Here is a 131,617-nt window from a genome sequence, read left to right as displayed (position 1 = left end):
ATAACCCATACGATGGTGTCAATGACCCGCATAGGGGTGACGATAACCCATATAGAGTGCCGATAACCCACATAGGGATGACGAAACCCATATATGGTGCACGATCATCACTTTTACCCATACTTCAGATTTGCAATATATCCTTTATTAATCATATACTTTACCACATAAACATAAATGTCACACATAAGAGCTTATAAGATCATATAATTAGTACACATTACTAGTAAGATTATTGTTCTCATATCACTTCAAATTATCAAAATGCTACTTGTATCATATGATTTTATACCATATTTTTCGTACCACCACTTGTATCACATACTCAATTCACACACAACCACCATATAACTTTTAATAATTCTTAATTTAATTATGTAGACTCCTTATACCATTGTTTACCATAACTACTTCAACCTTTATCTCCATTATTCTAATAGATATAACAAAATATGTCAACAATCTTTGCAAATATCTAATAAAATCATAGTATGCATTTTGTCATTTCTGTTGAAGATTGGTATTATATTCATTCAACTTGTCTAAGAATTACAATGTTCATGCCTCTGTTAAATAGGCCAAGGATTACATAAATATGGCAGGATTTTCCCTAATAATCATTCCCTAATTAACGTGATTATACACAATCTCTTCACCCCTAATTAATTTTTTCCTTGCTTACATATTTTCCTTTCTAACACTCCCCCTCAAGTTAAGTAATGGGATTACCCACACTGAACTTGCCCAATACCTCATGGAAGGTTCTTGCATCGACAGCTTTCGTGAGTATATCCGCCAACTGATCTTCAGATCTCACAAAGGGAAGTTCTACTGTCTTGGCCTCTATATTGTCCTTGATGAAATGCCGATCCACCTCGACATGTTTTGTCCGATCATGCTGAACTGGATTTTCTGATTGCTGCCTTATTATCACAAAACAACTTACATGACTTCTGTGAGTTTAAGTTCAACTCAGTCATCAATTTCCTCAGCCATAGGATCTCTGTCAACCCACTCTTAATCCCTCGAAATTCAGCTTCTGCACTTGACAAGGCTACCACTTTCTGTTTGTTGCTTCTCCAGGTGAAAAGATTTCCTCCCACGAAGGTAAAATATCCAGCAGTCGATTTTCTGTCATTTGGGTTCCCTTCCCAATCAGCTTCTGTGAACCCATGAATCTCTAAATGTCCATGATTCTCGAATAGAATCCCATGGCCCACCGTCCCTTTCAAATATCGAACAATCCTCAGTGTTGCTTCCCAGTGAGCTACTTGAGGTGCATGCATGAACTGACTAACTACTCCAACTGCATAAGCTATGTCGGGTCTAGTGTGGGACAAGTATATCAATTTCCCAACTAAACGGCTTCGACCCCTTCAACTATCTGCAGACCATGATTCTGAACCATAGGAGTATCTGCTGGCTTAAAGTCCAGTAGTCCTGTCTCGGTTAACAAGTCAAGTACATATTTTCTCTGACTGATGAAGATCCCCTTCTTTGACCTTAGCACTTCTATACCCAGAAAGTACTTCAGTAATCTCAAGTCTTTCATTTCAAACTCTGCAAATAAATTCTTCCTCAGCTTGCTTATTTCCTCTTCATCATCCCCCGTGAGAATCATATCATCTACATAGATGATGAGGCATGTGATCTTTCCTTCTCTTTTCTTCAAGAATAATGTGTGATCAGAATTGCTTTGTTCATACCCGTACTTCTTCATTACTTCAGAGAATCTCCCAAACCAAGCTCTAGGTGACTGCTTTAGCCCATATAGTGTTCATTTTAATTTGCAAATCTTTCCTCCTTCGAATTCCCCAACAAATCCAGGTGGTGGCTCCATGTAAATGGGATTCTTCAGTTCCCCATGTAAGAACGCGTTTGTCACGTCGAACTAATGTAGTGGTCATTTCCTGACTGCCGCTACTGAGAAGAGCACTCGAATAGTACTCATCTTTGCCACCGGTGAGAATGTTTCAGCATAATCAACTCCATAAGTCTGAGTGTATCCCTTGGCCACAAGTCTCGCCTTATACCTTTCAATCGAACCATCCGACCTCCGTTTAATAGTGAAGACCCATCTGCATCCCACAGTTCGAACTCCATCAGGTTTAAGGCATACTTCCCAGGTATTGTTCTTCATCAGAGCCCGCATTTCTACTAGCATTGCTTCTCGCCAGTGAGGAATTTTCATAGCCTCCTCGGCCGTATATGGGATTTCTTCTTCTTCGTAAAGTGCAGCTTCAAAAGCCCTAGCCATCTCTGTCAGATTTGCTTTAGCTAGATTCGCCATAGAATATCGTCTTTTACTAATCCTCTCAGGACTGTATCTCTTAGCTGGGATCCCACGAGTAGTTCTATTGGGGAGTATATAGCGGCCGGTATCACCATCAATTGCTGCATTCTCATTCTTGTCTACACCAGAAGTGTCAGGGGTAATAAGTGTATTATCTGAGCTAGTTTCAGGAATTACCTCAGATATCACTGGAGGAGGACTAGATTAAGGCATAGGCGGTTAAGGAGGCTCTACAGCAGATGTGATTGACTCGGCGATGACACTAGATTGTTCTGTTGGTTCCACGGTCGAGATACTTGGATGTGGCATCGAAAAACTGAGGGGTCGAATTTTATCATACCCCCCCTGAACAGCACTCTCCCCCTGACCCCGAGGTTGGGTGTGATAGAAATATTCACTTTCTAGAAAATTACAATTCATGGTTGTTATAACCTTCCTAGACCCCGGGTGATAGCATCGATAGACCTTTTGATTTATCCCATACCCAAAAAAAACACATTTTATTGCACATGCAGAAAATTTTCCTCTTCGTGTTTCGGCACATGTACATAAACGGAACAACCAAAGATTTTGAGCGGAAGTGTGAGAGGTGGGGGAATATCAGTAAGGGATGCGAGATTCTGCAAAGGAGTTTTCATACCCAAAATTTTTGTAGGCAAATGATTAATAAGGTAGACAGCAGTGGCAACAGCTTCGGGCCATAAAAATTTAGGAACACTGGAGTAAAAAAAAAGGGCTCTCGTGACCTCTAGGATTATCCTATTCTTTCGTTCAACTACCCCATTTTGTTCGGGAGTGTAAGGACAAGTAGTTCGATGAATTAACCCTTTTTCTTTAAAAAAATCGGTCATGTCTTTGTTGACAAATTCCCTACCATTATCAGATCTAAGAATTTTGACTGTGGTTTGGAATTGTGTTTGGATCATTGTAAAGTAACATGTAAATTTTTCAAAAACTTCAGATTTATGCTTCAAAAAATATACCCAAGTCAATCTAGTGCAATTATCCACAAAAATAAGAAAATATTTAAAACCATGATCACCAACAATAGGAGTCGGACCCCAAACATCGGCATGCACTAGAGAAAAAATAGTCTTAACACGAGTATCACTTGATCTAAAGGATTGTCGGTGGTTTTTCGCCAAAACACAAGATTCGCATGTAATATCCTTAAAATGAGAAAACTTTGGAAAAAGCAATTTTAAATAACCCGATGATGGATGCCCCAATCTGCGGTGCCACAGCCAAGCTTCCCGATTTGCAGATCCGTGAGCAAGCATTGCGGTGCCACCTTGTTGAGTAATCTCATCCACATAATAAAGATCTTGACGCTCAGTGCCACGCCCAATTATCCTCGTCCTGATATCCTGTAATACACAAAAATTTGGATACATCAGTAACGTACAGTTTAATTATTTCATCACGTGACTAATAGACATGAGTTTATGAGATAATTTGGGCACATAGAGACAATTTGTAAGTTTTAGGGTTGGGGATAATTTTAATGGTTCCACTCCCACCCACAGTGGTCAACTCTCCATCGGGAGTTTGAATTTGGCTTTTAGTTGCCCCATTAAATTCAGAAAAATCTTTCATATCATATGACATAGTATCAGTTGCCCCACAGTCAAAAATCCACCCACTCTCCTTAGGGTCAGTTTTACTTTGGGCAACACAAGCAATCGGGATCCGTTCTAGAGGTGCAAAACGATTTGGGCTCACAAAGGATTTTTCAGAAACTTTAGGGGCCCTATTTCAATTTTTCTTATTTTAGGGTCTTATTTGAACATGCTTAGAAACACAGGGGTTGGATTTTAATATATTCATGCAATGGGTTTTATTTTGGGCATCTAGAGTTTTAGAGGGGCTAAAGTGCAAATTAAATTGGGGATTAGAGTTTGACAACTCTAATCGGATACCACCAAATGCGCCGCCTCCCTTCCTCTCGGCTGCCTCACCAGTTCCAGCAGCCTCATCGGGTCTTCCATTAGTGAAATCTATTTAAAACAAGCCACATGAGTGTATTTAAATCTGAAAGAACAAAATTTAATTTCAGTCACATATCTCCAACTTGTAATGGAAATTTAGGCATCTGAATGCAGTTTCAGAGGGTCATCCCACTTATATCACTACAAAAAAATGTCAGATTACCGATGGAAAATTTTCGCTAGTAATTACCGACTGAATTTTCCGTTGGTAATTTAATTCCTTTTTTAATTAATCTATTTTCCGTCGGTAATTCGTAGCGAAAATATTTCGTCGGTAATTCGTAGCGAAAACTTTCCGTCGCTAAACTGACTTTTTTTTGTAGTGTATTTTACCATGTTGATTCTAGTACTGCACTTCCAAATAAATTACTATTTGATTTAACTAATCTAACAAATAAAACCTCAATCTTGAAAACTAGGCTGTAATATAGTATGTTTTAAAGAGAAACAACATTTCATTCCACAATTAAAAAAAAATCGATTTTGTATAGAATAATGGCAATAGGGATGGATAAAATGGCCATCACTATAGCTAATAATCATTAGGTACAACAAATTGAATAAATACTAAAACCATCGTCAAGAAAACAAAACAACTATGCCTTCAAATTATTTATCTGATACGCGAGGCATTCTCTTCAGAATTCAGAATTGGAATTTCGAATTTTCTGCGGGATAGTTTGGTCAATTCGTATATTTTGCAAGGGAAACAATAAGAAAAAGATAGAAAAAAAGAGAAAAAACCAAAAAACTCTCATGCTGTAAAAAAATTCGCGTGCCTTGATCGCATATTCTGAAAGGTGAGCGAGTCGAGGCTTATATTCTGAAATGTTTTCGGCGTTGTGGGCCATCCTGGCTTCGATTGGTTCGTAAATCCCCTTGAGCTCCTCCAACTTCATTTTGAAAGCATAAGAATTTTCAAATAAGCTTGAACTCAACCATTTCTTAGTAGACTCGAAGGCCTTCTCTACCTTCTTCTTGTCGGCTGATCTCATCCCGGCTGCACGTCTGGTGGCGTCCCTCATGTTGTAGGCGTAGCTCTCCAAAGCCTTCTCCGCGTCAGCCTTATCCCGAACCTCCGCGTCCTCCGACTTGTGCAACTCCGCATCTCTCACCATCTTGCGAATTCGATTCTTGGACCGCCTACCGCCCTTGTCCTTGTCGATGGTTATCTCCTTTTTCAACCCGGATCCAATGTGCTCTACCGACACTTTCAAGATCCCGTTCTTATCGATGTCGAAGCATATTTTGAACTTAGCAACGCCTCTGGGCGCAGCTGGAAAGCCGTCGAGCAAGAAGTTACCTAGCCGATTGTTATCAAGGGACCTGCTTCTTTCGCCCTCGCACACCGTAAAGTCTAAACTCGTCAGATTGTCACGGGGCGTCGTGCCAATACGCTCCACCCTTGTTGGGATTGGTGTATTCCGTGGAATGTAAACTTCCATCACATCTCTTGAATTTATAAGACCAAGTGACAGCGGAGTAACATCTGAGAGAATGAGGTTTTGCACATTCTCATTGCCTTCACCGCTCGACTTGGCAGCCAGCACTGCAGCACCATACGCCACGGCTTCGTCTGGATTAATGCTCTTGCACGCCTCCTTCCCGTTGAAAAACTCCCTCAGCATCTCCTGCACCTTTGGAATCCTACTCGACCCGCCCACCAGCACCACCTCGTCCACGTTGCTCTTCTCCATCTTTGCATCACTCAGGCATTTCTCAACCAGTTCCATACACTTGTTGAACAAATCCATGTTGAGCTCATTAAATCTAGCACGAGTGATGGTCGAAAACAGATCAATCCCCTCGAACAAAGACTCAATCTCAATATTAGTTTGGGAAGTGGAGGAAAGCATCCTCTTGGCTCTTTCACAAGCACTCCTCAATCTCCTCATAGCTCTCGGATTCCCACTAATATCCTTACCATTCTTCGTTTCAAACTCTTTCACAAAATGATCAACCATCCTACTGTCAAAGTCTTGCCCCCCGAGATGAGTATCTCCAGCTATAGCCTTCGCTTCAATGTTACCCGCCTCAATCGTGGCCACAGACACATCAAACGTGCCACCACCAAGGTCGAAAATCAGCACATTCTTAGCAACGTTACCACCTTTATCTAGACCGTATGCGGCTGCAGCAGTAGGCTCATCGATGATCCTAACAACATTTATGCCAGCAATAGTTCCAGCATCCTTGGTTGCCTGACGCTGAGAGTCGTTGAAATAAGCAGGTACAGTCACGACAGCAATCTTGACAGGTGACCCAAGATAAGCCTCGGCGATATCCTTCATCTTGGAGAGCACCATTGAAGAGATCTCCTCAGCTGAAAAATGTTTCTCCTCTCCTTTGTAGGTCACTACTATCATAGGCTTGTTGTTGTCGGTGGTGTGAGGAATGACCTTGAATGGCCATAGTTTTATGTCACTTTGAACCATTGGATCATTGAATTCACGGCCAATCAGCCTCTTTGCATCTGAGAAGCAAATTAGGAAATAATAATTAATTAGAATATCACTCGTATACAACTTGTATTTTCCTATATTTCTAAAAAAGCCCTAAATCCAAAAACTGACCAAAAACAGTGTTAGATGGAGCATTAGAGACTTGATTCTTGGCAGCTTCTCCGATGAGACGCTCGTCGTCGGTGAAAGCGACGTAAGAGGGTGTGGTGCGGTTGCCCTGATCATTGACTATGATCTCGACGCGGTTGTGTTGCCATGCTGCCACGCACGAATACGTCGTGCCCAAATCGATCCCGATCGCCCGTCCTTCCCCCTTTCCGGCCATTTATGCAAACAAGTCTAGATGAACTAGAATTCACGATACGTATAACAAGGTAAAAACTTAGCTAGCCTTGTTGAAAGGAGTCCATTGATTTATTTATTACTTAATTATGGGATAGACAGAGTTTGTTAGCTATCAATTAGGTTTTATTTGAATCAGTCTTCCTAATTCTAATTAAGAATAATTATTTCAAATTCAATAGTTATAAGTGAAAAAGAAATTTTATTGGTAATCAGTGAAGAAGATGAAGTATGTAGAGTAACACATTTCTTCTGTATCATTTCTCGTTTTTGTTTTACACTTAGGAGTATTAAATAATCGATGCCACATGTATATGTTAGTATCAATTCGTAGTTTTATTTTACAATGCACACACTATTTTTAATCCAAATGAAACTTTTATTATATAGGAGTATTATACGTTTATAAGGTTTAGAATTTACCCGTTTGGTGTTAGTATATAATCAATCCTAATACTCCTATTATATACTGATAGTTTCAAAATTATATTTCCAAATTTTACTCTTTTTTGCTAACCAAAACTAAATTGTTTTAATCAATTGAAAAATATATTACCAATTTCAAAATTTAACCGTTTTAACTAACCATTACTTTAGGATTGATTACATACTACTAATTTATGAATCTTGTACAATAAATTTAGTAACTATGAAAGAGATAAACTATAAATGATAGAAATATAATTACTTTCATTTATATTTTAGTATGAACCCAAATGACAATTAATCAAAATAATATATTAAACTTGATTGACTTAAATATAAATGTTCTTAGGTCCTAAAAATGTTCGAAAAGGTGGAAAAATGATTTCATTCATGAATAAATATAATGATAGGAGTTATCGGTTTTGCTAGACTCTTTGGTGATAGAACTCAAAAAGTTGGGGGTTAAATGCATATTTCACTCATCTTTCTAACAAGGAGTGGGGGATATGAAAGCCCAAATATCTATGGGCCGGGGTGGACGTATATGGGCTCGAAAGACAACATGGATCCGGTGGCCCAAGTAGACCGGTGGGAAATTTGGAAACATTTCCTTCAATTAAATTAAACTGTTATCTTCTTCAAAAGGGACATAAGTTTATATATAACGAGTCATTTTGGTTTATCCATTATTTATAGTATAAAATTATTTACTCTATTCCATTTTTTATATATGGACCACATATTCCACTAATTTTTTACACTCACAATCTATTATAAAACTAATACTCCTTCCATCCTATTACGACTATCTTCTATATTATTCTCTCTCTTACTTTACTTTTTCTTCACTTTAACTATTTATTAGTATCATTTTTGCAAAGCGGTGATATAAAAGAAACGCATGATCACTTGTAGTGGGATAGAGGGAGTATTACAATTGGGTCCTACATTCCAGTCACTTTCTGCCTTTATTTGTTTCACAAAGTCAAACAATTTTTTAAAATCTGTCTCAAATCAAAAGGAGTCTTTAAATAGGAAATGGAGAAAGTTTATTTATTTAATTCTAGGTATGAGTGTCTATCAACTGTAGGCCTGCAAATTCAGGTATTCGCGAGTAGCCAAACCAAAAAATTCAAGTAAGCAAACATGAAATCTCAAAAATATCATACTCAATACCTGACCTGTATGTGAATTCGGGTACCCTAATACTCGATATGGGTACTCGCACCCAACTGATCAGGTAGTCGTAAACCCAAAATTATTATATTTCAAAATTATTCTATTTATATAAATTCTATTGAGATGAGAATAGAAATTATTAAAAATTATGTATTGACTATTATTAAAAGTTTAAACTTCAATTTTAAGGTTTTAGTTTTCTCTAGATTATGATTCTATGACATTAGACAAATAGAAAATACTTAATTTTAAATAAAGAAATTTTTGGCATAAATTGAAACTCAAAAAGAGATTAAAATAAATTTTTTAAGATTTTAAATAAATATGTAAATAAAATGGAGAAAGCATAACTATATATTAAAAAGATAACAAGTAAGGACATAAATAATGCAACATGATGTTTAACACCACATTTATCTTAGACTTCTTATAAATTATTGTGCATGACTTTTTCAATTGGAAGAAAGAAATGTACAGAGAGCAAGAGAGAGAAAAAAAACTTGAGAATTAAAATGAGCGTAAAAACTAAGAGAGTGAGAAAATGCTAGAATTTGAAGTGAAAAATGTAAGAGAGATTGGTGGGGTGAGATAGAATCAAAACACCAAAAGAGACAAAAACCACAATCACAAGAGAGAAAGTGTTTGTTAGCTTTTAGGTTCATCCTTGGGTGTATTAAATAATTCTATCCATTTGAGTGATTGTGTGAGGTTGCCTTTTACTAGCATTGTTTGTGTATTGCTTTCTACTCCCTCCGTCTCATAGTAGTGGAGTCATTTTGCTATTTTGTTATATTCCATAATAGTTGAGCCATTCCCTTTGGTAGTAATAGTCAACATACTTTTCTTTTACTTTACTTTCTCTTACTCAATTCTCTTTTTATCTTTCTACCTCTTTCATCTCTTACTCTATTCATCCTTACTTAACTTATTTAACAAATTTTTTCTTAAATAGTATGCCGAAAAGAAATGCATCCACTGCCATGGAACAGCAGGAGTAAAATAAAATATTTAGTGGAGTACTTAATTCCAAATAAAATATAGAAAAAAATGTATAGAACAAGATGGACTAGCATACCATATATAGAACAAGATGGATTATCAAATGAGGAATTGAGGGGATAAGAATAAAATAAGACAAATTATAATGAGGAAAAAATGATGTTATATTTAAGGGTAATAAGTCAGATAAATCATGAACTATTGCGAAATTTGATATTTCCCACATCCTTTAAAGTTGGTCGGATAGATCACGAACTTTTACAACTGTGCGAATTTCCAACAATAACTATTTTCGGTCATGACTAATATTGACGTGAATTAATTAATCTCATGTGGCGGCATTGTCAATTCTAAAATAGATGTTTATTAACAAATCTCATGTGAGATTATTAATTTCCAAGTAACAATCCATATTATTTGGCCTAATTTTCAATTAATAATCGCTATGGGAAATTCGCACGGTTGTTAAAGTTTGTGATATTTTCTACCAATTTTAAAAGTCGTGGAATATACTAAATTTCAGCAACAGTTTATATTTTTTTTTTCAACCAATTACCTTGTATTTAATCAAATGTGTGTAATTTGAGGTGATAATGTGCTTTGAATCTTGCTTTTAATTAGTTTTTACAAAAGTACATGTTTGTGTATAATTAGTTTTTGTTTACTCCTATGATTTTATTGTAAATGAATGTATGAATAACATATAGGACTGGTATATAACGCACAAAAGTTTATAATTCTAATCAGAAAACTAAAAATGAAACATGAAGGTCTTGCGAATTTTTCTTTATATGTCCTTTTTTGGCTTTTTATACATAAGTTGGTCAATTATTAAATTTGTTTTATTTTTTATGAAGGAATGGGAGATTCGTTTGATTGAGAGACGAAAAATATGCATATTTATCATCGATTAATACTTGCTTTGCCAGCTTATAAATTTGTTTTTCTTTTCCCCTCAAAAGCAACCTCCAAAATTACACTATATCGTCGGTGATTCATCTAATTTGATAAAAAGTTAGTAAATGCAATTTAGATATTGCACGCGTCCAATTGAGTATCGTGATGGGGACTTTTTTTTTCGTAATTTCTCGACAATAAATTCAAGAGCTTCAAGTTATTCAATCTTTGAGGATAGATTTTCTTAAAGTACATCCTCGAAAATTGTTCTTCAATCTATTTATATAACTGGAATTTTTTTGCTAATGAATAATAACGAACTCGGATAATTTTCGTGAAATTATATTTGTCAAATATAAACTTCATGGGAAAAACCCAAATTTTTAAAAGTTCCATAATATTAGGAGTCAATATCAATGAATAATTTAGAAATGTTGATCAAACTTTGTCCGTACTTAAAAGATTGGATTAAATGACATTTAAGTATTCTCTCTCGGTCTCTCGTCTCTGCTTTTCATAAATCATGAATTTAACATTTTATAATTTGTTTTATTCTATGAAATATTTCAGTTATTTATTTGTAATATGTTGTTGACGTGATGCGCTCTTTCTATTTTTTTCTCCCTCTTATTTTACTCTCTTTATTTATTAGGACGGACTAACTATTTAAATTATTTTGAACATATAACAATTTTTTGTTTTATACTACTATTTTTTGTATTCTTTACTTTCTCTCTTTATTAAGTTAAAGTGTCGCAACATTATACGATCGACTTGCCAAATACTAATTCTTTCGTTTAGATTAAATGGGAACTACAAAATTTATATATTGAATTGAAGGGTACATGTGCTGCGACAGCATGTATGATATGATTTTAATAAATCCACTTCACCCATAGTGGATTAGGCATGGTGCCGCGATCAATTTCAAAATATAGGTTTCAATTTAGTGATCTTTCATAAGATAGGATCAAGAGAACCGAATTTTTCAAAATAAGGATTTTTACTATCTCCGTCCCCCAAATTTTGACACAGTTTATTATTTCGGTCCGTCCCTAAATTTTGACACACTTTTCTTTTTACCATATTTGGTAGTGGACCTCATATTCCACTAATTCATTCATACTCACATTTTACTATAAAACTACTTTAAAAGTAGGACTTACATCCCACCAACTTTTTCAACTCACTTTCCATTACATTTCTTAAAACTCATGCCGGGTCAAAGCATGTCAAAATTTGGGGGACGGAGGTAGTACTATTTAAGGCTTTTTCTCTTTTTTTTTTGTTATTATTTTCCTCACTAAATATATAAATGGACCAAACTACTCATTTGTGAAATATATTTAAAAATAAGCCATATGAGTGTATTTAAATCTCCAAAACAATATTTAGTTTAAGTCACATATCTCCAACTTGTAATGGAAATTTAGGCATCTGAATGCAGTTTCAGAGGGTCATCCCACTTCTATTTTACCATGTTGATTCTAGTACTGCACTTCCAAATAAATTACTATTTGATTTAACTAATCTAGCAAATAAAACCTCAATCATGAATACTATTAGGTTGTAAATATATGTTTTAAAGAAAAACAACATTTCATTCCACAATTAAAAAAAAAAACCGTTTTAGTATAGAATAATGGCAATAGGGATGGATAAAATGGCCATCACTATAGCTAATAATCATTAGGTACAACAAATTGAATAAATACTTAAACCATCGTCAAGAAAACAAAACAACTATGCCTTCAAATTATTTATCTGATACGCGAGGCATTCTCTTCAGAATTCAGAATTGGAATTTCGAATTTTCTGCGGGATAGTTTGGTCAATTCGTATATTTTGCAAGGGAAACAATAAGAAAAAGATAGAAAAAAAGAGAAAAAACCAAAAAACTCTCATGCTGTAAAAAAATTCGCGTGCCTTGATCGCATATTCTGAAAGGTGAGCAAGTCGAGGCTTATATTCTGAAATGTTTTCGGCGTTGTGGGCCATCCTGGCTTCGATTGGTTCGTAAATCCCCTTGAGCTCCTCCAACTTCTTTTTGAAAGCATAAGAATTTTCAAATAAGCTTGAACTCAACCATTCAACAGTAGACTCGAAGGCCTTCTCCACCTTCTTCTTGTCGGCTGATCTCATCCCGGCTGCACGTCTGGTGGCGTCCCTCATGTCGTAGGCGTAGCTCTCCAAAGCCCTCTCCGCGTCAGCCTTATCCCAAACCTCCGCGTCCTCCAACTTGTGCAACTCCGCATCTCTCACCATCTTGCGAATTCGATTCTTGGACAGCCTACCCCCCTTGTCCTTGTCGATGGTTATCTCCTTTTTCAACCCGGATCCAACGTGCTCTACCGACACTTTCAAGATCCCGTTCTTGTCGATGTCGAAGCATATTTTGAACTTAGCAACACCTCTGGGCGCAGCTGGAAAGCCGTCGAGCAAGAATGTACCTAGCCGATTGTTATCGAGGGACCTGCTTCTTTCGCCCTCGCACACCATAACCACTAAACTCGTCAGATTGTCACGGGGCGTCGTGCCAATACGCTCCACCCTTGTTGGGATTGGTGTATTCCGTGGAATGTAAACTTCCATCACATCTCTTGAATTTATAAGACCAAGTGACAGCGGAGTAACATCTGAGAGAATGAGGTTTTGCACATTCTCATTGCCTTCACCGCTCGACTTGGCAGCCAGCACTGCAGCACCATACGCCACGGCTTCGTCTGGATTAATGCTCTTGCACGCCTCCTTCCCGTTGAAAAACTCCCTCAGCATCTCCTGCACCTTTGGAATCCTACTCGACCCGCCCACCAGCACCACCTCGTCCACGTTGCTCTTCTCCATCTTTGCATCACTCAGGCATTTCTCAACCAGTTCCATACACTTGTTGAACAAATCCATGTTGAGCTCATTAAATCTAGCACGAGTGATGGTCGAAAACAGATCAATCCCCTCGAACAAAGACTCAATCTCAATATTAGTTTGGGAAGTGGAGGAAAGCATCCTCTTGGCTCTTTCACAAGCACTCCTCAATCTCCTCATAGCTCTCGGATTCCCACTAATATCCTTACCATTCTTCGTTTCAAACTCTTTCACAAAATGATCAACCATCCTACTGTCAAAGTCTTGCCCCCCGAGATGAGTATCTCCAGCTATAGCCTTCGCTTCAATGTTACCCGCCTCAATCGTGGCCACAGACACATCAAACGTGCCACCACCAAGGTCGAAAATCAGCACATTCTTAGCAACGTTACCACCTTTATCTAGACCGTATGCGGCTGCAGCAGTAGGCTCATCGATGATCCTAACAACATTTATGCCAGCAATAGTTCCAGCATCCTTGGTTGCCTGACGCTGAGAGTCGTTGAAATAAGCAGGTACAGTCACGACAGCAATCTTGACAGGTGACCCAAGATAAGCCTCGGCGATATCCTTCATCTTGGAGAGCACCATTGAAGAGATCTCCTCAGCTGAAAAATGTTTCTCCTCTCCTTTGTAGGTCACTACTATCATAGGCTTGTTGTTGTCGGTGGTGTGAGGAATGACCTTGAATGGCCATAGTTTTATGTCACTTTGAACCATTGGATCATTGAATTCACGGCCAATCAGCCTCTTTGCATCTGAGAAGCAAATTAGGAAATAATAATTAGAATATCACTCGTATACAACTTGTATTTTCCTATATTTCTAAAAAAACCCTAAATCCAAAAACTGACCAAAAACAGTGTTAGATAAAGGAGCATTAGAGACTTGATTCTTGGCAGCTTCTCCGATGAGAAGCTCGTCATCGGTGAAAGCGACGTAAGAGGGTGTGGTGCGGTTTCCCTGATCATTCACTATGATCTCGACGCGGTTGTGTTGCCATGCTGCCACGCACGAATACGTCGTGCCCAAATCGATCCCGATTGCCCGTCCTTCCCCCTTTCCGGCCATTTATGCAAACAAGTCTAGATGAATATAACAAGGTAAAAACTTGGCTAGCCTTGTAAGCATAATCTATAGAGGAGGGTTAGGGCAGGTTGTTGAAAGGAGTCCATTGATTTATTTATTAAATGAGTTTGTTAGCTATCAATTAGGTTTCATTTGAATCAGTCTTCCTAATTCTAATTAATAATAATTATTTCAAATTCAATAGTTATAAGTGAAAAAGAAAATTATTGGTAATCAGTGAAAAGATGAAGTATGTATCATTGGAATTTTGGGGTGCGGATCCTCTACGGTAGAGTAACACATCATGTAACACCCCAACCAAGAATTGAGATCAATCCAATTAGAAATATCACAAAACAAGAGCCTAATGAAAATTTTTATCACAAAACTCACTTCATCACATTTATTGTCAAAAAAAATTTTATAATCAATAATATCATGAACCATCACACATTTATCATAAACAACCATATTACTCTATCTCAAATCATAAATACTTAGACAATCTACTAATGATAACCCATATGAGGGTGTCAATGACCCGCATAGAGGTGACGATAACCCATACGATGGTGTCAATGACCCGCATAGGGGTGACGATAACCCATATAGAGTGCCGATAACCCACATAGGGATGACGAAACCCATATATGGTGCACGATCATCACTTTTACCCATACTTCAGATTTGCAATATATCCTTTATTAATCATATACTTTACCACATAAACATAAATGTCACACATAAGAGCTTATAAGATCATATAATTAGTACACATTACTAGTAAGATTATTGTTCTCATATCACTTCAAATTATCAAAATGCTACTTGTATCATATGATTTTATACCATATTTTTCGTACCACCACTTGTATCACATACTCAATTCACACACAACCACCATATAACTTTTAATAATTCTTAATTTAATTATGTAGACTCCTTATACCATTGTTTACCATAACTAATTCAACCTTTATCTCCATTATTCTAATAGATATAACAAAATATGTCAACAATCTTTGCAAATATCTAATAAAATCATAGTATGCATTTTGTCATTTCTGTTGAAGATTGGTATTATATTCATTCAACTTGTCTAAGAATTACAATGTTCATGCCTCTGTTAAATAGGCCAAGGATTACATAAATATGGCAGGATTTTCCCTAATAATCATTCCCTAATTAACGTGATTATACACAATCTCTTCACCCCTAATTAATTTTTTCCTTGCTTACATATTTTCCTTTCTAACACTCCCCCTCAAGTTAAGTAATGGGATTACCCACACTGAACTTGCCCAATACCTCATGGAAGGTTCTTGCATCGACAGCTTTCGTGAGTATATCCGCCAACTGATCTTCAGATCTCACAAAGGGAAGTTCTACTGTCTTGGCCTCTATATTGTCCTTGATGAAATGCCGATCCACCTCGACATGTTTTGTCCGATCATGCTGAACTGGATTTTCTGATTGCTGCCTTATTATCACAAAACAACTTACATGACTTCTGTGAGTTTAAGTTCAACTCAGTCATCAATTTCCTCAGCCATAGGATCTCTGTCAACCCACTCTTAATCCCTCGAAATTCAGCTTCTGCACTTGACAAGGCTACCACTTTCTGTTTGTTGCTTCTCCAGGTGAAAAGATTTCCTCCCACGAAGGTAAAATATCCAGCAGTCGATTTTCTGTCATTTGGGTTCCCTTCCCAATCAGCTTCTGTGAACCCATGAATCTCTAAATGTCCATGATTCTCGAATAGAATCCCATGGCCCACCGTCCCTTTCAAATATCGAACAATCCTCAGTGTTGCTTCCCAGTGAGCTACTTGAGGTGCATGCATGAACTGACTAACTACTCCAACTGCATAAGCTATGTCGGGTCTAGTGTGGGACAAGTATATCAATTTCCCAACTAAACGGCTTCGACCCCTTCAACTATCTGCAGACCATGATTCTGAACCATAGGAGTATCTGCTGGCTTAAAGTCCAGTAGTCCTGTCTCGGTTAACAAGTCAAGTACATATTTTCTCTGACTGATGAAGATCCCCTTCTTTGACCTTAGCACTTCTATACCCAGAAAGTACTTCAGTAATCTCAAGTCTTTCATTTCAAACTCTGCAAATAAATTCTTCCTCAGCTTGCTTATTTCCTCTTCATCATCCCCCGTGAGAATCATATCATCTACATAGATGATGAGGCATGTGATCTTTCCTTCTCTTTTCTTCAAGAATAATGTGTGATCAGAATTGCTTTGTTCATACCCGTACTTCTTCATTACTTCAGAGAATCTCCCAAACCAAGCTCTAGGTGACTGCTTTAGCCCATATAGTGTTCATTTTAATTTGCAAATCTTTCCTCCTTCGAATTCCCCAACAAATCCAGGTGGTGGCTCCATGTAAATGGGATTCTTCAGTTCCCCATGTAAGAACGCGTTTGTCACGTCGAACTAATGTAGTGGTCATTTCCTGACTGCCGCTACTGAGAAGAGCACTCGAATAGTACTCATCTTTGCCACCGGTGAGAATGTTTCAGCATAATCAACTCCATAAGTCTGAGTGTATCCCTTGGCCACAAGTCTCGCCTTATACCTTTCAATCGAACCATCCGACCTCCGTTTAATAGTGAAGACCCATCTGCATCCCACAGTTCGAACTCCATCAGGTTTAAGGCATACTTCCCAGGTATTGTTCTTCATCAGAGCCCGCATTTCTACTAGCATTGCTTCTCGCCAGTGAGGAATTTTCATAGCCTCCTCGGCCGTATATGGGATTTCTTCTTCTTCGTAAAGTGCAGCTTCAAAAGCCCTAGCCATCTCTGTCAGATTTGCTTTAGCTAGATTCGCCATAGAATATCGTCTTTTACTAATCCTCTCAGGACTGTATCTCTTAGCTGGGATCCCACGAGTAGTTCTATTGGGGAGTATATAGCGGCCGGTATCACCATCAATTGCTGCATTCTCATTCTTGTCTACACCAGAAGTGTCAGGGGTAATAAGTGTATTATCTGAGCTAGTTTCAGGAATTACCTCAGATATCACTGGAGGAGGACTAGATTAAGGCATAGGCGGTTAAGGAGGCTCTACAGCAGATGTGATTGACTCGGCGATGACACTAGATTGTTCTGTTGGTTCCACGGTCGAGATACTTGGATGTGGCATCGAAAAACTGAGGGGTCGAATTTTATCATACCCCCCCTGAACAGCACTCTCCCCCTGACCCCGAGGTTGGGTGTGATAGAAATATTCACTTTCTAGAAAATTACAATTCATGGTTGTTATAACCTTCCTAGACCCCGGGTGATAGCATCGATAGACCTTTTGATTTATCCCATACCCAAAAAAAACACATTTTATTGCACATGCAGAAAATTTTCCTCTTCGTGTTTCGGCACATGTACATAAACGGAACAACCAAAGATTTTGAGCGGAAGTGTGAGAGGTGGGGGAATATCAGTAAGGGATGCGAGATTCTGCAAAGGAGTTTTCATACCCAAAATTTTTGTAGGCAAATGATTAATAAGGTAGACAGCAGTGGCAACAGCTTCGGGCCATAAAAATTTAGGAACACTGGAGTAAAAAAAAAGGGCTCTCGTGACCTCTAGGATTATCCTATTCTTTCGTTCAACTACCCCATTTTGTTCGGGAGTGTAAGGACAAGTAGTTCGATGAATTAACCCTTTTTCTTTAAAAAAATCGGTCATGTCTTTGTTGACAAATTCCCTACCATTATCAGATCTAAGAATTTTGACTGTGGTTTGGAATTGTGTTTGGATCATTGTAAAGTAACATGTAAATTTTTCAAAAACTTCAGATTTATGCTTCAAAAAATATACCCAAGTCAATCTAGTGCAATTATCCACAAAAATAAGAAAATATTTAAAACCATGATCACCAACAATAGGAGTCGGACCCCAAACATCGGCATGCACTAGAGAAAAAATAGTCTTAACACGAGTATCACTTGATCTAAAGGATTGTCGGTGGTTTTTCGCCAAAACACAAGATTCGCATGTAATATCCTTAAAATGAGAAAACTTTGGAAAAAGCAATTTTAAATAACCCGATGATGGATGCCCCAATCTGCGGTGCCACAGCCAAGCTTCCCGATTTGCAGATCCGTGAGCAAGCATTGCGGTGCCACCTTGTTGAGTAATCTCATCCACATAATAAAGATCTTGACGCTCAGTGCCACGCCCAATTATCCTCGTCCTGATATCCTGTAATACACAAAAATTTGGATACATCAGTAACGTACAGTTTAATTATTTCATCACGTGACTAATAGACATGAGTTTATGAGATAATTTGGGCACATAGAGACAATTTGTAAGTTTTAGGGTTGGGGATAATTTTAATGGTTCCACTCCCACCCACAGTGGTCAACTCTCCATCGGGAGTTTGAATTTGGCTTTTAGTTGCCCCATTAAATTCAGAAAAATCTTTCATATCATATGACATAGTATCAGTTGCCCCACAGTCAAAAATCCACCCACTCTCCTTAGGGTCAGTTTTACTTTGGGCAACACAAGCAATCGGGATCCGTTCTAGAGGTGCAAAACGATTTGGGCTCACAAAGGATTTTTCAGAAACTTTAGGGGCCCTATTTCAATTTTTCTTATTTTAGGGTCTTATTTGAACATGCTTAGAAACACAGGGGTTGGATTTTAATATATTCATGCAATGGGTTTTATTTTGGGCATCTAGAGTTTTAGAGGGGCTAAAGTGCAAATTAAATTGGGGATTAGAGTTTGACAACTCTAATCGGATACCACCAAATGCGCCGCCTCCCTTCCTCTCGGCTGCCTCACCAGTTCCAGCAGCCTCATCGGGTCTTCCGTCGCCACCCTGCTACTGACCGGTTTCTCCTGCTCTCCCATGGACTACGATGGCGAGCTCTCGGTTGCATGTCCCCTGCGGAAAAATCCCGCCGCCATCCTCCGCTATCGCCAGCCGAGTCTTTGCTTTCTGGTTCTCGTCCCACCACTCCGGGAATCCGACAAGGAGGAAACATGTATCCCGTGTATGTTTGTGTTTCCCACAGTGTGAGCACCACAATTTAGATTTGTGGTGTTTGAACCCCCCTCGGCAGTTTGGTTGTTGTGCGGCAGTTCGCGGTGGCTGCGGGTTTGGACATTGTTGATGTGGCTGATTCTTTGCCGTGAATCCGAGTCCGATTTGGCCCGGTGATGATTCTTTTATGAGCCTTTGTTCTGGTACCATGTTGAAGATTGGTATTTTATTCATTCAACTTGTCTAAGAATTACAATATTCATGTCTCTGTTAAATAGGCCAAGGATTACATAAATATGGCAAGATTTGCCCTAATACTCATTCCATAATTAACGTGATTCTACACCATCTCCTCACCCCTAATTAATTTTTTCCTTGCTTACATATTTTCCTCATTTTAATTATCAAATAAAAGTCATAGTATACACTTGCAGAGTTTTGTTCTGCTGGGCGACTGATTGTGCGCGACTTGTAGGCGACATACACCCAATCGCCAATCCACCGTTTTCCTTTTATATTTAAAAAATAATTCTGTTTATTTTCTCTGATCAAATCTGACTTTGTTCTAAATTGTCAAATATCACATTTTTTTCTTCTCGCAGTAAACACTTACACATAGCATTAATATTTCACAACGACTCTCACTGACCACCCACTCATTCCCATGGTATTTCACCGGCATAAATAGCTTTGCACCTTCTGTCGGCGTTTCCCACCAAACAACCCTCGGTCGTCGCCATCGGAAGTGTAAACTCACATTCGTCCAGCAACAGTGCCCACCCGGAATCTGCACAATTTCTACTGGAATTTCTCAGCACTGTCCATAAATTGACTCGCAATCAAAACCTCCGGTGATGCGTTTCAAAGCCTCACGGCATATGGCGGCAGCACGTACGGTTTCAGTTGCCCAGCTTCGATTATAGGGTACATGAGGGGATCTTCCCCTCCACTTCAGACTTGATAATTTCCTCGTCTTGTTCGTTGGTAAGCTCAATCTTCTCAGCTCCGGATTCAGGCGAAGCAATTTTATGATCATTGAATTTGGGAGCAGCAGAGGTCCGCAATAATATGAGAGGAATTCTAGAAATTTCTATTATGCATCTTCTGATGAAAAATATGAGAGGAATTCTAGAAATTAAACTCAATTTGTAAATTTGAAATTTCAATTGGAATTTGGAATGCAAGCAATCAAATAATCAAATTCTATAGATAGATTTTTATGAAATCAAAAGAGAGAATGAAGGACATTATTGACACAATACATATTTTTGTAACGTGAATAGAGTTGCCGGATATATACTTTAGAAAAAAAATAAATTGAAGGATAGAAAAAAAAGGAAAGAAAACGAAGTTACCGAAATTCATAAACAGAAATTGCTAAATATCGGGGAGTGAATCCTACGTGGAATACTAGTCGCTCACAAACGCTTAAATAAGGTGTGTAGCAGATCTTTTTCTCTACACATGCATATATCCGATAACATTAATCTTCACCATATAGTTCATTTTCCAAGAAATTCTCGATCTAAATCATATTAACCCATCATATACAAATTTCTATGACCAAAATAGCATCAAATATTCAATATTTAATCATAAATATTTTGAACCTTAATGTTATCATGCTAGAAATCTTATTGCTTTTAAACAATAATCAGAACATTTTATGCACATCCTCTAATTTTATATTCATTGTTAACTCAAGAAATTAATCGACATAGTTATTCAAGTATAATAGCCGACGATCCAAATCCTATAACTCAATATCTCATCATTTCTTTTAATAAAATTAGTAACAAGATTAGAGACTTACCTTATTATCAATAAAGCTCACTCAATCCTTGTGATTTAATGACAACCCTGCAAGATTAAGAAAATGATTCTACGGTGAAGAAGGTAAATGGCTGTTCTCCCCTTCCCCAGTGATAGAACTCAATATATATAAAAAAAATGTCTAACTAAATATTTTATTGATGGCTCTCCCTGTGGACAAATGTCACTTTTTAATATAAAACACAAATCATCATAGACACTAGATTTTTCTACTACATTCCAATATATTAGAGCATCTCCAATGGTCGGCTAGCGACCGGATAGCCGATTCGCGGCGCTGGCCGATCGGCTAGCCGAACCATTGGAGGCGGCCAGCGCGAAGTCGGCGAGCCGATCGGCGTGGGCTGGCTGATCGCTCGGCGCTGGCCGATGCGCTGGCCGCCATTGTGGCGGCCTGATCGGCCAGCGCCGAATTTTGTTTTTTAATTCTTTTTAAAAAAAAGTTTAATTCTTTTTTTTTAATTTTTGAAAAACTATATAAACGCGATTTTCTATTTTTAAATTTCTGTACAAGAGCAACATCTAGCGATGGACAACAACAACGAGCCCAATACAAAATTAAGACCTAAAACAGAAACATGTCATACCGTTCGGCTAGCGGCAAACTATAACAGATTCAAGGTGGCTCGTGTGTGGAAGCCCGGATTTTTCTTTATTATGTAGTAATTTTTTTTTATTTTTAGTTAATGTACTTTTTTTATTTAAATAAAATTAACGAATTTTTCCCGTATATATGTCGTAAATTTAATTTCGTATTGTGATTTTAATTCCGTAAAATGTAGTATATTTTGAATTATTTTTATTGCGGCTGGCCTAAATCTGATGTGGCAGGTGGATTTTTTAGTGTTGCTGACGTGGCAGGGGAGAGAATGGCTGGCCTATGGCTGGCCTAAGCACCATTGGAATTGGCACTTTGTGCCCAGAATAAAGTTATTTGTTTAATTCATATATATATATATATATATATATATATATATATATATATATATATATATATATTCTATAGATATGCCTTTAATTAAATATAAAAATAAGTTTGGAGTAACAATTACACTTTAGTTATGAAAAGCCAAACAATAAAAACTATGTTACTTATTTGAGTTGTGAGAAAATTAAAAATAAAGAAGAAAAAAATAAAATATAGTTTAAGTCCTCCCTCCGTCCCACTTTAAGAGTCCCGGATTACCATTTTTGGATGTCCAACTTTAGGAGTTCTAGTTGGAATATTCCATAAATGGTAATAGACTCACATCCCACTAACATTTTTCAACTCACATTTTATTATAAAACTAATTAATATACGTATAAAAGTAGATTCCACATCTTTTTTCATCAATATTCTTTTACATTTCTTAAAACTCGTGACGAATTCTAACAGGACTCTTAAACTCTTTTTTTACCAATACTTTTTATATAGTACTCCCTTCGTCCACTAAAAATAGATCACTTTTGTCATTTTGGGACGTCCACAAAAAATAGATTACTTTCTAAAAATAGAAAGTTTATCTCTCATACTTTTCCCACTCCCTCTCTCATACTTTACTCACTTTTTCTCCCTATCTCTCTTACTTTACATACTTTTTCTCCTCTTCTCTCTTACTTTACCAATTCTACATTAAAACCCGTGAACAATAATAGATCTATTGTTTGTGGACGGAGGGAGTAATATTTAGTTGGATACTACTAATAATTAACTGATATTATACATATGCTATGCGCGGACTAAAATAATTTAAAAATATTGATTTAAATAATAAATTAATTAAATAAAATTAGAAATAATATCATTATATTAAAATGGTAACCAAAAATATATGTAATAAATATGAAACAATTAATCACCAACAATAATGTTCATAAGAGATTAAAAAAAATCTATGTAATAAAAAATTGAACAAAAGAGGAATTACCCATAAATTTTGAAAAACTTTATTATACATTACATTACTTGTGGAATTAAATGAACATCATTAAAGTACTTTTTTTGATAAAATAGATCCACTCACGTCTACTATAAAATACGAATCCGATTAACCATTACAATATAAATTTAATCTTAGAATAATTAAATAAATATTATAATCTATCAAAACTAAAACCATCCCAACATGCATTTTATACAAAAATTTTAGTAGTACTGTAGTGGTGTAGTATAACAAATTTATTTCATGCATTCTTGTTGATTTATATTATAAAAAAAATCTCTTTATTTGCACTGACCGTGTGTAGGTTGAGGAATTTTAATGTACAATATTGCCCTCTAAGACTTGAGATAGTATGGTCCTAAAAATGTTGGAAAAGGTGAAAAAATGATTTCATTCTTGAATAAATTTAATGATAGGATTTTAACGGTGGCAGCTTTTTTTGCGAGTCTTTGGGGATAGAACTCAAAAAGCTGGGTTTAAATGCATATTTCACTCATCTTTCTAACAAGGAGTAGACCGGTGGGAACGCCGAAGACGGCTTGGAATTTGGAAACATTTCCTTCAGTTGAGTTCAAATGTTATCTTCTTCAAAGGGGACATAAGTTTATATGTAATGAGTCATTTTGGTTTATCCATTATTTATAAAATTATTTAGTATTTACTCTTTTCCATTTTTTATATACTCTCACTTAGGGATGTCAATTCAACCCGAAATCCATGGGTCGGCCCGAACAACCCGGTAAAATAAGCGGAATAGAGTTGTAATTTTATTACCCGAATACAAAACGGGCTAAACGGGTTGGCTCGAATGGGTTGACGGGTTAAACGGGTTGGCCCGAACGGGTTGCGAGCCGGCCCGATGGGTTGCAACTTTTAATTAAAAATTATTAAATTTTAGGATTTATTTTTATATTTTTGAATCGTCAATCTTTCTACATAATCATTAGTCTTATTCAATATTTATTCTATACTTTTTCACTCGATCCCATAATATCAGCTTTCAAGTTACACCTCAACTCATTATTCTACCGTCCTATCATCTGCCACTAGTGTCTTACCACTACCAAAGCCAATCAAGACAAAATTAAGGAATAATTCATCAAAATCTTAATATATTTATCATTTTAATAATGATTCATATAAGATATGATATTTAATCTTCACACAGAATTAGTTACGAACAATGCCAAAATAATGACACGAACACAAGCTTTAGTTTATGTTGTAGTTGATCGAGATGAAATGCTTCTTTCGACGTATTATTGTAGAATATTATGAAAATATGAAGATTTTACATGATTCTAACTAAAAAGAAAAAAAATATCTAAAATTTAAAATTATTTTATAAAAGAAAATTTCGATGCAAGAAATTATTTTCGAAAGCTTTTAGGCCCGAATAGCCCGATGGGTTAGCCCAAAACCCGGCGGTTTAGGGTTAGAGTTGAAAATTTATAACCCGAAAAATCCATAACCCGAATAGCCCACACCCAAATAGCCCGGCAACCCGAGTGCCCGAACCCGAACGGGTTAGCCCGATTGACATCCCTACTCTCACTATCCATTATAAAACTAATGCTCCTTCCGTCCTATTACAAGTGAGGCATTTCTATTCGAGCGTTATTTTGCAAAAATAATACTCCCTCCGTCCCACAAAAGATGTCACCTCTTAAAATCTCGTATCGTCCCACAAGTGTGACATCTTTTGTGCTACGGAGGGAGTACTAATAAATAGTTAGAGTGAAGAGAAAGTAAAGTATGTAAGAGAATAATGTGTATACGACTATCTTCTATATTATTTTATATCTTACTTTATTTTTTCTCCACTTTAACTATTTATTAGTATTATTTTTGCAAAACAGTGACATAAAAGGAACGCATGATCACTTGAAGTGAGACAGAGGGAGTACTACAATTGGGTCCCACATTCCAATCACATTCTGACTTTATTTGTTTCACAAAGTCAAACAATTTATTAAAGTCCGTGTCAAATCAAAATGAGTCTTTAAATAGGAGATGGAGAAACTATTTATTTATTTAATTCTAGGTATGAGTGTCTAGTGTCAACTGTAAGCCTGCAAATTAAGGTACCCGTGAGTAGCCAAATCAAAAAATTAGGGTAAGCGAACATGAAATCTCAAAAATATCATACCCAATACCTGACATGTATGTGAATTCGAGTACCCTAATGACATACTTGGATTTTACATGGTTTTAGAGGGTGGTTATGTATGAATTTTATCATATTTTGTCTATTATTGGACATGTTTATATCTACTTCTCTATTATGTTGGTATGTTGACCATTTTGTTAAGAATGTGTAGAAAAAGGTACAAAATATGTGGATGTGCAGCAGCCTTACTTTGAGACAATATTTACTAGAGATTTTGAAGACCAATAAGCCCATAATGCATATCATTCTCTTCGTCTTTGAAAGAGCTTCGCTTGGGTATCTTGCACGCCTCAATCGGAGTTCGGTAGAAGAAGTTATGGCCGTTGCAAGAGCACTGCGCTATCCAGAAGCTTACACGCGGCCGGGTGAATTATTACACTGTAAATTCACCCGGCCGGGTACTGTAATTCTGCGCGAAAATGACCACCCGGCCGGGTGAATTTTGCTCTTTATAATTCCACCCGGCCGAGTACGCTATTCTGGCGTATTCTTTTGTCAAAAACGCGATTTTTGATGGGGATTAAAGGAAATACGCCTAGGGTTAAAGAGGATTCAACACTTACTGCCTCCAACACTTACACACACCCCCAAGAACACCTTTGAGAGAGGGAATTGAAGATTAAAGACTTCCAATCGGAAGATTCCAATCGGAAGATTGAAGTTGTCATTCCATAGATTCATTCTCACATGAGTATCTTAATCTTTTCTCCATGTATTTCATAGAATCTTTTGTTTTGAACATGGTTTTTATGAAGAACATGAGTAGCTAAACCCTATTTTGTAGAATTCTTGGTGATGATGCATTGATTTCATAGTTTTTATCCAATTAATTTTGTTCTTACCTTGCTCTTGTAGTTATTTGATTATTCTTGGGCTTATTCCTTTCAATTGCTTGATCACCACTTGATTGTGTAGGATTAATTAGATTAATCGGGAGATGAAATAATTAATCTGGAAATAAGAATAATTCACACCTTAATGCAATAAAATTCGGGAGAGTTGAGGTTTTGAGTGAGGTCGTTGACCTAATCGAGCTTTTGGGAGTTAGGGGTTTTAGGATTAGAAGGGGACTTCAATCTTAGCACCTAATCTACAGGTTTCTCACCTCGGGAGGGGGTTTAATCTATAATTGTGGTCGACTTAGTAACTCTAGAGACATCAAAGGGTAAGGCAATTTGATTGGATAAGAGCTTGGAATTGTGCATCGGATCCTTGAGTTCTACAATTTTCTCCATATTATCTTTTTACTCTGTGTTTACTTGCTTTTATTTATTTATTTGTTCATTATATGCTTTTCGTAGTGTTAGAACAAAACAAAACATTTCCCGATTCTCTAGATAGTAGTCAATATTTGTTCGTGGTAGTTAAGTTGATACAAATTAGTCTATGTGGGATACGATACTCTTGATTGCTAATTGCTACACCAACCCCGTATCACTTGTATTAAAATAAGTTGAGTCAAGTTTTTCGCGCCGTTGCCGGGGACTATTTTGTGTCGTTAGAGCTTAATATCGTGATAATAATTGAGATTACTAGTCTAGATTTTATTTGCTTTATTTTCATTTTTCATTTTTATTTTTTTTGAGTTCTCTAATCTTGGTGTTTCTTTTCTCAGGTTGTATGCACACTCGTTCTAAAGGTCCACCTTTAGAACCCATCGATCCCGAGATCGAAGCATCCAACATGAGGAGGAACGCCCAGAGGAGGTTGAACCAGAGGATCCGCGTATCTTCACCGGGTCATAGGCGTCCACCATCCCCCGATCAGAGAACTCCAGTACCTATTCCTTATCCACCTCCGTCACCTATATAGTGCGAGCATAATTCTCCAATCCTGATGGAGAACAATGAGAACAACAATGAGGATCCAGTTATTCGTCAACTCCGAGATCAGATGGCCAACATGCAGAGGCAGTTGGATGAGCAGAACGCGAAACCACCAGTTCAACCAGTGCAGAATCTGTGTGCATATAGACGAGTTGCTAATCCACCAATCAATAATGCCGGGATTGCGGCCAACAGCTTTGAGTTAAAGCCGGGATTGATAAACATGGTAGAAGCACAGGCATTTGGTGGAACAGGTTCGGAAGATGCCAACAAGCATTTGACCAAGTTCATACAAATCAGCAACACGGTGAAGGCTAATGGGGTCTCCGATGATCAGATTCGCCTCAGACTGTTCCCTTTTTCTTTGAATGATGATGCTAGGGATTGGTACGATAGCATGGATCCCAACTCAGTCGAAACTTGGGATGCAATGGTTAAGCTCTTCTTGGATAAATACTACCCACCGAGCGAGGCACTCAAGCGCCAAGCTGAAGTCATCTCTTATGCAATGCATCCTCAGGAGAATATTCACGAGGCATGGAAGAGATTCAAATACCTGATGAAGAGATGCCCCAACCACGGGTTAAGCCCGGGGAAACAGGTCGTAACTTTCCATAGGGGAGCCACTCCGGAGGCAATACGCGAGTTGAATATGAGCGCAGGGGGGGGGGGGGGGGTCACTCCTTAAGTTGGGAGAAGACGATGCATTAGAGGTGATTGAGAGGGTGGCCTCCAACGATGATGGGTGGAAGAATGAGAGAAGCAAAGCCTACAGGGTGGCGTCCGTATCGGATGTTGACAAGATGGACATGATGTCCAAGCAGCTGGATTTCCTGACTAGTAAGTTTGGCTATATGGAAACAGAGCCAACCGGGCTCGAAAGTGAAGCGGTGAATTACGTGCATCAAGGCGGCAACAATCAGAATTTCAACAACATCTACCGCCACAATCAAGGGGGTGGTAACTTCAACAACTTTGGGAATAGAGCACATCCCAACTTGTCTTATGGGAATCCTAACAATGCCCTACAGCCACCTCCGGGGTTTCAAGTGTCGAATGGACATGTCGTTGAGCCGAAGAAGAATGAGCTTGGAGGTGTCTTGATGACGTTTATGAAGCAGACAGGGGAAATTATGGCCAATTCTGATAAGAGACTGAAGCAGGTAGAGACAGATGTGCAGAGCTTGAGTATTCACATGAAGAGCATCGATACTCAGATGAGCCAGATTTCACAGGCTGTGGGTATTCAACATCAACCGGGCCAGTTTCCCTCACATACCATTGTCAATCCCAAAGACTGCAAGGATTGCAAAGCCATCTGTGCGACCATTCAACCCGATGAAGTGGAAAAAGAGGTGGATGAAGAGACTGCGGAGGATAATGTTGTTGAGAAAGAGAAGAAACAACCTGAACCACCTCGATTGGTGCCATATACTCCTAAGATACCGTTCCCTAGCCGAATCAAGACGAAGGTTGTGGATGAGAAATTTGAGAAATTGTTGGACATCTTTAGGAAGGTGAATGTGAGTATCCCACTAGTAGAGGCTCTGCAACAAATGCCTATGTATGCAAGGTTCCTAAAACACGTGATCTCCAAGAAGAAAAAGTGGGTATACTACGAAACAGTGAGCATGTCGGAGAATTGTAGTGCCATAATCCAGAATAAATTGCCGGCAAAGCATAAGGACCCTGGAAGTTTCAACATATCATGTGTCATTGGTGACGACAAACACACGAAGGCACTTTGTGATTTTGGGGCGAGCATCAACTTGATGCCCCTATCCTTCTTTAGGAAGATGAAAATCGGCACTCTCAAGCCGACTAGAATCACGCTCCAAATGGCCGATAGATCCGTCACCTATCCTGAAGGGATCATAGAAGATGTGTTAGTGCGGGTAAATGACTTTATATTTCCCGTTGATTTTGTCGTGCTTGACATGGAAGAAGATAGGAATGTGCCGCTTATCCTTGGTCGGCCATTCTTAGCGACGGGGAAAGCATTGATTGATGTTTCAAGGGGAGAGCTTACCCTCCGCATGGGCACCAAACACCATATATTGTCCATCTACAATGCCATGGGTAGTCCTAAGGTGGAAGAGCTTACTACGAAGAAAGAGTGCAAAGTTGTGCACGTTGTACAGATTCAGAAAGATCAAATGGTAAAGCCCAAGGTCGAGAATATTTCCTTACCACAGTGTCTATTTGACCCATGTGGTGGATCAATTCATTGCAAAGGAAGACAAAGAGAGCCCAAGAAGGCGAAGGAAAAGGAAGCAGGAATATCGATCACACCGAAAGTAGAGCTCAAATCAAATGATTACATGGTGAAGAAGACTTGGTGGAAGAAGAGGTTGTTGGCAAGAATGTACCTGGTTGAACACGAAGAAGAAGCCAACAATCCCATTGATATGGGAGTGAAATGATGAAAGTTGTATGAAGACGTCGAGCCAACGACGATAACCAAATGCACTATAGGGGAGGTAACCCCTAGTAGGTAACTTTTAGATTATTTTTGCTTTAGTTTGTCTATCATATAAGTCTCTCTTCTCCACTAACTTTTCACACTTATTCTTTGCATAGCCTTGAATAAGTTTGGGGGGTGATACGGTGGATAGTGAGCCTTATGATGTATTTTACTACTTTATTTTTGTTTCAAATTGATTAGTTGTCTTTTGTTGCTTTTATTTATGTTTTAGGGTAGATTTGTTTTGCTTTAGACCTCTGTGAGTTGTTTTGGTTTTGGTTGTTGTGGAATTGAATTTGAACTTGTTTGAATTTTGATTTTCTTGGGGTAAAGACTAGTTGCTAATGATAAAAACTGCATCCATCTTTTAAGATATCATGGTTTTTGACTTAAGAGTTTGAGTAATAGGTACATAAGTAACGAATTGCTTGTTTGCCTTGATTCATGCTATTACCCGAGTGAGATTTGAGCCAAAATTTCTTTTTTTTGTGTGATTTTATCATATGCTTGTTGGTATTTCTAGAACTTGCTTCTAATCATATGAAATCTACATAGTGAATGTGAATTTAGGAGATGACGTTAGGCATTCTTTGTTCTCCCCTTCACAAGTGTATATATTTTTGTCTTAATCCCTAGTTATCCCTCCTAGCCTAAAAAGTGTCACGATGTCAAATAATTGTTAAGTCACCGACAAGAGTGATAAGCCTACAAACTTGGAAGCACATATGGGGCGTTGTAAAAAAAATGGAGGTATAAGCTAAACGAAGTCTAGAGGAACAAGAAAAAAAAAACAATAAATTTGTGGAGGTATAAGCTAGACAAAGTCTAGAAGAGTTATTGGTTGGGTTTCTAAATAAGTGGGGACCGGATGGGAGGAAGAAGTTCGACAAAGTCTTACTTATCTGAGATTTGTTATGGAAAATGGTCTTTTGTTGGGATTTGTAATATGCGAGTACTTGGGCTTCTCTTACTTTTCAGCCACTTTAGCCAAAATGTTCCCTACCGTCCAAAAAGCAACATTACAACTTCTGATTTTAGATTCACATTCACATTCTAGTAGAGGAGATGTTTGATTTGGAACAAGCCTATGGTAAACACTACTTGTATTTTGATTTGAGAGTATTATTTCTATACATACACTTTTGAGAGTGAGATACACACACACATATCTTGAGAGAAGCATGAATCCAAGGTGATATACAAGTAGTAGTAAAAGTGCACTCGACGGCTTGACTTGACTTAATATAATTTGTATTTTGATATACTCTCTTATTCCATACTCTTTGAAACAATAATGATGTCTAAACCCCTTTAAATCCAAGTCTTCTTTTAGTTCTTTTTCTTCATTGCTAGAGGACTGACAATTATTTAAGTTTGGGGGAGTTGACATACTTGGATTTTACATGGTTTTAGAGGGTGGTTATGTATGAATTTTATCATATTTTGTCTATTATTGGACATGTTTATATCTACTTCTCTATTATGTTGGTATGTTGACCATTTTGTTAAGAATGTGTAGAAAAAGGTACAAAATATGTGGATGTGCAGCAGCCTTACTTTGAGACAATATTTACTAGAGATTTTGAAGTCCAATAAGCCCATAATGCATATCATTCTCTTCGTCTTTGAAAGATCTTCGCTTGGGTATCTTGCACGCCTCAATCGGAGTTCGGTAGAAGAAGTTATGGCCGTTACAAGAGCACTGCTCTATCCAGAAGCTTACACGCGGCCGGGTGAATTATTACACTGTAAATTCACCCGGCCGGGTACTGTAATTCTGCGCAAAAATGGCCAGAAAGGGGTCGAAAATGACCACCTGGCCGGGTGAATTTTGCTCTTTATAATTCCACCCGTCCGGGTACGCTATTCTGGCGTATTCTTTTGCCAAAAACGCGATTTTTTATGGGGGATTAAAGGAAATACGCCTAGGGTTAAAGAGGATTCAACACTTACCGCCTCCAACACTCACAAACACCCCCAAGAACACCTTTGAGAGAGGGAATTGAAGATTAAAGACTTCCAATTGGAAGATTGAAGTTGTCATTCCATAGATTCATTCTCACAGGAGTATCTTAATCTTTTCTCTATGTATTTCATAGAATCTTTTGTTTTGAACATGGTTTTTATGAAGAACATGAGTAGCTAAACCCTATTTTGTAGAATTCTTGGTGATGACGCATTGATTTCATAGTTTTTATCCAATTAATTTTGTTCTTACCTTGCTCTTGTAGTTATTTGATTATTCTTGGGCTTATTCCTTTCAATTGCTTGATCACCACTTGATTGTGTAGGATTAATTAGATTAATCGGGAGATGAAATAATTAATCTGGAAATAAGAATAATTCACACCTTAATGCAATAAAACTCGGGAGAGTTGAGGTTTTGAGTGAGGTCTTTGACCTAATCGAGCTTTTTGGAGTTAGGGGTTTTAGGATTAGAAGGGGACTTCAATCTTAGCACCTAATCTACAGGTTTCTCACCTCGGGAGGGGGTTTAATCTATAATTGTGGTCGACTTAGTAACTCTAGAGACATCAAAAGGTAAGGCAATTTGATTGGATAAGAGCTTGGAATTGTGCATCGGATCCTTGAGTTCTACAATTTTCTCCATATTATCTTTTTACTCTGTGTTTACTTGCTTTTATTTATTTATTTGTTCATTATATGCTTTTCGTAGTGTTAGAACAAAACAAAACATTTCCCAATTCTCTAGATAGTAGTCAATATTTGTTCGTGGTAGTTAAGTTGATACAAATTAGTCTCTGTGGGATACGATACTCTTGCTTGCTAATTGCTACACCAGCCCCGTACACTTGCGGGTATCACTTGTGTTAAAATAAGTTGAGTCACCTAATACTAGATATGGGTACTCGCACCCAACTAATCGGGTAGTCGTAAACCCAAAAAATTATTCTATTTATATAAATTATATTGAAATGAGAATAGAAATTATTAAAAAATATTTATTGACTATTATTAAAAGTTTAAACTTCAATATTAATGTTTTAGTTTTCTCTAGATTATGATTCTATGGCATTAGACGAATAGAAAATACTAAATTTTAAATAAAGAAATTTTTTGGCATAAATTAAAACTTAAAAAGAGATTAAAATAAATTTGTTAAGATTTTAAATAAATATGTATATAAACTAGAGAAAGCATAACTATATATCGAAAAGATAACAAGTAAGGACATAAATAATGCAACATGATGTTTAAAGTCTAGATAATAGAATAATAAAATGTCAAAGCAATCCTAAATCGGGTTGCATTACACTAAAAACATTTATAAATCTAAATGTGATTAAATAAATTTACCCTACAGGTCATAAGCCCTATCTAAATAAAAATATTCATCACAACTATATAATTAATTGGGTTTAATCGGGTATTAGTCGGGTGCTCTAATACAGGTTTCGGATACTCTAAATCCGAAAAACCCTTATATTAACTACTCAAACTCGTACTCGAACACATAATTTCAGGTTTTGAGTACCCAAAACCTGCCGTGTATTAGGTTGGGATCCGGTATACCTGAAACCCGATAAGTAAATTTGCACCCCTAGTCAACTGCCAAACATAAAACAAACGAAAAGGATGAAAAAGAAAAAGTTTAGTTCCCTGCACTGTACTAATACACGAAAATTGAGTTTTAAATAAACACTGCAATATGAAATTCAGGAAGTACTCTACAACATACTAATTCACTGCTCACTTCATTACTCTGTCTTCATTGGTTTGGCGCGATATTAAACTCAAAATTACATTAAATTGAGTCAATATAGACGCAGATTTGATTTAGTGATAGAATAAGATATTAGATATAAAATTTATTTTGAAACCTCAAATATCGGACGATAATATATAGTCAATGGCGGATTCAAAAATTCAAAATTATAGGGTCAAATTGAACATGACAATAAATATAATATTTTTTAACGAAAATATATAGAATATAAATATCAATATCTTATGTTGTGCAATGTAATTGTATTATTGCGTAATAAATATTCTTTACAAATACAATCCTTAATGTTCACATCAAAACTATTAATAGACTTGGCAATTCAGGATCAGTCTTAATTTCTCTTTCATCGAATTCAATATCGTCAGCTTGTTATCAATTATCACATGAATTTTCAATTATTGCGATTCTTATTCAATATTAAAAGAGCAGGTAGAAACACAAGTTTTTTTAGATTTTTTTTTTAACCTAAAAGTGAAATAATACCATCAATACATTAAATTTTTTAAAATAAGTCACTTAAATCTATAATTAAAAAAAATAAAGACAATTAGCATATCTATTTAAATTAGGACCAACAGAATTACGAGTTTATGAAATGTACAATTTGAGAAAATAATACTATTTGTTAAAATTTGATTTTTCGTAATTGCGCTAACTTAGTTCGGAATTGAAATAGGGTACATCCATGGACTGTATTTAGTCAACCGAAAAATTAAAAATCAAATAAACACATAAGAAATAAAATAAACAATGCCCAGTCACAAATAAACTAAACAAAGTTCATTGGGGAAATTCGTCCGATACAACAGCAAGTTAACCAAACTAAACAAAAGCAAGTTAAACAAACTAAACATAAGTTCATTGGGGAAACAGCAAGTTAAACATAAGATAATGGGAAAACTAAAGTCACTACACTGAGAGTTGAAGATCGTAGGGGAAAGGCTTAGACTTACAAAAAAGGTTCTCTAACGAGGTGACACTCGTTCAATCTTCCTACCATATAACGGATCATCCGCCCTATAAAGACGACACTCTTCTTCAGCTCGCGACCGTCTTGGAACTTGTCTCTCATCACAACATCCACGAACTGGCATAACAGGAGTCCACACGCCACCGAAAAGATGTTTTTCGCGACTTCATAGAAGTCGGAACCCGGTTGTTTCACAGAAGCTAAGTTTGGCAAGAAAAGCATGAGAAGGAAACTCAGAAAATAAAGGGCTAATCTGATACACCAGTACCAAAAGATTTTATCTTTTATTTCTCGTAGTAAAACCTCAGATTCTCGGAAACTTTTCTCTAAATAACCAATATCATCCGGTAAAACTGCATGATGGTCAATGAGGTGCCTACTCATTCCCACAAAAGACGCACGAACGTTGGCAATGATGGAAGTTGTTGTCTGCCATTTGTTCTTGAAGCCGCCGTCGGTATTGGCAAGGAAAATAGCGTGTCTACGCTCTTCTATTCTTTCTAAACAAACCCCGATCAGCTCAGAAGCCCTTCCACTGTGTAAAAATAGGTGGTGTGTACCGTGCCTCTCACCATATAACAGAAAGTGATCCAATTGGGCTACAGCATTCATGTTTAAATCTGTATTAAACAAAACATCAATACAATTAGTTTACTACGTCAAATAAAACATATAATAACTTTAACTTGACCCATGAAATAATGGACTGACCTACGCAGCGGTGGTGGGCGGCAACGGAGACGACGCTCGAAAAACCTTGAAGAAGAGTGAGTGAACTAAATTTTGAAATGTTGAGAGATTTGGAAACGAGTAAGTATTGATATATAAATAGCAGTCTTCATTATAAAGTACATGCAGTAAAGAAGACAAAAATAATGCTACCGTTCCTTCACCAAAAAAGACAAACAAATACTCTTTAGTTATAAGGAGAAGATTTTCTGTCAAAAAAAATATTGTGTACTGTATTTTAGCCTTAGAGAGAGAAGACCAATTTCGCATTTAAAAACATAGTTTTTGGGAAATTGTCTGTAGCAAAAATTGGGAAGTAGTACTCCACTAAAAACATATTTTAGTTACAGGCCTATTATTAGGTTTGCAAGCTTTTTTATTTTAGCCTAATTGATTACACAAGATGAATCATTACACTGGTTGAAGACTATGGAGTATTATGTATCACATTTACATATAGTAAGTACTATTGATTTCTGGATGCTCTAAATATTGTATCACGTTTATATAATTGATCTCGCTAAATATTGATACGATTAAGATCTTAATTATTGTAAAATATGTAATTAGTAAATTATTTTCATCCAGCTATTTGATTTATAAATTAAATTTTAATAAAATTTGTGTCTGATTAAATAGTTTTTAAATGTGGTTAAGATATATACTCCATTAGATAGATCAGTAAGTGCAATATTCAAATCCAACTATTTAGTTTTTAAAATAAAATCATAATGACACTAGTGTTGGATTACATAAATCTTTTATGTGGTTAAGACTTAATTTTGAAAAATGGACATATAAACTGGTGGATTACTTTCATCCAACTAGTTGCTTTCTAAAATAATTTTTAATGACAATAGTGTTTGAGTAATTACTTTTTTAATTTGCTTTGTATTTAATATTGCAAAAAAAATAGATTAATCAGTCACTTATCTCATCTAACTATTTAAATTATAAGTAAAATTCCAATAATATTAGTGTTTAATTGAAGAACAATTTGAATGCATCTAAATTCTATAATCATAAAATCAAATAGCATTGAATAATTTTTATTCAATTATTTAATTTGTAAAAACAATCCTAATAACAAAAGCATTACTAACCAAGTAGTTGGACCTCTACATATGTTAATGAAATACTAAATGACAGTACACATATGCTACAACAATTAATATATAATACAGTATATGAATAGATAGATTAATCAATAATTGTGCAAGAAAAATTGGCTCAGAAATCATGAGGGTGAATTACAAAACAGAAAATTAAAAGAAAAAAAAAAGGAAATGATAATGGTAATAAAAACTCGAGTTGGGTGGTAAATGAGCATCCACAAATCAAATCTATGCATATGTGATTCTTTTGATTTACTCATTTTTCTTAAAAAAAAATCCTAATATCTATTTTAATCTGATAATAATCAAAATTTTAAATTTAATAGTACCTAAACTAAATTGCTTAGCTCATCTTTCTTACCTTCTTGCCATCTGTAACATACATCATTCGATAAAAAAAAATGGTATATTAAACTTAAAAATAGTTAAGTGAATAATTATAATTGAGATAGTATAATGTTGCTCCTTTGTAAATGGATCAATTAGCAAAAATTTTATGAACAAGAAAACTGAACGAAGGAACGAGGGAGTAAAGATGAGGTCGAATAATGTTGCTCCTTTGTAAATGGATCATTTTGATATTTAAATTAGATTTTGTTATTAAAAATATAAAAGATGTTCTATAAAATATACTTCCTCAGTCTCATAAAAGATGTCTAATTTTATTTTTTAGTTTGTCCTATTAAAGATGTCACGTTTCTTTTTCTAGAAATATTTCTTTCTTACAATAATATAAATATTATATTTTCTCTTTCCACCTAACACACAAAATAAAACCTCCTAAAATTATGTATCGTCCCACAAGTGTAACATCTTTTATGGAAGAAGAAAGTACTAAAAGAAAAAAAAAGTGTATGTTGTGGTTTAACAGAAATATACCTCTTTTCCTTAATTTTTTATTCTTTTTTGTGGTATATTTTTATTTGTTTATTGAATAAAAAAAGCACCTTAAATTTAATTATCAAAATGAAAAAGTAAATGTCTAGCCAAAAAAGTTAATTACTTTTAAATCGAATGCATGCTATTGAAACTCAATCACAGTAAATTTACAAAATCAATTAATAAATTTGAAATATTAAGAAAATGATTACAAAGGATTCAATGGCATTTTTAGTGTTAAAAAAGTAAATTAATGTAAATGAATTCAATAAGAAATATAATTTAAAATAAAAATATGAAAAGAATTCAATAGATTTGTTACCTCAAAAAGTAAATGAATTAAAAGAAATAGTTCATGCCAAGTTTCGTACTCCCTCCTTTCCCGATTAAGAATCACACTTTGACCGGGCACGAATTTTAAGAAATGTAAAGAAAAGTTGGTTGAAAAGGTCAGTAGAATGTGGGATCCACTTTTTTATATTGGTTTTATAATAAAACGTGAGTGTAGTGAGTTAGTGGAATGTGGGACCTACTTACCATTTATGGTAAAAATGAAGTGTGACTCTTAATTAGTGATGGACCGAAATAAAAAAGTGTGACTCTTAATCGGGGACGGAGGGAGTACCAAATTTGAAAAAAGATTTAAGTAGAAATTAAAAGAATTATTTACTGTGGGAGATGAAATTAATATACATCCAAATAACATGTAAATGGTTAATTAGGCATAATTTTCTTAGAAGTGGAATCTACAAATACCGAAAATGTTTCCCACTCTGTCAACTTTGAAATCTGAAAAAGAAGCCGCCAAGGTATACTGTGATTAAGTGTACCTTTACGCTGCATATCTCAAGTAATTTTGTCTACATCGATATCTTCTCTACGAATTGATTTTGTACGACATCAAGATACTGGTTGTTCTTTATTTTAAAAAACGTAAAATGATTTTATTTTTAACGGTTAAATTAGTTTTAATACATTACTCCCTCAGTCCCATAATAAGTCCCATAATAGATATCACACTTATAAGATGGTACAAGATTTTAGGAGATATTACTTTGTGTGTTAAGTAATGAGAGAAAATATAATTTTATAATTGATATGATAAATAATTTTTTCCAAAATAGAAAATGTGACATCTTTTGTACGATAAATTAAAAAGAAAAGTGTGACATCCACTATGCGACGGAGAGAGTAGTATATGCATTAGAACTCTAATAGAGCCACGCTGTCGCTATCCAACTGCCAGATCCAAATTTTTTTTTTTTTGATACAGATAAATTAATTAAAATCAATTTTTGAAAATCAAATTGTTTAAGGTTTTTAATTTGCAAACAAAACACTATTCACTTCAAAACTCAGTATCTATCTATCTATTATTGAAACGTGTATCATCCATTTTTAAGATTTTTGTTTTTTCCGATGGAGGTAGTGTAATTAATTCCATGTAGTTGTTTTTATGTACTATATAGTATAGCATTGTGGTATATGTAGACTAGTATATGTTTCATAATCTGGTGAGCATTTGATTGATTGTCAAAAAGAAGTGTGAACAACTTATGTACAGATAGCAGTCCTCTTCTGTAATGGCAGGGACCACTTTAGATTTTTTGGTGTTTGTTTTTCTTTACTCTCAGAAACGTAACAACCTTCCAAATAATTCATCTAATTCAGAAACTAATTCCTATAATTTGAGATAAAGTTAGAGCGTCTCCGGTGGCGCCCCCTTCCCACAAAAATTGTCTGTCACGTCCGCACTAGCCCTTCTCATTCCACTACCACATCACTAGCCCTTCCCACTGCACTAGGACTTCCACTAGCCCTTCCCACAATTATTCAAATTGCGGATTTAAAATTTGCAGAATTAAAATGTCGACACCGAATACGGGAAAATTTGAAAACATCATTAAAAAATTACATGATAAAAAAATTACATAATTAAAAAAAAATTACATAATTTAAAAAAAATACATAATTTAAAAATAAAATTACATAATACCCTCGGCTCTCAATCCTCCTCCTCGTCCTCGTCCCCGTCGCCCGTGCCGCTGCCGCCTCCGACGTCCCCGCCCCCAATCTCGACGCCATAATCATCAATGGGAGGCATCCCTATATCGCGCCGACATTGGTCGACCACATCCTTGCACAACCTTTTAAACACTGGATCCTGCGCGCTATACCACCTACTCGTGCTCTGCATCAGGGTCTTCGTTAGCTGCGCGCGGGCGAGGCGGTCGTTCTCTGGGCCATCTGGGGGCTCTGATTGGACCTCGTAGGACCCGCTGTCGCTGCCGCTTCCTCTCGTCATCCGTTGCGCAGCCTTTTGCCCCATCGGACGACGACGACGGCGAGAGTCTGTTCGTGGTAGCGGGGCCACTTCCTCGGCTTCGGGGAGCTCGTGCGAACCAGCACTGCTGTTGTACTCACCGGAAGAGTTGATCTTCGTCCGCTTCCAGCTCGATTCGACACCAATCGCAAACTTTTGCGATCCCTGACCACGAGAAAGGCCTCCTATTGGTCAAAGTCTTTGAACTTCAACTCTTTGTCGGGGTACTAGGCCAAGGCTCGTTTCTTCACATCATCCTCAGACATGCCGCTGGTTGCCATGCGCATGTTGTTTTGGTAGAGGGCGGCAAAACGACTGAGCTTAGGCCTCAACCGAAGCCACTGTTTCCGGCATTGCTCGGAACTGCGAGGCTTTGCCCCAGACGGTTTGACTATGAGGTAGGCCGCACTAATGCGATGCCACATTCGGTCAACATACTGGTTCGTCCCGACATAAGGATCCTTTACTACACCGATCCATGCCTTCGCAAGCGCGGCATTTTCCCACACGGTCCAGATCGTCCTCCTCTCAGTCTCATCCTCACCCTCCTCCTCCTCTGCCTCTGCCCCGCCCCCGTGTGCGAGGAAGATCTCGGGACTTTGTTCTTGCCTCTGCCCCCGCTCCTTCCCCCGGGCTTATCCTTGCCTCTGCTCTCGCCCTTGCAGCAGGCTCCGCCTCATCGGGAGTCTCACGGATCGGCGATAACCCCAGGTGGGCTCCCAGCTCCTCAAAAGAGAAAGTCTTGATGCTGGCGAACTGAGTCTCCGGAACAGTACTAGGGGAATCATCGACCAACAAATCTATATGGCCGATAGACAAATTCCCTAAGCGTCATCGGGCTCCTGTGCTGCACCGACCCACCCACCGACATATTTGGCGGCGTACCGCCCATCCCCACTGCCCGGGCATCATCCCACTCAGGGACGGATCTATTTCGAGTTCACAAGGGGCAAATGCCCCACCTAGAAATAATTTATGTATACTACTTTTAATAAGTTAATTTTAATTTTTTTAAAATATTCTTATTTTTGCCCCTTCTCAATGTATTAAAATATCTTTATGTATATTTTTGCCCCACCTACGTAGAATTTCTCGCTCCGTCCCTGATCCCACTCACCCCCGCCATATTTGGCGGCATACCGCCCATCCCCACTGCCGCTGGCATCATCCCACCCATCCCCGACATATTTGGCGGCACACCGCCCATCCCCGCTGCCCTGAGCATCATCTGATCCATCTGACTCATCCAAGTGTACATATTGTAGAACATTTGGAGAGTCATCGTCGGCATACCGCCCATCCCCGCAATCTGGGGATTCATCCCCGCCATTTGGGGATTCATCCCGCAAAGTTTCCCTCCCCGGTGGGAGTCGAGGGTGTGTTTCCTCCGCTCGTGGTGGGGGAGTTCCTATTGTACTCCATTGTAGTAGAAATGAAATTTGTAGATTTAGAGAGTGAAACTTGTCAACACAAGTGGTGTGAATGAAATGAAGTTGGGGGAGCCCTATTTATAGAGTTTAAAAAAAAAATCGAAAAATCGCGGACGTCCGATCTTCGCCACAGTGGCGGACGTCCGATCGGACGTGGGGGCGAGGGGCGAGGCCATCCGACGGGCACTCGGGATGGGCGTGGGCGGACGTCCCGCTCACTACGGGGGACGTCCGGTCAGACGTCGGCGACGTCCTACAGCGACGTCCGCCATTAGAGAAGCTCTTATTAGTTCAGGGCTACATCAAATGCACTTTTGCTATTGCACGCGACGACGACGGTGTACATTGAATTGTGTTTTTTTATAAATAATGTATTACTTCCTCCGTCCGTGAATAGGAATCTAATTTCTTTTCGGCACGGTTTTTAAGCAATGTTAAGAAAAGTGGATGGAGAAAGTTAGTCGAATATGAGTCTCACTTATATATAGTACTCCTTCAGTCTCATGTTACTTGCATTCTTCCATTTCGGCTCATCACAAACTACTTACACTATTTATAGTTTAAGTTAGAATTAATGTATTTAATTAATATGTTGGATTAAGTTAAGAGGTCTTTTATTAAGTGGTGCCTCATTACACTAAAAAATCAATCTCAAATTTACGGTAAAAAATAAAAAGTGCGAGTAACATAGGACGGAGGGAGTATTAATTTTAAATGATATGTGGCTGGAATGAGTGGTTGGAATGCACCTCACTTTACAATTTATGGTAATTTTAATTACACTTCGAACAATCTAAATTTTTGGCAGATACAGTGAGTAAAAAACAATTATTTTTTTATTTTCTTATTAATGTATTTAAAATTAGTGGATTCATTTTTATTCATACTACTTCAATAATTCAGAATCTGATTCAGTCGATTTTTCTATGCTTGGAGAAATCAACTTAAAGTCTTAAAGTGGGAATGGGTGCTAATCTTAATATTGACGACGGACGGATAAAATACCTTTTAGTCAATCAACTCTTAAATTCACTCCAAAATCGAATTTCTCAACTTATGCATTGGGAATTGAAGCTAATTAACATTAATTTGGGCAACTAAAATTTGGAGGACATGATAGGGACCATCATTCAATGACCTTTCAATTTTTAAGGAAAAGTAAATAAACAAAATCTGCGAAGATATTATGAAGATTCAGAAGATAAGAAATTTGGAAAATATAAAAATTTCTTAAAGACTGAGTTACTCCACAAAATAGAGGAAATTTGAGGTGATAATTTCATTTGAATCGTGATTTTAATCATTGCAGCCGTTCATAAAAATATGCACTATTTTTTTTTTAATTTGTTCCACAAAAATATGTACATTTTAGTTTCAGAATGAGTTATTAGCTTGTGAAGTCTATCTACCATTTATAATAAAATGAATCGAAACTACTAAAATGGTAAAATTGGACTCCTATCATTAGACGGAATGGGTGCTAGTAGCGATGAAAAACAATACACACATATATTGATACACATATATATTACTTCGTTCTTCCACGAAAAATAGGTCTATTCCATTTTTATCCCTCGTTTTGGAAAAATGATACTTTAATAAATAGTTAAAGTGGATCAATATTATTATCTCTCTTACTATATTATTCTCTCTCTTTATTATTTTTTTTCAAAACGAGAGATAAAAATGAAATAGCCCTATTATTCGTGGACGGAGAGAGTATATACGTACACATAGCGGCACACATATATCAACTCAAATGATGTCAATGGTTTTGGGTACCCGCAACTGCGGGTACTGGGATACCCATATAACCATACGAGTCAGGATTGGGTAGTAAAATATCGAGCTTTTCGGTTTCAGGTACCCGCAAAATCAGGTATGGATGTCACCCGCTGGTGCCCATTTCGACACCCCTACTTTAAGGTGATAATTTCATTTGAATCTTGCTTGTAATTACTCCCTCCGTCCCACAAGAATATCCACTATCATTTTTAGTTCGACCCACAAGAATGTGCACTTTTTAATTTTGGAAACTCTTTTCTCTCTAATGAAGTAAGACTCATTCTTCACTAATATATACTCTATAAATTAATTTTCTCTCTACATCTCTCTTACTTACTAATTTTGCATTAAAACTGATATCGAAGGGAAAAGTGCATATTTTTTTAGGACGGAGGAGTAGTTTTTATAAAAGTATACGTTTGTGTATAATAAGTTTTTGTATTTACTCTTATTATTTTATAGTAAATGAAAGTATAAATCACATATAGGACTGTGATACACGCACAAAAGTTTATAATTCTAATCAGAAAACTAAAAATGGAATTGAGGGCCTTGCGCATTTTTTTTTAATATGACCTTTTTTGGCTTTTTATACATAAGTTGGTCAATTATTAAATTTGTTTTATTTTTGATGAAGGATTGAGAGATTCGTAATTTGATTGAGAGACGAAATTTGTTGACAGCGATATGTGGTCACTGTTGGCTATGTACGTACATGATTTCGTATAGAGAGAAAAACATGTATATTTATCATCTATGAATACTTGGTTTGCCAGCTTATAGATTTGCTTTCTTTTCCCCTCAAAAGCAACTTCCCAAATTATACAGTATTCAATTATTTTTTCTTAAATTTGTAGATATTTAATTAAAATTTTAATATTTTCCTAAATTGTTACATATTGATTAGCATGTATAGGTTAATTTTAAATTTATTTATATTTATAGGTTAATTTTTAATGTAAAATGTCAACAAAGTTACTATATACTTATGTATATAAACACATTTGATTTCAGCATTAGTGTGTGTTCAACTGATTGTATACTTGGAAGAATGAAGTCATTAAATTAAAATTTTAGTGATATATTTTGATAGGTTTGTGTTAGAATGACAACACCTCTTAAAGTGACACTGTGATACCACATATTCTCTGCAATATATTATAAACGCTACACTGTAATAGTATAAATGCTAGACAACAATGCGTATTAGATATTGTTGGCCGAGAAAAAATTGTTGTCTAGCGTATTGGATATTGTTGGCCGATAAAATTTACCCTTGAGCATTTTTATGATTGCCATATAACAACTGATTATTCGTCAACATGTATAAATGATTAGCTAGGAATAGTGAAATGATATTACTTTAAGAGGTGTTTTCGTTAACACACCTCTATATTGATAACATCCGTATGTATATTGTGGACTTTTATGAAGATATTTTTGATAATGAATAATTTTACCTACATATGTATGATACCTAAATAACTTTATTGAGGTCTATAATTTCTGTGTAACAATTGGATCTTGCAATATCAATAGTCCATTGAAAGTAATGCGCAGCCCAATATTGGTAATCAAGCAATCTATATTTATTTATTTAATAAACGAGTATCAAATAGTACTATACTAAAGTATTCTTCTATTCGTCTCGCTTTAGGAGTCTTATTTGAGTAGGGCACATGTTTTAAGAAAAAAGTATTTGAGTGTGTAATAAGTAAACACTGTAGTGAATGTTGTGACCCACTTTTATTTAAATGTCCAATAAATAAATATTATAGTGGAAGTTGGGACCCACTTTTAACACTTTTTTATTAGTTGTAGTGGATGTTGGGATCCACTTTTAACACTTGTAGGCCTTTTTTATTAATTTATCTCAACCGGAACTCCTAAAGCAGGACGCTCAAAATTGATCAACCAGAACTCCTAAGGCGCGACAGAGGAAGTATATATGAAAGAAAAAAGATAGTACGTAAGTGTAAGATTACAAATTTTTACTAAAAAAAAAAAAGAAATGATTCCCAATTATAATCTATTATCTTGTATACATCAAGGTTAAGTACATAAATAAAATTTTTTAGTAAATTTCATAATAATATACTCCATTACATTATAAAATTTGAAAAATATTTTATGGACAATGGTAGTGATATGTAGAATTAAAAAATTTTGTCAATATTGTTACATATATGAGTAATAATTTTATTGTACAAAATATTGTATCCATAGATGTGCATAACAATAGTAATTATAAACTTTCTATTTTAGTAAAATAAATTATCTCTAATAAGGTGATTCATTCTCCATTAATAATATTTTAATTACTTTTATGATTTATATCTATCTTACTTTACCAATTGTGTATTTAAACTCATGTTATTTCCAAAATTCTATATTTAAAGGACGAAGGTGGTTTGATTATAATTTTTTTTCGTATACTAATTTTTTAAAATAATGGATTACCAAATACTACTATAAAAATTACTCCATAAGAGAAGAAAAGAAAGTAAAGTAAGAGTGATAATAATTTTTTTAGCCAAAAATGAAAATGATTAAACTACCTTGTCACAAACCGAAAAGAACAAAACTCAACTACTTTGGAAATGAGGAAACATAAATTTTATTGGTTAGTGTGTATTAATATTTAGTATTTCAAAATATTTTTATTTCTAATCTTTATATATAGAGTATTTTTATCATTATTATTATTTAGAAAATTTCATACTCTATATTATAAAATTCGGAATATTGAATAGAAAACGGTAATGATTTATAAAATCTAAATGACATCAATATCGTTACTTATAGTATATTCTCCCTCCATCCCATAAAGATTATCTCATTTTTTCATTTCAGTCCGTCCCACAAAGTTTGTCCCATTTTACTTTTTACCATTTTTAATAGTGGACCCTATATTTCACTAACTCATTCCTACTCACATTTTATTATAAAACTAATATATAAAAGTAGGACCCACATTCCACTAACTTTTTCAACTCACTTTCTATTATATTTCTTAAAACTCGTGCCCGGTCAAAATGCGACAATCTTTGTGAGACGAAGGGAGTATTTCACGTTCCACTTACTTAGTTCATTTACTTTTCTTTACTAAGTTAATCTTTAAAATTTGTGTTGAATTAAAATGATCTCTTAAATGATAGACAGAGGGAATTAGTACCGGACGCATGATTTTAATGGTGGGGTAAATCAGTGTTCCTAGTACCATGGTATTTTTTAGCGTCGACGAATTAGAAAATCAATTACTATAAAATTAAAGATGTGTAAAGTGATTATTGATAGATACACCACAAACGTAAAAAAAATAAAAAAAATATTAAAAAATTAAAAACAAACTTTGTCGAACGAGTTTTAAAAAAAAAAAAACTATTAAAGAGAAGAAAAACTTAAATTGAATTCTAAATCATAGCAATTTAAAATGTAGAACAAAAAAGTGATATAAATAACAACACATAAAGTATAAAATAGAAAAATCAATATAAAATGTAATAATATTTTCTAATAATTGCTCTTATTGTGACAATCTAACTCTCAAACATATATAACAAAAATACTATAAATTTGTAAAAATCAAACTCAAACTCAAGTGAACTGTAAAATTAAAAAAAAAATAAGGGAAAATCAAAATATAGTTGTAAGAAGAATAATTAAAAATTGAATGAAACTTTAAAAATGATCCATCACTGTCAATGGTTGACAATGAAGCCAACTTGGCTACCGACTAACTTTGACATAATATTAACATAGATAATATATTGTCATTCTTAAAATGGTTGGGGTTCCATGGGACCCGTACCCCTCTAAGATATTTAGGTCCTAAAAATGTTCGAAAAGGTGAAAAAATGATTTCATTCATGAATAAATTTAATGATAGGAGTTAAAGGTGGTATCCTTTTTTGCTATAGAACTCACAAAGCTGGGGGGGTTAAATGCATATTTCACTCATCTTTCTAACAAGGAATAGGGGACATGGGGTAGTGATAAAATGCAAACTTATATATTGTACAAACTCAAAACTTTTCAACACAGCTTCAACACAATTTCAATACAATATCAACACAGTGTAAAATTTTAAAAATTTTAATGTCAACACAGTATCAACACAATATCAACACAACATCAATTATTGACTACCGTTGAAATTCTGTTGACATTTTCCTGTTGATGTTTTTTTGCAATCTGTTGACATTTTTCAATAGTCCAAATCAAAGTTTTGAGTTTGTACAATATTTAAAGTTTTCATTTGATCACATTCCAGGGGACATGAAAGTACAAATATCTATGGGCCGGGGTGGACGTGTATGGCTCGAAAGAAAACATGGATCCGGTGGCCCAAGTAGGCCGCTGGGCTTGGAATTTGGAAACATTCCCTTCAATTGAATTAGACTGTTATCTTCTTAAAAGGGGACATAAGTTTATATTTAAGAGGGACATCTTTTTTAGTCCATAAACTTTACAAAAGTATCATTTTAGGTCTGCGAACTTTGAAAATATCATTTGAAATCCATTAACTATGTATTAATATCATTTGAAGTACTTTTTTACTATTTCCAAGTTTTTCTGGACGAAAATACTCTCAATACCTTAAAGGGTATATATTTTTAATAAACTTATCATATACTCATATTTTTAATAAAATCTTTACAATATATTTTCGATTATAAATTTCTAAATATAATTTGACCTTCAATATTATCACTTAATTTTGTGACATAAAATTGCTTCTTCAATCTTTTTATATTAATGAATTTTAAAATTAAATAAAGAAGTTTTCTTTAATAATAAAAAATTGAATAAAGATCTTTTCTTGCATGTCACAAAATTAAGTGATAATATTGAAGGTCAAATTATATTTAAAAAATTTATCAAAAATATATAATACAGATATTTATAAAAAAAAAACGAGTATATGATAAGTTTATTAAAAATATATACCCTTTAAAGTATTGATGATATTGTCGTCTAAAAAAACTTAGAAATAATAAAATAGTACTTCAACTGATATTAACCTATAGTTAACCGACCTCAAATGATATTAAAAGTACCTTCTAATGTTAAGAAACAAAATGGGCCTAACTTTACTAAAGGCATACTCTATTTTGTGTTCTACATCTATTTAATTTCCCAAGTGACTGATTAATATGTTTCAATTTTTTTTCAATATGATATTCAGTCCACTTCAGTTCAGTTTAGTAGGAGTATCTGTTTATTCAGGATTTGAGCTTTTTTTTTTCTGGCCCAACGTGGTGTTATTTCAGTCGGCCCGGTTCATTTTTATTTGATTGGGTTGTACTTTGTTGGTCATATTTTGCCCAGATTTGTATTGTACTTTGGTCCTATTCTTTAATTTTCTTAGTGTTTGATTAACTTTTTTAAGATTAAATCATTTTATGTTTAAACTTATGAATTTTTTGTTTGATGTTTGAGTCTAAGTTGTGTATCTTTTGAGAATGTATGGTTTTAGTTCCCAAAATTTATGAACTTTTTTAGTTATTGAAAACATATTTTTTTGTTCGGTTTTTACTTCTAAGTTTTGTTTCCATAATTTATGTCTATTTTCCAAAAAATTATTGGACCATGCGTAACACGGGTGTTAAAAATAGTACTCCCTCTGTCCCATAGTAGATGTCACACTTGGAGATGGCATAGGATTTTAGAAGATGTTATTTTGTGTGTTAAGTGGTGAGAGAAAATATAATTTTATAATTGATGTAAGAAAAAAACTTTTTTCAAATGAGGAAATGTGACATCTTTTGTGGGACAAACTAAAAAGAAAAGTGTGACATCTAGACGGAGGGAGTATCTCATAATGTCATTTCTGGTTTGACCAGTGGTCGAACCGGTTGACTGATTGAACCGTGAACCAAAAGCTTTGTTGCTTCGTTTACCGGTCCGATTTTTAAAACATTGTACTATACTAGTATCATGACATTGCAATTTGTCATTTAGCCTTCATTGATTTAAAATGACTAACATGAACGCAACGACTCTACTCTATTCAAAGCATGGAGAAAATAAAAAAAATTGTGATTGGTGTAGCAAATATTGATATTGTGGAGACAATATAGATAAATAACTCACCAAGCAAAGAAGAGTGTGTGAACAAAGTTTTAAAATACTGAGAAGATTTGGAAACAAGAAAGTATATAAATAAATCAATAGCTGCATTAAATAGATAAGATTTTGGAGTGTTGCGATCTTCAAAATACATGCATTAAAGGATAGAAGACAAAAACAATGCTCCTTCACCAAAATAGGCATGCTTGGGCTGCACAATATGAAAGAGAAACAAATATTTAGTTGGAACAAGAAGATTTTCTTTTAACAAATATATTGCTTACAATGGGAAGGATCATGTGCTACAAAACACATATCCTGCGTTTTCTTTTAATTTGTATATATTTTGTTTGAGTATCTATACACAACAAACATTTACTCCCTCCGTCCACGAATAGGAGTCCCGTTTTTTCATTTTGATCCGTCCACGAATAGAAATCCCAGTTCATACTTACCATAAATAGTAAAGGGACCCCGCATTCCACTAATTCATTCCACTCACATATCTTTTAGAACTAATATACACAAGTGGCATCCTTATTCCACAACTTTCTTCCACCCACTTTTCTAAAGATTTCTTAAAATCCGTATCGAATAGAAATGAGACTTCTATTCATGGAGGGAGGAGTATTATTCAATTCCTCCCACCAGTCCCACCCACCTACCCCTATCCCCACCCCACATTTTCTTTTAACCTTTTACATGTTATTTGAAAACGTTTTTTAGCTTTCCCTCCCGTTTTATATGCATAGGGCGCGTTCGCTATTCCCTTTTTTTGGCAAGAATTGAGTGCAAATATGACGGATTGTGACAGTTCGGTGTTTCTTTGATATAAATTGTTGGCCTGAGTTAATATTAACGGCCCGCACTGTTTGACTAGACTTTTGCCTTAAATAATTCAGCCGACCAACCACATATACATTTCTGCTCCGCTACATAGCGTGCATCTTTGGGGTTGATTTTACTATTTTGTCCTTGAAAAATTCAATTTTCCCCCAAAGTCAAATTTCGGACACCATTTGCAATTGTGCATTCCGAGAATACTCTCTCTCCCTCCCATCAAAGCTTCCAAAAAGCAGATCTACTACTGTACACGTCTTCGGTGGAGGAAACCGGCGAAGACTTTCGTTATTACAATCGACCATCGTTTCCGGTATGGCGCTTGTGTTATATGGTCGTGGATTTAGAGTCTGTCAGGAGTTGTTGATATTTTTTTGAGTTATTATCTCGTTTGCAGAGTTCCGTCGTAGGAGGAAGTCGGTTGTACCGCTGTGCACGGCGTCTATTACTACTTTTTAGTGCAAAAGGTATGTGTGCGAGGATTTATAATTGATAGTGTTTATTTGAGCTCTGTATTGTATTGTCCTTGTATTACGGTGTCGATTTGTTTTGGCTTAGATGAGAAAACCTGGCACGAATTACGCTCGGTTCTACATGGTCCTAGAGGGTAGTATGCATGTTTTGTGCATAGAAACCTTTATTTCGTACACCGATACACATCTTGTACTTCCCGGCGTCAACGTCGTGTTCTCGTTGAGCACGCAAGAAGGTATAGTGTGCTCAACAAGATCCCGGTCCAAGTTAAGCACCTTGATAGGTTGGTTAATGTAACGGATATTTTGACTGGTATAGCAAATACTAATATTGTAGAGACAATATCGATAAATAACTCATCAAGCAAAGAAGAGTGAGTGAACAAAGTTTTAAAATGCTGAGAAGATTTGGAAACAAGAAAGTATATAAATAAATCAATAGTTGCATTAAATAGATAATATTATGGAGTGTTGCAGTCTTCATAAAGTACATGCATTGACAAAAACAATGCTCCTTCACCAAAATAGGCATGCTTGGGCTGCACAATATGAAAGAGAAACAAATATTTAGTTGGAACAAGAAGATTTCCTTTCAACAAATATATTGTGTACAATGGGAAGGATCATGTGCTACAAAACACATACCCCACATTTTCTTTTAATGTGTATATATTTTGTTTGAGTATCTATACACAACAAACATTTACTCCCTCCGTACACGAATAGGAGTCCCGTTTTTTTCATTTTGGTCCATCCACGAATAGGAATCCCGATTCATACTTACCATAAATAGTAAAGGGATCCTGCATTCCACAAACTCATTCCACTCACATATCTTTTAAAACTAATATACAAAAGTGGCATCCTTATTCCACTAACTTTCTTCCACCCACTTTTCTTAACATTTCTTAAAATCCGTATCGGATAGAAATGAGACTTCTATTCGTGGAGGGAGGAGTATTATTCAATTCATCCCACCACCCCCACCCACCTACCCCTATCCCCACCCCACATTTTCTTTTAACCATTTACATGCTATTTTTGAAAATGTTTTTTAGCCTTCCCTCTCGTTTTATATGCTTAGGGCGCGTTCGCTGTTCCCTTTTTTTGGCAAGAATTGGGTACAAATCTGACGGATTGTGACGGTTCGGTGTTTCTTTAATATAAATTGTTGGCCCGAGTTAATATTAACGGCCCGTACTGTTTGACTAGACTTTTGCCTTAAATAATTCAGCCGACCAACCACATATACATTTTTGCTCCGCTACCGTGCATGCATCTTTGGGGTTGATTTTACTATTTTGTCCTTGAAAAATTCAATTTCCTCTTGGTTGAGTAGACATTGTTTGTGGACGTTGCTGCCCCGTCATCCAGTGCCGGATAATTGTTAAATGTAACGGTTGAAAACCGCTACGATGTATGAGTTATTGATAATGTTGTTTTTGTTGTTCTTATCCTATGTAGTGTAGACGATGTAGTGTGCTTGTCATTACGACCGTGTTTTACGTTTGTAGTGTTGTGTAATTGTCGGCATTTTGTTGTTATGAACCAATATTATGACCTTACGACCGTTGTATGATATGTTGTTGTATTGTGAGTGTACAACCTTTTCCCTTTTTTACAAATCCCATAACACAATCCGATTAAGCATTAGGTCTACTAAGAACAAGTAAAAAACAATAAAGTCTTATGCACAAAGTCTAGATCGGATGTGCAAATGTAAACCATGGTCAAATATTTAGGTAACCATATGCGGTTTGTACTGCAATTTTGACCAAAAATGACAATTGAGGGAGGACGTTGTCGCTTCTACTACCTCATCGATAAGAGCATAATCTAAAAAATTGGTACATTGAATTGAATGCACCAAACTTTTTGTTGGTTGAGTAGTTGAAGGGATATTAGGTTGAGTGCGTGAGGAAGTGTTCGGTTGAGTTTTCTAGGCAGAAAAGCTAGACCTACCTCAAATATATCATTCGATTACGATTGATGTGTGGTAGAGTAAATGGAGCGTTCGACTAGTTTCTCAAAGTGGATATGCAAATCTTGCTAGGTACTTGGTAGGAAATTGGATAGGGCATTGACATTTCAATGCATGAAGGGTTGTGTAATGATGGTTTTATGGTTGTGGGTCATTCGAGACATAGTGAAATTACGCCTTTTTAAAAACATGCATATTTTTGGATTAAACACAACCATACAAACACATATCCATACAATCTCCTTTCTCTCGTATGACGGTCATCAACGCTCCACTGCAATCCCATTTCCTATAAAACGGGAAGTGGAATGCGAAAGTGGATGCCAAACTAATCGACACTATACTAGACCTTAAAGCGGAGTTGGGTTGGGAGGAAGATGATACTCCAACATTCTTCCTCATGGCCGCGGCAAGGGAGATCCACAACATGTGTGGAGTAGTGTTCAATGTGCCCGAGCTAGAGACACGTGTTAAGCTACTGTTGATGTGTTATCAAACGTTCAAACAAGTGATCACGTCCAAGGGAACTTACTGGGACAGGGCGGACCATTTCGTTCATGCGGCAGATTTCGTCTGGGTTGGCATCATTGAGGTAAGGATTAAACTTTCGATCGTTTCCATACGTTGTTGATGCGTATAATGTGGCTTGGCGTTTTAATGACACCATGTAACATGCAGAAAACTCCGTTCTCTGCCGCCTACTATTACCATGACGACCCCGAATACAATCGGCTTCTAACTATGTTCTCTAAGGATCACAAAAACCCCACACCGGAAGTGGAGGTCATAGTCATATCTTCATCCAGTGAGGACGCTATGTACTCGTTGGAGAATATAGACTACATGGATATCGACAACGAGGAGGAAGAAGTCAACTCTCTAGCTGTTTTTCCTAAGCCTACCGTCCGTCGCAAACTCTTTGACGAGGACGATCCAGCAAAAGTCATGGACTCTACAACATCACCGCGCATTCACTTCATTGATGTTGCTCCTGGTCCTAGCTTTCGGGCACGCTATGAGAACACTGTCTCGCAGCGTTTGGCCTTGAATGAAGGTGGAAAGCTTCCTCACCTATCTCCTGCCGGTAGCTCGTGTGTGTCCAACTCCCGTATGGGGTATTGGCGTCCGTCGGAAAATAGGCAACATTAGAGTGAGGGCAACGTCTTAAGGGGGTGACACTGAAGTATGCATGGACTATCATATGCACGGCGATGGCATCGTTTTGTTATTTTGGAATATGATCGGTTTTTTGTTATTAGCTCCCAAGCATTTAATGCACTCATTCGCACTTCAGAAAATAGTTGTGAATGTGTATTTTTGTTTGTTTCGTAATGGTTCTCGTAATATCTAGTATGGTTTATCGTTGGATTATGTCCATCTAGTAGGGTTTGTCGTCGAATTATGTCCGTCTAAGTAGGTTGTAAGCTATTTTGAAGTCCATGCAAGTGTATGTTTACTTTGGTAACCTAATCGAAATTTAATGCACTTGCACTTGCATACTTCAATATAAACTTTGTGCCTATGTTGTCTTGGTGGTTGTGCATGCATACTGTCACCAGGTTACAACTCATGAACCATAGCCGAACATATGCAACAAACACAATGTTGAGCAACTAAAACAATTAACTAATCTTGACATAATTTTGTCACGGTCAAATTTCTAGAACAAACACTACCACAATCGATGCAACAAAAGCACGTACATAAGAAGCAATGGAAACAACAAAAGTAAACAATCCTAATAAACCTTCAGTGCAGGGTGAGTTGCAAAATACCCTTTTACACCATAACCATGACGGACTAACACGCACACACATAGATAGAAATATAATAATAGGCGAATAATTCCAGTTAACGGCACACACTACTCGTCCATCAGCTTAAGAAGATATCCAAGACGAGCTTCAGCCGGCATCCCCATGAACACCTCCAGATGTGGCTTATCCACCCCAAAGCAACCAGTTCAGCCAAAGTCACGGCCAAGATTTCTTCCTCACGTGGGATCCACATCCGACACGTCCGGTCACCCTTCTTATATTTCCGGTGGGGTTTTTGCGGATTCCCTGTGTAAACAAACCTCTCACACACAGTCAATAATATCGGTGCGAGCATAAACTTCGAAAATGGCTAAACATACCTCCCTGCGCACCACCACCTACGCAGCCATCACCTACAACACCTGTGCTCTGCACCATATAAACCTGCACGTAATGGTAATCGGAACTACAAGCATCAACAATTAGTACTCAGGAGATAAAAGAAATGAGACCATGGTGGCTGTAATTATTAACACTCACCGAAGTAAAGGGACTCAGAAGAGTCTATACATAATAATGGAGGTGTGAGTACTATTTACAATACTAAAAAGGCGCACAAACCGACAACTTTTTGGAGGGGAAATTAAATTATATTCTAGAGTTTGCCGCGTATTAATGGGATGGACGAGGTTAGAACCGGAATCATAAAAAAATAATGAGGACAAATTCGACAATGCATGCATGAAACAGAAGTCAAACAATCACATAAGCTCAATTTTGTTTCCCAAATAAGGTTCAGCAAACGGCTGCATTTATACACGAGTTGGTGGGCCCAACACGTTTTGTTTCTATCGAGTTTTATTCCCACCAAAGTCAATTACGGAAGGGCGAACATGCCCTTAGAGAGAGAAGACTATTTCGCATTTAAAAATATACTTTGAGTTTTTCTCTAACAAAAATTTGGAAGTAATAAAACAATTCTTTTTTAGTTCCAGGCCTATTTTTTAGTTATAGACCTATTATTAGGTTGCATACTTATTTTTTAGCCTAATTGATGAACTATTACACTAGATGAATCATTACACTGGATGAATCAAGACTCTGTATAAGTATTGTATTATATTTATTGGATGAATCAAGACTCTGTATAAGTATTGTATTATATTTATAGAAATATGTAAATTACAAATTGTGGATTCTTGAAATATTCCACTGCTACAAATTCTGCTTTTTCTCTTTCAAGAAACATAAACCTGAAATTGAACGTCATTTGCATAAGTGGTCAATTAAACAAATTTTGACACAACTTATAGTTAAAATATGCTTTAAATAATAGTATATTTTATTCAAAATATGTTTTAAATAAGATGGTAATCATTAATCAGTATTATCCCTCTCCTTAATATTATCTTCATTATAGATTAGAAATTTCTTGCTCGAGCATCCACAATGGCTTAAGCCCAGCAATAGGCTAGCAATAGCCCAGCCAAAAACTCCTCCTGCCACATCATCTAGCACTAGAAACTGCCTGGCACATCATCAGGACAAGAAACCGGACTAGCACTAGGATTAACCACAATAAACAAAATTATAAAAAACAAATAAATTACATTCACGCAAATACGGAATTAAATTTTATGACACAAATACGGGGACAATACAACCATTTTATTTAAATTAAAATAAGTACATCCTAAAAAAAATTACATAATTAAAAAAAATACATAAAAAAAATTATCGTTCGTGCAGTCTTCCGCGCCCAAAACTCTTCAATTTAAACCTTTTGGAGTCGAATATGAGCATCCACTTGGCGCATGTCAGTATGTGCCTTGAGGCGGCCGGCTTCATCGTGAGGTACACCCATTTGTACGTTGGGGGCGGCCACGCCGTGGCTTGGACCAGCTTCATCAACATCGTCATTGGCCCAACTAGTCAGTTGTACACCTTCATTTTCGACTATTATGTTGTGCATGATAATACAGGCGTACATTATATCAACAATGCAGTCGACACGCCACAAACGCGTTGGACCTCTAACTGCCGCCATCGAGCCTGGAGCACACCAAATGCCTGCTCCACGTCCTTGCGCGCCGACTCCTGCCGTTCCGCAAAGTAGGCCTTCCTTTCATCTGCTGTGCATCTAATCGTCTTCACAAAGACGGGCCACCTAGGGTATATCCTATCCGCCAAGTAGTAGCTCATATCATGCTGGTTGCCGTTGGCGACAAAACTGATGGCCAAACCGACGCCCTAGCACTGCTCGTTGAAAAGGGGCAACGATTTGAGGACGTTGCGGTCGTTGTTCGACCCGGCTACCCCAAAATACGCATGCCAAATCCACAGTCGGTAATCAGCTACGGCCTCGAGGATCATCGTGAGATTCTTTCCCTTGTAGCCGGTCGTGTAGAACCCTTTCCAAGCGGCGGGACAGTTCTTCCACTCCCAATGCATACAGTCTATACTACCCAACATCCTCGGGAACCCATGCTTCTTCCTGTGCATCTGCAATAGATCCTGGCAATCTTCGGGGGTAGGGCTTCGAAGATACTGCTAGCGAATATTTCAATGACGCCCTGACAGAAAAACATCAGACACTCCAGGGCAGTCGTCTCACCGATGTGGAGGTACTTGTCCCACATGTCTGCCGCGCCTCCATAGGCCAACTGCTTGATTGCCGCAGTGCACTTTTATATAGGTGTGTGGCCAGATCTTCCAGCCGCATCGTGCCTGAACCGGAAACACATATATCGACGCTCTAAAGCGTCAACGATACGCATAAATAGTAACCTGCTCATCCTAAAACGCCGCCAAAAATGGTTGGCCCCAAACCGCGGCTCCGGAGCGAAGTAGTCTTCATATAACCGCTGATGTGCAGCGACGTGATCTCGATCAACCACACTTCGGCGGTGGACAATGGGTCGAGGTACCGCCGGCTGCTGCGGCTGCAAGGCCCCGTACGTACATTGGCGGTGGCCACGCCGTGGCTTGGACTGGTAGCATCAACATCGAACCCTAAACCCAATCAGTCAGGGTTTGACCTTCATCTTCAACAATCATGTTGTGCATGATAATACATGCGTACATGACATCAGCAATGCAGTCAATATACCACAACCGTAATGGACCCTTCACTGCTGCCCATCGAGCCTAGAGCACACCAAATGCCCGCTCCACATCCTTGCGCACTGCCTCCTGACGACTCGCAAAATAGATCTTCGTTTCTTCTGTTGCTTATTTGATCATCTTCACGAAGACGGGCCACATAGGGTACATCTCATCCGCCAAATAATAGCTCATATTGTGCTGGTTGTTATTGGCGACGAAACTGACAGTCACCAACGCCCATGCACAGGTTGTTGAAAAAGGGGCCACGACTAGAGGACGTTGATGTCATTGTCCGACCCGGCTACTTCAAAGTACGCATGTCAAATCCACATCCGATAGTCAGCTACCGCTTCAAGGATTATCGTGGGATTCTTGCCCTTGAAACCTGTAGTGTACACCCCTTTTCAGGCGGCGGGGTAGTTCTTCCACTCCCAATGCATACAATCTATGCTGCCCAACATTCCCGGAAACCCGTGTTGAGTCCTGTGCATATCCATCAGAGCCTGGCAGTCTTCAGGGGTAGGCTTCCGAAGATACTCATCACCGAATATCTCCCTAACGCCCTGACAAAAATACTTCAGGTCATTGTTCGACCCGGCTACTACAAAGTACGCATGTCAAATCCACAGCCGATAGTCAGCTACCGCTTCAAGGATTATCGTAGGATTCTTGCATTGTACACCTCTTTCCAGGCGGCGGGGCTGTTCTTCCACTCCCAATGCATACAATCTATGTTGCCCAACATTCCTGGAAACCCGTGTTGAGTCCGTGCATATCCATCAAAGCCTGGCAGTCTTAGGGTTAGGCATCCGAAGCCTGGCAGTCTTCGGGGTTAGGCATCCGAAGATACTCATCACCGAATATCTCCCTAACGCCCTGACAAAAATACTTCAGGTAATCGCGGGCACTCGTCGAACATGTCGGCCGCACCTCCATATGCGAGCTGCATGATTGCGGCAGTGCACTTCTTTATGGGTGTGTGGCCAAGTTTACCAACCGCATCCTCCCTAAACATTCGTATCGACGCTCCAAAGCGCCCACGATACGCATGAATAGCGGACGACGCATCCTAAAACGTCGCCGGAACATGTTCTCCCCAAACCGCGGCTCCGGTGCAAAGTAGTCCTCGTACAACCGATGGTGTGCATCGATGTGGTCCCGGGAGACAATAGCTCGACAATGGATGGGTCGAGGTACCGCCGCCTGCTGCTGCCACTGCAAGGCCGCTTGTAGCACGCGATTTATCTCCCTCGATGTATCGGACAAAACTGTTCTTTAATTCGCCGACGTTCGTCAGCAGCACCCCCTCCACTACCACCAGCACCACTACCACTACCGCTGGCCATTTTGGATATACTAAAAAATAAAAGAAACGTAGAGAGAGAGAAACTCGTTTAATAAAACAAGTGGTGTGAATGAAATAAAGTTCAACGAGCTGTATATATAGAGTTTATTAAAAAAAATTAAATTCAGAAATCGGGACGTCCGTCGGTTCTCCACAATGGCGGACGTTGCGCGGATATCCCGATGGACGTCCCGAGAACGCCGCTGATATCCGATGTCCACACCTAACGTCTGTGTCCGCCCCTCGATAGCCTAATGGCGGACGTCCCGCACGGACGTCGGGGACGGCGGTCCGACGTCCGCCGGGACATCCGCCATAGCGGATGCTCTTATCATTGTTCATTTCTGAAAAATTTTGATCGTGCATTCACATAGGAATTAAAGTGGCAAAGAAAGTTCACGATAATTTCACTCTTTCACAAGGACCAGAATATAGTTTTCAACATTACGACTCATTATAGTTCTAAGGATAACATTATACTTCTAAGGATAAGTGTTTAAGACTCATCATAGTTATATGGCTAAAGATGTCCATATTTGATTGTGCGGGTTATAAGAGAGTATGTGAAAAAAAAGTTAATGAAAAAAATTAGTTAAGTGTGTGTTATAAATTTACAAGTTGACATCTACAATGTGGATTGATTGTAGATTGTTGACAGCTATCAATTTAAGAAAGTTATCAATGAACATATCCCTGTTTATATTTAATAAAGTTTTAGTATATATTTACACATTTTATTCTTAAGTATAAACATCATTATCTCCTCTTTATCCTCTGTTTAATTTTATTTTACTTTACTCACATCAGAAATTAAAACTATATAAATCATGTGATGAAGGGTAAATGATTCATTTAGAGTGTGACATGAGAAGTACATTTCTCCTTTTGTTAAGAATTCTTATTTCCTATAAATTAATTGGAATTTGTATTCAATATTTAAAAATCTCATGTTATGTGCATAGCACGGGCGATAATACTAGCATGAATAAATGACGGCATATGGGTGCACAACATCAGATATGTGTTTCAATACACTGCACATGATCCTTGCCCTAATTTAGTACTCCCTTCGTCCCACGCATTTCTTTTCGGCATCAAATTTAAGAAAAATTTGTGTTTAATAAGTTAAAAAAGGTAGAAGAGATAATAAAGTTCTAAGAGAAAGAAGAGAGAGTAAAGTAAAAGAAAAAATAAAGTAGATGTGATTAGATGTTTTGTTTTTAGCCAAAAAGAGAAATGACTCAAATAAATTGGGACAACCCAAAATAAAAAACGACTCAATTAGTAACTTGGGACAAATAGAGTAATAATTTTTTACATTAAATCATCATGCATGAAACACGAATATTTATAATTGTCTAAATTCTAGTATTTCCTTTCGGTTCCATTATGCTCCACTAATTAATCATCATAGTATAGATATACAGTATAAACACAACACCATATTCCAAATATAATTGTTATATAGTCTCATATGTTACTATAGACCATTCTAGTCCAGTCTAGCCTCGTACGTATGTAATTGAGATTTCGTTTAAATTCTAAACAAATTATCTCTAATTTGATTTATTGTATGTGAAAAAATTAATTTAAATTGAGAGTTATAACGAAACTAATTTTTATCGTCGATGATGTATAAGTGCATCACCTTGCATAACATGATAGCCGATGATGAAGGTACAGAAGTCATCGATTTAGGCGATGAGGAAGCTGAACCTAGCTCCGGTGTAGCGACCCCGACCCACTTTCGAGGTTTACCGATGGGCTACAATGAGTTTTTAGTAGCAAATATCACAATGCAAGACCAACAACTCCATGCTCATCTCATGTTTGACATAACTGAAAAAATTTGGTCATGTAAGCCGTTGAAATTGACGATCTTTTTAGTATTTCGGATTGTGATTGTGGCCTTAATTTTATGAAAATTTCGTTGTTTTAATATACTAGAAAAAATTTAAAATTAAAAAGAAATACTATAAAACGAAGTAGCTGTTAAAAGACATGGCGGATTATAGGTAGGAATTAAATTAATATAGAGTGGGTTATGGGGTGGACCAGCTGATTCTCTTATGGGGTATAATTAGATTATTGAATTATTGCAAAAATACATAAGTATGAATGATTTTCTTATTAGTCGTCCATGAAAAATATGAATTTTCTAATTTTGTAATAATTAAACAACACATCACTCATACACATCATTTTATATACAACTTATACTATTATGGGGTGGACCAGCTGATTCTCTTATGGGGTATATTATAGGTTATGGGGTGGACCAGCTGATTCTCTTATGGGGTATAATTAGATTATTGAATTATTGCAAAAATACATAAGTATGAATGATTTTCTTATTAGTCGTCCATGAAAAATATGAATTTTCTAATTTTGTAATAATTAAACAACACATCACTCATACACATCATTTTATATACAACTTATACTATTACACTAAACTACTAATAATACGGAGCACACTTTATACTCACATTACTTACATTATCCTTTATCTCTTTCTCGCGTTTCACTAATTACAATATACATAAAAATTCATGCAGAATCAAATATTTATGAAGTACCCCCATTGTTCAATAGTACTTCATTCGTTTCTTCATAGTTGAGTCATTTTTTCATTTCGGGAAGTTTCTTCATAGTTGAGTCATTTCTACATATGGTACTCCCTCCGTCCCAGTTTTATAGTCACATTTTGCCATAAAAGTCCGTCCCACATTTATAGTCACATTTAGAATTTTCCATATTTGAACATAAAATTTTACCCCATTATTCACTAAAATTACACCCAAATGCCATTATCAACATAAAAATAAACCAAAACAAAAATAAAAAAAAAAAACCAAAAAGTCAACAAGGGACTCACCTTCAACCAACTCACTTAATTTATTATACACTTCTTCATCTTACTTCATTTATTACACACTCCACCATCTCACTTCATTAATTACACACTCCACCAATTCCTTAAAACTCGTGCCCTAACTAAATGTGACTATAAATATGAGACGGAGGGAGTAACTTTTTTCTCTTTCTTACTTTACTCTTTTTTACTTTATTCTCTCTACTTTATTCACTGTATACTTTATTCTCTCTACCTTTTTCTCTCTCTTGCTTTTTTTTATCTATTTATTTAACACACTCAACATTCATTTTTAAAACTCCGTGCCAAAAAGTTCTGCCTCAACTATGAAGAAACGGAGGGAGTAGTAGAGTATCTTCAATTGGATGTTGCATAGTAGTAGAGACATTTCTTTTTTTTTTAGTAAAAAGTATTCTCTTTGTCCCATAATAGATAGTAACTTTTTAGTTCATTCCACAAAAGAAATCATATTTCGTGTTTTTTTAAAAGTTCTCTTTCACATTAATATAAATATAATATTTTCTCTCTCCACTTAACACACAAAACAACATCTCCTAAAATATCGTATTATTGCCAAAGTATGTCATTTATTATGGGACGGATGGAGTATCACATTTTATCACTTTTATTTTTTCTCTCTTTTACTTTATTCTCTTTATTTTTTCTCTCTTTTATTAATTTTAATTAAATATTTTACAAACATTTTTTCTTAATTTTCATGCTAAAAAATATACATCCACTAAAGCAACGACGCGCGGACCTAGGTGGGGTCACCGACGCCACCGTCGGCCAGCAAGTGTTGCCGGAAAACTTGAATAGTCGACCTCTAACCCGGTGCAACTCTGCCTCTGACCCCACAGCAGGTCCACCCCCACCCAATCCTTCGGCCTTTGTAGGAAAATAAGAAAAGATAAGAAGAATCATTGTTAAGAATTGAGGAAAAATATGGAGGAAGTCGGGAGGCAAAAGTGGCAGAAAGTCCAGATCTAGACGAGGAAGACAACCGTTCTGTTTTTTAATTTTGTCGATTTATTTAGTTGGGCATGTTTTATTACAATTAATTGGGCTTGCCTGAATAAAGGAGTATAATAAATAAAGAGTAAAGGTCAAATATGGTCCCTAACATATGGTCATTTTATCAATTTGGTCCTTAACATTATCTTTTTGATTATTTGGTCCCTCACAAATAAACTCGGACCCGAATCGGTCCTCACTTAACAGAACCGTAAAAAAATAGACGATGACCGCAATTTGACTATATTAAATTACTAATGGTAATTAATTATACCTAATTATAATTCTTTTCCTATTAGCAAAATTGGAAAAAAGATAGTATCAGTTGCAAAATGAAATGAATAATTTGTAATTTAATAGGAATTAAGAATTATAATTAGGTATAATTAATTACCATTAGTAATTTAATATAGTCAAATTGCGGTCATCGTCTATTTTTTGACGGTTCTGTTAAGTGAGGACCGATTCGGGTCCGAGTTTATTTGTGAGGGACCAAATAATCAAAAAGATAATGTTAAGGACCAAATTGATAAAACGGTCATATGTTATGGACCATATTTGGCCTTTACTCATAAATAAATGAATAATTCCAGTCTATTTTTATTTATTAACTGATATTTTTTCAAATAATAACCAAGAAATGATATAATTTCACTCTTATCATTTCGGTAAAATACAACACTATTAAAGTAGGTACTCTTTTATTTATTTTATTTTTTGGGGTTTGGGGGGGGGGGGTATTTTATTAAAAGATTGCTAGTGGAAATTGGATCTAACTTATTACAAATATAAATTATCATAAATAGATATAGCCTATTAACAATTAAAGGGCGTGTATACTTTCCAGGTTCCCATTTTCAATCCATTTTCAATTAGACAGAAATATAGAGAAAATAGATATTTCCCTTGTTTACGTTCTGTGAAGTTAAAAAAAACCTGCCTATTTAATTGCTGCCAACATATTCATATATGTCAATAATGTGCTAAAATTAGAAAAACGGCAACGAAAAACAAAAAATAAGAGAAAATAGAAAATGGATCACATTAGCATCAATATAAACCAAATAAAAAAGATAGAGCAACCTCAACAGTGTGACATTACCTCTGATGTCATAACATAAGATGTTGTATGATTATATACAAATCAACCTACACTTTTTTTCAAAAAAGAAATCAATGCACATCTTTGCATACACAAGTTGCAACATTTATTCATCAAACTGAAATCACCACAATTCTTGAAATGTTAAAAGGCAAAAGTGTGACAAAGCTCGACACTTCTTCCTCTCAAGATTCAAAATCACATTTGAGAGCTCTCATAGAGAATACACATTTTCCGTTACAGTAATTTCACAAGATTATTCTATCAATTTAGAGAAGCCATCCTCGAGCACAACTACAAACTTGAATACTTGTGGTATCCAACTATTTACAACCTCAAACAACTGCTTCTACATCAAGAATCACCAATCTTTTCCCTAACTCTCCTCTCATTCACTTCAAACTCAAAGCTCTACCTCATCTAGCTGTGGAGTTAAAACCCGATGACAACGAACCAGTCCCCGACTAATCCTAGGTGTAGACGTGGAAAATCCACTTCTCCCAAAACATGTAGCCAGTTAACAACCTCCTCAATCCTCCCCTATTCGTTGAAACGACTCATCTGCAGCTCTTGCTCGTCGTGTATGTGTGGTGCTAAAAACCGATGACAACGAGCCACTCCTCCGACTAATCCTAGGTGTAGAAGTGGAAGATCCACTTCTCCCAAAACAAGACATGAAGCCGGTTAGCAGCCTCCTCAATCCTCCCCTGTTCCTCGAAACGCTACCTCTAGAACTCCAAGAAACCCTCCTCGGCACCCCATTGTTATTGAACCCGCCATCCATTTCCGTGTAAACAACCGGGAGCTCGCCTCTCCCCCCTCCAGAAAACCTCCCCACTGCAAAACCACCCCCGGGCAATCTCCATATCGTCATCCCCACCGTCTCATCCTCACTCCCCACCTCGTTCCCTCCTCCTCTACCCGCGTCCCCACCGCCATTCCCGTTCTCATTATCCTCGGCTGTCAGCTCGTGCCTACACACGGGGCACGAATTCCTCAACGAGAGCCACGGCAGGATGCAGTCCTGATGGTACAGATGACTGCAGGGCATCTCGCGGGCGTCGCTCCCCAGCTCGAACGCCTCCTTGCAGACCGCGCAGTGCGATTCAATCGCAATGTGGCGATCGATTATCGGCACGGTCGGCATAGCCTCGATGGCGGCCTTCGATGCGGGCGGATTGCTGTCGATTCTCCCCATCCCGTTCGCCTCAATTTGCGATAGCTGATCCAGCAGCCTGTCGAAGCCCGAACCGAGCAAAAACTCCGACATCGTCGCCGGTAGCGGCCGCAGCCCCGACCCCGCTCTGTCGTCGTAATACAGCTCAAACCCTCCCCCACCGCCTCCACCTCCACCTCCGCCATCGCTGGCGCCACCACGGAGAAGGATGACAGGATTAAACGGCGACCGATCGCCTCCATTTCTGCGGCTCCTTCGCAGCCTAGGGCTCGATACGGACGCCGGCCCCGGAATAGGGCATGGCTCGGGCGCCTGCATCATGTACATAGCCGCGGCGGGGAAGCGGCGTTGCCTGGAGTCGGAAATTGAAGACGGCGGCGGCGGAGCCTCGACCTCTTCGACGAATCCGGAGCTGCAATCGGGGCAATCGATGGATTCCGGATTCAAAGCCCTGAGGAAGCGGTTGCATCTGTGGCACCAGTATGTGGAAGACATGGAAATTAATGCGATCTTCTTCTTGAATTGCAGAGAAAACAAGAAATGTATGAATCCGATTTTGGATCGGAGCTGAATTTGAATATTTGGGGAAAATTGATGAGTGCGTGTGTGTGTGAATTGGGGATCAAGAAAATTAGGGCTTATATTGGTGAGGGTTATGAGTGGGAATAACGCCGACGGGGAAGGGTAAAATCGGAAAAGCGTGTGGAGTTGATTGAGATGCAGCGTGAATTCAACGCTTGGAATGAAACTGTTGACCTGACGGCGTTGAATGGGACGTTAGTGGGAATTAACTGTGCCATTTAAATTAGAGTAAATTGCGGAAAAATCAAATTTTGATTTACAGCTTTAAAAATTAATTGAAAATTATAAATTGGGATCTGTGTACAATTATCTAAGGTAAATGGTTTTAGTTAAATTGTTATCTACTATATGACAACCATCAAATTGTACATGTTTGATAATATTTATTTTATTTTCGCAGACTTCTCAATTCATCTGATTTGTAATTTATTTTTTGAGATTCACATTATCTCTATATTTATCTATTCAATGAGAATTATGCTCTCTACTCCGTTTTCATAAAGAATTGAGATTTCATCGTTGATTGCGTCTCTCAAATTTTCCACGCCCACCTCAAGAATTCTGCTCTCTAAGCCGTTTGTCATAATTACTTACTACATACGTAAGTGCCCAACTTCTAATCTATTATAGGCTATTCAATCATCACCCTCCATTGCATCTCCATTCCAAACCAATTGCATAGCAGCAGATTTTATCCCACAAATTCTCAAAGCTACACATGAATTTTGTAAAAGATAACACGTATCATATTGATCGGAATAGATCTCCTACTCTATTCCTAATCCACCTTTCACAACTTAATAAAATAACATGGAAGGGTTAAGTGATGATTACATAATTTGATCACATTTAATTGGCTTTTGATAATTTGTTCTTAAATTAGTACTTTTAGTTATCTTTTTCATTTAAATTCAGTTTAGCTAAATTTGTATACGGAAATTACATAATTTTGTTTTTGAATGTTCTTATAGTAGTGTACTTCAATGTCGACACGGTTGGACTATATTGTTCTAGAAGTCAGAGTAGACCGTGACTAACGGAAAATATCATAACATAATTTTCTTTTCTTTCTTTTAATCATCCACTCATTCATTAATATAAATGGATTGGGAAATTTTCCCGATTATATTTAAGTTCTTAAGCATTTTTGTAAGTTATAGTCATTCTTAAATTTTACAATTGTACGTGACATTAGATATGGCAATTCAACCCGAACCTCATGGGCTGACCCGATTAACCCACTAAAATTAGAGGATTAGGACTAACAAATTGCAACCCGGTTAGAAATCAGGCTAGCCCGTTCGCACTGGCCCGTTGAGACCAGGATGCTCAGAAATAATTTTTACTTATTTTTCATAAAATTTTTATGTGTAGCACTCTTTCCTTCTAACTCTTTTAAAATATTTTTTTTTTCTTTTTACACTCTAGTCTTTAACATCTATTAGTATCATTTTTCAAAATGATTGCAAAAGAAAATACTACCAACTACCTTGGGACTTGGGACGAAAGGAAAGGAAGTACTATTAAAAGCAAGAGTCTATTTTAGAGTAACTACATAAGAGCACTCACAATGAGAACCTTAAATTCGGACCTCGTCTCATAGCATATCTCCATTCCCTTTTACCATATCAGCAGCCCATTTTTCTACAATGAGAGTCCATCTAAGAGTCTATCTCATTTTTACATCAACACTATTTTCTTTTATTTTTAATGTTAATGTCTAAATAATTTAAATTAAAATACAAATTATTTCTCGAATCACATTTTTTTCTCACACATAATTAAGGATGAGGTATTTATATGGGAGGAAATTTAATAAATTAATTTTAAAAAAAATTGAAAAACGGTCCCAGCGCCTCGCAATGGGGGCCTATCTTGGGGTTGATGGAGAGGCGATGAGAGATCGGCTGAAGCGCTAGCTCGGCCTTGGGGTGGAGGCGTTGGTGAGTGGAGACACCTCTCTCTCCACGTTGGAAGCCGATGGGGTGGCCGAATGCCCAGCCCTCGCATCGGCTACCATTGTGAATGCTCTAAAGATAGTGTTTGACTTTTTTTTCGTTTCATACAAAAAATATTAAATTATTACTCTCTCCGTCCGCGAATAGGAGTTCCGGTTGAGTTGAGTGCCAGTTTTAAGAAAAGTTTGAGTGTAATAATTTAAGTGTGTGATAGTGGAATGTGAGACCCATTTATATTATTATTTGATTTATTCTTTGAAATAATGAAATCTAATATTAAGAGAGAGAGTGAGAAATTGCAATAAAAGTGGATTAAAATTAATTGCAGCTTCTAAATTAAGGGAAAAATGGGGTCATTTTTTATACTCCCAAGATAAAATGTCTAACCGGGACTCCTAATGGCGGACGGATGAAAATGGCCAACCGGGACTCCTATTCGCGGACGGAGGGAGTATTTAATACTCCATCCGTTCGCAAATAGGAGTCATGTTTTTCTATTTTCGTCCGTCCGTGAATAGGAGTGTCGATTCACTTTTACCATAAATGACAATAGGGTCCTACATTTCACTAACTCATTCAACTCACATTTTATTTAAAACTAGTATATACATGTGAAACCTATATTCCACTAACTTTTTTTCACCACTTTTCTTAAGATTTCTTAAAACATGTGTCCCTAAGAAATGAGACTCTTAATAGTAGACGGAGGGGGTACTGCACAATATTTTTTCTTCATGAATCTATATCGGATTTTCTACAAAACAGATTCTCTATGCCTCATAAAATGCAAGTTAGGTAATTTTTTTTAGAAACTCAAGCCTTTATAATTACGAAAACTTGAACTTATTACCCGTTAGTAGCATTTCAACCACTACGATGGTGTTCGATTTCCAAAATAAAATAGTAACTAAGATATAATCTAGGATTGAGTTGAGAGATTATTTTAGTCATAGGGGGTTAACTATGATAATTATCACATAATTATCCATCTAGGATTGAGTGTAGGATTGAATCTCATTAACCAAACACCCTACAAATTTAATCCCGGATACAATCTTGCAAGCCGTACACCCCTTACAAATAATGTTGAAAAATCAAAATAGTTTCAATAAAGATTGTCTTTCCTCCTGGGAATATAAAGTCAAATAGACGCGCTGATTAAAACCAAATTATTAATATTTATTTTATTGGTGTGACATGTACATTAATTTTTCATCAATATAGAAAATTATCGATTTATTTTCATAATTTCTGAAAATGAAAGGTTTGGTTGGGAGATGGCCCTAATTCTCTTCTTTACTATAAATATATATTTGGTTTTTTAATCCACCCAGTCACAATTTTGTTCCCATTATATTCTTCAATCGATTTGGGATTTCTAAATTCACTTTTTTGAATGATTTTTTTATTTCATTTTTATTTCTTTGATCCAGAAGTAATTTTTTGGTACCCAAATTTCGCCTCCCCACTTCTATTTTTCCACCACATTTTGTGCTCTTCAACTATTTGAGAATATAACACCAATATTTCTGAGCAATTAATTTTCCCATAAGACGTTTAGTATACAGCCTTTGCTCAAGTCGAGTGGCAACTAGAAAAATCGTGAATTAATGAAGTACTTTTCTTTTTTTGGTAATAAAAGCGGCAAAGGCCGGTAAACAAAGCAAACTAACGAGGGTATGAAATACCAAATCTATCATGAAGCAACCAACTACTGACACCTAAAGGTGGCGTCTCAAGAACATGAACACCTCTCTGAAAACTATATAAGCACAATGTGACAAAAAATCGGCAGAAAAATTCCCTTCTCTATGCACATGGTGAATCGTTACTGCATCAAACTCTCGGAATAACCCACAAACCTTCTGCACTATGGAGCGGCTATTAATAGACACTTCATTTCATCCCATAATCATAGAAACTCCGACAAGACTATCACTCTCAACCTCTAACTTCCGAAATCCCAACTCCTTGGCTAGCTTGAGCCCATAAAATATGCACCATATTTCTGCGGACAAAATGGAGCAACTTCCGATGTTAGCTACGAAACCAGCTTTCCAAATTGATATCATACCAAATTTAAAGCTATTCTAATTAAATAGTTTCAGACATAGTAAGTCTATCATAAAATTTCTCATGGTTTATATTACAACTATTATGAATATTCTTACCCAATCAAAATTTAAATTTTGATAATTGTTTTTTTCTTCTTTCAATTTTCTGTTTTTATTTAATTATAATTTGACACTAGTAGTAATATTTTCCAGTGAAATACTATCGTGCATAGCTACTTGTAGCTGATAATATTTAAGTTTGTTAATAATGATTAATTTATCAATTAAGTCAGCTTTGATTTAAAAACAGAACTATTTTATTCCTATTTATAATATTTATAATAATGCAAGGAATAAATTTATCTCGGCAAATGAATTTAATTTTAAAATTATTAAAACAAAAAAAAGCAGCTTACAAAATCTGCAGGCTTTCGTCTCAGTAGAGGGGAAGCTGAAAATGGCGGCCTCCAATTTTTCTCTCTTATCTTCTTCTTGCTCAATATGCAATAAACTCAATCCACTCCTCTTCTCCACGCAGCCACGCCGCCGCATCTCTCTTTCTCGTTCCTACTACATTCGTTTCAGAAACACGCGCTTCACCACTGGTACTATGCATTTGGAAATTTGTCGCCTTGGTTATGAATTATTGGAATTTTGGAATGTAATTGTTTTTAATTTCTGCCAGAGATGAAATTTGTAGTGTTCAGTTATAAAAATCTTCTATTGGTTGAAGCTGGATTGAATGTGTGGCGCTATTCGTTTTGAATTGATTGTTAGGTTTAGTGTAGTTTCGTTCACTGATTTTTTAAATTATGAATATATTCAGTTGCTGGAATAGCGGATAATGGTGTATTTACATCGCCGGAAGTGGCAAAAGCTTTTGATTTTACTGCGGAAGAGAGGATATATAAATGGTAATTCATGTTTTCGTTTATGCTTCTGGTAGTTTTGAGGTTAATTCCAAGTTATAATGAGGATGAAACGAAGATATAATAATTTGTTTTGCCATTCTGATGTTTAAGAACAAGAATGGAAAGTAGAGGAAGGTTTTCTTGTTATTAGATGCTGCGGAAAAAACATAGTGTTCGAAGAACGAAATACCACGTGCTTGCGGCTTTGGTCTAGTAGTTGTGACATTGATTTGAAATAAAAAAGGATTGTGCAGGATAACTTTGATTGGTTCAAAATGGATCTCTGCATTTATCTAACCAGATCAGTTCCAAGTTTAGCTGTCACTTGTCAAGGGCTTCTCAAGTTATTTTCTTATGAAATGATGAAGTTTCATCTCAGTTTGCCCTTAGTATCACGCAAAGTGTTTATCTTGTATATTTAACACTTTTTTTGCGATGTTAATGTTAAGCTTTGACATCCCCATTATGGATATAGGTGGGAGTCTCAAGGATATTTCAAGCCAAATCTTGAGAGGGGAGGTGATCCTTTTGTAGTATCAATGCCACCTCCTAATGTAACCGGCTCGTTGCACATGGGACATGCTATGTTTGTCACTCTTGAGGTTGAAAAATGAAGATGCTTTTGACATATGCGTGTTATCACTGAAAAAGTGCACATCAACATTTTCCGGATTAACTCTGTTACAAATGTAGGATATAATGGTAAGATACAACAGAATGAAAGGGAGACCTACACTTTGGCTTCCTGGAACTGATCATGCCGGTATTGCAACCCAGGTTAATACTGTATCTAACACCTCATTTTTTATACATACATCAGTCCAGTGTCGTTAAAAGAATTTCTTCATTAGCAAGTGGTATTCTTTTCTTCAAAAAAGAAAATCGGTCCCAGCTTGCTATTTACATGATTTGGTTCAATGAATAATGAAATGATTTTTGCATTTCTAGTGTGTAGCATTATAGGGTGCTTAAGATCACGCTGTTTAGTTATTTAAGACAATAATGGGACAGGTGTCAGTCCCAACGTTGACATTAGGCTGCACCTGTGGCTATACTTTGTGCAATATTTCCAGTTTCATCTGATGTGAGAAGTTGCTCCTTTTTTCTCTTATGTTAAAACAATTCTTTTTGAGCTTTGAGTTTCTATTTCTTGTTGATCTGTATGTATTGAAGAAAGTTTTTTTTTTTTTTTTTTGGTAAACCCTTCTATGGACTAACTTATCGTTACTTTCAGTTGGTTGTGGAAAGAATGCTGGCTGAGGAAGGAATTAAGAGAGCTGACATGGGTAGAGAAGAATTCACAAAAAGAGTTTGGACTTGGAAAGAAAAGTAATCTTTTTATCCTGCTTCCCGGAGTACTAGTTTTACCTTACTATATTGCCTGTTGAGACCTTAATTTTAAATTCGTGGCAATTTTTCAAAACCGTTGCACATTTTTGAGTTAAATAATTACCCAAATGCTTTAGAATCTTAGATCTTATGAGAATCATATGGATGTGCTTTAAGTGAGTGAGTTGATTTCTTGGATCTTGTTGAGAGGCTCTACTTAATATTCTTAATAGTGATGATACCTGAGTTATTTTTTATGTTCACCCAGATCTATGTCTAGCTTAGTGAGATATAGCAGTAGTCTGTCACTTCATATTTTTCAGTAATGGCCGACCATGCCCTTTTGTCAATAATGGCCGACCATCCGCACTGCAGTTTCTGATTTTATATTGCTAATTTTGAAAATTCACATTATCTTATAGATATGGCGGGACAATAACAAATCAGATAAGGAGACTTGGTGCGTCTTGTGATTGGACCAGGGAACGCTTCACCCTTGATGCTCAGCTGAGTCGTAAGGCCGTTTTCATCCTGTAAATCCTCCATCAACCATGCATTATTGTTAGCAAATTTAGATTCAGACTCATACAACATAGTCAATGGTTTGAGGTCTTATTGGTTATCTATACTACACTTATCTCACTCTGGTTCTTGCAAAGTTCAGTACTGTCTCCTATCACCTGCATTTAATGTTTCTTAGAGATGTTTTTTTGTACTGAATTTCACTCTTCCAACCGTTTCAGGAGCTGTTGTTGAGGCCTTTGTTAGGCTCCATGATAAAGGTCTAATCTATCAAGGTAGGGACATATTTTGGACCCATGTCATAGGGTTTGAATTAAAGCTTGTTTCTTAAATGTCATTATAACTTTTTTCAGTATACATCAAACTTAAACTAAAATATCATGGCTACTATTTTTCTTATTGAATCATTATACAAGGACAATAAAAACTACTCCCTCCGTCCCATAAAAATATGGGCGGATGAGATGGCACGGGAATTAAGACAAAATTGGTAAAGTAAGAGAGATGAGTAGAACTGTATGGTAAAAGTAAGAGAGAGGAGGAGAATGGTAGTTAAAGTAGTGTTAGTGGATAGTGAGACCTACATTATTAAATTGATATTACTTTCCAAAAATGGAATGCACATATTTTTGTGGGACGGACGAAAATGGAAAGTGCACATATTTTTATGAGCCGGAGGGAGTATTACAAAACTGTTTGAACAGCATAAAAGGGGACAATCACTCCTGAGAAAATTAGTGTAACTGCAAAGCCCAAATCTTGTTTTGTTTATACTCTAGCAAATCACTTTCTGGATTGATGTTTTGCCTTTTCAGTTTTGTATTTGTTTCATGCTAATTGCCCCCCTAAATTACAGGATCTTACATGGTCAACTGGTCCCCTAAATTACAGACTGCAGTTTCTGACTTGGTACGCAGATCATGACACTTTTCCAGTTTACCTCCTATTGGCATCTTATTTTGATGTGATGAATATTTCTCTTAGGAAGTAGAGTACTCAGAAGAACCAGGCGCTCTATACCACATTAAGTACCGAGTTGCTGGTGGTACAAGGTATCTTAACGATCATAAATTATTGCAGATCAGTGAAATTTACTCTTGCTTGAAGCCTTAGGATTCATGAGGTTCCCCTGATAAATGCCTGTCTTGGACTTCATTTTTAATATATGTGTATTTGACTATATGCTTGTGCGTAGTTGCTTTGGCTGCTCAAACTTCTAGCATTATTTATAATGGTACTTTACTTGTAGTAATTTTTGGACTTGGATTGTATTTTTGACTTTTGACCAACATCATTGATGATTGTATTCACAATATTGACCTTGTATTTGACTTGGCATGTAAAGCTATAACTTTGTGTTGAAGCTCAACTAATTAGGTTCTTTTGTTAATCTCAAGTGTCATTATTGAAAAACAATGTAAAAAGTATAACAAATGCTTAGTGGATGACAACTAGAACAGTTTACTTATTGTTGCATGAATACATGCAGGCTGCATATTCAGACTACATGCCACAAATAATGTAGTAACTTCTCTACTGGCAATCTTTTACTTATGTCAAACCTGCATCAAATGTGTGTCTAGTATCATTCCATCCTCTTATTGTTGGTCAAAAAGGTTTTAATAGTATTCTCAATGTTGGAATTAATTCATAAATGCTTTATGTTAAGGTGAGAGGATTATAGAAAGAACTGAGCAAATGAAAATTCTCAGTAAGAAGCCTGAAAATAAATTTGGAAAAGGTAGAATTCTGACATGAATCAAGTGTATATGAAGCTTACTATTCCCAGGACACTTGCAGGAAGCAGCAACCTATATATTCATACTCTTAAAGCCATGATTTTTTTCATTACATCACAGGGATGACTTTCTGACAATCGCAACCACAAGACCAGAGACTTTATTTGGAGATACAGCAATAGCAGTGAATCCAGAGGTAACTTTTTTTATGTTTTGATGAGTCACATCAAAAACTACCATGAGATTCGTTTTTTTGGAGTACATTTATGGAGATTGATTTTCATTTATGGGATTCCCACATACATTTTTCATGTAATATCTCAAGACAAAAGGCTAGTGGTTGGTGAATCTCAGTAATGGATCCTATTCCTGTAAACAAGTCAATCTACTGATAATATTCTAGACTTCTAGTTCCTTTTTTCCTACTCGTATGCTAGTTGGTACTTGGACAGAGCCTTCCTTCCTTCCATATTATTTATCCTGCAAAAAAAATTCTATCCTTCATAACTATGCCTCTCCATAAATCAACTAATGTGTGAAAATCAAGAGTCAAGACAAGCCAGTGGTGGAATCGTGGGACTATTAATATTTGAGTGGCTTGTTGCTTAACAACTTACAACATTAATGCTGAGACTTAGGCGGACTTTCCTCGCTGCTTCTAGCTGAATTCAAATGTTTTTCCTTATATTTAAAGTGGTGTATAAGAGATACGTAAATGTGACATTTTAAAACCCATATAAGAAGATGTGATCTGAGTGTCTAGTGAAATTAGACAAATTTAGTATGGAATTATATCAAATTTACCGTTGCCCTTGGGGTTTGAATCCACAAATATTTTAAAATTGTCAACCTATTAGATTTAGCTGGACAGTGGACTGTTAGATTGTAGATTTGTCTTTATAAATCTGTATGGGTCATCATTATCAAAATAAAATTTCTGTTTCTTATCCCCAACAAGAAAATTGGTATCTATATGAAGTCTAAAGGTGGTTGTTTAAAGCGTTTGGCCATTTCCTGTTGTTTACTCATGATGGACTCGGATTTCTTTTTGTGCCCCCTTTCCTGAAAAATAATGTGGTTGAAGCAGTTCTTTAATCTAAACAGAATCTTTGTTTAGTTTATGGTCTCATCTCACAACATTTTTTGTTTATGTTTCTCAGGATGAACGATATGCCAAGTACATAGGAAAGATGGCTATTGTACCAATGACTTATGGTCGGCATGTCCCCATAATTTCTGATAAGGTAAAAAACCTTCTGTCATGCTTGCACCAGCTGGTGATATTATGAACCTTAAGCAACCTCCTTCTGAAGATTAGGGGGGAAATGCTTTAGTGGTCAAAGTTTCAGGATCATGTGCAGATAGATGCTATTGTATCATGAATACCCTAATTGACTGTATTAGAATAAGTTAGAAAACACATTACCGAAAAAATGAATTAAGTAAGAAAACCTGTACCCATGCCCAACTTATAGGCTGACTTATAGTATCTAATGTTTTATAGTTGTCTTTCATCTATTGAATTCTTGTACATATACTTCCTTCTTATGTAATTATAATATGTGCTGAAGATTAATTGTAACATTATCTATCTGATTTTGAACTCCAAGCAAGTCAATCCCTGTGAAAATACATACATATTTCCTTTCCTTCTTCCTGTAACCATTTATGGGGAGGCTTACAATTTCTGTTATCATGTTGTGATTGACTATAACCAGAGATAAACACCAATTGCTTGATTGGTATTATCTTCATCAAAGTGCAAATTATATACTGCTAAGTTGATTTTTGTGCTCTTCACAATACAATAATATCTTGTTTCTCCTTTTTTGGCATCAAGCAAAAAGTAACAATAAAAGCAATGCTAGTTTAATCTTGCTTGTTCTTTCATTTATGAGTGGTGATGTCCCATTTCTGGATATAATTGATTTTGGATGATGCAGTATGTTGATAAAGACTTTGGAACTGGTGTCTTGAAGATAAGCCCTGGACATGATCACAATGATTACCTACTTGCTCGGAAGCTTGGGCTTCCCATTCTTAATGTCATGAATAAAGATGGAACACTGAATGAAGTTGCTGGTTTATACTGGTAACTGTTGAGATTATAGTGTCAAACTGCTTGAAGTGGCTTATAAAGTCCTATTTCTCCTAGTTAATCTTACTGAAATGACAGTGGTCTTGATCGGTTTGAGGCACGGAAGAAACTCTGGTCAGAACTCGAGGAGACAGGTCTAGCAGTGAAAAAGGAGGCCTATACTATGCGAGTTCCTAGATCACAACGTGGTGGAGAGGTGTGCAAAATATTAAATATGGGTTTGCATGAAGATGCACCTTTCTATCTTCCTTCTAATGCAAAGTTGCTTTTATCAGATAATAGAGCCTCTAGTAAGCAAACAGTGGTTTGTGACAATGGATTCATTGGCAGAAAAGGCTCTCCATGCAGTGGAAAAGGGAGAACTAACCATCCTGCCCGAAAGATTTGAGAAGGTATGTAACACCAGTTACATATTCCTGTGCTCATCATTTATTTATTTAGCCTTCACCATGTCTACTGTTAGCTTTGAAGCCATTGATTTTATTGATGCTGCCTAGTCTTGAGCTTTTGCTTTTTAGATTTCTGAGCAGATCATAGAGGCAACATAAAGCATCAATTTCTGACTACATTGCTCTCTTTAATTTCATTTAGTTGTTTTTATAAAAAAGTAAGTTATTTGTTTGAAGCTGGAGTAATATTCTCACTTGTGTATCTTATGATTATAGATATATAATCACTGGCTGTCAAATATCAAGGACTGGTGTATAAGCAGGCAATTATGGTGGGGGCACCGCATTCCAGTTTGGTACATTGTTGGTAAAAAATGTGAAGACGAGTACATAGTTGCTAGGAATGATGAAGAAGCTCTTGAAAAAGCACGTGAAAAATATGGAAAGGACGTCGAAATATATCAAGACCCAGATGTTCTTGACACCTGGTTTTCAAGGTCCGTTGTCAAGCAAATCAATTGAATGCAGTTCTTCATTTATACCTTCCTTTCTCTGTGTAACGATGTTTCTTCTTCTCAAGTTAAAAGACTGTTTTGAATAAATGAGCTTATAATCACTCGTGATCTACCCTGCGTATGCTAACAAAGAATTATGTTAGAATGATACCTACCACCTTTTAGGCGCCACAGCAGCTGGCTATTCTTACAAGCAACTGTATTAAAAGTTTTATCATACTATTCCAGAGATTTTGAAGAAGAAAGTGCATAAATCGGTAGAACATTAATCGTCTCTTGACAATTTCTCTTTTATCATGTACTGCTGCGCGTTTTCTGGTACTATGAATGTGTTGCGTGGGTGACGTTATTTTCTTAAATGCTTTGCCCAATAATTTACATGTTCTTAACTGTAATATGACAGCTTGCCAGATGAGTCAAACTAATCACATATGTTATTTCTTAGTGCACTGTGGCCTTTCAGCACTCTTGGTTGGCCAGATGTGTCAGCGGAGGATTTTAAGAACTTTTATCCTACATCAGTTCTTGAGACCGGGTACTTACACCTCTGCTTGTGCTTTACTTTTACCTTTTTGCATACTTTCAATAGTGCAATATTTACAAGGAGAAGACCACTCTATGTACTTGAAATTATACTTTTGCATTTATATTAAATGGAACATCAGTTACAGTTACCCAAAGTTAGATACAGCAGCAATGCCACTCTCATGAAGTAGAGGTTTTTTTTTTCGTTTATTAAGCTTCATAATTTTCTGTCAGATTCATGCTCCTGCAGAGATAATGAGAGATATGTTAACCCAATATACTGGTTTTACTGTCTTTTGAATCTATGTTATATCTACTCTGATTCCTTTTTCCCTCTAAAAGGGACTTCCCTTTTGAACATAAAGAAAAAGCTGCTTCATTTGAACAGGCATGACATATTGTTCTTTTGGGTAGCAAGAATGGTGATGATGGGGATTGAATTCACGGGCACAGTTCCATTTTCACATGTTTACCTTCATGGACTTATACGAGATTCTCAAGTAAGCAACAGAATGTGAGGCACAGGATAGTGCCTCATTCAAAAGTCATCTTCTGAACCATTTCTAGATCAAAGAATATAATTCACTTCTGATAGAATATCCTTACTGCTGGTATTCATATTTTGTAGGGCCGCAAAATGTCTAAATCGCTTGGAAATGTTATAGATCCACTTGATACAATCAAAGATTATGGAACTGATGCTCTAAGGTTCACTCTCTCTCTAGGAACTGCTGGCCAGGTCGGTTTCCTCTAGAATACCTGCATGTTGCTCTGGAATATGCTTGAAGTCCCAAAACCTGTCTAAATGTCATGTCCTCTTATTAATTCATATCCTTTTCATGTTATAGGATCTCAATTTATCAACTGAAAGGTTGACTTCTACTAAAGCTTTCACCAACAAACTGTGGAATGGTGGCAAGTTTGTGTTACAGAATTTGCCTCCTCAAAGTGATTTATCAGCTTGGACAGCTATTCAGGACTATAAGGTTCTTTGACACAACCATTGCACATTGATCCTGGCACATACTTCTACTTTGTGCTATAAATATATGGACGATTCTGAGAAGTAAGGTTGTAATTTTGCAGTTTGATGAGGAAGAGTCACTGCTCAAGCTACCTCTACCTGAATGTTGGGTGGTGAGATACAATCATATGGTGGTATTGTAATGATGTATGAGCATTCTTTCACCTTTCTAATGAAATGTGATTTATGCAGGTGACAAAACTTCATATGCTGATTGATGCTGTCACCATGAGTTATGACAAGTTCTTCTTTGGAGATGTTGCCCGGGAAATCTATGATTTTTTCTGGGCTGATTTTGCTGATTGGTATGTCAAGTTGTGTTGGCTTGTCCTTGTTTTTTTTTTAAAAATTTCATTTCAAGCAAGTGGCACATCCAAAAATCATTCGAATCGACTGATTGTTTTTGAAGATCATAGATTAGATAAAAAAAAAGTGTGATTGTTTGCTTTGTTTATCTCTTGATGCGTTCCAAAATATGTAAATCGTTACATTGACAGAGTCTACTCTGGGAGTTGAATCTCAGAAATCTTGAGATGACATGTTTGTATCGCCAAATTGAGCTTGGCATTTGTTCTACAACAGTTCTGTTATTTTGCTTGTGTAGTTATTGCTTATGTTCTTATCTCATGCTTGTACATCCCATGATAATTGCTTTCTAGGCACTCAAAATTTGAATTTTACATTGCATGAGTAATGATTAGAATATTTGTCATCCTGCAAAATGCATTTTTCATAGTTTCTGGTTCTTCCTTTCACCTCACTGGTGCTTACCATTTTTCTGGTTAGGTATATTGAAGCAAGTAAAGCCCGGCTCTATCAAGGAGATGACTCAGTTGCTTCTGTGGCACGAGCAGTTCTCTTGTATGTCTTTGGATCAATACTGAAATTACTTCACCCATTTATGCCATTTGTAACTGAAGAGCTTTGGCAGGTAAAGACTGTCTTGGATTCTTATAGGCATGTTTTAATTTGCTTTCAGAATAGTCATGATATTATATGGATCTATTACACAAGATGCACGACTTCACAATCACGATATCTTTTGTTCCTGGGCTAGCTCGTGTTAGTTTTTGGCTGTCAGAATTTTACCCATGCATATGCTGTTCAGGCTGGACATCTAGATGTTCAAGCCTAACCATGTTGTTTGGATTTCTGATTTTTTTTTTGTTTTTCATATTTGGAATTGTAACTCTGCTGTTTGCTATAATGGCCCCTCTTTACATTTGTGTTATCCATACAGTCATTACCCAACAGAAAAGAAGCTCTTATAGTATCAGCTTGGCCATCAACTTCTCTTCCAAGGCAAGCCGAATCCGTGAAGAAATTTGAGAATTTACAGGCTTTGGTAAGTTCCAACCTTTCATTATTAGCCTGGTCATGGAACAGTTGGATGATTGTTTGCATCTGCTTTATCTCAGACGAGAGCAATTCGAAATGCACGGGCAGAGTACTCTGTTGAACCAGCAAAGCGTATATCCGCATCAATTGTTGCAAATGCAGAGGTTATCCAGTATATTTCTGTAAGTTGGCCAAATTCTTTGGTCTATATAGCTTTGGATTAGTCAACCGGATATTTTAATTTTTTGCTAAGCGATTTCACCTAAAATAATCTCACATTATGTGATTTCACTGTATGATTCACGATGCAGAAAGAAAAGGATGTTTTGGCTCTTCTCTCTAGACTGGATTTGGAGAACGTAAGCTTTACCCAATCTCCCCCAGGTAGTGCTCTTGACATCAATAGAATAGCTAATGCATCTTGTCTAACCTCAGCTTTGTTTTTGTTTCAAGAAATTTCATTTATGTAATGGTAATCCTCGTACGATGACTTTGGGCAATGTTTTATCACAAATGAATTTCAGGAGATGCTAGTCAATCAGTCCATCTTGTTGCCAGTGAAGGTTTAGAAGCATACCTTCCACTTGCTGACATGGTAGATATCTCGGCTGAGATGCAGCGCCTTTCCAAGCGCCTAGCTAAAATGCAAACCGAATATGATGGACTTATGGCTCGCTTAAGCTCTCCAAGTGTAAGTAGTCGAAGATGATTATTTTGTGTTTTTCTTTCCTATTTTCTAGATTTACACATGATTGTACTCACGTCGACCAATTTTATGCGCTAAATTTGATCATAACTAGTGAAAAATTGAAGAAAGTCTATTAATATGCACACACTTGTAAAGTTAGTTTTCTTCAGCATTAGCTGAATACAGATTATCGTCTCTGTAAAAACCAACGTAAATGTCATAAAACGAATCTAGTATCTTCCTTTCTTGTGAATTTATGTATATTTCAGTTACATTTCAGAAATCCAATCATTTCTGTTTTTCTACAGTTTGTTGAGAAAGCTCCTGAGGATATTGTCCGTGGGGTTCGAGAAAAAGCAGCAGAAGCAGAAGAGAAAGTAACTTTAACAAGAAACCGGCTAGCTTTTCTCCAGTCCACAACGCTCATGCCAAATCAAGCTCAATGAAGTCCGATATTTCCAACCTGTACTCGTCTTATTCTATCACGCTTCTGGTAAAGATGACTCACGATGCATCACATGGATGGTCTAATTTTCATGTACAAGATCAACCTTATCGTCGTCCTTGTGCAGTTTGCTCGGATCTCTCGAATACAGCCAAAGTTAGTGATCTTCTACTCTGAAATATGAATTGATGTATAGCTATTTTGGTTCCATTTCTTTAGCATATTCTGTTCTATAATGTTTGATTCTTCAAGAAATAGAGAATTTGGAGATGCAAATTACTAATTGTTACGGAACAATTGAACATGATATGGATTAAATGTTTTAAATGTGCCAAATTTTTGGGTATTCAGACAGAGTCGAGATGAATAAAATCCTTGTGCTCCCAAACTTAGTTATTCGAACCAAAATAAACTTTCTAGATTTAGATATATTTCTCAATACTAATTGCTATATTGTTTAAAAATAGATTAAAATTCATTGATTACTTGCGATAAACAAAAGTAGTTAGCGATCAAATACAACTATTAATGATTATAGAAATGAATTTAATTATATTTGGTTACTATTTTATATTTTGAATTGGGATGATTGTCATAATTTAGTTAAATTTTGATCATTCCCATAAAAATTGAAAACATAATAATGAAATTATGAAGCTTCAATTTTTCTCAATTGTCTCATTCGTGTGCGAAACGACATCTTTTAGTAACTCTCAAACAAATTTATTTCATTAAAATGAGTATGATTCATATTTTTTTTACTTCTTTTCTTGTTTCAATTAAATAATAACGTTTTGAGCATCACCAAAAAAATCGGTTTATATATGGATTAAACAATTAAGAACCAAAAAAAAACCTTATGATACTGAATCAGAATTTGACCAAATTTCATATTTTAACACTAAAATGATATAACCATGCTCAAGCTTTTTGTTTAGCTTACAAGCTTCACTAAACGAGCTCAAACGAGTTATTTTCAAGCCGGCCTCCGAATATCTTGGGAATAATATTTTAAAGTGACTCTAAAACATAGTATAATAAACAATCAAATGTAAATAGCATGCAAATTTGCCCTTCATTGTTTCAACTTGAGGTACTCAATATTGGCTATTTTACCCTCCATTTTCTTTGCAATTGTAAAACGAAGGTACTCAATGTAATCAACACCATCTTTGAACACTCTTGGCTGAAGCTTCTCATCCACCATACTTTCCAATGGATCCAACTTCACATCATTACCTGGAATCACAAATGCTGCAGCAGACATTCTTGGTTTCTCCACATTTGTAACTGCCCTATGCTCAATGCTCTTGTATCTCCCGTTGCTCCACGCCTGCACGAGAACCAACAACGGCCAATGTTTTATAAGCCGAACCAACAATCGAATCGGCGAAGCCATTGTTTAATTCATGATTCAATCGGTCAGATCGGTTTTACCACTATCGAACCGAAATACACCATACAAAAACAATAAAAATTTAATGATAATAGTGTACAATTAAATATGCATATTATAAAAAACAGTAAATTTTATTAAATAGTAAAAATAATTAAATAATTACTTTATACATCATTCAAATACCTTCTTAATTTTTAATTTTACTATTGCGTTATTTTATTAATATTGAGTGTGTTTTATTACATTTTGATATAATTATCCACAATTAAAAATCATCATAATTCATCGTCTCGCGCCAAAGCGGTCGAACCGACTGATCTGATTCGAATTTTAAAACACTGATTTAATAATGTACTTACCTCCATTGTTTAATTCATGATTCAATCGGTCAGATCGGTTTTACCACTAATCGAACCGAAATATGTACACAACAAATCTATGTATACATGCATAATTAAATATTATACTCCATATAATTAATTAATTAATTACTTTAGACATCATTCGAATACCATCTTAATTTTTGAATTTACTAGTGCATTATTTTGTTAATATTGAGTGTGTTTTATTACATTTTTTATACAATTATCTAACTCATCATAATTCATCGTGTTAATTTGCGCCAAACCGGTCGAACCGGCTGATCCGATATCCGATTCGATTTTTAAAACACTGATTTAATAATGTACTTACCTCCATAGCATCACCAATGTTGATTACCAACGCATTCGGGATCGGCTCGACGGGCACCCACGCGCCCTCGTGCTTGATCTGGAGGGCGGTGGTCGCCTCGTCTTGAACCAACAAGGTGATGGAGCTGGAGTCGGAGTGCGGGCTGACCCCAAGGACTAGATCCGGCCTAGCACACTTGGGATAGTAGTTCATTCTTATCCCTTGCTTCACATCTCCATGTAGCTTCTTCAAAAAATCTCTTTCAACTCCCATCAATAGTGACAAATTGCCAAAGATCTCATCACTCACTCTCTCCAACACACCTGCATACTCTTCCACTGCCTCCCTGCATTCCAATCAGAGATGTAAGTGATTCGTATTTCTTATTGGGATGTCCCTAATTAAGTAACACATTCTGATAAAAAAAATTAAATAACATTTATTCTCTCTCATGCTTTATTAACTTAATGAACACTTGTTTCTTAATTCTCGGCCAAAAATTAAATGCATCACTTAAGTCGGGATAAAGGGAGTATAATTGATGATATGACCACATACTTGAAGCCGGGGACCGTGAGAGGCCAATACTTGACGTTCCTCGCCTTAGCAGGCAACGTGATCAAGAAGAGGAGGTCGTTCCAGTCGAGCTTCTGATCCTCGGTGACTACATAAGCCTGTCCGTATCCCTCAACATCGTTCGCTGCCATAGCATATCTCTTCTTCTCAGCCAATGGCAGGTCGAAAAAACCGGTCATTGCAGCCTTCATCTTGGCTAACACACAATCCGCCCCGTGGTTAATTATCTGCATTAAGAATATGTCTTATGTTACAAACCGATACGAGACACTAGAGTCTGTAACAACAACAACAACAACAACAACAACAACAACAACAACAACAACAACAACAACAACGATGAAAATGTACCTGGAAGAAGCCCCATTCCTGGCAAGCGACGTCTAGCTTGGTTCGTTCATCTTCGTTGCCAGCAGCGAGCAAAGAGAGATCGATGACGGGAATGTCATAAGAAACAGAGGCTAAGTCAGAGGCTTTAGGCCTGTCCTCGACGTGCTTTATGTATCTTTCGGGTATGTTTTGAGGGTCGTTTCGCTCTATCTCCTGCGCGCTCGGAACTGGCAAAGAGCTTCCATAGCCTAATCCTTCACCCTCTTGCAATGCTCCCATTTTCACAAACTGCACTTCAACTTTACTAGATTGAGGTATTTACAATGCATTAAGAATCTTAGTACTAAGTCATTTTGGAGATGCCCCTAGCTAGAAATTTGTCATGATAGTAGATAGTTTTGATTGATAGAATGGGATAGATTCCAATTTAGATTCTTGCATTTGGCAATTTTGTAAATGGGAGATTACTGCCACCACAAATATTTTAAGTTGGTTTTTCCAATCATCTTTGTTCTAGGCTTCCCTTCATCGTATTAGTTGTCTCTAGTTCGGTAGTAGCAAAGTAATGCAAAATTATTTACTCCCTCCGTCTCAGATAATTTGGGACACTTTGACCTGACACGAATTTTAAGAAATCTAATGAAAAGTGAGTTAAAAAGGTTGATGGGATATGGGTATTACATTTAAAGTATTAGTTTTATAATAAAATGTGAGTAAGAATGAGTTAGTGGAATATGAGGTCCACTACAAAAAATGGAAAAAGTGAAGTGGGACAAATTATGTGGGACGATCCGAAATGAAATACTGGGATGAATTATCTGGGACGGAGAGAGTATTTAGGAATCTCTAGTGTCTATGATAGTTGAAATGTTCTCTTGTCAATTATGTGCAAAAGCTCCAGTCATCACATTGAAACAGATAAAATTTATTATATTGAAATTCGTACTCGAAATTTAGAATATATAGCTTTTAATTGCCACTATTACGACTGCTCTATAACATATACTACTACTAGCAATCTTGTTGAAATACAAAAGTCCAGAGCATTTTTTTAAAGGACAATAATGGCTCCTAAGTTACTCTTTAGTCGTGGTGCCTCGAACCTTGACTTATTATTGCTTTGTGGACGGGCATCTCACAAGCCACGGTACATTTCTTTGTCTACAAAGTTTGTCGCCTCAAGTTCAATATGCAAGATAATTGAATCCAATAGAACCAGGGACGGATTTAGAAAATGATCATAGAAGGGGCAAAAATACATGTGGGGATATTTGAAGTGCTTGAGGAGGGGCATTTAAAGAAGAAACTAATATTAATTTTTTTCTACAATAGAATTTATACATAGATATGAAATTTTGAGGGAGGGCATTTTCCCCTCCTCCTTGCACATTAGATCCGTCCCTGAATAGAACAAACCTATGCTCCCTTCGGTCCTCATCAAATGTCACATATTTCCTATTTGGATGAATCCTAATAAATGACTCATATCACTTTTACCAATTTTAGTATCACTAAAACTAGGGTATATACACTCTACTGATTTTTCCCAATCATTTTTATCACAAAATCAAATAATTTTTTAAAATCTGCATTGATAAATATATGACATTTAATAGGGACCGGAGGGAGTACAACATTACAACTCCACAAACTAACTTACAAAGACACCAACATTCCCAAATGTCTTTATCAAAGACAACTTCATTATTTTTAAATTAGTTTCAACAGAGTTAGTTACCTTACCCCTTTATGTGTGACCTATAAGTTTAAAAATAATACTCCCTTGGTCCCACAAAGTTTGTCCCAGTTTGACCAGACACAGATTTTAAGAAATTGTTTAATTTTGTATTAAATTGTGTAACTTTGTCCCACATTAGGAGATTGGGGAGTGTAATTAATGTCTATTTTTGGAAAGGTTCCAATTGGGACAAACTTTGTGGGACGAACGAAAATGGTAAAATGAAACAAACTTTGTGGGACGAAGGGAATAATAATAACAATAATAATACTTTTACGAGAAAGACTAAAATGACAAGAGAATTATTTCTTGGGGACTATGGAGTATGTAACATGCTTCTGATGGACATAGAACAAAAATCCACTTGCCAGGTCATATTTATGTAGAAGTTGTAGCAATTAATTTTTCTTTTTCATCCAACACTTAAAAATTAAAATAGACATAGAACAAAATCTACGAGGATGCATCGCAACTCCTAAGACGAATATCTTGAAACTACATACTATCATTTTGAGATAATTAATCATAATTAGAACTAAAAAGACCTATTCAAAATGTGAGAGTGAGACTTGATAGAGGATAGTTAGGTTTTTACCTTCCTTTTATGAATCGTGAATTGTAATTCCATGTCCAAAATTTCACAACTCGTCCGCCTCAATGGCCGGGATCGGGATCGATTTGGGCACGACGTACTCGTGTGTAGCTGCATGGCATCACAACCGCATCGAGATCATACCCAACGATCAGGGCAACCGCACCACACCCTCTTACGTCGCTTTCACCGACAACGAGCGTCTCATCGGAGACGCTGCCAAGAATCAAGCCGCCAATGCTCCTACTAACACCGTTTTCGGTCAGTGCTCTAACTATTATACCCTGAACAAAATCTACGAAATTAAGGAAGGAAATAAGATGGAGATAGTGAATTTTTTTATTATTACTGTTGCTTCTCAGATGCAAAGAGGCTGATTGGCCGTAAATTCAATGATCCAACGGTTCAGAGTGACATGAAACTCTGGCCATTCAAGGTCATTCCTCACCCCACCGACAACAACAAGCCTATGATTGTAGTGACCTACAAAGGAGAGGAGAAACAGTTTTCAGCTGAGGAGATCTCTTCAATGGTGCTCTCCAAGATGAAGGATATAGCCGAAGCCTATCTTGGTTCATCTGTGAAGAATGCAGTCGTCACCGTGCCTGCTTATTTCAACGACTCTCAGCGCCAGGCCACCATGGCTGCTGGAGACATTGCTGGCCTCAACATTGTAAGGATCATCAACGAGCCTACTGCTGCAGCCATCGCATACGGTCTAGATAAAGGGGGTGATGTGGCTAAGAACGTGCTTATTTTCGACCTTGGTGGTGGCACATTCGATGTGTCTGTGGCCACGGTTGAGGCGGGTGTCATTGATGTGAAGGCTATTGCCGGTGATACTCATCTCGGAGGGCAAGACTTTGACATTAGGATGGTGAATCATTTCGTGAAAGAGTTTGAAAGGAAGAATGGTAAGGATATTAGTGGGAATGCAAGAGCTATTAGGAGATTAAGGAGTGCTTGTGAAAGGGCCAAGAGAGTCCTTTCCTCCGCTTCCCAAACTAATATTGAGATTGAATCTTTGTTTGAGGGGATTGATCTGTTTTCGACCATCACCCGTGCTCGATTTGATGAGCTCAACTTGGATTTGTTCATGAAGTGTATGGAACTGGTTGAGAAATGCCTGAGTGATGCAAAGGTTGAGAAAAGCAGCGTGGATGAGGTGGTGCTGGTGGGCGGGTCAAGTAGGATTCCGAAGGTGCAGGAGATGTTGAAGGAGATTTTCAATGGGAAGGAGGCGTGCAAGACCATTAATCCAGACGAAGCTGTGGCATATGGTGCTGCTGTGTTGGGTGCAGAATGTGGTTGTTCGGATGCTACTCCTTTGTCTCTTGGTATTGAATGCTCAGGAGATGTGATGAGTGTAATTATTCCGAGGAACACACCTATCCCAACAAGGATGGAGAAAATTCTCTGCACGATGGTAGGCAAAAAGACCAAGGTGTGGCTTTCCGTGTACGAGGGCGAAAGAAGCAAAGCAACACACAAAAAAAAATCTGCTAGGTGAAATCATTCTCCGAGGCATTCCAGCAGAGCCGAGAGGTGTTGGTACATTCAACGTGTGCTTCGACATTGATGAGAACGGTATCTTGGATGTGTCAGCAGAGCACATAGGGAGTGGAGTGAAGAACAACATCACCATAACCGACTACAAGGGCAAGGGCATGGACAGGCTGTCCAAGAAACAAATAGAGAAGATGGTGAGAGATGCGGAGAAGCACAAGAGGGCGGACGAAGAGTATAGGACGAAGTCTGATTATAGGAATGCCTTGATGGAGTACGCGTACGGCATGAGGAACAATGAGAGATGTGTAGCAGGTATGATGGAAAAGGCCGACAAGAAGAAGATAGACAAGGCTTTCGCGTTGACTAAGATGTGGTGGTCTAATAGTAAGAGAAAAGAAAGTTTATGTATAGATATCTTCTAACCAGTTCTGGAGCAAGCCTCATTGTGCATGACTTTGGCAAATATTTGGCTAATTTCTGGGAAGAAAAGATGATGATTCAAATTTCAATCATGTTATTATGGAAGAAAAATGGAAGTCACATAATTAAAATTCTTACATGAAAATTTACTATTCGGCCAAAATAGTCTATGGCCTGGTCATAAGCTCCGGGGCAGTGGCGGACGCAGAAATTTTTGTCAGTAGGGGCTTTACTATATGTACTCTCATATCTACGAAAAATAGTCTTGTGGATGAAACAAGTTTTAATGCTTGTTGGTACTACCGTATAAAGATTGAGAGAAACAATGGTAAAGTACAATAAGAGAGCAGAAAATTTAGTGGGAATCTTTCTATAAATAAAAATGATACAAGTAAAAATACAATAAGTTTTTTCATAATTAAGTTGAAAAGAAAAAAGTCCAAAATTTAACTTATGGGTTAGAGTTACTAAGAGAATAAAATTTGAGTTTGCATCGATTATATGGAAAGAAAAATGAAATAATGCTTTATTAATTATGATTCTGGAAAAAGATATAGAGAAGACGAAAATTTAGAAGTCATTAATTGAAAATTAAGTTATCAAATTGAAATTAGTTTACAGAGTCGAAAAAAAAAATTAACGAAACACATTTTTATAGAAATCCATATATTTCTATCAAAACGAATAGTTTTTTAAGAGTAGTTATCCTTTAATTTAATTTAGTAGCCAATAAATGAACAGACATTTTTAAAAAGCACAACAACTTGACACATTTTACTATGAAGTTTATAATATTATTTGTAATAAAGTCATCTTCTTCCTCAAACTCATCTCGTCAGCTATTACTCTTCATTTTATCCTCTGCAATTTTTTATTTCTTATTCATTTCAGCCCCTATTACTACTCAACTTTTGATGATTTAGTCTTCAATAACAATAATTTAGTGAAGGCTGGAGGTAAATTTTAGAATTTTTAATCATTTTTCTAATAGAAAAAGTTCAAAAAAAAAAAAATTGGGTAGGGGCTTAAGCCCTCCCCCATCTATACGTGTGTCCGCCGGTGGTGGTGGAGGTTGCACAAAGCCGAGGAGGTAGATGATGCTGAGCCTTTCATTAACAAGATGGAGGAGCTTAAGAGGTTTTACAATCCCATCGTTGCCAAAACGCACCAAAGTCCCGGTATTAAGATGCGGATGAGTATTAAAAGCAAGGCTTTGCTTCGTTGGATAGTAAATAAATACAAGGCTTTGCTTCGTTGGATAATACATAATTTGTAGGGAATTTACCAAATGATGATAGCTACACTTGTTTGTTTTGAAATTGTGAAGATTTAGATGCAATAATACTGTGTTTGAGACAAGGCATTCTTCAACACATTGTTAACATTCTTCAGCTCTCTAGTGTCATGAAAATCTAAGTTTGGTGCAAAAACGGTAACACTAAGCATGGCGACATAGATGGAAAGTCTAGCATTTTCTAGAATTAAAAAAAAAAAGAGGATAATCCAGCTTCCATTTTTAGAATTTTCTAGTGTAACATCACTAATCGTATGAATAAACAAGGAAATCCTTTTTTTAACGGAAATGAATGTTACTGATTCAATTGAGATTCATTGGCCAATAATTATATATAAAAGTCTTCAAGTTTATCTTAATTTCATTTAACATGTTGCATCACTAGTTTTATTATTATCTAACTCGTTTATATAATAAACTAGTTTCATTTAACCAACGTGCGATGCACGACGGAATATTTTTTCATCATATGATTTTAAATTATTAATTAATTAATTAAAATAAAAAATAATATAACCATATAAGATTAAAAATATCTATAAACAACAATTTAATAAATATACTATTTAAAATAGAGCCAAGACAAACATACTTATTTGGACAACAAAGAAGAGAGTATCAAGTGTTGATACATTTGAACTATATTTAAAACAATCATTCATATCTCTCTACTGAAAAATGTAAATCACAATATATACACAATGTACTCTAACTATTGTAAGAAATATTTAGATAAAAATTCTCGAGTCAAGAATATTGTGATTCTCCCCTCTCTAAGAATTGTAAGAAATATTGGGATAAAATTCCCGAATCATATATACACACGGCACTCTAACTATTGCAATCAAAAGAAAAAAAACAACAATAAATAAATGAAAATTACAATAAAAATTATAAAATAAACTGAACTATAAGTCTAGTTGAGAAAAACCCTTTTTCTGCAAGACAAATTACATTACGGTTAGTGCTCTCAGATTGACGTATTATCCCCAAAGATGAAATCCTCCTAACGTATATAACATCTCAAACCCGCTAGGCACCGATGAACTTGATGGGGCTCCAAAAAATGAGTAATTCAATGTTCCTAAAATGTACAATAAAATGTTGAGAACTCGAGAGAGAATGAAAAATGTTTTTGTTGGTGTGTGATTCATGCACAACTCTATGCCTTTTATAAGCACAAAATTAGTCCATGAGAGATCATGGAATTAAAACATCATAAATTATAAAATTAAAACAATAGAGGTTACAAAATTTGACTTTTCTTATTCATTTTTATTGTTATTAGTCATGGATTAAAAGTTATCCTATTTAAAGATTTGTAACTGCTTATGATTGGCCGTTACTTCACATTGTATACATTCAATAATTTATACTACCTCCGTCCCTGAAAATTTGATACAGTTTACTATTTTGGTCCGTCCCTGAAAATTTGATACACTTCACTTTTACCATTTTTGGTAGTGGACCTCATATTCCACTAACTCATTCCTACGCACATTTTATTATAAAACTAATACTCCGTACTCCAACCAACTTTTTCAACTCACTTTCCATTACATTTCTTAAAACCCGTGTCGGGTCAAAGTGTAGCAAATTTTGGGGGACAGAGGTAGTAATTAATTTTTAAATAATAACTGAAAATTTGTAATTTTATACTCACATAAATATTCATGTTTAAACTTCAAAACTTATAAATATTTCAAAAATAATGATGAATTTATAGGTACCACATGTCATATATTTATAGCCTACTAAAAAATGAAGACCTTATTCTTAAACTTTTCACTTATCCCATTTATTTATAAAAAAAAAATTAAAAATAAGGGCTAAGATTGTAAAATAAATTTTTAAAATTTTACTTTATGTTCTCCTACATTAAATACAAATAAGATAGTTGACTAAACATTTCATGTTAAGAACGTATGTCATTATTACATAGATAATTGTAATAATGGTTTAATTTTATTGTATAATAATGTTCTTCAAGAGATTTTAATTTCTTTGAAGTTTTTAACATAAAAAAATTTAACCGATACATTCATCATTTATGCTCTTAATTGATTAATTACAAAATAGTTATAAATATTCAAATCTATCCCAAAACTTATAAAAATTCAAATTAAAGCCAAAACTCGCCTTTTATATATGTATAGATACAAGTAAATAGTAAAAATCATTTTTAGTTAATAAATTCAAAATAGACACAAGAAATAAACAAATTCTAAGAAACAAATAAGTAGAATTTTATGCAATTTTAGATAAAATATATGCACATATATTTCAAATTATTAGGGAAACTTATTTATTAGAAAAAAAATATAACTTATCTCGACTTAACCAAACTGGCGAAGATTTTGACGGAAGGAACGAAAGCGATCTTGGCGGCGGATGACCGAAGTAAAAGATATTGATGGCGCAGAGACCGCGGCCGAACGATATTGGCGATCGACCTCTATTTAAGCATGAAGAAGAGTTGTTGTGAGTGACGTAGAAAATAACCGATTATGTGGACATAATATAAATTAAGTAAGATAGCATTCGCCGGCGTCGACGGAAGATTGTGGTTCACTGCAACTAAGGAGATTAGCTTTGAGTTTTGTGTAAGTGACCATGGGCTTTTCCAATAAATTATTTATGTAATTATTTTATTGATCTAGCACTTTGATACACGTAGTTGTAATGACATAGCCACGCTTTCCAAATGTCAGACCTAAAATTATACTCCCTTCGTTTGGAATGATGGAATAAAGTAGAGATAAAGAAGTTTTTATTTTTAGTAATGGATTATCTTGGTCGGAATAAAGAAAATAGATTATCTTCGATAGGATAGAGGGAGTAGTAATAGTACTACTTATAAATCAATTAAAAACGAATTTCTAAAATTTTGGAATTTAAATTATTTTAGGTTTTGATTTCGTAATAATTCACTTAAAATTCTAAAATAATTCTAGATAAAAAAAATGATACTAAATTGCTAAATACAATACTTACAAATTGAAACAACACGTCAACACCCACTGCGAATTTAATAATATCATTCCAAAGCTGTAGCCGAGGTCGTGTGAAAAATACATGCAGACAGTGTATGTAGAAATTTATTTTGGTAATGGCTACATATTATGGATTTTGTTTCCACAACATTAATAGAATAATTTTCCTACGTTTTGTTGAAATAATAAGGGCTTTTACGCAATAATTCAAATAATATACTCCCCTCCCACGAAAAATAGAGCACATTTACTATTTTTTGTTGTCGACGAAAAATAGAGCACATTAAAAAAATGAAAGTTTTCAATAACTTCTCTTACTTTTTTCTCTTCTCTCTTACTAATAATATTGACCCACATTCCACTAACACTACTTTTCTCTTATTTTTTTACCCTCCCCTCTTACTTTATCAATTCCACATTAAAACCCGTGTCATTCACAATGTGTCCTATTTTTCGTGTACGGAAGGAGTAATAATATTCCGACAATATTATATGGAGTGATAAAATGATTTTTCTCTTGTTTAGGAGGGACTTTACCAATTATACATAAAACTCATGCCGAACTAAATGTTAATACTTTTTGGAGACGGATAGTGATAAAATGCAAACTCGTATATTGTACAAACTCTAAACTTTTCAACACAGTATCAACACAACGTCAATACGATTTCAACACAGTGTAAAATTTCAAGATTTTGATGTCAACATAGCATCACCGTTGGCATTGTGTTGACATTTGTTGTTGCTATTACTTTATCATCTGTTGATATTTTTTAATAGTCCAAATTATAGTTTGGAGTTTGTACTATAATTAGAGTTTGCATTTGATCACTTCCGTTAAAAGAAAAAATACACTGTTAAATCGAAGAGATACAAAGTAAGAAGAATATAAAATATAGCATTACCAAAATCCAAATAAAATAATAATACAATTAATGGGCCCTCTACTTGTGAAATAAAACACAATGTTTTGAGCCCAATTACATTAAATCCAATGTTTGAAGCCCAAAAGATTTCTTCACTTCAATTTCTCAGATTCTCCCAATTTCTTCATTTTTATCACTTGAATCCTTGATATTCCTGCAAATTTCTCCCTCAATTTGATTTCAATTTATCGGAAACAACAGTTCTCCAAATCAATCCAAGTATTGGGCAAAAAGTTTTGGTCAGCAGCAGAGACCAAGCCAATCCAATTCCTACCAAGTTTCAAGAGGTATAATCCCCATCCCAATCCCAAGCTCATTGCATCAATTCACAATCAGTTGCTGCTCGAATTAATCGAACAATTCGAAATTAAAGAGCTGAACTTCTTTAAGAAAACGAAAAATCGAGGTGAAGGTAGTCGGAGAGATTTGAGCGAGGTTATGGAGATTAGATTTGATTCATCAATGTATCTGAATTTGAATATGAATTGGAAGCACAGCGTTTGAATCCGCGCTTTAGAAATCCCTAATTCTAGAAGAAATGCTTCGAGCCCTAAGAAATTACAGCACAAATTCGCGTCGCGCCGTGGATCTACGGAAACTCAGGCCTATGATACTGAAGCGAATCGAGCAGCGCGCCCGCGACTATCCCGTCAAACCTATACTTCCGGTGGCGCGTGAAGTCCTCCGCGCCAGAACCGCCCTCTACAGCGGAGTCTCAACGCTCCTCCGCCACATACCGGTTTGGGCTTGCAAGTAATTTCACCAATCTCCCCCATTTTATTTACGTTTGTTGTTTCAATTTTGATTTCATAATCGAGATTGCCAATGTATGTGAAATTGAATTGAATTGGTTGTTTAACCTACAAATTATCATGTGTCCATTCTCAAAAAAAATTAGGCCATTTTGATTTGTTCATATCTAAAACCTTTTCTTGTGGTGATTTGGGATAAGACCATCTCCAACCATACACCAAAAATGAGTTTTAGTGTAGAAATCTTCTCCAATCATACACCAAACTCAAATTCGTTTTCGGTGCTTTCCCAAACATGGTGTAAATCTTAAATTTGGTGCAAATGTTTAGAGTAAAATTATTTTTTGGTGTAACGTATACTGGAAAATAGGTTAGAGTTTGGTGTAAATGATTGAAGATGGCCTAAATGTGATGTATATTTCTTCCTAAAAGAATTGCTCCTCATTGTCGTCGTCTCATGCAGTTAGGGGATTCACGACATACTTTAATTAATGGAACGAACAACCTTGGACTTATTTGATCATGTATTCCTTCAAATACTAAATTTTTATGTAGTTTAAATACCTGTTGCCATCAAGTTTCATGAAACTTCACTTGCTGATGTAGTGATGCCTGGTTTTTAGAGGGGAAAGATGGTGTATGTTTTGTGTTATTTGCATGAATCTATGTCTAGTTTTGAATAAATTTGAATAAACTTCATTTTTATGTTATCTTTATTTTTTTTGTGATAGATACTGCCCGGAAGTTTATATAGGTGAAGGTGGTCATTTGATTGAAACTTGCCACGGCTACAGGCGCCATGGTAAGAAAAAGGTCCATGAATGGGTAAATGGGAGCGTAGATGATGTTATAGTCCCAGTGGAATGTTTTCACTTGCAGAAAATGTTTCAGAACATAATCAAACATCAAGAAAGATTTGATCATCAACGCATTCCTGCAGTCGTGGAGCTCTGCCTGCAGGCAGGGGTCGATTCCAACGATCCAAGCGTTGTGATTACTCCATTCGACAATGCAGATGACCGTAGGTCGTTATCGGAGGATGATTTGAGATTGATAGGTCGACAAACTCTGGACGCGTGGGAGAAGCTTCGATCTGGAGTTCACAGGTTACTGTTTGTCTATCCGGCAAGAGTCTGCAAACACTGCTGTGAAGTCCACGTAGGGCCATCGGGGCACAAGGCTCGGACATGTGGAGTGTTCAAGTACGAGAGCTGGCACGGGACTCATTTCTGGAAGAAGGCGGGGGTGGATGACATGGTTCCTCCTAAGAGAGTCTGGTACAGGCGCCGCCAGGATCCACCTATACTCGTTGATAAAGGACGCAATTACTACGGCCACGCGCCTGCTGTTGTGGATCTGTGCAGTAAGGCCGGTGCACTGGTCCCGTCTACATACTTTACCATGATGAAAATAGATGGCTTGACTGCTCCTGTTTGAATCGAATCGTCTCGGTTTGTGAAGATGCAAGCAAGAATGACTTCTTCTCTATAGTCTCCGAGATAGGTGGATGCTGTCATGACGTCCCCTTTTCTCGATCTCGTTGGACCTGTAATGTGCTGCCGGATGTGCCACGTCATTCCCTCAGCGTAGGGCGACGCATCGGAGCCGCCCTGAGAGAGGACGGTGTTGAGGAATTGTTGGGTGAATTGAGACATTTTGTTAGGGATTGAGTTGCAGAGGAGGTTGGGAATTTGGAAGAGAAGACTGCCGCTTTTCTATTTTTGAAAGAGAAGATTTCAATTTCGCCGAAATAATATAGTCGGAAAATATAGGAGTAATAGTTAATGTCACGATTTTGATTGAAAAATAATTGTGACTCGTAACTTTAAAAATGAGTATATAAAAAATTGTTTACCAAGTTACTAACTGATATTGATATTACAATAACAGTAGGCCAAACATAATAGTAATGAAATTATTAATCATAATATGTTACTCTCTCACACAGCATAAATTTGCCAAATAGACAAGTTCATATTGCATGCACATATAGTGTCATTTTTTCCACATTTAAATTAAACCCATTTATAACACATTTTGAGGTTGACGAATTTCTTCAAAATCTAAACATATTTAGGCAGATTGAATAGATTTTTGTATAATTTTAGTATAATCCATCATTTTTATTTAGATAAACAAGAGAATTATTTTAGCTTATGATAACACCAACAAATACATATATAGTACTCCCTCCGTTCCTTCATAGTTGAGTCATTTTTCTATTTCGGGAAGTTCCCTCATAGTTGAGTCATTTTCATATATAGTAACTTTTTCCTCTTTCTTACTTTACTCTCTCTTACTTTATTCTCTCTACTTTATTCACTTTTTACTTTATTCTCTCTACCTTTTTCTCTTTCTTACTTTTTTATCTATTTATTTAACACACTCAACATTCATTTCTTAAACTCCGTGCCGAAAAGTTCCGCCTCAACTATAAGGAAACGGAGGGAGTACTAATGGTATAACCATTGGAAAATTCAGTTTTAGCTTATTCCAAAACTAATTTCTGCCTCTATCCCTATTTTAAAAATTCCAAAATCCGAAAAACTAAAGAACTTTCATCAAATCGTCACAAAATTACATAAATATGTTATACACACAATACCCAAAATAGGAAAAATACTTCCTTTGTACCATAAGTGAGACTCATAGTCAAGTAAATACCAAAGTGATTATACATGGAGTAATATAGTACACAGCAAACAAGTAAGAAAATGCAAGAGATAGGCAGAGGTTAGAACCAAAGGGCAAAGTGTATTAACACACATTCCACAATTAACACAATAAGAGTTCAAATTCATTGAATTCACCAAACAGTACACAATTGAAGATGGGCAAAACAAAAAGAGGAAGATAGGAAAGAACAGAATTTGTATAAACGGCAGCAGCTAGAGCATTGTTGACGATGATGAAGAGAAGCTGTCTGCAGCAAGAAAATGGAAAACTAAAGGCCTAGAAAGCTCCCCTCTCAATAGCATCCTTGTTAGCATCTCCAAGAGCTGCGTCCTTCAAGTATTTGTCAGCCAACTGCACTCTCTTCACATTGTCCTGCTCCGCCACCAGCATGTTCCCGTACTGCAGCAGCTTCTCCAGCGTCATCTTCGGCTGCTCGAACGCCGGTGGCCCCTCCCTCGAGTTCACCAGCTTCGACCCGATGTTCTCGATCCCCACTCCGCTCACCCAGTCCCTCACCAGGTCGTCGTACACCCGAGCCCTCAGTGCACCGAAAAAGTCTGCATGTTTGACCAAATTAGAACAGACGTAGTGGCGAATCCAGAACATAATTTTGATGTATAGTAATGGAAAAAAAAAACAAAAAAAAAAAACTTCGTACCGATGGACTGGCCGGGGAAGGTGTCGACGAGCTTGGTGACGGCCTCCTCTGGGACTCCGTCGGTACGGAAGATACCCTTGCAGACACCGATACGGTCCTCACGGGTCGGGGCCCAGTAGAACTTCTCCATACGCCCGTCACGGATGAGGGGGGCGTACAGGGTGGAGAAGTCGTTACCCGTGACGATGATCGGGACACGGGGGTTCTCCTGCTTGTTGTACATACCCGGGAGCTGCACGTTGGTCGGGTTATCCGCGATGTTCATGAGCGTGGCGTTCACCATCTGGTTGTTGACGGTGTACTGGGTGGTTCCTCCCATACGCCCTGCACCGGCGTCGAGATCGTTGATGAAGAGGCAGCACATCTTCCCCTTCTTGATGATGTCGGCCGCCTCCCTGTACCGCTGCCTGATCAGCTTCGCGGGCTCTCCTGCGTTCCCGCTCTCGAGCTCTCCGGCACTCATCATGATCGGGTTGATCCCCATCTTGCGGAAGACGAGCTCGCACTGGAAGGATTTCCCCTGCCCCTTCCCTCCCCATATACCCAAAATCAACGGAATCTGCACCAAAAAAAAAATTAATATAATAAGGCCTTTTAAGGGGTGAATGACTAACAGAACCATATGTATATATTACATATGGTTCTGTCAATAAGACAAAGAAAAAAGGAATTAACAATACCTTAATGTTGGGGAGTGTCATGAAGTTCTTGGAGAGATGGACGACGAGCTTGTCCATGAAGGCGGGGGCGATGTAGAGCCCGTCGAGCTTGTTGTCGAGGTTGTACTCGCGGAGGCCCTGGCTCAGGTACTCGTACGAGCTGAGGACGGGGTCGTGGGTGCCCATCCCGGACGGGGCCTGGAAAAGGGGGTCCACCATGCCCTTGCCCCTGGTGATGTCCTGCTGGTCGTCGGAGACGTCCTCAATCAGCCCCTTCCACCTGTCTCCGTCTGTCTGCTTCACCTCTGCCACCACTTTGAAGCTCGCCTTCTGGGCGTTGCTAGATTTCGCGCCGCTCGCCTTCTTCAGGCTCGTGCCCAGGAACGAGGACGTCGGCACCGCGCCTCCTCCGTTGGACCCATTCAAGTTCAACTGCAACATTCATTACATCACATTACATTTCATTTCATTTCATTTTTATTGATACTTATACTTATATGAACAAAGATAGAGTAGAGTACTACATACCGGTACGCGGTTGACGGTTCCGATGGTCGACACGGCGGCGGCCATTGTGCGATTAAGCTGCAGAGGGAGGTGGTTGTGGTGGTGGTGGTTATTTAGTGGCTGTGCAACACTTGAGATAGGACTGAGATGTTATATATAGTAGGAATACACAAACTTCATACCACATTGGATTGGCCTATCACAACTAATTAGCCACACAATGAAGATTGCTTACATGACACGTGGCGGCTGGAGATTGAATGGCGGTTGGAGTAGAAATTGAGGTTAATATTTTTGCTTTGCTCTTCTCCACTTAAATTGGGTCATCTTTTAGTTACCACACATGCAGCACTATGTACAACACAAGCTAAGATCAAGTTTCTCTTTTTCTTTTTTCTTTTATTGCTATTTTCAAGAATTACAAAGTTATCCTGTTATTATATGGTTTAGAATTGTGAAAAGTATATTTGTTTTGTCCTTATTTTGGTGCCTGCAGTGTTGGGTCTGCTGCATTATTGAGGTTCTATCTTCTTCTTTTCTTTTCTTTTTTCTTTTTTTATTTGTGAAATAACTCTAAGAAAATTATTATGTCTATGATGCTTCAGTATATTGTGGCGATGGATAGAGACTCTGGAGAATTACAACCTTACATTTCTCTCTTTGGTTTTGGAGTTTTTGTTTATTGAATAGTGATTAAGGCTTATTTGTTTCGTATTCATAATAATTATGCATTTTGATGTACATCATTTTTTATTCTTGAGATGATAAAGATGAGCTCATGTCAACCTCTAAGAGAACTTCAAACTAATTTTTATTTCACTACAATGAATGGAAGTTTGAGAGCAAAAATAAAAGTTTGAATCATATGATAAATTAGTTGGGACTGTCTAGTCTAGTGACATAGTTCTCATTTTTCAATACTCAGTAAACCAGGACAAGAAAATGTAGACAATTAATATAAGTAGGTAGAACTAAAAATACTTCACTTAGAACTGTTATACTATGTGTAGCACTCTTAATAAATAAAAAAATGAATAGGCAACAAAATTTGTATGGGTGGAACAAATTTTTATGGTGTCTTTCACCTATATTTATCAATAATATATGATGTTGCCGTTCAGTTTGATGGACTAGACAAGATTAATTTTTATGAATCGGTTGGGCAGATAGCGCTCACTACTAAATTTCTGAACAATGTCATGTAGTATAAGTCTCGACTTATGAGTTTCGACGTTTCCCATGTAACAAAATTAATCTCGATTAATTTGGGCCTAATTAAATGTCGGATAATCTCAGAATAATTTAATGTTAAGACATGTTGAAATAGAGATTATGCTTTTTTTACTTTGTACTCGAGTGGAAGCGCAGCAATTAGCGGTTCGGATCTTCTAACCTAAAATCATGTGTTATAGTAGTACTAAACTCAATGTCTTAAGTATGTTGTAGAAAATACAATAATCAGTGTATATAGTGAATCCTAATTAACTAAATTAATTAAACTATAACCCAAGCGATTCAAAGAAATCTAGAGTTCTTTTCAAGTGGTCTATAGACTTGTTAGTTATATTTAACATATGAATATGAGTTACTCCCTCCGTCCACGAATAGGAGTCCCGTTTTGCCATTTTTGTCCGTCCGTAAATAGGAATCCCGGATCACTTTTACCATAAATGGTAATAGGGTCTCACCTTCCACTAACTCATTCCACTCATATTTCATTTAAAACTAATATATACAAGTGAGACTCCTATTCCACTAACTTTTTTCCACCCACTTTTCTTAAAATTTCTTAAAACTCGTGCCGTCCATAAATGAGACTTCTAATGGCAAACGGAGGGAGTAAATACAATCTTAGCAACTCTTTTATGTATTTTAGGGTATAAATTTATGTTAGGTCTCTTATTCTCTCTCTTCTCTCTAAGTACAAGAAGGAGAAGTGGTAGTATATAATAATTTGGGCTTAGCCATTTTGGCCCATCAATAAATGGGCCTAGTACAATTGGATAATCCATTGAAACCAACCAATCATATTTGCGATCTGATTTGGGAGAGGAAGTAAATAAGAAATCGCCACCCCTCAGTAGAAGTAGATTTGTATCCAACTTTAACACATTTTAAAATTACTATATACAATATCAAGGTTTGATACTTTAGATTTGTGGAAATTTTCTCTAGAGTGAGATTACACAAGTTTAGCATGATAATACATCTCTACAAAAGTTCTTTAGTCTAATAAATCATGAATATATTTTTTGAAATTGAAATTTACTTTTATTGGACTAAATTTTCCACAAAACAATGCTACACAGCTAAACTTGTGTACTCACTTCAAAGTGGAGTAACGATTTTCGACACAACATGAAAACACACACGAAAATGAACACCCACAAAATTAATGAATTAAGTCTTATCGTGTTAGTGTCCTTATTAGGTGTTGATAAAACCCTCCACTTCAATTGGTATTTTTCCACGAAAAGCAGACATGAGATAAGAAATCCAGTGTTTCACTAAGATTTCGAATAGCGGTCCCGAATTCAAGTTGATTCTATTTCGCCTCTTCCTCAGAGAAAGACGATCAAATAATTCCCAATCACGGTCCTTGCGTATCAGATCATCCATATGATATACAAAAAGAAACTCCAAATAGATTTTTAAAAAAAATTGCTAGACATGCCAAAAAAAAAACATGATTATTTTTCCTATACGGATTTTATACAAATCAACACTTAAACATCATATAATCAAAATTTGAAAGGCAGAAAACCGTAAGGTGGGCAGATTAGTAGTAATATAGAATTAATTAACGACTGATAGAGAAAGACACTTTCATCGTTAAGCTCGAAAGTGGACAAGACGGAAAGCTTGAATTTTTTTCACTTACAACACTTTCGGCATTCCCCTCTCTCTCTCTCATATGAAACTGTTGAAGATAGGGCCAGCCAAATACTATCATGCAACTTCTTAGTCTTTGAGAATAATAAAATATGCATGTAATGGAGAATGAACATGCACAGACAAATTGGATTTATGACTCATCTAGCCTACCTAGTTTCATTCCCTAGGAGAGAGGCTATAGAATATTAGCATATGTTCTACACTCATTATTTTTAAATTACAGATACTATAGCAACTTCATTTTTATTCGCTCCGTCCGCTATTAGGAGTCTCATTTATGGCTGGCACGAATTTTAAAAAATGTTAAGAAAAGCAGGTGAAAAAGTTAGTGGCATAGTGGTCTCACTTGTATATACTCACTCCATCCCAGATTAAGAGTCACTTTTAGAATTTTCCATATTTGGTCATACAATTTTACCTCATTCTTCATCAAAATTACATCAAAATGCCATTATCTACATTAAAATAAACCAAAACAAAAATCAAAAGTCAAAAGGGACCCACCTTCAACCAACTCTACCATCTCACTTCATTTATTACACATCTACCATTTCACTTCATTTATTACACACTCCACCATCTCACTTCATTTATTACACATTTCAACTTTTTCTTAAAACTCGAGCCATAACAATAAGTGATTCCAAATGTGGGACCGAGGGAGTATTAGTTTTAAATGAAATGCGTGTGGAATGAGTTAGTGGAAGGTAAGACCCTATTACCATTTATGGTAAATGTAACCCGAGGCTCCTATTCGCGGATGGACTAAAATGGAAAACAGGATTCCTGTTCGCGGACAGAGGGGGTATTCTGGTGTGCACAAGATAGACCTATAGACACGCCGTTTAGACTCGAACCCGAGACCATTGGAATCAAGAACACGCACTCAATCACTAGACCATCCTCAAACCTATTGTGGGATCATAGTATATCTAAAGTTGAATGAAATGTTGGACGATTTTTTCAATCTTTTCGACCTTGGTTCCGTAGCAGCAAGTCGGAAAGATTGATAAACGAATGGTCCTATTACACTTGCCGTCTCTGAAGGTTGGGATGTAGCCAAATGGGTGCAACAAATGCTTCCTTCATAACTCACTCATACACTTTATATGCAACCAGACATTATTATAATTAACTGAGTTAGAGATGGTGAACAAGAACCTACTTTCACTTTCATCATTTCCCATTGGCACAGACAAAAAATGAACAATGAAAAGGCCTCAACTGTTCACGTGTGGGAAATTCTCTTTTTTCTTGGAAAAGCCAAACGACTTTACTCATTATTGCTATATAAAGAGAAAATGGCGAGTGTTGCATGCACTTGCCTAATCCCTTTGGTAAAAAACCATTAAAATAGAATAACAATCAGCAATATTCTCTCGATTGTTGAGCTTCACATTATAATATGATGATGATTGGGTCTCTGTATCATTCGTTATGGATAAAGCTCCTCTAAAAAGTTCAAAACACACAATTTGGAAAGTTTACCCGATTTGTTAATGGAATTTTGTTGGGCACGAAGGGGACCTAAAAGAATCTACTTTCCCTTATTATAAAGTAAAATGTCTCTCTCACTCTCATTCTGAGCCCTTTATATGGCTGAGCAGCTACTCATACACAACACAAAGCAAGGCACATAAACAGATGACAGGAGTAAGCTCGTCGTGTGGAGCGTGTAAGTTCTTAAGAAGGAGGTGCACGGAAGAATGTATATTCGCACCTTATTTCAGCTACGAGCAAGCAGCAAACCACTTTGCAGCAGTCCATAAGGTGTTTGGAGCCAGCAACGTGTCGAAGCTGCTGTCACATCTGCCGGAGCATAGCAGAAGCGATGCTGCCATAACTGTATCTTACGAGGCGCTTGCGCGAATGGAGGACCCTATTTACGGTTGCATTGCTCATATCTTTGCCCTGCAGCAGCAGGTTTTAGATTGTCCCACAAAATGTTACCAATATTATACATTTAATGATGCAAGTATGTAACTTGTTTTTGCATTGCAGGTGGCTATCCTGGAGGAGGAGATAGAAATGTATGGAAAAGCAATAGCTAACCCTGGTGGTTATATTAGCAGAGAATGGGAGAATGAAGTGATTATGCAGACAATGATGGATCCGGGAACGAGCGATGTGATATCTGAAGGCTGCCTGTTGGAGAGGCTGCTTGAACAAGATTATTATGTCTACCAAGACAATAATCTGCAATCACTATGGACGAAGTATGCAGCACAACCTCAGTCTCAGTGGTAGGGAGAGAGGAACTTACGTCACCGTTCTTTTTCTGTTTTCGTATTTCACCCCTTAAGTCAGTAAGTTGGAAGTGTTAGCCAAAGCTCCAATACTATCTACTTTTCCAGGCTTTATATGACTCAACTCAAATCAGAAAAGCCAATATCTGTAATATTGCTTTAATTCATCAACTATATTATGTATAACTAAATTAAGCATAAATTAATACTATTAACTAATACAGTACTCCTATATTATAGTAGCTAGCAAATATGCATGACTCAAATCAGACATAGTAAAAGATGCACCGATTTGGGATTGCATTTGCTACCAGTCTGAATTTTAGGTGTAGTTAACTAAATAAATCTTACCTGGATTATATTTAACGAGGAGCACTTGAGAGATGCTCGATTGATATGCAGCTTCATCACTGTCCATACATAAAATAGGAGATCTCAGCTATCAGTTTCCAGTTCCAATACTTGTAAGGTAAGATCATTAAAAAAGACAACTGACTTAATGATACATGCAAAAGAAGGCACATGCTTCAGAATGCGGAAATATAAAATGCAATCATACTATCACTTCATATTGATTCCCAATAAATACATGAGAAGAAGAGGCATAATGTAGCTCAAATTGCACAGTTAACTTGTAAGTGTTGCAACCCCCAAAACTCTTGGCAAATTGCTCCTCAGATAACCACGAACAATCTCTTGCGTGAATCTCAATTCAAGAAAATGACCATCCATGCTTCGATTATACAAACAAACCAACAGATCTTGTGCCTCAAAGGGGGATGTTTCGGACTCCAATTTCGCATTCTCTACATGAAGTTTCCGTCTAGTCATTGTTATCAGTTTTAGCCTCTGAATCTCTGATATACTACTCTTCACAGGTACATCACCACCACAATCCGCACCACCTTCTTTACCAAGCTGAATCACCAGCAATATGAATGTCGTTCATCTCTCTTTATGGAACGCTCTTGCCTGACCTCGAGGCTCGAGAAGCCTCTCCGGCTTATCCTTTTCAGATGATACAGACCCCAAAGCTTTCATATCCATGCTTAATTTCCAACAGTCATATGAAACCTCCATCATCCAGATTCGGTGAAACTTCCGAAACTATACTCACATCAGGATGCCGATCTGAACTCTCAAGTCTCAATCCCCAATTTCACATCAGAACCACGTCTCTTCCGATTCCTTGTTCCGGATCGACAACATCCGATGATAAATTCACAAATTCAGAGGTTCTCAGCAGCGTCACAGCTCCGGTTTGCTTGCGAGTAAACGAAATCTCTACACCTCAGCACCGTCATTTCGAAGCAAATAAGTTGTGCGTACAATTAACGGTGTAAAAAGCAGATCGAAACAACAAAATGCAACCAATACTCCAGAATTCTCAACTACCGCATGAAAGAGACATTATCACAAACATATTACATACACAAACGCAATTAGGTTAATCATCTACACGAATAGACATGGATCCAGATCAACTTACGAGATGGAATTTGGAATCATCAAGCTTGCAGGTGAGCCTCAATTGATTCTCTCTGAAACACCGCTTTGTATTTCCCGCCAAGAAAAGTACAACTGAAAATGAAAAATGAAAATTTCCGCTATATTTTATTTAAAATTAAACTTAGATTGGAATAATAGTCAATTGAAAATTGAATTTATCTTTATTATACTATTAAAACATTTGTTAATTCATAAAAATATGAGTATTCACTTTTTGATAAGTTGATGCAGTTATTTAATTTAAAATTGAATTTATCTTTATTATTCTCTATGCTATATCCTCTATAAATTATGAATTGATTTGGATTATTTGAATATCCTTTACTTACATTTAATGCACGCATTTAAGATGACGATTCAAGTTACATACAATACCGGATATTCATATTATACCAAAAAAATATTTTTAATAATATTATTCTACTATATTAATAAGTAATAAAGATACGGTGTTCGGTTTACAAGATTGTATCCCGGATCAAATTTATAGTGTGTTTGATTCATGAGATTCAACCTCACAACTCAATCCTAGATGGATAATCATGAGATAATTAGTCCTAGCTAATCCCCTATGACTAAAATAATCTCACAACGATTGTATCTTGGTATTATTTTATCTTGAATACCGAACATCACCTAATATCATGTGCTGACTAGTAACAAAGCATAGGATATTGCCAATCGTTGAGTCTAGACTTGTTGTCGAGTCCATTCTTTTGTGAGTCATGGACCAAGACGTCCCTAACTGCGTCGAGCCGCTTGCTAGCCATTCTCTTGAAGGTGCATGTTTCTTTTGTTTACACGCGTGCAGTTATGTGCGTATATCTTTTGAATATATTTTCTTAGGAATGTAATCAAATGCAAACTTTAAATATTGTACAAATTTCAAACTATTATCTGGACCATTAAAAAATGTCAACAGATTACAAAATAATAGCAACAGAAAATATCAACACAGTGTCAACGGTTGACATCGTGTTGACATTGTGTTGACATTGTATTGACACTATGTTGACATCAAAATCTTGAAATTTTATACTGTGTTACATTGTGTTGAAGTTGTATTGACACTGTGTTGAAAAATTTGGAGTTTGTACAATATATGAGTTTGCATTTTATCACTCTCCTATTTTCTCATTGGGTTAGTCAGATGAAGTTTAAATTAAATTGATATGCAAGGATTGATTGAATCACAAATATTGCTCTCTTTTTTACAAAAAATCCCCCCCCCCCCCCCCCCCCCCCGAATTGATATGCAAGGATTGATTGAATCACAAATATTGCTTTTCTTTTTTACACCCCCCCCCCCCTCGAATTTCAACTATTGATACATTTATGAAGGATGTGAAAAGAGAGAAAGACTTTCAAAATTTAGAAAATATTATGAAGCATACTGAAACAAATTAAATAGGTGATCAATATTAGCATGATTGTTTAATCATTTAATTTAGAAATATACGTTTACCACAACGATGTTTCTATCATGTTGACCTAATAATCCATATGTCAATGATGATTCGAACCCTGATCTATTGCAGAGAGAGAATGTCCTACAAACTAAAGTATATTTTATGAATTTAGATTAATCAATGAATAAAATATTTCCACTGACCGTAGAATTATACTACTCCTACAATATAATTTTATGAGACTCCTACAAACTAAAGTATATTTTGTGGATTTGGATTAGTCAATGAATAAATTATTTCCACAACTATAGAATTATATACTAGTCCTACAATAGTCATCTACTCATTTTAATATATATTAACCTCACGAGGATCATAGTAAACATCTGGAGAATATGTGGGTTTAGGAATCCATATAGTAAACATATGTGACTAATTGCATCTCTATGTATGTACAGAAAAATCCTTTTGTAACCAAGCTTTTTTTGTAACCAAGCTTTTTTGTAACCAAGCTTGTAGCAAGGAATATTAACAATAATTAATAACCATATTTACTACTCATAGTTTGCACAGAGATATCATCACATAAAATAAAATATTTTTATAATAACTCAAATCGATTAATCAGCAGCAGGCATCTGTAAAAAATTCTCCAACATTATGCAATTCAATTAGAGCAGTTGCAAGCATGATTATAATTTATACTAGAAGCTTCCTAGTCTTAATTAGTTCTGAGATCCTAATAGTATAGTTTTAGACTTTCATTACCTTTCAATCATGATCGAGTTCTAATTGGACGATTCCATACACTATAATAGTACTGCATCAAAATTAAAACATAGGTTTGAAATTTGAACTAATTTAGCATTTATTGCCAAACCTAATTAATCTTCCAACCATCAAAGATTATCTAATCAATTAACCATAATTGTGGACTTGTAGTAGTCAATTGATCTTACCTATAACACACCAGCTTTGGTAAATTCTAGATAAAGTCTAAAGAAACCAAAACATTCAAATCAAGTTGCTCTAATTAGTCCAAAATAAATCAAGTTGCAAGAACATACTAGGAGATGTGATCGCAAATAATCACAAAAATCATTCAACTTTTTCTCCCAATTTGAGCCACATTACAAATACTTACTCTAATTAATACTCCATATAACAAAACATAAGAATTCAAACTAAGTTGCACATTTGATAAAATACTTAATAAGATGAATATATGAAGCTAATTATTGAGATTGCAAATTAGAGTTAAAAAACCTAAAGCATTTAGTTTACAAGGAGGAATTTCCGACCTTGTCGCCGCGGCCGCCTCCGTCCTAATAGGACGGAGGAGGCAGGCGCGGCGGGGCCCAAAACATATCGTGCGGCATTTGGGCGCCGCCGCTGCCGTTCGGAAGCGGCATGTTATTATACATAGCCGCTGACGACGGCGGAGGCGGCTCCGCCATCGCCGCGGTCGCAGCATTCTGCTGCGGCAGCGGTGTCTGCTGGGACGGCATCCCCTCGCCGTCGTCTTCGAGCGGGAGCCGCTCGAAGGTGGCGTTAGTGAACGTCGCGGCGATCACCATCACCGGCCCGGATGCGATCAATGTGCCGACGACCGGGCCGCCGACGACCTGCCCCTGGCTTCCGGCGAGGTAGACGGTGAGGCCGGTGGCCCCCGGCGGCGACGGCGGCGGCAGGAAGGCGCCGGAGAGCGAGAGGATCTCGAACCTCCCGGTGAGGCTGAGCACGCCGCCGCCGGCGGGCTGGCGGAGCGTGACGTTGGTGACGACGCCGCTGCCGGAGAGGACGGAGACGCCGAGGTGGCGGCGGTGCGCGAAGGCGGCGATGCTGTCGAGGACGTCGCTGCCGCTGCCGATCTCGAGGACGTGGCTGCGGAGCGCGTTGGCGCTCTCCTTGGTGATCACCACGGGCGCCCGGGGCTTGTTCTTCGAGCCCGGGGGCCGTCCGCGGGGGCGCCGGCCCCCGGACGCGGCCGAGGACGGCCCAGAGATCTCGATATCGCCCGCGGGGTTCTGGCCGTCCTCGGCCTCGTCCAGATTCTCGCCCCCCGAGTTATTCGGGTTGCTGCCGCTGCTGTTGGACGCGTTCAAACCGTTCGGCGCCGGCGAAGACATCGGATTCATCGCCACGTTGCCTGCCCACCACCGATTAGCCATGTCGATTGATAACAATTGATTGATTTTCTCTAGATCTATCACAAATCTATCAATATATCTATCTATATCTCTATCCAAATATCAAAATCGCAATCCGAATTGCTATCTCTTTATTCTCTCTCTGGATCTATATATAGATAAATGAAATCCTATCTTGATTAGGAAACGAACAACAGTACAAAAGTACTGAAATTCCTTCTAAATGGAGGAAAATATGGTTTGATTTTTGTTTGGGATTTTACTGCGCCGGTTTGAATGTGGCTAGCTAGGGTTGCGGTCAGGTCAAATTCTCCCTCTCTCTCTCTCGGGTGAATGATTTTTGGCAGGAAGTAGTTAAAAAGTAAGTGTGAGAATATGCTACGTGTCGTGACCGACGGTAGCCCTTTCATAGCATAAAGGGTCAGACCACCATCAGCTTATCATCTTGGGCTGCTCTCCTCTCTCACTCTCTTTCCTCTATCTCACTATTAATTGCAATTCTTGAATGTTTATTTCTTTTCCCGTTTAGATGTCTACATACAACATACTACGTGACATAGAATCTCATTTGACAAATTTCATGAGTTGGGTTGTTAGATCTAATGTCAAATTCGAATATGTCTTATTAAGAAAAACATAATCTAAAAATGAATCTAGTTTGCTATATTTAAAACTAAACATAATTCGTGCACGACCTTATCAATGAAATCGCCAGTAATATGATTATATTTGTATGATGTTCATACGATAATGATACATGATGATTGAGGCGTATTGCAAGGAAGCTATAAGCGTCTACTATAGGAGAGTCGCGACTCGTGGCTCCCTATAGTGGCATTCATGGGCGGACGTGGCGCCGGGGGGGGGGGGGGGGGGGGGGGGTTTGCCCACGAGAGCGCCACTCGCGTGGTCCGGCCACGGCTCTCCTATTGCAGCGGCCACGAGCCGTGGCTCTCCTTATTTTCAATATTTTTTTATAATTCTATAAGTATACACATTTTTACCCCATTCCTATACCAATCCTATAAATATATCCATTTTTAATTAAAATATACACAAAATGAAAAAAATAAATTATTTGGTGGCTTGGACATGTCCACCATAGTGTAAAACATGGGCACTGGTGGCCCGGCACGATTTTATGGCTTGGTCACGTTTTGTGGCTTGGCCCGGCCAACTATAGTGGATACTCTAACCTGTCAGCATAGTGGTGGCAGTGATAGTGATTGTGATTCTGTGAAAGCAATGAAAGGAATGGCATATGAACATGATAAAATAAGAAACATAATCTAAATTTTAATACAAGTAATTAAAATAATTATAATAATGATACTAAGAAGTGTTAGTTGATCATCCAAATTCAGTCTAAAACTATCGCTATTTTTATTGGGACAACATAATTAAAATGAATGCTAGACTTGGCAATGACCCATTAATTTCGTACGTTTATGTTTGGTGTTTTCATGTCTTTAATTTATCAAAAATTGTCAACGCGAAATGTAATATTTACTACTCCATATATTTATTTCTCGTGTGTATTATGGGTAGGGAGAAATTAGAGCGAATTGATTGATGGTAGCATCATAATGAGAAGTGGAATGGAAATAGAGAGTGTGGGGGTGGCGGCTATTAGACAAGGTTGGTCATCTCTGTCGGAGGGGTATCAAATCAAATGCCATTGTCTCACCCCATTTTTTCCCATCCAATCCATTTTTTGTTACGTGGTAAAAAGCATCATATTGGTTATAGATGTGAATTATTGGCAGTATTTTCACATTATTATTATTATTTTTATTCGTCATTATTTGTCACTAATTAATCTGGCTCAAATTTTAATAAATATAAAGAAAAATGGATGAAAATGTTAGTGAAGTATAGATCATATTTTTTATATACTAGTTTTATAATAACATGCGAGTAAATTAAATTAATAAAATGTGAAGTTTATTATGAAAAATAGTACTAGTAGAAAATAAATATGACAAGTGTCGATTGACGGACAAAAAAGAAAATTAATTACAAGGGAGTAATTATTGATTGTTGTAGTACTCCTTCAATCCCGAAAGAGTGCATTCTTTTTTTTTAGTCTGCACATAGAAGTACTCCCTCCGTCCCAGTTTAAGAGTCTTATTTTGCCATTTAAGTTCGTCCCAGTTTAAAAGTCACATTTAGAATCTTTCGTTTTTTGACATGAAATTTTATCCCATTATTCATCAAAATTATACACAAATGTCATTATCTACATAAAAATAAACCAAAAAAATGTCATTATCCAAAAAGTTAAACCACATCTCTTTCCACCAAGTTACTTCATTTATTACACACTTCACCATCTCACTTCATTTATTACACACTCCACCATCTCACTTCATTTATTACACACTCCACCAATTTCTTAAAATCTGTGTCATAACTATTCTAACTCCTAAATTGGGACAGGGGGAGTATATATTTTTCTAATTTTGGAAATTCTTTTATTTTTAATAAAGTGGAATCCGTTCTTCATATTTTAATTACTTTTTTTTTCTTTCTATTTTATCTTATTTTATCGATTATATATTAACACCCGAGCTCAATCAAAAGTGCATACTTTTAAAGAACGGAGGGAATATTATCTTGATACATGCTGTTGTCGAATGCAAATAAAATTAATGGAATCAATTTGAGCCAACACCTTCACCCTAAACCCTAACCCAACACCATCCCATTTCATAGTGGCTCCATGTTACTAGTTGAGGAAAACGGTGGAGTTTGAACTTTAACTTTTATTACTCCATAAACGAGTGACTAAATTGTTTGCTCTTTCTTCACGGCATGTACTCCATATACAAAAAAAGTTAATAATTGAGTTCTTCTTGAAAAAACATGAGAATGCATATAACGGTTATAAATTTAATTTGACTTAATCAACGTTGACACTTTGATCCAACGTTTCAAAGACATGAAATTACCATACATAGATGTATGAAATTAATCGGTGATTTTATTTTATTTTTATGATTATAAAAATTATAGTACTTCCTCCGTCCCATTAAAGATGACTCACTTTGTTTTTTGATTTGTCTCAACCAAGATGACTCATTACTTAAAATGTAAACCCCTTTTATCTCTATTTTATCATCCATCTCTTACTTTACTCTCTCCATTTAACACACAAAATAAAATTGCATAAAATCTCGTGCCGCCCAAGAAAGGGGTCATCTTTCTTGGGACGGAGGGAGTAATAAAAGTGTCAAATCATTTAACAAATAAATCGAAAAATAGGAAATATTAGCACTTAAAGTTAGCTTGGACAAACCCTGCTCACATTCATGTTTTTTAAATCCAAATTTTATCGAATTTAAATTTTCAAACTTAATTTTCGATATTTGGTGGCTATTACATCCACTATGGAAGTGAATTCCATCTCTATAATATTACTCCAATTAACCACCAAATTAACCGATCTCATAAATGGAAAACGACAAGATGTCAATCAACTCTTTAAGCAAAACGGCTAATAAAAAAAAGTAAAAGGAGTTTGGAGGGTCTAGTGGTGAGAGGTGGGGGGCGCCCCACGCCGTTAATATACTGCGAATTTCAACCAACTTTCCTCGTTTTTGGGCACTGTTTCTGTCGGCTTGCATGTGATGTTTTTTCAGCCCATGGATTCACTTTTAAATCCCCTAATTAATTTTTGTTTTAATTTTATTTTCGACATTGTATTTCTAGGGTTAGGGTGGGTACACGACTATTTCTTTAATTTCTCAATTAATTTTATGTAGGACATTGTATTCCTAGGTTGGGGTAGATACACGACCATTTCTTTAATTTCTCTATTTCTTTTTTTTTTTTTTGCCCATATACAACTAAGAGTGTCGTCAATTCAAGAACCACAATTAATATGAGCATCGTCAATTCAAGAACCGTCGATTTTAGTTTGGAATTGACGATCCAATTTTTTAGGGAAGCAGATTTGTAATTGATTTGTCAGTTGTTTTGAGACAATAACCGATTGGTCTAGATTCGGTTCAAAACCGACAACTTTTAGCAGCCATTTTCTCAAATTTCAATACTTTTATGGTTTTCCTCGATTCTTCCTATTTTTCAGATTTTGAGCCAAAAGCAACAGTTAAACATCAGTTTCGGTTCGAAAAAGTTAGAATTGGATTCGAACTAGTAGAATCGATAAGTCCAATTTCAGTTAGGCTCAACTTGTTCAGTTATAATTAGAAAAGTAGAATCACCGGTCCGGTTTCGGATCAAACCAACTATTCCTATTTGAGGAAGCATATCTGTACAAGACTCCACATTCATTTCCAAATATTGCATTGTTAATTTCAATAGTTTCCAAAATGAATTTAATCATAACCTCTTGCTCATTGATCTAGAATTGATCGATCTAACTTTTTGTGTATGCTTTGAAATCGTATAACTCAATTTGATTTGAAGTTTAGTAGGGCATAATTGTAATTTCAATACACAATGGCCGAAATTATTGGCAATCGATTTGGCCGCTTGTGAAGGGCAAATGGAGTGCAGCCGCCGGCATAGTCCGCCTTAGATACACACCCACTCTCTCTCTTTAATGCATTTGACTCAATCATCAACGCTATTTCTAAAGCATTGAAATATCAGTTTAATCCTAAATTCTTAATCATATATAAAACTATTTTATTTTAAGAAGTTTATTATATTTAACACGTTTTTAGCTCATGAAATTCTAATCCATAAAGTGGCTAGTGTTGTTATAGAAGGGCCTCCCTCTATGCTAACTTGTTTATCATGTTCACCAGTGTTATCTTATCGTGTCAACCTAACTGTATTAAGTATTTAAGTTATTAACAGATTCGTGTCATCACTGTGTCATGTGTGGGTCATATTCGGATTTAAAGATAGTAGATCGTGATCGACTAAGAGTTTCATTAACAGGTCGAGGTAAGTCTGGTTGGATTAGTATCAGGTTGACTTGATAATTACCCAACTCGTACACTTTGACAACCCTTTGCGTGTTTTCTTGCATGTCAACTCTCTTTTCCTCGAAATCATTGAAACCTCTATGCTCTTATTTACCTTCCCCACCCTCAATCTAGCGAGTCATCACTGGTGGTTGCCACATTTTTAGAAGGTCGAGCACCGGCATCATGGGTTGGCAATGAGCTACTGTGGAATCAATGATAGTTTCTAACGATGATTAATTGATAGGTGTAGTTGGGCCAGTGACCTGCTGACTCCACCTAAATCCATCCTAATGCTGTAATTTGATTCGAATTTTGTCCTAAAGAACGTATTCTAGTTTCATATTTCCTTTGTCCATACAAAATAATAGGAGTATCATTTGTAATGATATGAGATTGTAAAGTAAGAGAATGACAGAAAAAAAATAGTATGAATATTTTTATAAATGAAAGTTATACAAATTTTGATATACGGTACTTAAATGGAAAATAAATTTTTTTTTTTACTAAGGGAATATTTTACTAACATTTTTCTAAACCAAAATCAGAAAGACCTTTAATTGAGGCCTCCTTGAGTAGTACTACAGCCTCCGAAAATTCTTAAATTGGAATTTCTTGTGTGGGTTTATTAGTTGGGCCACGTTCGCTAGATATGGTCCATCAAAAAAAATTTCACCTTAGTGTATATTTTAGTACTATAAATCACTGCTTTCTTAAGGGATAAATATTTTTCAGAGGGGTTAATTGCTAATTTTCTTGGTTGATAATCTCGAAGATTAACTTCACCACCACTGAAAACTTCATATATTTTGAATTGTAGTGCATGTTATTTTAATATCAAATTTATAAGTTGTGAATAACTATTTTATATAGAATTGTATTCCCTCGTCCATGAAATATTGTCCAAGTTTGACTCGATGCGGGCTTTAAAAGTGTGATGGACAAGTGAGTTGAAAAAATTAATGGAACGCGGGTCTCATATTTATATATTACTTTTATAATAGAATGTGAGTGTAAAAACGTTAGTGGAAAGTAAGGTCCATTTATCAAAAATAGAAAAAAATAAAATGGACAATTTTTCACAAGCTGACCAAAATAATAAAACTGAACAATATTTCACGTATCGAGAGAGTATATATTTTAGAAATGTGATTATTCTCATCGAAGTAGAAATTCAAAAATGTCTTATTACATGTATTTTATACTCTCTTCGTCCCGCTTAAGATGACACGTTTTCTTTTTTAGTTTGTCCCAACTTAGATGACACGTTTCCTTTTTTGAAAACTTTCTCTCTCCAATTAATATATGCACTCAACCACTTTTTCTCACTCATATTCTCTCTTTATTTTAATACTTACACCCACCTTTCTCACTCCAATTAAATATTTTAACCAATAACTCTTAAAATCCTATGCCGGCTAAGAAAATGTGTTATCTTAGTTGCCCATTCGAGATGCATTTGGTGAACTTGTATTAATTTAAATATGATGTCCCCTCGAGTTATATCTGGAAAAACCGTTACTACTAATATAGTACTCCCTCCGTCCCAATAAATATGAAACGTTTGTTTTTCGGCACATGATTTTATGCAGTGTTGTTTTGTGAGTTAAAGAAGAGGGGGTAAAGTAAGAGAGAGAGAAAAAGTAGAAATAAAGTTATTTTTATTTTAAGAAACGTTTCATTTCTAATGGGACAATAAAAAAAAGGATAACGTTTCATTTCTAGTGGGACAGAGGGAGTATATTTTTACTATTTTAGCGACTACATTGAAGTTTATGGAAAATTTGAAAAGATTCACAAATGTGCCTACTTCTCCATATAAAGAGTTACTGTTACTCCATGCATAACTTTCCATTTTAGGAACTTAAAAAAATGTAATTTATCCTATTATTTCTTTTCTTTCAAATTATGAAATTCATCAATTCAGAATCAGTCAAATTTGTGGAGTGAAGGTTAGGGCAAAATAGATAACGGAAGGAGACAATCCGATGGCCGGAAGCAGCAATTCGCGGTGGTCTTTGGCCGGCATGACTGCTCTTGTCACCGGCGGCACTCGCGGAATCGGGTAACCTCTTCTCTCTCTTCATGCTAGAGCTATACTGGACTGTGCGCCTCTATCAATTTGAGCTTTGTAGCTTCAAAATCAATCTAGAATCGGGTTAAATTGGAAGTCTCTGAGCTCGAATTCAGTTTCTAATCGATCATTGTTGCTTGTTTGTGATGGCTGGATCGCGATCAGGTTTGCTACTGTGGAAGAGCTGGCGGAAATGGGCGCCACTGTGTATACGTGTTCGAGAAATGAGGAAGAGCTGAATCAGCGTTTGCAGGAGTGGAGTTCGAAGGGGTTTAATGTCAGTGGCTCTGTGTGCGATGCTTCTTCTAGAGAACAGAGATCGCAGCTCATGATTAAAGTTTCCTCTCTTTTCAGCGGCAAGCTTGACATTTTGGTGAGTTATCGTGTTTTTCTGTGATTATGTCTTTTCGTTTTGAGTTGAATTCGATGTTTCTTCTGCAGTTTTAGCTAGAGAATCAGGTTGTTTTTGTGCAATTGATTTTGCCTCTTTTGAATCTGGAGATTGTGCTACATTGAGTGTGTATTTGCCTGAGGTAGATGATGATTATACTGTAAATTTTGAGGACTAGCTATTTCTGGTCTAATTAAACTGCGTACATCGGAATAAAACTCGAGCTGAAGTCTACTACAATGAGGTTCAAGTCCGGAGGAAAAGTCAGTATTATTATCCGTTGGAATTATTGATACATGGATGAACTTTGTTGATGAATTTCAGTCAGATCTTTCTTGAAGGCTTATGACGGTTGTAGAAAACTAATCTTACGAATGGATAGGTGCTGTTTATCATTGTTATCCGTTCGTGAGTTGGTCTTGACTCGTGTGCATTAGAATAAAACTCGTGCTGAAATCTACTACTAGGAAGTGGATTAACTAAGTGGCATCATCTGAAGAAATTTTGTTGCTTCTATTGTATTCTACTGAATGTTTGGAAAGGCGTGAGGCTGACCTTTACGGTTTTCATATTGCAGGTAAATAATGTGGGGATGAATATTAGGAAGCCAACTGTTGATTACACTGCTGAAGAATACTCTAGAATCATGACTACAAACTTTGATTCTGCTTACCACCTATGTCAAGTGGCTCATCCTCTACTTAAAGCCAGTGGAAAAGGCAGCATTGTGTTTATTTCTTCTGTTGCTGGTTTGGTGCACCTATATTCTGGATCGATCTATGGAGCTACGAAAGGTACGTTATTTTTCAGAATATAGATTCTTCCCTCTAATGAAATATCTGCAACAGATGGAGTTCGAATCTTTAAGTTTTGTACTTACAGGAGCAATGAATCAACTTACTAAAAATTTGGCTTGTGAGTGGGCAAAAGATAACATTCGGGTGAACTCTGTTGCTCCATGGTATATCAAGACCTCTCTTGTGAAACATGTAAGCTGTCCTTTTCCCTTATTTCTCAATTATAGTATTGATAGGTCCACTAAGATTTAGGTGCTTATTTGAGAAGCTACTTACGGAATAACTTTACCAAGGTCCAAAACACATTCTTTTGCATATTAACCTGAACATTGTATTGTTCTTGAGTAAAATTTGCTTGTTGCATTAACGAATAACGTACACTATCAGTTCTTCCTACGAAAGTTTTTCAGTCTTCTTCTCACTGAAAGATTGGATCACTCCAATGCACTGGTCTTATTTTGTATCATATCATAGACTTGCTTGAGTTGTCAATCTGAATGATAATTATAGCTATGCTATAAGTGAATTTTTGCAGTGGCTAATCAGTCAATTTTAATGGTAATTTCTGGCATGAGATGAAATCTTAAAAGTCATCCATTTCCATGTAACACTATAGGTTCTCTATTCCATTCTCTTGTGGAATGCAGAAGCACCTTGGACTTTTTTTGGCCGTTTCCTTGATTTACAATTGTGATTGGCCTGCTTTCTTGAACACGGTTTGTTTATTATTAAGTCCAAGTTCTTGTGTTTGCAGTTACTGGACAATGAAGAGTTCTTGGACAAAGTAGTATCTCGAACGCCTCTCAAGCGTCCTGGAGAACCGCAAGAAGTGTCGTCGTTAGTGGCCTTTCTTTGCCTGCCTGCTGCTTCCTACATTACAGGACAAATTGTGTGTGTAGATGGAGGATTCACTGTGAATGCATTTCCTTTCTCTCTCTCAAATCCTTAACCTTTAGTACTCTTTCTGCTTTTGTTGTCTTCAACTCAATGTTTCTGGGCATGTTCATTGCTCCCTTTGCTTAATAACTATACATTTAAGCCCAGATTCTTGGCCCATATTTATATTTTACTTTCTCTTCTAAAAATTTTCTTGCATTTTGATCTGTCACACTTTTCTTCTTGGCCCAGATTCTTGGCCCATATAAATATACTTATATTCTTACTTCATTTAAATCTAAGGTTAGTATAATTATTTAAAATAAACAATAGGGATTATTTATTGGGCAAATATCACGCTGTCCTGATTATGTTTTGCTAAAAAATTAACAAAAAAATCCTTTGTCCACTCATTAGTCATCAAACTCATGATTATAAATTTATTTGTAGTACTTATTTCAATTGCTTGAAATAATGGTACACGTATAGTTCGTTGAGTGAAGACATTAATTTCATTTTTTGCTTCGCTGTCATAGCTGTGATGTGACACTCTTTATGTTTAAAACGTTGCTCTATCTACCATCTTTATGTTGAATTTCCATGAATTCGATTCGAAAATCCTCATAATGCGTGTGTGAATAAACCAACCCTGGTTGTTATTACTTCATCATTCCTTCTAGGCCTGTCAAGTCGGATACCCGCGGATGCCGGATAGCCGACCCGAAAATTTCAGATACCTAATCCCGAATTTTCCAAAATCTAATACTCGATCCAAAAATGATTTCGGATACCCAGATACCCGACTCGGGTATCCAGTCTCGATTGTGGATTTTTTAAATATTTTTTAAAATATTTTAAAAAAAAAATTAACTACAAAATTTTAGAAATACAAACTTGTAGTTCGAATTTGAATTTGAATTTGATATAAACTCGAAGTAGTTTGAGTTTAAGATAAAAAAACAACTAGAAACTATTTGAAATAAAAAATTCATATCATTCATCCATAATAAACATCACGATTCATATCTTACCCCTAAATGAGACTTAAGAGTGAAGGATTTCGAGATAACATTTGATTTTCAAAATAATAAAATAGATACATAATTTTTTAAATTTAAAAGAAACTAAAAAAATAGGGTAATTCGGGAAATTTGGGTATACCTGATTCGGATATCGGATTACCCGATACCCAATAATCCAAAAATCCTATACCCTATCCCGAAACCCGAAAAATCGGACAGTAGATAACCAAATACCCGATATTTTAGATTCGAATATCGGAGTATCCAATTCCCGATATCTATTTGACTCAAAAATACAATTTCGATTCTACCTATATTTCATAAAATGTGTTATTTATACGAAAGACACAAATTAAAAAACCATCCCACTTCAAAATTTTGAGGGAAACACAAATTCAATTCATTTCAAAACTCTTGACTAAAATAAAGTAGTCGTATATATGCATAGATTAGAGAGAGAATTAGTTGTAAGAAAGGGACACGCGTCGCAGTGAAGGAAGAGAAGTGTGATATTCTGCTGGCCTTCCATCATCGATGAGTTGAGATTTGGTCCCTTACGTGTCACAGACACACATCTCTCTTCTTTTCTTACCACGTCGTACCTTTTCCATTTCTGACCCACACTCTCACTATTCAGCGCGTTCATTCCACTCTCTCTTTTCAAACAAATATCTTCCCATTATTGCAAGAGAAAGGGGGAAAAAAAATCTTGCTATAGTGCTTTTATTATGATCAATAGGTTGTAGGTGATGCATTAAAATGATTCAAACGATGGAAAAATTTATTATGCTATGCCCTTAGATGATGATTGTGTGTTTATATTTTATGGATAATATTGCATGAAAATGTGGGTAAAGAGTGTGAGATATCCCTGATTTTATAGTTGATAAAATGGAAATTCAGAAAAAAAATACAAGTACTTTCCTACGAAATGAGCACATTCTTCTAACACAAATTACATAACCAAAACGAAATTAAAATATGTAATGTTACATTAAATTGAGTTGGTTTGACTATAGTTTAAGTGCTGAATTCATTTTATAATGGCCTTACGGTTTGATTAGTTCAACAAATTTTACTATTGAAAATTGAAATCGGTTTGATAGTCAACTTTAAGCTCAAAATTATTTGATTTTGTTTCTAGATGTGTAATTAATTTTTTATGATTTGAGGGAACATGGAGAGTGAGAATTAAATCATAAATGACTCCTTACATATAGGAAGTTATTCACGGTGTTTTAATTTTACAATGAGAAGTAATAATAATTTATCATTACTATCATGATGACTCAAACGGTTTAATTGGGATAATAAGCGTCTTGTAACTTGAAAATTTTAGTTTCAAACTATCAAATGATGTAATTCACCATGGATATTATAATTATAATTAATCAAATATCATATTCAGAATATAGCTTTTCAAATGTTATAGTAACATATAAATAAAATTAAATATTCCATAAAGCCTAGATTTGCTCAGAAATGAAACATTTATTTTTTGGTACGAGATTTTATGTAGCGTGGTTTTATGAGTTAGTGATAAGAAATTAAAATAAGAGAGATGGAAAAATAGAAATGATGTTTCCATTTTAGAAATTTCATTTTTCATGGTACAATCTAAAAAATGCTAAAACGTTTAATTTAAAACTTTTAAACTCAAAAGTTCAGAAAATATAGTTTCGGTTACATTCATCCCCCAATCAATAATATGGATTTCAGAGAGCATATACACGTGACAACTTATCGATGAAAGCCTAACAAATTTAATACTCCCTCCATCCGTGAAAATTAGTCACTTATTTTTTTTTCGTCCGTCCCTAAATATTTATTATCTTTTACTCTTACCATTTTTGGTAGTGGATCTCATATTCCTCTAACTTATTCGCACTCACATTTTATTGTAAAACTAATATATAAAAATAGGACTTACATGCCACTAACTTTTTCAACTCACTTTCTATTTACATTTCTTAAAATTCATGTCGAATTAAATGATGACAAATTATGAGTAACGGAGGAAGTACAATTTAGTATTCACATTTTTAAATTGCCAGACAAACAACGCTTAAAATAGTTGTATTTTCGAACATGAATGAATCATATCAATACATTTGGCTGTACTTCTCAAATTTTAATTCATGAAATGATGAAATATCTATCTTAATTGTTTGGGCACACGCGCTCGGTAAAGGAGACACGAAGGCGAATATCGAACCTAGCGATGCCGCCACGTGTTGGAAATTGTGGGGAAAAAAGCATTTTTTAAATTATTGGTAGGCCTAAAAAAAGTAGGCGGGCCCCATCTAGGAAACCACTGCGTGTCACTACAGCAGGCCCCCATTTGTACCCGCTTCATTTCCCCACAAATCCGTGTACGATCCAGATCCAATCAGCCCATCACCTCAACGGCCCAGATCTCCCCGCCCTGCCCAATACGGTGCCGGGCAGCTGCCCGCAACCCGCCCTTCCGCATTGAAAAAGCAGATTTTCGATCGACTCTCCTTCATTAATTTTCCTTCTTCTTCTTCTTCGATTCGATTTGAAGCTGTGGTGATATTATAAATTCAGAGAAATCTGAGGGAATTATCAGTTAATCAACTAATTAGATCGGTGTAAATTGCAATGGCTGGAATTGTTGAGACGCAGACGACTGCTTCTCCTTTTGAGGGGAATTCTAAATCGAGGGGGAGGATGGAGATCCGTCGCATAAATTTCGATCTATCCGATTCGGCGATGGCGCGGCCGCCGCTGGGGAAGCGGCGGCGCGATGCGGCGGTTCGGAGCTCCGATCTCGAGGTGAAGCGATCGAGGAGGACGGAGTGTCCGAGATACGGCGTGACGTCGGTGTGCGGGAGGAGGAGAGATATGGAGGACTCGGTGGCGATTCGCCCTTCCTTCTGCGGCGAGGACGGTGATGGTGATGTTCGCGGCGGCGATTTGCACTTTTTTGGCGTTTTCGACGGCCACGGCTGCTCGCACGTGAGCAGGAGGTGCAAGGAGCGGATGCACGAGATCGTGAGGGGCGAGTACGAGAACGGCGACGCGCCGTGGGAGGATGCGATGGCGCGGAGCTTCAGGAAGATGGACGATGACGTGGCGGAGTGGTCGAGCGGCCTCGCCTCCACCTCCGACGACTCCAACTGCCGCTGCGAGATGCGCACTCCGCAGCGCGATTCCGTCGGATCCACCGCCGTCGTGGCGGTGCTCTCCCCCGAGAAGATCGTCGTCTCCAATTGCGGCGATTCTCGCGCCGTTCTCTGCCGGAACGGCGTCGCGATTCCCCTCTCCGTCGATCACAAGGTAGATATCGATTTTTTTGCTTGTTTCGTGTCGATTTTGGCAGTTAATCGTCGAATTATGATCTGATTTTACTGTTTTTTTGCTCGATTTTGCAGCCGGATAGACCGGATGAGCTCCGCCGCATCGAGGAAGCCGGCGGCCGCGTGATCTACTGGGACGGTCCTCGAGTTCTCGGCGTCTTAGCGATGTCTCGCGCCATAGGTGAGCTGAAGCTAAAATCCTACTCCCTCCGTGCCTGACACATTTCTTAGCCGGATTTTAGGAGTTATTAATTAATGTATTTAATTGGAGAGAGAAAAAGTGATCTAAGTATTAAAATAGAGAGGGAAAGAAAAGTTAATATTTAGAGAGGGAAAGAAAAGTTAATATTTAAATAGGAGTGAGAAAAAGTGGTTAGGTGTATTAATTGGAGAAAGAAAATTATAATTTAACGAAAATGTGTCATCTTAAATGGAACTTAAATGGAACAAGGGACAACGAGAACCATTTTCACAAGCCATTAGCTCCGATCTGATAATTTTACTGATATGATTAAATTTCAGGTGACAGTTATCTGAAGCCGTACGTGATACCGGAGCCGGAGGTGACGGTTACGGATCGGACGGGGGAGGACGAGTGCCTGATCCTGGCCAGCGACGGGCTGTGGGACGTTGTCTCGGACCAGACCGCTTGCGGTGTGGCTCGGATGTGCCTACAGTCTCGGAAAGGGGAGAGCTCGAATCAGGCTTGCTCCGATGCATCGATTTTGCTGACGAGGCTGGCGCTTGCGCGCCACTCCGCCGATAATGTTAGTGTGGTGGTGGTGGATTTAAGGAAGACTACGCAATGAGTCTGTTATATTATACACATAATTTAATTTAATTTACTTATATGATTATAATTAGGTCGACTAATCTATATATTTGGGTGTAGCTATTGTTTTTAATCCCACCCTGATTAACTCATCAATTGTAACATTTCATTACATATACTGGAATGGACTCAAAAATGAGTTTGCTCTTTTAATTTGATCTAACAAACATATGTTAATATAAAAAATGAGTTAGAAATATCTATGCAAGTTCGGTCCTATTGCTAAACAAAGCTTAGGAAATAAGATGATTTAATTACAGGTTAGATGTGGAAAGATCAAATTTTGTTTAATTTCGCAACAATGAGAAAAAGCATTAGAAGATTTTAATTTGCCCACAATTATTTCACGACAAGGACTTTTGTTAGCCGTCGTTGATAAATTATTAATAATAATCCCTTGGCTTGAATTTAAAAAAATTGGGGAAAGAAGTTAGTGAATAGGAATCTTACTTTTTTATAATAATTTTTTTTTTACAAATAAATAAATTTTGTAAAAGATATGGTTGAGATCAAGTTAATAGAATGAGAGATTTATTATAGAAAAATATGATGGTGAATGAAAAAGAAAATTGAACCAATTAATACTATGAAATGTAGAAAGTATATTATATATAAATAATTATTTTTATTGAATAAGTGCAATATATCAAAATTTGTGATCTTTTTAATTGATTTTTAAAATTATTAACTTCAAGGTTATGCTAGTATGCTCCAATCTCCATTGTAGTGTGAAAACGTTTGTAAAAGTATATACTCATTTATCAACATCTTTTGCCACGTACCATGATTGTGGGATTTGATGCATTAATTCATTACCAATATGTTTTGAACACAAGAAACTTTTCTCAAGGGAAGCATCGTTGGAAACTGTCTAGTTCTTGCCAAGTGTTTGTGATTCACATTTTAATATTGAGAAATTAAAGGACACGTAAAATTGTTAGTATATTTTTTAAATAAAATGATCACGGTGGAATGCTATAGTGGCAAGAGAAGAATAATTAAAATTAGTTAGTTCTCTGAAAACGAAATTGTGTTGAATAATGTGATGAATTAAAAAATAAACTTTTAAGGTTCTAATATTTGTTAGCATGTGCCGACGGCCGACGCCATTCTTCGAAGAATGAAAGAGAAAATTTTGGACATTGAATGATGGAAGGGGGAGTATAACCATTTAATATTTATTTTAAAATAATCAGGAATTGTTTATGATTTATTCACGATACATTTGAATTTATTTATTATATTTTTTAGTAATTACCAAGGGTATTCATCGACGAGTCACTGAGCTGATTTGTAGGCACCTCATTTATTAATTAAATTGAAAACTTATTAAATAAAATAGTTGATGATTATATTAGTCTTTGATTTAAATCATTATCGAGGCCCGATTATAAAAGCGCAGTAAAGAGGCATATTGTAACCTTTATTGGAGTACCAAATTATGGGCTAGCTCTATATGAGTTTGATAACTTGTTAATTTTATCACTTTGTTTACTTTGAATTCTTTCCATCCCTTTGATAACACACCTTAATTTTCAGCAAACTTGAATTCCTTTACTTCCCAAATCCTCTTTCTAACATATTAAAATTTCTAGCAAACTTAGCCCAAATGGTGTGATGAGTAACATGGGATCCATCCATTCTTAATCAAATGGCCAGAAAATCGATCATTTTTTGGTACGGAGCAGTCTTATATCCTTTTGGTCTAATAAACAAAAAAAAATCAGCAACTATGACACATCAATTTATCTAGAAAAGCATAAATGGTTTGAGATGGATCTAAGTTTGACGATGAAGGCATGCAAACACCGTACATATGTTATAGCTCAGAAATATGAATTGAATAACCAAATAAAAGATAAAGAGATAACCAGGCAATTTGTGCAAGTGATAACAGAAGAAAGGTAAATTATCAGGTTGTCATGACATACAATGGTATTAGAAGAGATGGTCATATAAAAGGGCAACCTCCTTGTTACATTAATATCTCAATCATTTAATATCTATTAAACTAGTAGTATATCAACAAATTCAGCTTGAGCAATTTTGAAATCTTAAAAGACTTTGATACTAGAGCTTTGGATTATAGAGATCTCACCAACTTAACTAAGCTTGCTGCAATCTTAACATTGGAGATATATGATCACCACAATAATTGGATCACTTTTTGCTAATCAGAGACTCCTCTTGCTAATTGGATCACTTTTTGAGAGATGGAACCCAAAATAATCATATTAGAAAGAAAAGAATAGGATTAGTGTTCTAAAACAAAGACCTGAAATCTCAAATACTATTACAAAATATATAAGGAGACATAAGAAGATGGATTACTACATTACTATCCCCCAATCACTAATACTACTTCTAAGGTGAAATAAAGCTTCCTTCATACTCAATAATTTCATCACCCGAGGTCGAGTTCCCACACATCTTGAAATGTCTAATGAATCTCCGAGCACGGTAGTTATACAAAATCACTTCACTCGATTTACGACCTTTGAGAACCACACAATCATCATTCCTAGCTCTGAATGGGAATATCACCACTCTTCCAAATATTGAAACCCCATAAAGAATATAGTATCACATTATTCCATATAAGGTTACTTCCTTCACCGCTCGACTCATAAACCTTCAACCTCCAACAGTTTAAAACAAGGATAACGAAAGAGTACTCACCCTTTGCAAGAATCGCAAAAAATTTAGATGAGGGACCGAGTACTTGGTCACCCAATATTGTGATTGTTCGAAACACTTCATTCTTCATATCAAAGCTCAGTATAATCTTCTTAACCAATATCCTTGTCTGCCCTTCCCAGTGTGCAAAGGATCCATTCTTGCACACTGATTTTATGGGCCGGATGGCCAAATCTAGATCAATATCCCATTCACGCCAAGAATTCGTCCTTGCCAAATACATACTGGCATGCAAATAGCGGTGCTGCAACCGCCAGCACTCTAAAAGTTGCACCACTTTGTAATCTTCGTTGAAACCCAGTCCCACATTGTGATTCCAAGGCACACAGGACTGAGTAGAAAATTGTGATTCCAAGGCACACATGACTGAGTAGAAGAGTAAACAGAAGGTGGTAGAATCTTGAATTGACCTAGAAAAGGATTGCATACTGCAATGTCTAACATAGTTTGATATTGTCCGCTTTGGGTGAAGCTAAGCCCGCACGGATTTATTTTTGGGTCACTCCCAAAAGGCCTCAAACTAATTAGGGGTGGATAGCACTTATATACTAATCCAACATCACTTATATACTAATCCAACATCCCTCACTCATCCGATGTGGGATAGGATTGCACCCAACAAACCTCCCCTCAAACCGAGACCACATACCCAAAGCCACCTGGGCTCTGATACCAGTTGTTGGGATCGTCGACTGCACATTAGTTTGATATTGTCCGCTTTGAGTGGAGCTAAGCCTGCACGGATTTATTTTTGGGTTAAACCCAAAAGACCTCAAACTAATTAGGGGTTGGACAACACTTATATACTAATCCAACTTCTCTCACTCATCCGGTGTGGGATAGGATTGCACCCAACAAGGACAACATAGGCAGACTAAACCCTTAACTGCCCCAGATACCCTTAGGTCCATAGGACCGAAGTCATGCGACTTCAATGAAGTCCCGTTGTGTAGGAGATTTATCAATACTTCCTTCCTAGAAAGTCTAAAATCGAAACCAAAAGTAAAGTGTAGATATACCTCCTGATCTTTGATGTTGTTGCGTCGCAACAACGTGTGCAGTTTTATAAAGTGTGGAGAATCAATGATGTAACACACCATGATTTGCACACAGCTCTAAATCTCAAGAGGGATGATAAGGGAAGATTCAAGAGTATCTCCAACACCACATCGTTGTTGTTCATAGCTTTGTGTCTCAGTATTGTACAACTCTATGAAATTGTTAGAAGATTAAGATATATATTTCCAAGTCCGAGCCGTGATTAGGGCTAATTTTTGGACTATATTTTAGCCACATCGAATATTTTTAATATTCATAATAATTTATTCATCATGGCCTTTTAATTTGTACTTCATTTATTCAGATTTTATCCTGTTTTAAGCAATGTTCTACTTCATTTACATTTAAATTTTACTAGTTGATAAAAAATCTTTATTGTTTGGACTGCATCGGTTCTTTGTAACATTTTTATTTGGTTTAGTTATTTCTAATAAAAATCCACCAATTTACTAACAATTTCATATTTTCCTCAAAAATTTTATCAAGAGCATTTGATATTAAATTACGTTGTTTTTTTTTATTAATATTGAATATTTACTTTCCTATTTGGTACTGTTGGACATATTTATTTGTCATTAAAAATTATAATTGATGTTTATCTTATTGTGTAATTTGATTTTATTTAAGTTTTAGTATTTTGTTTTGCATATTTTGAATTCTGGTGATTCTTTGTTTTGTCATGATGCCTTGTTTTGTTATTAAGAAGGATAGGGCAAACCGTCTAAAGCAAAAAAAAAACTATATATTCTTTTTGCAATGTGTCTGTTTATACGCTTGCTTAATTATACAAAGGCTTGTATAGTTCATTTGGATAAATTTAGAATTAATTACTAAGATTTATTGATCAGTTGAATGCTGTACTTGAAGCTATTAATGTTATTTACTGAATAATTTTTAAAACTTGTCTATTGATTTAGGTTATTAATTAATGAAAAGCCTTTTAGATCATTTTCATTTAAAGTAACTAACTCTTACATGGTTTTGGTTCAAAACTCTGTTACATAATGCTTGGAGTTATTGAAACCCAAATACTAAAAGATAAAGAGATAAATATGCAATTTGTGTAAGTGATAACAGAAAACATAAGAAGGTAAATCATCAGGTTGTCATGACATACAATAGCATTAGAAGAGATGGTCTTATAAAAGGGCAACCTCCTTGTTACATTAATATCTCAATCATCTAATATCGAAAAAATGACGGGAGCGAGGGAGAGCAACGAGTTCAAAATGCCATTGCATTACCCGAGATATAGCAAGACGGAGTACCAACACATGCCCGAGTGGATGGTGGACCGTCTCCTAGCAGAGTATGGGCTGCCCACCAACGGAGATCTCCCGCAGAAACGACACTTCGCAATGGGAGCCTTCCTCTGGCCTGATGCCAACAAACCCCCTTCTCATCACAAGAAGAATGTCTGAGGATTATCTATCTTTTTATTCTTTTATTTTCGTTTTTTTCGGAATAATGTTTGCTACTTAATGTGTGCACATGAATAATCAAGATCCATATTAAGTGATATATGTATGCTAAAACCACACACAGAGGACTTAAACAAGCTCACTGTTATTAAGAAAATGTGTTTCATTTTCACTAAGCATAAGTTAATATGTATAAACACTATGTCATGTTATGTGGAAAGATCCTCATGCTAAATGGTATAGAAACTAAAATAAATCATAGTATTAGAAAGAAAAGAAAAGAAGAGATTAGTGTTCTAAAACAAACATGCACCTGAGATCACTAACACTACTTCTAAGGTGAAATGAAGCTTCCTTCGCACTCAATGATATAATCATCCAAGCACGAGCTCTCCGGCAGCTTGAAACGTCCAATTAATTTCCGAGCACGGTAATCATACAAAATCACTTCTCTCAATTCACAACCTTTGAGAGCCACACAATCATCATTCCTCCAAACAGGAATCTCATCACTGCTCCGAACATTGCTCATCCCGAAAGAATATAGTTGCAGATCATTCACATTATTCCAAACAACCTCACTCCCTTCACCGCTCGACTCATAAACCTTCAACACCCAACTCTCCAAAACAAGGATCACGAAAGAGCAATCTTCCTTTGCAAGAATGGCAAGAACCTTAAACGACTGAACCGAGTACTTATCAAGTACTTGGTCACCCGTTTGTGATATTGTAAACGTCCGAAACACTTCATTCTTCATATCAAAGCTTAGTATAATCTCCTTATCCCGCGCCCTTGTGAGCCCTTTCCAGTGCGCAAAGGATCCATTCTTGCACACCGACTTTATGGGTTTCTCAATCACCATATCTTGATCAATATCCAATTTTCTCCAAGAATTCGTCTTTGCAGAATACAGACTCGCGTGCAACCAGCCGTACTTGCGGTGCTGCACCACTTGCACCACTTTGTAATCTTCATCGAAACCCAATCCCACATTGTAGTGATAAAAACATGACAAAGTAGAAGAGAAGGGAGAAAGTGGTAGAATCTTGAAGTGGCCTAAAAAAGGATTGCATATTGCAATGTAAAACATACGTGGAGAACTTAGGCAGACTAGACCCTTAACCGCCCCGGATACTACACTCAGGTCCATAGGCAAACGGAAGTTATGCGACGGCAACGACATCCCGTTGTCTAGGAGATTTATTGATAGTTTTCTACTAACAATACTATAACCGAGACCAAAATTAAACCGTAGATATACCTCCTCATCTCTTTTGTTTTTATGCAACAAAGTGTGCAAATTTCTAAATTGAGGAGAATCAATGATGTCATACCAAACTCTACTAACACCTAACAATTTCAAGAGGGATTGAACGGGAAGAAGCAACAGTATCTCGAACACCACATCGCTGTTCATAGCTATGTATCTGAATACTCTTTAACATTGAGAGTCGATTTGATATCCATGTAGATTAGATTTATATTTCCAAACTATGGATATCAGTGATTAGGATTAGGATTAGGATTAGGATTAGGGTTTGATATCCTTGAAGATTAGATTTATATTTCCAAACTATGGATATCAGTGATTAGGATTAGGATTAGGGTTAGGGTTAGGGTTTTGTAGCCACTTTATTTATTTAAATTTAATACCGTTTTATGCAATGTATTACTTCATTGATGTTACATTTTTAGTCCATAAGAAAATCTTTAATATTGTATGGACTGCATCACTTCTTTGTACTATAATATTTTTGTTTGGTTTAATTATTTCTAATAAAACTCCATTAGTATATTAACAATTTCATATTTTCCTCAAAAAATTTATCATGCATTTGATGGTAAATTACGACGTTTTTCATTAATGTTGAATATTTTTTTTCGTATTCAATGCCTCCATTATGGATCGGACATATTTATTAGTAATTAAAAATTATAATTTGATGTTTATCTTATTATGTAATTTTATTTTAATTAAGTTTTAGCCTTTATGTTTTGCACATTTAATTTTGATATTGGTGATTCTTTCTCTTGGTATGATGCAGTGTAAAGGGAAAAAAACAAATATTCATATTGATATATGAGTGGGAATTAACATTGAGATTCTTAAGATACTTCCTCCTTTCAACGTCTTAAAATATACTTACTCTGTTCACCATTTAGAAAGTCCTTTTGACTCAATATGAATTTTTAAGAAATTATTTCACTTTGTAAGCAAAAGTAAAGTAAGAAAGTGATTGGAATGTGAGATCTCATTTATATATTCCCTCCGTCCCAAAGAAGATGACCATTTTTTGGGCAGCACGAGAATTTATGCAACTTTATTATGTGTGTAAAGTAGAGAAAGTAAAGTAAGAGAGAGAAATAAAATAGAGAGAAAAATATTTACATTTTTTTTTATGTGTGTAAATAGAAAAATATATATTAGATAATATACCGTACATCAAATTGCAGATTTTTCAGATATATGGGTTTAATTAGTTGTGATTCGATCGGATTATAAATTTTTTATCCTACTAAAATTGCAGATTTTTTGGGTATGAGCTTAAAACTGCAAAAATTATTACTTGCAGCTCAACCATCACTTAAATTTTTGCAACAAGATTTGTAGATATAACAATGAAATATGGTTATGAATTGTGTAAATGTCTTGTTGACTGAAGATATAGCTTTTAATGATTATTCTATTAATTGGACTTGGGACAATTGTTGGGCTCACATTTATAATACTCCATCTTCCAAAATAAGCCCAACACCTATATATCAACTAAATATCAGTAACTAATAAATCAACGGATATACCAGGAGATGTTTAATTGATAATTTTAATAATTTAAATTGTAGTAACACTTTTGAGTTTTGATCATGAATCGTTATTAAAGATAGGTATTCATGTGATGTTTAGAAATATTGGCCATTTTAAGGGATTGAATAATGTAATTCGATTGATCATTACACGTTTGGGAGGACATGTTGTGGAACATTGGGGATGGAGTGTTCATTAGATAATTTTAACCCTTGATCCTTCAACCATTTCAACCCTAAAATTCATGATATTGAAATCTTATGTTGAAATGGGGTAAATAGAGATTTCAATTGGGCTAGCCCACTGAATTTCTGTTAAATCCTATTCAGATTGCAGATTTGTTTGGTATGGGTTTATCGAATTGTGATTTGATCGGATTTTTTTGCCACGTCTTTCCGTTTCCATTCTTGCTTTTCCACTCTCACTCTTCAGAGTTCACAGTATGTTCCTCTAACTCCCACTTTTCAAACTTCAACAAGTATTTTTTTTTTCTATCTATAAAGAGAAAGAAAAAAATCTTCTTTGGTATTTATGATTTAATATATGATCAATATATTATATGTGACACATTATAATGTCTTTGGGTGCAACTATACCAACACTATTATATTGGATCCAAACCCCGAAGTTTGGAGAGAATAATACTAGGATGTGTGATCTCTATGAAGTACTCCTTATGAGTCACAATAATAGTATGTGACTTTCATCTAATATGGTGGCTCCTTGTTTGCACCAAGCATATGAATGCTTTCTTATGATCAAATTGTCATTGACTTCCTCACTATTGTGTTAAGTTAGACGAACCACGACAATAACAGTATGTGACTTTCATCTAATACGGTGGCTCCTTGTTCGCACCAAGCATATGACTGCTTTCTTATGATCAAACTA

General features: G+C 36.4%; 11 protein-coding genes, 1 long non-coding RNA gene and 3 pseudogenes across 13 annotated transcripts; 7 read left to right on the top strand and 8 right to left on the bottom strand.

Annotated features, from left to right (window-relative positions):
• Window positions 1–4,913: 4,913 nt before the first annotated feature.
• On the bottom strand, window positions 4,914–7,085 carry LOC148931401 (heat shock 70 kDa protein 18-like). Its single transcript, XM_089063407.1, has 2 exons — window positions 6,855–7,085; window positions 4,914–6,754 (listed from the first exon to the last, which is right to left on the bottom strand). The coding sequence occupies exons 1-2, from the start codon at window positions 7,066–7,068 to the stop codon at window positions 4,920–4,922; spliced, it is 2,049 nt and encodes a 682-aa protein (XP_088919533.1). The 5' UTR covers window positions 7,069–7,085; the 3' UTR covers window positions 4,914–4,919.
• A 5,112-nt stretch (window positions 7,086–12,197) lies between these two features.
• LOC148931400 (heat shock 70 kDa protein 18-like) lies at window positions 12,198–14,570 on the bottom strand. The gene is made up of 2 exons (XM_089063376.1): window positions 14,303–14,570; window positions 12,198–14,206 (listed from the first exon to the last, which is right to left on the bottom strand). Exons 1-2 carry the CDS (start codon window positions 14,517–14,519, stop codon window positions 12,372–12,374), a joined length of 2,052 nt encoding a protein of 683 aa, XP_088919502.1. The 5' UTR covers window positions 14,520–14,570; the 3' UTR covers window positions 12,198–12,371.
• Window positions 14,571–27,290: 12,720 nt separating this feature from the next.
• On the top strand, window positions 27,291–29,266 carry LOC125199082 (uncharacterized; annotated as a pseudogene).
• Window positions 29,267–63,376: 34,110 nt separating this feature from the next.
• Window positions 63,377–65,084, bottom strand: LOC125223110 (putative E3 ubiquitin-protein ligase RHC2A pseudogene; annotated as a pseudogene).
• Window positions 65,085–69,474: 4,390 nt separating this feature from the next.
• Window positions 69,475–80,917, top strand: EMB2247 (protein EMBRYO DEFECTIVE 2247). The gene is made up of 27 exons (XM_089065797.1): window positions 69,475–69,663; window positions 69,885–69,972; window positions 70,445–70,571; window positions 70,663–70,746; window positions 71,204–71,298; window positions 71,721–71,812; window positions 72,042–72,095; window positions 72,677–72,729; window positions 72,805–72,872; window positions 73,680–73,755; window positions 74,720–74,803; window positions 75,503–75,651; window positions 75,736–75,853; window positions 75,933–76,049; window positions 76,323–76,543; window positions 77,007–77,096; window positions 77,475–77,586; window positions 77,715–77,825; window positions 77,935–78,072; window positions 78,173–78,223; window positions 78,303–78,415; window positions 78,897–79,041; window positions 79,351–79,455; window positions 79,529–79,630; window positions 79,760–79,832; window positions 79,973–80,139; window positions 80,445–80,917. Exons 1-27 carry the CDS (start codon window positions 69,516–69,518, stop codon window positions 80,580–80,582), a joined length of 2,919 nt encoding a protein of 972 aa, XP_088921923.1. The 5' UTR covers window positions 69,475–69,515; the 3' UTR covers window positions 80,583–80,917.
• Window positions 80,918–81,648: 731 nt separating this feature from the next.
• Window positions 81,649–83,837, bottom strand: LOC148931399 (protein LATERAL BRANCHING OXIDOREDUCTASE 1-like). Its single transcript, XM_089063770.1, has 4 exons — window positions 83,580–83,837; window positions 83,211–83,455; window positions 82,674–82,998; window positions 81,649–81,914 (listed from the first exon to the last, which is right to left on the bottom strand). The coding sequence occupies exons 1-4, from the start codon at window positions 83,835–83,837 to the stop codon at window positions 81,657–81,659; spliced, it is 1,086 nt and encodes a 361-aa protein (XP_088919896.1). The 3' UTR covers window positions 81,649–81,656.
• Window positions 83,838–85,953: 2,116 nt separating this feature from the next.
• Window positions 85,954–87,819, top strand: LOC125224161 (heat shock cognate 70 kDa protein-like; annotated as a pseudogene).
• A 5,365-nt stretch (window positions 87,820–93,184) lies between these two features.
• Window positions 93,185–95,648, top strand: APO4 (APO RNA-binding protein (DUF794)). The gene is made up of 2 exons (XM_048121409.2): window positions 93,185–93,783; window positions 94,514–95,648. Exons 1-2 carry the CDS (start codon window positions 93,569–93,571, stop codon window positions 95,217–95,219), a joined length of 921 nt encoding a protein of 306 aa, XP_047977366.1. The 5' UTR covers window positions 93,185–93,568; the 3' UTR covers window positions 95,220–95,648.
• A 909-nt stretch (window positions 95,649–96,557) lies between these two features.
• On the bottom strand, window positions 96,558–98,462 carry LOC125219420 (ribulose bisphosphate carboxylase/oxygenase activase 2, chloroplastic). Its single transcript, XM_048121398.2, has 4 exons — window positions 98,304–98,462; window positions 97,797–98,207; window positions 97,117–97,675; window positions 96,558–97,015 (listed from the first exon to the last, which is right to left on the bottom strand). Exons 1-4 carry the CDS (start codon window positions 98,346–98,348, stop codon window positions 96,735–96,737), a joined length of 1,296 nt encoding a protein of 431 aa, XP_047977355.1. The 5' UTR covers window positions 98,349–98,462; the 3' UTR covers window positions 96,558–96,734.
• A 4,359-nt stretch (window positions 98,463–102,821) lies between these two features.
• LOC125202637 (LOB domain-containing protein 33-like) lies at window positions 102,822–103,435 on the top strand. The gene is made up of 2 exons (XM_048101088.2): window positions 102,822–103,100; window positions 103,179–103,435. The coding sequence occupies exons 1-2, from the start codon at window positions 102,822–102,824 to the stop codon at window positions 103,422–103,424; spliced, it is 525 nt and encodes a 174-aa protein (XP_047957045.1). The 3' UTR covers window positions 103,425–103,435.
• Window positions 102,991–105,035, bottom strand: LOC148931398 (uncharacterized). 2 transcript variants are annotated; one of them, XR_016135450.1, is made up of 5 exons: window positions 104,913–105,029; window positions 104,056–104,707; window positions 103,775–103,833; window positions 103,230–103,569; window positions 102,991–103,088 (listed from the first exon to the last, which is right to left on the bottom strand). It is a non-coding gene; the product is annotated as an uncharacterized LOC148931398 (long non-coding RNA). The 2 variants fall into 2 exon arrangements; XR_016135449.1 differs by lacking the exon at window positions 104,056–104,707 and having other exon boundaries at window positions 104,913–105,035.
• A 2,373-nt stretch (window positions 105,036–107,408) lies between these two features.
• Window positions 107,409–108,930, bottom strand: LOC125200641 (AT-hook motif nuclear-localized protein 15-like). Its single transcript, XM_048098337.2, has one exon. It carries the CDS (start codon window positions 108,510–108,512, stop codon window positions 107,667–107,669), a length of 846 nt encoding a protein of 281 aa, XP_047954294.2. The 5' UTR covers window positions 108,513–108,930; the 3' UTR covers window positions 107,409–107,666.
• Window positions 108,931–115,325: 6,395 nt separating this feature from the next.
• Window positions 115,326–117,775, top strand: LOC125200642 (tropinone reductase homolog At5g06060-like). Its single transcript, XM_048098338.2, has 5 exons — window positions 115,326–115,493; window positions 115,668–115,875; window positions 116,471–116,687; window positions 116,776–116,882; window positions 117,445–117,775. The coding sequence occupies exons 1-5, from the start codon at window positions 115,417–115,419 to the stop codon at window positions 117,637–117,639; spliced, it is 804 nt and encodes a 267-aa protein (XP_047954295.2). The 5' UTR covers window positions 115,326–115,416; the 3' UTR covers window positions 117,640–117,775.
• Window positions 117,776–121,089: 3,314 nt separating this feature from the next.
• On the top strand, window positions 121,090–122,893 carry LOC125202368 (protein phosphatase 2C 37-like). Its single transcript, XM_048100751.2, has 3 exons — window positions 121,090–121,888; window positions 121,984–122,089; window positions 122,431–122,893. The coding sequence occupies exons 1-3, from the start codon at window positions 121,211–121,213 to the stop codon at window positions 122,715–122,717; spliced, it is 1,071 nt and encodes a 356-aa protein (XP_047956708.1). The 5' UTR covers window positions 121,090–121,210; the 3' UTR covers window positions 122,718–122,893.
• Window positions 122,894–128,251: 5,358 nt separating this feature from the next.
• On the bottom strand, window positions 128,252–129,337 carry LOC125224151 (F-box/kelch-repeat protein At3g06240-like). Its single transcript, XM_048127511.1, has one exon. The coding sequence runs from the start codon at window positions 129,335–129,337 to the stop codon at window positions 128,252–128,254; it is 1,086 nt and encodes a 361-aa protein (XP_047983468.1).
• Window positions 129,338–131,617: the final 2,280 nt, after the last annotated feature.

The sequence above is a fragment of the Salvia hispanica genome, chromosome 2, assembly GCF_029641045.1.
Source record: "Salvia hispanica isolate PSC_SH4W2 chromosome 2, Shi_PSC_v1, whole genome shotgun sequence".
In the NCBI taxonomy this organism is placed as follows: domain Eukaryota; kingdom Viridiplantae; phylum Streptophyta; class Magnoliopsida; order Lamiales; family Lamiaceae; genus Salvia; species Salvia hispanica.
This window is presented reverse-complemented; position numbering and strand designations above follow the sequence as displayed.

What these genes read in the sequence shown, in the direction of transcription:
- LOC125200641 (XM_048098337.2), bottom strand. Translation starts at nt 108,512, where the DNA reads ATGGCTAATCGGTGGTGGGCAGGCAACGTGGCGATGAATCCGATGTCT.
- LOC125202368 (XM_048100751.2), top strand. Translation starts at nt 121,211, where the DNA reads ATGGCTGGAATTGTTGAGACGCAGACGACTGCTTCTCCTTTTGAGGGG. An exon ending in CCCTCTCCGTCGATCACAAG is followed by an intron (nt 121,889 to 121,983) that starts GTAGATATCGAT and finishes TCGATTTTGCAG; the next exon opens with CCGGATAGACCGGATGAGCT. An exon ending in AGCGATGTCTCGCGCCATAG is followed by an intron (nt 122,090 to 122,430) that starts GTGAGCTGAAGC and finishes ATTAAATTTCAG; the next exon opens with GTGACAGTTATCTGAAGCCG.
- LOC148931400 (XM_089063376.1), bottom strand. Translation starts at nt 14,519, where the DNA reads ATGGCCGGAAAGGGGGAAGGACGGGCAATCGGGATCGATTTGGGCACG. An exon ending in TTTATCTAACACTGTTTTTG is followed by an intron (nt 14,207 to 14,302) that starts GTCAGTTTTTGG and finishes TTTGCTTCTCAG; the next exon opens with ATGCAAAGAGGCTGATTGGC.
- LOC125200642 (XM_048098338.2), top strand. Translation starts at nt 115,417, where the DNA reads ATGGCCGGAAGCAGCAATTCGCGGTGGTCTTTGGCCGGCATGACTGCT. An exon ending in GGCGGCACTCGCGGAATCGG is followed by an intron (nt 115,494 to 115,667) that starts GTAACCTCTTCT and finishes GATCGCGATCAG; the next exon opens with GTTTGCTACTGTGGAAGAGC. An exon ending in GATCTATGGAGCTACGAAAG is followed by an intron (nt 116,688 to 116,775) that starts GTACGTTATTTT and finishes TTGTACTTACAG; the next exon opens with GAGCAATGAATCAACTTACT.
- LOC148931399 (XM_089063770.1), bottom strand. Translation starts at nt 83,837, where the DNA reads ATGGGAGCATTGCAAGAGGGTGAAGGATTAGGCTATGGAAGCTCTTTG. An exon ending in AGGAATGGGGCTTCTTCCAG is followed by an intron (nt 83,456 to 83,579) that starts GTACATTTTCAT and finishes TTCTTAATGCAG; the next exon opens with ATAATTAACCACGGGGCGGA. An exon ending in CTCACGGTCCCCGGCTTCAA is followed by an intron (nt 82,999 to 83,210) that starts GTATGTGGTCAT and finishes ATTGGAATGCAG; the next exon opens with GGAGGCAGTGGAAGAGTATG.
- LOC125224151 (XM_048127511.1), bottom strand. Translation starts at nt 129,337, where the DNA reads ATGAACAGCGATGTGGTGTTCGAGATACTGTTGCTTCTTCCCGTTCAA.
- EMB2247 (XM_089065797.1), top strand. Translation starts at nt 69,516, where the DNA reads ATGGCGGCCTCCAATTTTTCTCTCTTATCTTCTTCTTGCTCAATATGC. An exon ending in ATGCCGGTATTGCAACCCAG is followed by an intron (nt 70,747 to 71,203) that starts GTTAATACTGTA and finishes CGTTACTTTCAG; the next exon opens with TTGGTTGTGGAAAGAATGCT. An exon ending in CTCTACCTGAATGTTGGGTG is followed by an intron (nt 78,224 to 78,302) that starts GTGAGATACAAT and finishes TGATTTATGCAG; the next exon opens with GTGACAAAACTTCATATGCT.
- APO4 (XM_048121409.2), top strand. Translation starts at nt 93,569, where the DNA reads ATGCTTCGAGCCCTAAGAAATTACAGCACAAATTCGCGTCGCGCCGTG. An exon ending in ATACCGGTTTGGGCTTGCAA is followed by an intron (nt 93,784 to 94,513) that starts GTAATTTCACCA and finishes TTTTTGTGATAG; the next exon opens with ATACTGCCCGGAAGTTTATA.
- LOC125202637 (XM_048101088.2), top strand. Translation starts at nt 102,822, where the DNA reads ATGACAGGAGTAAGCTCGTCGTGTGGAGCGTGTAAGTTCTTAAGAAGG. An exon ending in TCTTTGCCCTGCAGCAGCAG is followed by an intron (nt 103,101 to 103,178) that starts GTTTTAGATTGT and finishes TTTGCATTGCAG; the next exon opens with GTGGCTATCCTGGAGGAGGA.
- LOC125219420 (XM_048121398.2), bottom strand. Translation starts at nt 98,348, where the DNA reads ATGGCCGCCGCCGTGTCGACCATCGGAACCGTCAACCGCGTACCG. An exon ending in GAACCGTCAACCGCGTACCG is followed by an intron (nt 98,208 to 98,303) that starts GTATGTAGTACT and finishes TGAATGTTGCAG; the next exon opens with TTGAACTTGAATGGGTCCAA. An exon ending in CTTCCCCGGCCAGTCCATCG is followed by an intron (nt 97,016 to 97,116) that starts GTACGAAGTTTT and finishes TCAAACATGCAG; the next exon opens with ACTTTTTCGGTGCACTGAGG.
- LOC148931401 (XM_089063407.1), bottom strand. Translation starts at nt 7,068, where the DNA reads ATGGCCGGAAAGGGGGAAGGACGGGCGATCGGGATCGATTTGGGCACG. An exon ending in TCCATCTAACACTGTTTTTG is followed by an intron (nt 6,755 to 6,854) that starts GTCAGTTTTTGG and finishes TTTGCTTCTCAG; the next exon opens with ATGCAAAGAGGCTGATTGGC.